The sequence below is a fragment of the Halictus rubicundus genome, chromosome 2 (assembly GCF_050948215.1).
Source record: "Halictus rubicundus isolate RS-2024b chromosome 2, iyHalRubi1_principal, whole genome shotgun sequence".
Lineage (NCBI taxonomy): Eukaryota > Metazoa > Arthropoda > Insecta > Hymenoptera > Halictidae > Halictus > Halictus rubicundus.
The window spans coordinates 12,596,040-12,740,218 of NC_135150.1; the positions used below are offsets into that span (position 1 = coordinate 12,596,040).

The 144,179-nt window shown below is 44.0% G+C and overlaps 1 protein-coding gene across 3 annotated transcripts; it reads left to right on the forward strand.

Moving 5' to 3' along the window:
* Positions 1 to 15,582: 15,582 nt before the first annotated feature.
* LOC143365294 (netrin receptor UNC5C) lies at positions 15,583 to 103,242 on the forward strand. Of its 3 annotated transcripts, XM_076805349.1 has the most exons (12): positions 15,583 to 15,973; positions 47,651 to 47,864; positions 71,089 to 71,502; positions 72,580 to 72,861; positions 73,734 to 73,898; positions 77,505 to 77,537; positions 79,046 to 79,210; positions 81,303 to 81,344; positions 91,525 to 91,662; positions 98,111 to 98,608; positions 99,604 to 100,561; positions 102,099 to 103,242. In XM_076805349.1, exons 2-12 carry the CDS (start codon positions 47,783 to 47,785, stop codon positions 102,268 to 102,270), a joined length of 2,949 nt encoding a protein of 982 aa, XP_076661464.1. In that variant the 5' UTR covers positions 15,583 to 15,973; positions 47,651 to 47,782; the 3' UTR covers positions 102,271 to 103,242. The 3 variants fall into 3 exon arrangements, with proteins under 3 accessions (XP_076661464.1, XP_076661465.1, XP_076661466.1); XM_076805350.1 differs by lacking the exon at positions 77,505 to 77,537; XM_076805351.1 differs by lacking the exons at positions 77,505 to 77,537; positions 79,046 to 79,210; positions 81,303 to 81,344.
* The last annotated feature ends 40,937 nt before the right edge of the window (positions 103,243 to 144,179 follow it).

Sequence of the window (144,179 nt, forward strand, 5' to 3'; positions counted from 1 at the left end):
TAATCTCGTCAGCTGATGACCAGCGCGCGCTAGATCGAACCTTCCTCTTTCGAATGAGCCCTTTCCCAGGGAACAATATTCTCATACAGGGACGAAAAGTTGAGGCACGTGAAACCATTTTTCGCCTATTTTTGTCGGTAACGTGGTCACTCTACCTTATCGCGAATCTACGGACTCTTGGCTCTGAAGTACTATTAGCAAAGTGAACGTAGGGAGAGCCTCTACCTGTTCGTCCGGTCCTGTCCGAGTGGATTCATTTGTTTTAGGGGGCCGAGGAGGACGGGAGATGCAGCAGAGAAGATAAAGGAGTCAATTCAGGAAAGTATCCATCCCCGTCCGAGAGGATCCATCCGTCGAATATTCGGAATGCGTCGGGGCCACCGCGTTATCCGTCTTTCGTGGCTCTCTCGATATCCCCGAGCCCTCTGGGGTCACTCGAGTCCTTTCTTAAGCCACTCTCTACTTTTTTCTCTCCTCCCACTCTCTCTCTCTTTCTCTCTTTCGCCCATACCGGTCGTGTCCTTACGAGAAATGGGACAGGCTCGAATTTCACCGGTGGCCTGTCCTCGAGACGCTGCCTCGCGTCGTCGTAACTCTACACGTCGATTTTTCCATCGGAAAATTAATGGAGCCGCGGCAAAAAATCCGTCGTACAGCGATTTCCACGATGCCACCTCGCAATTTCGTTGCCACGTTCGACGCGGGCCGTTTTTGCGGCGATTGCGCCTGTCTGTCGGTCCCTGGAGTCGAACTAACCAGATTGCAAGAGGTATGAAACGTGGAGTACTTAAAAAAAAAAATTATATTGCACGTTCTTGCGAGAACGAGCGGAGAGAAGTTCTTGAAAATCAAAATTTTAGTTTGAATAGGATTTATGAGATTTAATAGCAGACAAATTCTCTATGACAGGGACAGACGTTTTGTGACTTTCTTATTCGTCTGAATATTTCCAAAAAGGGTTTACGTTGTAATTTATAAGAATTGTTAACGATGAAGATGAACAACGAAACAAACGCTGTTAGCGTGTTAATGTTTTCCACAGCTATCTTCAAACTCTAGAGAATACACAGTATTGCTGAACATTAGGTTAAAATGACGGGTTCTAACATTTTTGATTCACACTTGTTAAGATTCTAAAGATACATCCCTGAGGAATTATTCAACAAGTTTATTTCTCTGGGTACATATTGTTTTTAAAAAATGGTCACAAATTCGAGTAGCACATTCTCGTTACTTTTATAAAGTAGTGTAAAATAGTTACTTTTAGTGCTCCGTAAATGTTAAAAATGTACCACACAATAATCTGGCGTGGTGAAAATTATTATCGAAATGTTACTTGAAGTGTTCTTCAGAGTCAACATACTCGGACGTCGCGCCCGGAGGGTTAGCAGACATTCTAAAGTATTGCTACGTTGTTCCCGCGGGATTTTTGTTATAAAAATTCTGAAATATCAGTCTGAATTTTTGCGTTTTGAATTTTTGCGTCGGACGGGAGCACCGCGCGACAGCGGAACACGGTGTCCAGAGCTTTTTCCCATCCGCCACCTAAACGCGCAGCAACGTGATTGATCGCGTGTCTCTTGTTACGCGGAAAGCCACCGTGTGTACTTTCCTCGAAACCGCATGCGCCTCGTTAGACACCGTGATCTATGGCCGCCCGTTTCCCGAATTCGGAAAAGGACTCTCTTTCGTTATCGCTGGGAACCCGGACAGTCAATTAGCAGCGTCTCTGCCAGTCGAATCGGCCACGTTTGATCTGGACGCGGACTGATTCCCGCCTGTCCGCGGCTCGAGATTAGGCGAACGCTCTGAAAGCTTTTTGGGCGCCTAAGAAACTGGCGCCTTTAATCACTCGGAGAGCGACGATTACTAGAATTGGGTGCACGAAAGATTTTTCGATGATAATTCGAAATATACAGGCTCTACCGACTTGTTAAATCTGTTAAAAAAACAAACATTTACTTGTGCATACCAGTACAGTAAATTCTCGATATATGTCTTGTCAGCGTCATGTATCCTCCAGGAGACATAGCAGTGTTATGTTTACACTCCTCGGTGTCCGAGGCCTCTCGAGGTATACTCCGCGGTAGTGGGGATAATTCCGCGACGTTTATCGTCCAGGCGTTGGCGACATATATCGAGAAATCACTGTATCTCGGAATCGATGCCGAAAAAGAAAGAACCAGCGAGTTTATCACGGAGCACAAAGGATAAATCCACAGACTCCGATCGCTAAATCTCGCATAATTCCGTAAAATTGATAGGCAGTCCGCACGTCGATTGATGGCCGCATCCCCGAACGTCTTCCGCGAGCATGCAATCAATCCCCACAACAGCCCTCGCGTCGAAGTAACACAAATCAATACCCATAAAATATTCGAGAAACTCCACTAGAAATGGATCAAACGCGAACCCGTCAATTTGAAAGGTCTCGTGGAAGGGTATCCAGAGGATTCGGTCTCATAATTGTACCCTTCCGTGTAGTTTACCCGGGTTCCGCGTGGAAACTCCTCGTAGAATGGAGAAGATGATCGGGCTCGTAATCCTATATAAACACGGTTATTTTTATCCCATTATAGGGCGGTTCCGTAACGGCCTGTAGAACATGGAGCCTGCATAATGCCACAGTTCGGCTCGAGAACGGGGCCCTTGCGAAGGCCGCCAAAGGAATAGGGATGACCGCAGGATCCCGAGGGGTGCAACGGTGCCACACCCCCTCTCTCGAATGGTACCCTAAAACTCTGAAACAGCGGGGGGGCACTCGTGCACGCTCATGATACAGCCCTTCGAACAGTCCTCGGGGCCCTGACATTCCTCCGGGACCCCGAAGTTTTCCTCTAGAGTCATCCTGTATCCTGAAGAAAATCGTCCAACACACTAATATTCCGGGAACCCGTTCATCCGACGCGGCGAGTCGATGAATTTTATATGGGGTGTTTTATGGAAAAAGAAGGTTCACCTCTGTGCTTGCAGCAGTCAAAAACTGGAAATGTGTTTGTGAAGTAAAAATTGCGAGTTTCTTGATTTTATCATGGTACAAATTTCTTGGTCTTTCACTTTCTTCATCTACTATTGTCATATTTACCTACGTAAGATGGGACCTTAAAGGTCAGCTTTGTTACGTGGCAAATTAATAAATCTGTAACAGTGTTTATTGACCAAAACGCATCACAAAAGTTGCATTTTAAAATCGAAGTTTCATGTGCAACAATAGCGGTTTTGTCTCAATTGAGACATGACCGTCCCCACCAGTGTCACCGGATCGAGAAAATCGAGGGGAATACAATGTACCCCCTCTCTGGTGACCAGAGTAATATGTGACACGTTGCGCGTGCGCGACGGGGATTGAGTGGGACGCCATGCGTCGCCTGAGTCGCGCGCAGCACCACGCGGCACGTCACGTGACCAGTATACGGTCTTAGTGGGGGACGTTGAAGTGTGCTCATGGTGGTGGAATGGGATAGTGGAGGGGGAAAAGGAGAAGAGAAAACAGATAGGCCAAATGGGCATCTTCTGGCGATACTGGTCCCCACCATAACGCCCACTGTCCCCTTCCAATAAGCGCCGTTAACGTTGCGCGCTGCATGAAAGAGAGGTTGGTGGGAGAAGCAGGCGTTTGAGGGGCCCCTACCGTGCCCACCACTGCTCTGAGCCATGGTTTGTAAAACTGCGTGCGTTGAATTTCTTATTTCTTGAATAAAATGTAACCAGTTCAGTCTTTGACAGATATTAAACTTGCATGAAGGATGAACAAAATAGAACTAAAATAGTCTGATCGATGCAACGATCTAGCTGGTAGGCAGGAAAAAGCAATAAACTTGTCGGTAGAGGGTTCGTAGGTCTCCGAACCTGTAAGGGCCCGTGCTTGTGCATCATCCAGTACAGGTTCGAAACTCGTTTTATATCGGGAGAGACGAGTGACGAGCGTTTTCGGCCGTTCGAATTTCGGGGACGCGTATACACCGGGGAAAATGTACTGTAAAAAAATGTTGCGCGTCGCGCCGTTTCGACGATATTTATTGGTACCGGGGGCTGTTTCCACTCCGTTGAGAATCTGTTTTATTCGAGTATACATTCGCCCGATCGGACGAGTTAATCCGCGGCTGGATTTTACGGCGCGATCCGAAGAGAGCGAGCGAGAGAACCAGGAAAAAGAGGCGTCGCCCTTAGAGAGAACCATCTAATCAGACGGTGGAATTGCTCCTCGTCTCCATAAGTTCTCGGATAAGCAGTCCCCGTTGCCAACGGCCCGGAGAAAGTAATCGAAGGTATCCGTTTAAACCGTGGAGAACCGTGCCCGGTTCGGCTCGACCACGGAAATTCGGTTCGCTTCTTAAACCCCAAGGGGTGGGGGGTCGAGGGTTGCGTTCCTGTTCGATCTCCTGGTGAAAAGAAACGGCCCTACAAGAGTTTCCTCTTAGGACAACCCTGGGGTCCACCGGCGAAAACGATTCGGAACGAATCATTCGCAGGATGATCTGGCACGCACTTTACGCGAAACAGGCACTTCCGGTTGGCCGACGTCGTTGCAACCGGTGGTGAACACATTTTCAAGGGACAGGACTCTGTTTCATAGAACACTCAACTCCATCGACTTACAAATACTTCTCAGACTCGCCACCGTGGTTTGTAAGTCGTCCTTGGACTCCGGATTTTATGCAGTTGTGACAGTATGGGTAAATTGAATGCAGAATGACAAAAATATTTAAAGAATTTTAGAATAATACCTTTACTAAAATTATTCAACCAAGAAATTAAGCTCGAATATAAACGAGCTGATTGAATAAAGCTTTTTTTAAAATTGTAAATATTTAATTTGATGCGAAATGTAATTCGAATCTATAGATATCTACAGTTTTCTTTTTCGAAATGAATTTAACCCTTTGCACTCGAGTGGTGACTCTAAAGTGCCACTAAAAATTGTTGTGGCATTATTTCAAAGAAATTACAAAAAATATCAAATAATATTCGTTACATTACGAAATCTGTATTTAAACAGTTAAGCGTGGAATTTAGTTTTAAAAACCCCCCACAGTGTGCGGAATTAAAATCAAGCAATGACGCGCATACGCGTCGAACGCAAGGCAAAATGATCCTATTATAAATTTTATGAAAACCGAGGACGAAATACATTTTTATTTAATAAAAACTTAACAGTTTATTTCTGAAAAGGTTGTTGTTATTATAAACTTAAAAATTCTCAAATAATAATAAAAAAAAATTCGAAATTTTGGCAATTTCTTCGCAAATCAATGCTCGCCGTTGAAGTCACGGCTTACGTATGGAATTGGTTTCTATTGGTAATATAAAGGAAACATCCCACCAAATAATATTCTTATTGTATTTTATTAAAATTTCGAGTTTTCATAGTCAATGGTAATTTTATATTTTTCACGGCGTGTATACACGTGAAACACACTTAACTGGTTAATAGATCGCTACAAATTTAACTATAATATGTGGAAATCGGATCAGTTTCGTATGAATGATATGAAAATATTCTGAGACGGTAGAAAAATTTAGTTTTAGAATTAAGATAGAATGCAAAGGTTTAATAATTAAAAAAATTTAAAATTCACAGAGAATTACTTAGCTAGAGGACTAGCCGGAGACCTCGCTGGACTTTTGGACAGCAGATTTCGGAAGATGGCGAGCTCCTAAGGGAGAAAGTGTTCGGGCAGGCGGACTATTTTTACGTGAACCGCTCTCATCTGTTAGGGATCCCGATGGATCGCTGGCAGGCAGATTTTTGGAAATCTTTGTGAGGCTTACGTGACGGGGCATGTCGTTAACGAGGCGATGGAGATCGGCAAACGAGCGTGTCCCGTCGTTTTGGCGTCACGTGGAGGAGTTCTCGGGGCCGAGTGCTCGACACGTGTTCCGTGGACGGTGACCGGGCGCTGCTGGACCCGCATCGTTTCAAGATCCACAGATACTTGAACGTGCCCGGCCCTGGCGAACATCAAAGAAACCCTCATTGATGCACGGAAAACAACGAGGAAATCCAACGGGCCATACGAAAATAAACTGGCGCGGAATCACTGGGACTGCGAGTAAACAAAAATAGAAACGACGCTCGATCGTCGGCCCACGGATGCCTCTCGATCCGTGACACTGGGCCACGGGTACGCTTTTGCGGCATGCTGTAATACACACCTTGCGTTCCGTTACTAAATTAACGCATTCGCTGCCGGAATATTCCGGAGGGTCCGTTAAATCATAGTTGTTTAACCAGCGTCTTTAACACGTTCGGCGCCGCGACAGCCATATTTGGGAATTATTTGTGCAGGTTTTAACATTAATTTTTACGTGGATATATTCATTGTACTAAACTTGATTAGGATCTGTAACATGCGAGAAAGTTGGAGGATTACTCAGTATCATACATTTAATTTTTTGCAATTTTTATTTCATTAAATAACTTACTTTGATTTTATGGAATTTTTGGGGGTTCTAGATGGGCGTTCAAAGTGTTAACATGCGTAGAAAGTTACAATTTACAAACCGAAGAAATTCAACATTTTTAACAGTTTCACCCGTTGATAACATGTCACGATAATATCATCTATTTAACCTTTTCGGACCCTGCAAATACTAATCAAATTCGGTTCACATGTTGTGACAAAAATTAACTCCCAAATGTGGAGGAAGAGTTATGCTAAATAGGCATGTATGACCAAGTAAAATTCATTATAACTTTACCTCATAACAAAACTGTACTATTCAGATATTAAGCATTCCTGAATGCAACAGAATGTATTACACAATTTTCTACAAAAATCAGTATAAATCTGATCTTTCCAGCCACGACATAAATGACTCAGAAACACCTCTCATTGTATATTTAACCGCACATACATAAAAATAAATTGAAATAAAACGAAACGATATGAACCACAAATAAAATTGGCAGCAATAAAGAAGCACTTGAAACGCCTCTCCATTAAATCCGGCCGCCGGTAATATTTTTAACATTACTTCGGTGATAAAGAATGCGGCAGAATTCCAATCGCTGAACAATTCCCGTCGCCGCTTCTTTTCCCAAAAATATCCCCGATCACTTTACCTACTATATATTCTATAAAAATTCCTAAATCTCGCTAGAATTGACTCTCCGTGCGCCGCGCACTGTACATTAGTCTCCACTTTGGAATAAAAAATCGCATTATATCTCGCGGAGACAAGGGGACGATGAATCACGTTGCACGTTGTATATTCTTGTAGAGGCTTTATTAACAGCCTCGTACGTACTTCGTGGTATGACACGTTGTTCGACGATCGACGCGTATTAATGGACACGTCACTGTCTCATCGCCACCAATTTCTGTCGCGCGCGACTTTCACGTGTCGGGATCCCGGGGGCTCACGAGCGTGTAATAGATACATGATAGAATCGTCGGCCGCTGTTAGAGGATACAGGGGAGTTACGATCGACGGTATACACGACGTATTTATACGCTGATCAATTCCTGGAGCGGCCTGGTGTCGCGTGCGGACCATTGTTGTGCTCTCTCGTGTGTTGACCCGTAGAGCCAGGCTGACGCATCGTCTTGCGCCGCGTCCATTTTCTCACGGACTGCTCCTTTTTTATTCTCCTCTCCCTCTCTCTCTCTCCTCTTGTTCTTCTCTTTTAATATTTAACGCCCGGGAGCTCCACGGATAGAAGTGGTCGAAGAGAGAGAGAGAGAGAGAGAGAGAAAGCGGATATTTAAACGGCCCGCCGCGGAGGAACGGGACTGCCATTTACATTACCCGGCTCGGTTAATTCTATTTGGGGAATGGGAGACCGGCGGAAGCTAATAATACGATTGTACCGTAAATAGTGAATGAATAAATAAGTCAGGGGAGAGGGCACCGGGATGTATACCTGTTGGCGCGGCCCTTGACAGGTATAGCACTCGCGAACGCTCGTCCCGCGTGTTACGAGAGCGATACACTATCGCGCCTGCGATAAGTCAACCGCGGACCATGCGAACAGACTGTAGGTCTTTGTGCGGAATTAAAATTGTAATTTTCTCTGTTGCAAGAGATAGACGGTTAGGTTTCACCGTCGGGCGCGCAATTCAGATCTTCTTCTGAACTGTACGATGATTAGACCGCGGATTTCATGCATTCGTGACAAAAATGGGTAACCACAATTCAAAGTATTGGTTTTAGCTTAATAAAATAATTAAAAGAAGAAAGAAATTCTTATTTCGCTCCTGTGTCTTGCAGTCAATGCAAATATTTTTCATTTTGCATAAAGACCCGCAGCCTACTGATGATACTCGCGGCACCCGTTGAATTACTATCCGACTGCAATTTCCACATAGCAATGCACACAGTCTACAGCTAACGCAAAACAACATAACTTCCTCTGGTAATTCGAAAAAAACCAGCTGCAAAATTTAATTTCTACATCGGTATTAATGAAATTTTCATTCCGTAAAGTCGGAAAAAAGGAGGCTGTACGTTACGCTAGCTGATTTTTTAATTACCGCATTACGCAACAGATTGTTCCTACGGCTTCCCGCAACACTCGCGCGATGTAACGTACACCCTCTCACTAGATTCAATTATCGTCCGACTCCAATTTCCACGCGGAGATCAACAATTTAGAAACAGACAACGCAGCATCGAACATTCCCTGCCAGTTCGCCCGAAACATCTACATAATTAAATTTTTACAACCTCCGTCCCAGAATTACCGTACACCGGCCAAGGAGCGAAAGAGTTTTGGGCACCGGTAGGATTTCCGCAAATTTGGTCCTAAATTCCGGCGCCAAAGCGCAGAGGAAATTTCAGGGTACCGAGGCAGAAGTATTCAGCCGGGTGTGTTCCCGGTCGCAGCGAAGGCCGGGTCCTTAAAAGATTAACGCGTCGGGCAGGAGGCAAAGGGTCACGTCGTTCCCCTCGCCTTGACCCCTGATAAAAGAGGATCCAGAGGGTCCGGGAAATCAGAGAACTCTTCCCGCGGTCCAGTCGGGCAACATCCGCGTTTTCGGTCGGTGCATAAATTTGTTTTTTCACCAAATAAATACGCCGGCCATTTATTTACGGGGCCCCTCCATCCGGTTCGTGTTCCGGACCTGGGTCCTGTCGCACACAGTGGTCCACCACATCGCTCCGCCGGTTCAAGAGTTTCATTTGGTAAATGGTTCTCAATGCGATGCTTATTATGTCGAATGTACGAGAATATTAAACTCTTTCGCTGCTTCTGCAATCCATTTTTAACCAGACCGGCTTTTGATGCGGAAAAGATCAGGATAAGCAGATTGCTTGATTTTCTATTTTAACTGCAAATACAGAAGCTGCGTGGACACCTGTCTCTTTCTTTAAAAATTGAGCGGAAAACAGTATTTTTAAATTCCTTAAATGTTTTCGCTGTTTTGCAATTGATATTCGCACTTTTGTCGTATATGTGTAAAATTCGCGGTGTATTAATAAGGTACCGCGATATAATTAAAAATGTGAGTAGAAAGCTACATTCTTTTAGTTCATGTTCTACTACAGTGATAATATGTTTTATTTTCCATCCTTTCTCATTAATGGTTGAACCCCGCTTGCCAATGTGATTATCGAGGATTTAGACATGCCTAATGATGTTTCTTCGGAACTTTTACATGAATTTAACCCTCGAATGGTCCACTTATAACGTGGACTCATGTTCGAGAATCCCATTAAATTCTTGATATTGATTCCGACCGGCTAAATCATGATTTGAGACCACCGGGACTCGTCGCAGCGGCACCGTTCGCCCGGATAAATAAATATTGACTGTCGGGAGTCGGGCACCGCAAGCAAATCCATTAATAACAGGAATTTCACCCCGCAGCGGGGTTGGAACGGGCCACGCTCGCGTTCGGCCGTACCTGGGCCACGATTGTCGCGGAATCGGCCGTTGTCGGTGTCAATTTATATCTGCGGGTAGATTCGCCGTTACGCTAGAATAATTTAATAACGCTCTGGCTACGGGACGCTCTGTCTCCCTTTCTCGCCGACACGTTGCCAACCCCCGCGAAGCCAGAAGTCGTCGGGTACGATCGATTCGCAGTACGAGCGACCAGGATGACTGCGATACCCGCTCGGAACAGGGACAGGCGGACCGGCGGAAGGGAACAACGCCGGCACGCAATTAGCAAAACTGTAATCAAATATACAGTGCCGTTTAATATCGACAGAGCCCGATTTCGAGACGCGCGGTGTCTCGTTAGCGCGGCCATTATCAGAGCAAACACGACCCAGCCCGTGCTCTCGCCGATTCTGCCTTTTCTACGCCGCTGAAGCGCGGACGAGCGGAATCGATTGATTGGAAGACACGGTGACGTTAATTAGTCGGGTTTTACGCGATTGCGAGGGCTGCGTGGCTGTCTTTTCAGCATTCTTCTGTGGCGAATCCGGCTCGAGGATACTGCGCTTTGTTAGCCTAGTCGTGCACCCGACAAAGGAACTCCTGACATTTATAATAATGTTCCGATGTAATATGCGAAAATTTCGGGAAATGTCACATGTATCGGGTACAGTGTACGGACACTACTAATTAATCTCTTACCGCAGCGGCAAAAATAAAACATCGACTGTAGTATATGGGTGAGGCAATGTTAAATTCGGTGACAAAATTTGTTTGCTTTTAATCGTCCCTTTGTGAAACCTTTACCGACGTATTCGTGACCCTTTTCTCGTTAATATGATACCAAACAGGACACAGTTTGGATCGCATTTACTCTTTTAATTCTCGGTACTGTAGAACCTCGATTATCCGAACTAATCTAGGAGGACGTCAGTGTTCAGACAACAGAGTCTAGCCACAGTGATAGATTACATTTTCACCGATTTGTAAATTAAATCGTGACGTATACGGATCGTTTTAGATTGTGCCACATTTACATGTGAAAGAAATCTTCGAATAATGGAGAATTGAGATGTCAAAACAGTTTTGCTGCCATTTTGCTGTCATTACAATTAATGAATGTGATGAATTTGATAGAAATCGACCGTTCGACACGACAATGCTCGATCACATTTTGCACAAAGGAAGAGGGACACTAAGCGTTAGAGGTCAAACGATGACTCGTAGCCAGGGAAATCTTCTTCCGAGGAGGCACTTATGGTTTACTAACTGGATGGGAAAAAGTACTGCAAAATGCGAATACATCGGGACATAATATTGCATACTTCGTTTATAATGTACAGTGCTAATGTACAACTCATGTACAGTGAGTCCCACGAGCTCTGTCTACTTGAATATCTTGGTTGTTTCAAACAGTACGAGAAAATGTTACGTACAGAAGTTGTAGGGTTTAAAAAACTACATAATATGGTATAAATGATATTTTTGCAAGTGGAGAGAAGATATAGAGGTCACCTTTGTTTTTCTAAATAGAATGTCTAATTTTTTATGCTCGATTTCGATAGATTGCCGAGTATTGTATTCTGAGTATAAAAGTACTAAAGTGTATTTGTCCTAAACCTCACCGTTGCTGAGATATATGACTGTTTTCATTCTACTACTTTCATTATGGAACGTATTCAAGGATATGCTCGCTATGTCAAATGTAAACATTGGTAGGCTTTCGACGTCTCTCAGTGTCAGTCAGATTCTCAGTTAGTGAACATAAGATGGTCAATATGAAATTTTTATTCGAAGAACAATTAGAGATGCTTCTAATTTATGGAGAAAGTAAGAGAAACGCAATTGGGTCGAAATTTGTACGGTGAAAGATATCCAAACCGCATATGTCTTTCACACAAGATTTTTGATAGATTGTGTAAAAAATTAAAAGAAACTGAAAGTCTCGGTGTTCGTAAGATGAATCGTGAGAAGCCTGTATGTAGTGACGAAGATAATGAAATTAATATTGCTGCAATGGTACAATGGTACAAGTCAGCAAAAGTAGTGCATCACGAATTCTCACTTGTCACAAACACCATCCGTACTGCATTAGCCTTCACCGGAAATTAGATGACATGGATTATGTAAATCGTGTTAGATTTTGTGGATGGGCTCAAGACCAGCTACAAATCAATCCACTTTTTTTCTCATTAATACCATTTAACGATGAGGCTACTTTTACCACCACCGGGCGTGTTAATTTACATAACACGCGTTATCGGTCAGTACAAAATCCTCACTGGCTACGAGAAATTGATCATCAAAGACGCTGGTCCATTAATGAGTGGTGTGGAATCATAGGGCAACAAATAACTTTGCCTTATTTCATTGACGGCACTTTTACTAGTCAAAAATATGATACGTGCCATTAAGCGTTCGTCAAACAACGTGGTACACTTAATGAAATATTTCCAAATCGATGGATAGGACGCGGTGGCGCTATTCGCTGGCCAAAACGAAGTCCAGATTCAACACCCCCAGATTTTTTCTTGTGGGGAACATTGAAAAATATTGTGTATAGAGATGCACCAACAATTCCGGACGATATGAAGCAACGAATTATCGCAGCGTGTGCTACAATAGACGCTCCAACAATAAGACGTGTTAGAGACGCAACAGTTCAAAGACTACAACGTTGCATCGCAGCAGATGGCCGACATTTCGAACATTCTTCATGAAAACAGTCAAATATCTCAGCAGCGGTAAGTTTTAGGACATATACGCTCTAGTACTTTTATACTCGGAATACGCCAATCTATCGAAATCGAGTATGAAAAATTGGACATTCCATTTAAAGAAACAAAGGTGACTTGTATGTCTTCTCTACGCCTCCGCTTGCAAGAATATTGTGGGATCCTCGACTCGTGGGTCCTACGAATTGTAGATCGGAGTGCATGTCTATGTTATTGGTATGAATGAAGGCGTGAAGAGTCGTGCGAGAGGTCGAGAAGCGAGTTTAGAGAGAGAGAGAGAGCGAGTTTTGGAGTGAGAAAGCGATCGAGCGAGTTCATGTTGTTTAATTTTTGTTTTTCATAACCATATATATTCTGTATCATTGAATGTTGTTGCTTTGATTTTCGTCTTTGATCCCTATGCACCAAAGATCCCTACAATCTTGGGGGCTCGTCCGTGTCTACGAAAATCCGTGAGTTGGGATATTCGTGCGTGTGAAAAGTGACAATTATTAGGGATCAAAGTGCTCAATAGGGATTGAAAGCGAGAGTGACAGTCGTAATTGTGACGATAAGAGTTTGTGACTGGTATAATTAATTAGTGCGATTTATTGTGGGTTATTTTTGTTTGCGCAATGAGTTTACCGATGAGATCTGCCAGTGACTTTTCCGTATCAGAGTTAAAAGAAAAGCTGCGGGCTATGGGACTGGGCACAACGGGTGTAAAAGCCGAATTAATACACCGACTAATGGAAGCTGAAAGATCCCTACAATATCATTTGTTATGTAGTTTCCTAACCCTTAGCACTCGAATGGCGACTGTAAGGCGCCACTAAAAATTGCTGTATGATTTGTTTGTATTTAATAAATTACTGAACATTTCAGTACTCTACGAGCAAATGGCACCATTTTCGTATGTACAATATGAAACAAAAAAAATATACAGGGTGGCTCACATAACTCTGAACAGCTCAATATCTCGAAAACTACGCCATCGATTTTAAAGTTCTTAGCCTTAAATTGCATGGAACTGAAGGGCCTTTCTGACTACATAAACGTGAAGTGGCCTCCCTTCCCCTTTAACGGGGGAGGGGAGGTACCTTTGTAATTTTAAATGGAACCCCCTATAAAATGTTACATATTTAGATTCTATCGGAAAAAACAAGTCAATTTTGTCTGAAACATTTTTTTGTCAGATACTTCCATGATGATATATAACAGTTTGAAGTTTCGAGTTGTAGGTACTTGAAGCGCTCGGAAATAGCGTTATACGCGCTTGAGTCCTTTGCTTATTCGTGAAGAAATAAAATGTACTTTAAATTAAATGTTCAAAATGTCCACCACGGGCTTGTAAACATTTATTTACTCGAAACATCAAAGTTGTTCTAACATTTTTTAACATTTCGGGAGTCACTGAAGCGCAATCGTCACGTATTTTTTGTTTCATATCCTCTTTTGTCGTCGGTGGTTCAAACATAACTTTGTCCTTTACATATCCCCATAAGAAAAAATCTAATGGTGTTAGATCGGGAGATCGAGGAGGCCATTGACGAGGTCCCCCACGACCTATCCATTTGTTCCCAAATTTTTCGTTCAAAAATTGCCTGGTGATGATTGCAAAATGTGGAGGAGTGCCGTCTTGTTGGAACCACATTTTTCTTCTAACGTGCAGTGGCACATCTTCCAAAAGCGCAGGCAAATGATTTTTTAAGAAATCACAATAACTTGCAGATGTTACAGTTTCTTGAAAAAAATAAGGTCCAATCACAAAATCTCCTATTAGGCCACACCAAACATTTAAAGACCATCGATGTTGAAAGGGAACACATCGCATCCAATTTGGGTTTTCCACGGCCCAATAATGCAGATTATGTCTATTTACATGCCCTCAATTCATAAAAGTGGCCTCATCGGAAAAAAGTATTTTGCACAAAAAGCCGTTTTCCACAACACCCTGCAGCCACTCACAAAATCTTACGCGGTGATCGTAATCTGCTATCGAAAGCTCTTGTGATAAAACCATGTGATATGGATGATACTTTTGCCGTTTCAAAATTCGTTGAATTGATGAACGACTAATATGTGATGTTTGTGCAAGTGTACGTTGACTAATATGAGGATTGAATGTAATTGCAGCAAGAATACTGGCACTATTATTTTCGTTAGTGACAGCTTTACTAAGCCGCTTTTCTAAATTATGAAATGTTTCTAAATTATGAAGCGCGTATAATTCCATAACGCTATTTCCGAGCGCTTCAAGTACCTACAACTCGTAACTTCAAACTGTTATATCTCATCATGGAAGTATCTGACAAAAAAATGTTTCAGACAAAATTGACTTGTCTTTTCCGGTAGAATCTAAATATGTAACATTTTATAGGGGGTTCCATTTAAAATTACAAAGGTACCTCCCCTCCCCCGTTAAAGGGGAAGGGAGGCCACTTCACGTTTATGTAGTCAGAAAGGCCCTTCAGTTCCATGCAATTTAAGACTAAGAACTTTAAAATCGATGGCATAGTTTTCGAGATATTGAGCTGTTCAGAGTTATGTGGGCCACCCTGTATATAGAAGGGAAATATTCTAGGTCGGAAGAAAAGTTTCGTTTCAGAGCTAAAATGGCTACGAGTGCAAAGGGTTAAACCCTACAACTTCTGTGAGTAACATTTTCTCGTATTGTTTGAAATAACGAAGATATTCAAGTGTACAGAGCTCGTGGGACACACTGTATCTCCATAGCGGCGAGAGCGATCCGCTCCTCTCGGCGGCTGGTACGGGACTCGGTTGGTTCGCTGGCGCTCGCCGAGTGATCCAGCATCCTTGCTCCCACCATGGCTCGGCTCTCGGGTCCATAGCGCCTCCACTAGCTGTTCTAGCTACCACCACCACCGTCGCCGTCTCCACCACCACCAGCACCACTGGCATCATCATCGGCAGCGGCACCACCACCGTCGTCGGCGTCTCCACCACCACGCTTGGCCAGCACCGGCGCCCGAGAGGCGAAGGGCCCCGAGGTCTCCGCGCTGCGAGTCAGTTGGCCGACATGAGCCGCGCGCGCTGGGGCTCTCGGTGCTCGATCCTTCGCTGAGGGTGGCTCTCGTTCGCTCACAGAATTATGCTAAACCGGCACCCACCCCCGCGGAACGGACCAAGGTAGTCGCGGGTTTAATCAGTGGCACGGTGTTACCCTAAACCGGCGCAGACCTCCCGAAACGTCTGCACACATTTTTCGGACCTCTTTCGGACACGTCGATTCATGGGGTGACGGCCGAACGACCCATAGATCCGCGTGGATCGATCGGACCAGTGTGACAGTGCCGTGCCGTTTCAAGTGAAGTCTCAGTGATACCGCTGATACGTCCAGAAACTTTGACAAGGTTTTACGTGCGAGTGGATTTTTCGGAGGACGCCGCCGGGATTCGTCGATTATTCAGTGAGTCGATTTTTAGTTCGATTGGCAGGGACGTCTTCGAGTGAACGGTTCGATTGGTTCCACGAAATCCGTTTTACTTGTACCTCGTGACGATTTGTGGGATTGTTGTTTGATTATGGGATGGATGGCTGTAGAGTTTGTAGGGGAACGTTGGAACTTTGATGGGATGTTGTATGCGGGCTTTCTTTTTTAGAGGATTTTAGGAGGTAGGAGTTGTTAACCCTTTGAGGATGATTTTTTGAGATACCGCTGTAGATCGCGAGCTGAATTTGGACCAGTGCCTGGACGATACTGCTCGTTCATAATTGAAGACCCTGGTGCAACAACCGGGCCATTTTTCGATCTCCGTTTTTCAGTAAAATTGTGCTTGTTGAAGTTTCGTATACTTTTATACGTTGCTGATTGGTTCAAGCAGGGATTTTAATTTAACAATTTTCACTGTGTCGATTTGCCTGGTTCTTGCTCCAAACTCGTCAATTCATAATCGATTTAGAGTTGATGGAACTAGTGATTCATAGTTAACAGTGATACTGAAAATAATTTCTTTTCTGTAAATCAAAGTTAACGAGCCATCCGTATCATTGATAACGCTGGAAGAATTTTTCTTTATGAAGATTCATGGTGGTTCGTGCGCTGGTCCAAATTAGGCTACTCCAATCCACATGAAAATTTTGCACGATTTTTCGTCATTTTCTGTTTCAATTACAATTCTTGCAATAAATTTTACCCGTTCAATAAAATTATATTTGTCAGAGCATCGATAAGAGAAAAATTTTTGCAGTAATTCCCGCGAGTTCGTTGAAATTTGCATCTGTCATCGACGAGAGAAAATTGAATATTTAGTGTCCGTAACGACTCCCACTGAAGTTCTGTTAATTGCTTGCATTCCTACTCGTTTTTAAAAGAAAGCGCCACAAACTACTGTTTGTGCACAGAATTTTCATTTAACGTTTTGTAGTCACCCACCATAGACTGTTCCCTCGAGAAAGACATTAGTTTCTGTCATATTACGATGCCATGCACTTGAACACACGCGTTCGCACTACAAACAACAATACACGAAAAACGCAAAAATACGTGTTCCTTTCTCGACACTAGAAGCATCAAGCGGTCTCTGTTTTCTACGGGAATTTTTATGAAAAATTGCAAGAGACCTCTCGTTAAAATCATAGCAGAGCAGGCGACTTTGTTTAGCAACCTGTACACGACACGGAACAATCTTTTCCTTTTTATTGTCTTCAACCTCGGATGATAAATTGTCTTTAAACTATTTTGGAAATCCTCAATGAATTGTACTAGGAGCAGTTTTATGTTTAGACTTCAGCGTCTGATTTGGTAAATATTATACCACGATAACGAATAATTAGATTGCGGATTTTATGCATTTATGACAAAAGTGGGTGAAATACAAAGCAGTGAACATTTTAGAGGAACCAATGAGCACGGTTCTGTTGTTTTCCACTCGTTAAAATTATTAAAAGGGGAAACACGTTTTTATTGGACCTCTGTCTCTCAGAACTGATCGGGACAAATTTTATTTTGCATAAAGATTCGCTGTCTACATATAATATATACACTTGATTATAATTATTCGTAAAATCAATCGACGTGATATATAATCAGCAAAAAGGTCAGTTTTTTTAGGAACTTTGACTTCCACTGTATTCATAATCACCGACACGGATGTCGACGAAGAAATTAATACTTCAGACCGATGAAACTGCAGGGTTAAATGTTTTGAGATCTCCGCAAGCCTAAAAGATCTGTGAAAATCTCCAGAGAATCTGCACACTTAGGCGAATCCGTTCGCTCGGAGATCGGTGCTCGAAACCGTTCGCTCGTCGGATCCAGAATCTTCTTTAATTAAATCTTAATTCCGTCGATACAGTGGCGTAGAGGTTCGTGTTCGCGACGCTCGCCGAAAAGCGCTGGTAAAAAACAATTTCGCGGGGTTAACGAGCGCGTCCGGAGTGCACTCGAATTAGGCGTGCTCCGATTCATGTGAGCGCGCCCGCGTTTTCGAGATCCGGTCACAGTCGAGCGGTGGCAGAGCTCGACGAGAGAACCTGTGTGTATGTGTGTGTGTCTCGTTTTTCGAAAGTTCGACAAAATTAGGAGGCGGATTTTATCTCGGAACTCCCGCTGCGGCTCGAATGTCCCCTGGAAGCGTATTTTAAAAAAGCCGCGCTTACGCTCGACTTGCCTCGGAAACCGCTCTCGTCGTTACTATTCAAATTAGGCTACCGCCGCTGCCCGCCGCAAATAAAGCGATTCTTATGCCGGCCCGCGAATTCTCCGGCCTGTCCGGTTATGTTTGCTGGCAGATAACGTTCGCTGTTCACCCGAACCGCCGCGATTTATTGGCTGAGCAAATTCGTTCGTTCAACCCTTTCTTCCGTCCATTCGTGTTCCATTCAGAAACGATAGGCGTGCGTTCTATTATTGAACGTGATTGTTGCATTCTGGGCGTGCTACTAATGAATCTTGTAACCACGATGTCAACAACCGGCTACCTACAGTTTCTTTTTGTAACTTCCGGTTGGTTGAGAAATAGCAAAGTTATTGTAGAATTCTATGTGCTTGAAGAGAGATATTTATGGAACAGAAAATTGCATTGCCCTAAAAGAAGAATTAGTGACGAGTGTTCGAAGCTGAAGCAATGAGTTGAGCAAAACACCAAGAATAGTTGAAGAGCTGGTCACTCTTTATACAATTAAAAAATGCATATTCTATTTGAAAGGATCACTTTGGAGCAGAGACAAGTATCATCCGGAATGACTATTAATAATTGAACGGTACACGGCTCGTATTGTTACTCCATGTTCGACGACACCGCGCGATCTCCTCGACGAATGTGGTACATGCAAAAATTCGTGCCGCATTCTCGAGCGTCACAGTATTTACAGTCCGTACGAAATCGATTAAAACAGTATCGCCGCGGTAATTAATTTGCACCGCCGAAAACCGATATTATCAATCCCGGGCGCAACCTCATTTCGCTTTCTCGTTAGCTGCGCCGCCGCGTCCCGTCGAACAATCGCACGAGAGAGTTTGAAGCGATTTTCAAACATTCACCGACTTACTTTTAGTTCTATCGGCGACCTAATAGGTTTTCGATTATTCAGGTTGCACGCGCGTATCAATGTCCAAGTCAATAATTCCGGGGCCAGCGCGCGCGACTATTAAACAACCGCTCTCGGTTTCGCTCTCGCGTATGTCGCCGCATAAAATCGCGACTTTATTATTCAACGGGGCGGCGATCGTTAGCCTGTTTAAACATTTTATGCGCAATTCCGCTCGATTTGCCTCGACGCGTGGAGCCGATCGAGCTTGGTCGATTTAGCTCGATCGCCGAAAAGATTCGCGGAACGAGCGGCCATTGTCGCGATTCATTTGCCGGCCGTGGGTTTATCGCGTTGTCCAACCGGAGCAACAAGTTTTAACGAATTAATTAGTGACAATTGCAGCCGGTGATTTTATCCTAAAATATTTCAATTGTTTCGGTTGCATTTCGGACGCGTCATATCTCGAAGTGCGGGAAACGTCGAACTGGATGACGTTGGCCATGAATGAACGTAAAACAATATCGAGCAGTTGTCTTTATGCGTTTATGACATAATTGTCTGAAGATACTCGGGAGCAAAACATTTGGTCGAATCAGTGTTTCTTGACGATAGTGAAAATTGTTTAATATTTTCTGATCTGATTCATCGCAGATAATATTTTACGTATTTGATACTGGGTTAATGGGACCAGTCAAAAAGACGGGTTCTAATATTTTTAGTTTGCAATTATTAAGATTCTAAAGACATATCCTTGAGGAATTATTCAACAAGTTTATTTCTTTGGGTATATGTCATTTAAACAAGAGTGGCTAAAAATTTGGGCAGCACAGATTTGTTATTTTTATAAAGTAATGCGGTATAATTTTCAGTAAGTAATTTTTTTATAGTAAAATAGTCACTTTCAGTGCTCCGTAGACCGATTTATCGCAGATAATTTTATACGTATTTGACACTGGGTTTACGGGACCAGTCAAAAAGACGGGTTCTAATATTTTTAATTTGCAATTATTAACCCTTTGCCCTGGGCGCTATTTTCATTCTAAAACTAAATTTTTCCTTCGTCTTAGAATATTTTCATTTTATTCATACGAAACTGATCCGATTTCCACATATAATATGTAAATGTTTAGTAATCTGTTCAATACCAATTTTATAATGTAGCAAATACATTGTAATATTTTTTGTAATTTCTTTGAAATAATGCCACAACAATTTCTAGTGGTGCTTCAGAGTCACCACTCGAGTGCAAAGGGTTAAGATTCTAAAGACACATCCATCTGGAATTATTCAACAACTTTATTTCTTTGGGTATATGTCATTTAAACAAGAGTGGCTAAAAATTTGGGCAGCACAGACTTGTTATTTTTATAAAGTAATGCGGTATAATTAATTTTTGCGGTATAAGTAATTTTCGTAAAGTAAAATAGTCACTTTTGGTGCTCCGTAGACCTAGTGCTAAGGAAGCATACATCTGTAATAGAATTTTTAATGACCGTGTTTCTTCTCGCTGGACACACAGTAAACGTGCGTCGATTTACAGATGCTGCTGTCACACGAACGTAAATTCTGTTTATTTACTGCTCGAGCGAATAGCCGAGAGAATAACAAAAGTCGTTGAAAACACGACAAAACGCACTGAAAAGTGTGAAGAGCTCGGAATTCGCCCAAAATTAATTCGACCGCGAGTAGCAGACATTGCGGCGCAATTTTCTGATAAATCCGCAACGCTCGGTGTTCCAGAACGCAGCGGAAGATATCCCGGGGAATCTCGAACAGCCAGGACGAAGGTTGGAGCTTCCCCGATACATATTTCGCGTGTTTACGAGAGAGGAAACCTGGCGGGACCGCGCCCCTCCCGGGATTTCTTGAAACGGTGTATGTGTGTGTGTGTGTGCATGGATCTCGCGTAAATCGTTGAGAACGTAGTGCGGGCATTACGGGTCGTAGCGAACGACGTGATCCGGTACACGTAATTCTAGTAAGTGCCCTCGAATGTTTGTAAATCTCCGTTCGGCGCTGCATATGGCCGGCTACTTTACGATTATGCGAGACCCGGAGTTCTCTGGGCAATCCGCCGCGCCGCACCGCACCGGAGCTAGCCAGGCCATTTATCTGCGTCCAGGCCCGCCGAATGCGCGATCCCTTTCGCGTGTTTTTCGCGAACGCCTTATGGCACCGTGGAGACCACCGGCAGCAATCCTCGAGGAGTCTTCGGCATCGCCACCGGAAAACAGCTTCTACGGATCCGTTGCGTGGGGTCCTCGGTTTGAAATTCAGATCAGCAACAGATGCTCCCCTCTTTGTTCCTCTCTTGACGCCATCGCTCGTTCTGTCCAGCGAATGGACACTTAAGCTGAATCACATTTCATTTCATTTTTCTCGTAAACGCGGAAAACTCTGCGACACAAATTGTTCGAATACGCTGCAGCGAAACGTTCAATCGAAGTTTCATTTAATTTTGCAGCTGTTGGTTTATTTATTACTTCTGTTTAGTAATTATTGAGTCCTACGAATTTTTAGTTGAGACGTAGAGGAAACAAAAGATGAAGTCGATTTTCCTACCTTGTATCAGGTCGTCCCATAAGTTCGTGCCGTTTACTCTTGGACCATTTAAACTGTAAAAATAAAATATGTAATCACCCTTTCATTCCACATCCTCTTCCGACCTTTTTGGCAAAGACATCATACCGTCACTATAAAATTTCCGCGGTTTTTCATTAAAATACTTTTCAATGGTGAATAATATAAACATATCCACGGCGCGAACTTATGGGACGACCTAATATATAACAATGAATATTTTATTCAGTACCCACCACGAAATGTCCTTTGTAAGACCCCTAGTACCATACCAAAGAACCACAGTTTAACACCAGAAATAACAATTTTATTCCTGTTACGTACAATCCAAAAATATATTAGTTAGCCCTTAGCACTCGAATGGCGACTGTAAGGCGCCACTAAAAATTGCTGTATGATTATTCAAAATATTTTTTACATTATTAAATTTGTTTGTATTTAATAAATTACTAAACGTTTCACTACTGTACGAGTACATTGCACCACTTTCGTATGTATAGCATGAAAAAATATATATAGAAGGGAAATATTCTAGGTCGGAAAAAATGTTCCGTTTTGGAGTTAGAATGGCTTCGAGTGCAAAGGGTTAGTAGACGTAGGACAAACTCGAAGAACAGAGGGACTAGATTAGCCTAATTGTACCGTACCGTGACAGTGAACATCGCGAACCGTACATTGAGCATTAAAATTGAATTTACGCCTCTGAATGTCATTTAAGAAAATGCCAGCTAGAGTAGAGACACTTTAGGTGATCGAAGCTCTCCGGAGACGCTTTAAAGCAGAGAAACGGTTAGGGAGGCGAGAGGTTTCCCCGATTCTTTCTTTTAATCCGTCTGGAAGAGCTTGTCCAATTCCTGCAAGTCCAACAATCTTAATCGAGCGGTTTATCGCGCCGTTACGAGCTTGCAATTCCCGGGAATGCAAATGGCGATGGCGTCGAAGATCGCGTCTGCTCCCGGCCGGCTGTTTCTCCGTCGGAACGATCGATAATTCACGGTCAGAGATATACACACCGTGTCGACCTGTACGATTCTTCGAATGGGATTCAATTGTCAGCTGGCGAGCAATTTCGCGCGGCGGGAACGGGCCTCTCGTCCGATAACACGCCCGTTTGTCGTGCCTCCGTTCGCGAAACAAGAGAGAGAGAGAGAGAGAGAGAGAGAGAGTGAGAGTGAGAGAGAGACTATTGGAAGATCGCACGCGATTTCCGTCCCCCGACAAATCGATAACGCGAAATTGCTGACCGTGCAAGCTCCGATCTACAGTACACAGAGAGACAGACAGACAGCGAGGCGGAGAGAGGAGAATCGTTGTTTGCGACGCTCTGTTAACCTTCTCCCGATCGGCCTCCGCGTGATCATAGACGCCGCTAACGAGGATCTATCGCGGGCAACGCGACTAGAATAATCGCTGCTCGAATTCGCCCCGGTCGTCGCAATTAATTAATAAGTGGCGTATCGAGCCGGCGGGCCATTGATGCTGCCCCCGTATTAATCGCGGCCGCGATACCCGAACGATAATTACCTCTTTGTCTTCCTTTGACGCTCGCGAATACTCTCGCCGCTTCCGAGAAAACGATAAAAACGCCCCGACGACGGCCACTGCGAATGCTCGACGGATATTATGGTTATTCAACTGTGCTGTTAACAATTTTAGCGCCGAGGAAAGATACGCGTTGTCGGCTCCGCCGGGGAAACCGATTGTTCTATTCTAATTAACGGATTCCTCTATGCTATCACGAATTTCGCGTGTTTCGCGAAGGTTCGATTTTTTTATTGACACTGGAAGGGTTGATTTAATAATCTTGTGTAGTCATACATCCAGTTTTTGTCCCACAATCGGCCCAGATTCACGGTTTTTGTTAAAGCGGTGACGTCCAGCTGAGATCAAAGTAGAACAGGAGGAACATTAACCTATATTTAATCGGCATTTTTTCTTTCTTTTTTTAAATAAATTATGACTTCGTCTTTAGTTTGTCGCCTACAGTCCCAACTTTTAACCAGTCAACTGCGTTCGACGTGTATACACGTCAATCCAAAACTCTATCGCGGTGCGGTTGACGTTCATGAATTGTTAATTTCTTGTCGAATGAAAATGTAATTCTTTCTCATTTGCTTTACTTTTATCGTAAAATTTATAATAGCGGCATTTGGCCTGCGTTCGACGTGTATACCCGTCATTGCTTGATTTTAATTTGGCGCCCCGTGACGGACTTTTAAAATTAAACTCCGCAGTCGACTGGTTAAGGAGCAGTTCTTAACAACCAAGCAAGAAAAGAAAGTCGAATCTGTTTCTGTCGAATCTATTTTCCTTATCCTAATGCGTACAGAAAAACGAGTAAGATCAAATGCGGAACAGTAGCCTAACTAGCTCCCGTATCTTGCTCTCATCGATTGGACGAAAGCATAGAAATCCGCAGTCTAGTTGCAAGTATCTAATGCATCGGTGTCTTGAACTTTTGTTAATCGTTCAACTGTCTGAAACTCTGCACCCACCAATTTTCCGTCACGAACGTGCGAAATCCGCAGTGTAATTACCGCCAACACCAAGACGGAGCACTAACTCTGAAAGAAAAGAAAATATCTGATAACAAGGTCCGAGCAAGCTGGTGGAACAGCGAATTAACAGCACTCCCCAAACAGCTGGAAGGTTAAACCGAGTCTTGGGCATTTAATTTCCGGGAGGCTTTGCTCACAGCTTGTCATTACAACGGCCGAATACCTCGGAATTATCTTTTCCAAGATAGAAAGAGAGAGTGAGATAGAGCTTAATGAATTCCGGGGTGGTAGATTGCCGGGCAATCTCCTCGTCAGAAGAATTCATTCTCCTTCGACCGGGGCGTGCTTTCTCGTCGCAGAACGCGGAGCGGAAAAATTCATCGCGAGTTCAACCGCGCGACTAGATACAGAAACGCGAGGCGTCGACAGAGAGAAACCGTTCGGTTCCGAGCTCTCGTCATGTGACGTTCATTCATATAAATAACCATGTGCCGTGGGGAGGAGAGCGAGAGAGAGAGAGAGAGAGAGAGAGAGAGAGAGAGAGAGAGAGAGAGCAAGAAAGAAAGAAAGAGAGAAAGAGAGCAGATAAGAAAAATCGAGCACTTCGAAAACGATTACGCGGAACAAGATCCCGCCGCTGACTAAACATTTCAAGCGATGGGAGGCGGGCCGAGGCGGAGGAACGGGCGGGTGACTGCGTTATTTGACTTTGACAGACATTATTAACGACTAACCGACCTACGCGCACTCGCACCAGCGTAATGATCCCGACGCGTTCGATGTTGGGAACAGGGGGAGAGAGAGAGAGAGAGAGAGAGAGAGAGAGAGAGAGAGAGAGAGAGAGAATGAGAGGGATTACGGGGAGAGAAAGTTTCTCTCGCGCGTCTGTCCATCCGTCCGGAAAATAAAGAACCCGGGTGAACCGCGAGTCGTGCCAATGGATCCTCTTATTTCTGCCCGTCGTTTCGTTCCTGTGAACGCGACACGCGCCGCTTTGAATGTCCCCGTCAACGCTGCTTCTTCGCTTTTCAAGTCTAACTCTCTCTCTCTCTCTCTCTCTCTCTCTCTCTCTCTCTCTCTCTCTCTCTCTCTCTCTCTCTCTCTCTCTCTCGCGCGTAGCAGCTCCGCTCGGCAACGCTCTGCAACGCTTCGCAACGCTCTGCAACGCTGCGCGAAGCTTCGTCGGGACACCGCGACTTCCGCTCTTTCTTTCAGCGACGCAACGGTGAAATTCGCGCGACCAAGAGAGGACCGCGGGAAACGCTGGCATTCACCGCCGAGACTCGTTTCACGGCGGTCGGATGTGCCCGAGGAATGCGTGGAAAACGCGATTAAATATTGAGCGCGCCCAGCGAGCCGCTCTAAGCGCGACGTGCGTCTCTCAGCAGCGATAGTCTGCGAATTTCAAAAGTACGCTGATTTCGAGACTCGCGGGATCGATCCCGAAGCGCATCCGTCTTCCGACTTCTCGTTGGTCGATGTGCCCTGGCGATTTTAGGGGAGCAGGCACCGGTGGTCTGCGAACTTAAAACGTACGCCATTTTGAGATTCGGGAAACCGTTCCTCGCGAGCTCGTTCGGTTTTGCATTCTTTAAGAAATCCGTCTGTTTCTTAACTCCTCGATTTATAATTTTCTCCATGGTGACAATAATGCTTTAACCCTTCCGGAGTGTACAGTTTGTATTTATGGAAACGTATGTTGCATATTAAGTCACCCCATAGGTAATGTAAATTTCTTAAATCTATTTTTCAACGAGAAAGTTAACATATTTTTCGAGAATGGTATAAAAGAGTTAGTTGTACGGTGGTAAGTGTGTCAACTTTTTTATTGAAAAATAGATTAAAAACTGACATTACTTGCGGGATGACCTATCACAAATTCGTTCGGTCGCAAATCTACCTGAAGATGTTTTAATTTTAACGATTTATTCATGGCTGGCCTGCGAATATTATCATAGTCATTTTTCTTTCGACTTACGACAACCTGACATAAAAAGACGATTGAAGAATTTACTTGAAGAGAAGATTCAAGAATGAAACATCGAACTTCATGTTAATAATGCGCTACTGGTAAACTAGACCACCTGTATCGCGACTAAACATTTTAACACTAAATCCACCAAGCATTAACAGTATCTGATAAATATTGCCTTATAAAAATGGCAACCCTAAATTTGTTCAGATTGTCCGTAATTTTCAATACAATAAATTCTTGGACAAGGAAATTTATTGCACTATTTTCCATAAATGAATTTTTAAACTTTCAGTAATTGTGAAACATAAAACCGGTCATTTTGACCGTGGTAGATTTAGCGTTAAAAGAAAGATAATCTTACCACATTTAACCCATTTGCATCATTAGCATATATATATGCTCAATTTTCCTGGTCAATATCATTATTCGTTAGCTAAAAAATAGAAATGGGGGGTGTTGTTGGAGATGAAAGTAGTATTCTGAAGAAGAAATTGCCACTGAAACGAAGACGAATTATTGAAACAAGTTCTTTCAGTCATTTTCGTACTTAAATGTAATAAAAAAATAAGCTTGGTGATAAAGGCTTTCTTTTCATATTTCCTTATGATGCAAACGGGTTAATGCAAAAAGTATTCCAAAGACTCCAAATTATGCTCAAAACGTTCCGCGTCAAACCGTTCCAATTGGCAGAATGAAATCGCGATACAGAAAGCCAGCTCAGTTAAGGATCACCATAGATCACCGCCCATAAGAAGCACAATTGAAATATCCCATGGAGCGATACAGGATAGCAGAGAGAAAGAGAGAGAGAGAGAGAGAGAGAGAGAGAGAGAGAGAGAGAGAGAGAGAGAGACCAAGCAACAAGAGAGTACATTTTCTTTTTCTGGCGCGTGGGAATCGAGGAAAGTTTCTTTTTGGGTGGCGGCGAAACAAGGGTTGGATACAGAGATCGTTAATCTTCTCGATTGGATAGCTCCATTCGCGTTTTTCTTGCGGGCTTTTTGCCGGCCGCGTCGTCCGGGCCGCGTGCGGATCCGCGGGCCGGTGTGATTATCGAGAGGATACCGTATCGGTTACCTATAATTACCGAACGTTGCTGTTTTTGCATAGATTGCGATCGGGACTTCCGTGATTGCGGCGATCTGCGGCCCGTAATCGGCGGCCCCGTTTGAATATGGCGCAAGCTGATTGGTAATTACAGAGCCGGTGTGGGCCGTGCCGAGCGGGGCAAACCTGTGCGATTTGTCTTCTGCCGCGTCTACGCTCGGACAGGGACCGTATCGAGTTTTCATCGTATTGCTGACGGAACAGCGAAACTTTTCAGCAACCGGGCGCCGCGCCGCACACCGCTCGGCTAGTTTAGCTGGTCCGGTTATCTCGCCGCTGGAGATACAGTTTGTCAACATATAACCCATAAACGTGTCGTTGGATTTTCTATTTTATGCGCTTGTAACTTTCATGAACGATTTACCAAGGAGTAAAGTACGTCTTTCGTGGCGAAGACGCGAATTACGACGATTGCCGCCTGCTTCGAGACGCCCTTTCCACGATGAAGTCGTTTTGTGCAAGAAATAGTATTGGGTCGTCCGGAAAGTTCGTGCTGTTTTTCTGTAGGTGGCATTAGGATAGGTCTGAATACGTCAGAATGATTGAAAACAAATGGTATGTGTACATAATCTAAAAGGTGATATTTCAGGCATTTTTAGAAAAAAGTTTGATTAGGATATATTAATTTTTGTTAGTTTTATACGCTCTTAAATATGGAAGGAAACGGAGTGCATTATAGGCATTCATTTTTTCTTCCGAAAGCTGCTGGATGTGCTACCCCATTGACCCTATTAACTAGACCCTCCACCCTCAGATTTTCATCTCTTTAGGTCAATACAAAATTCCCATAATGACAAAAACTTTAACTCTTTGGTCGGCATAAAAAATCATATTTAAAAGTTTTTCGCCGAAAAACGCAAGATGCGTTTGCGATGGAGAAAGACTATGGAACAAAATGGCACTTATAATAATTCGATAAATGTATATCGAAATTTAAATGTACTGCGTTTGAGTTTTCCTGAAAAGTCGGCACGAACTTTCCGGACAACCCAATACATTCACTGCCACAGAAGATACGTACATATATACAGTGTTGGAGTATACACCGAAATGCACAGAACATGCGGAGGAGGTGATTTTGACCTGCGGTTTATTACACTTCAAGCGCCGCCATTTTTCTACATTGAAGGGCCTAAGGAGTAATAAGGAGGAATGTCACAGCTCTCACACTTTTTCTTTTTAATAGTCAATAGTCATATTTCAATGTAATAGTTACAAGTAAACTGCGAATTTTATGCATTTATGATAAAAATGGTTACGCAGAATTTAAAGCAGCGGCCATATTGAAAAAATGTAAGGACCTCAGCGTATCTGTTTCGGTTCAATAAGATAATTAAAGGAGGAAACAGTTTTTTATTTCCCTCCTGTGTCTTGCAATGCATGCAAACTTATTTTATTTTGCATAAAGATCCGCAGTCGACTTATAAAGTACAATATTATGTTATATGCGAACAATATTAATTCACATCTAATCGACGTTTATTCCATTGTGCGGTGGAGTTCAGTATAGAAAGTTGTATTTGTTCTCCTAACCTTGTTCTCCCAACATACAGCTTCTCGCAACAATTGTTTTATAACAACTTATCCGAGGCTTATTTGATCAAAGGGTGGGGAACAAGTTCAATTTATCAACTAGAAAATTCCTTATTGTAAGCATTTTTGTCATTAATGTGCGTTACTACAACACTCCGTAATTTACGATAAGGTAGAGTGGCCACGTTACCGACAAAAATAATAAATTGGAAATAATACATTCTCCAATTCTTTTCATTCACGATTCAATTCAATCCCGTCATAAATGCACAAAGATCCACAGTCATGACGCGTTGTTTCTAAACCTGATCAAAGAACAGGATCAACGCGTTAACAGCCAAGAAGACTCCGTAGATTCGCGATAAGATGGAGTGACCAGGTTACCGACAAAAATAGGCGAAAAATGGTTTTACATGCCTCAACTTTTCGTCCTTATATGAGAATCTAGCACGAAGGAGATTATGCAGATATTTGATAATATAAGCGTTAGAAGTAGGCCAAAAATTGACGATGCGCATGCCGCGGAATCCAAGCATTTCTATGCCATTGGATGAGTTTTCTGGATGAAACCGAGACTAGCGCGCTCTAGAAAATATCTCCAGCTCCAAATTCAGCTATATTTTGTCTCGATTCTTTGCGAACTAAAGCCAAAAACTTGAAGCAGGTTTCTGGCGAGTCAGAATTCATGATATCGATAATACAGAACAAAAAATGTGACAAATTTAGTCACAGACTTAAAACCTGGATCAAGACCAAGACGGATCTCAAGTCGGAAATTATACAGCAGTTACCGAGCCGCTGACTCTGCAAAAGTCACGTGACTACCCTTCGCTCGTGCTATAAACGCACAAAGCTCGAAGGAAGTTGCAACTCGAAACATTTCTGCATCCACGACTCGCAGCCGAACAGAAAAAAAGCGTGCGAGCATTTTCCGGTTCCGTTTGGCGTAACCGTGAACACGCTCGGAACGAGATGGTGTGTCGCCGACGCCGCCGCCGACCGCGACGCTGTCGTCGCCTCGAAATGGCAGGAAACGCTCGGCGCGTGATGAGAGTGCGTAAAGCCGGTCGAACGTTTCCATCTCCCACTCGTTTATCCCGGTCTCGCCATTAAAAACTCCGCCGACGTAGGCCCGCTATCTTCGCCGGAGGATCGATCCTTTCCTCGTGCGGTCGGTGCCGTGTATCGCGGTTTCGATCGGATCGCCCGGGCAACAATGTTGCGCCCCCGAGGAGAGGAGGCTGAAGCGGGGCCACCTGGCACGCGCAGGAGAGACCCTCCGTCTGCGTTCTCACGGCTCTTTCTACCTGCACTCGAGAAGCTGCAGACACCTCCCTACACGCGGAAACCGTGTTCACGCTTCGACGAATTTCCCCGACGAACAACAACATCCGAGTCGCGAGCCTGTCTTCGAGGGCCGATCGATCGGCTTCCGGAACGGAGGACGTCGAGTATAATGGATACAAATCGATGAGAGATCCGACCGATACCCGAGAGATACGAGGATAGATAGCGGAAAGGGAACCGGCGTGTTTCGGATCTCTGGTAAATAATGCGTGAATCCGATCTATCGGAAAGCTGACGCGCGGATCGGCAGATAAGGGGGCGTGGGTGACGGGACTCGGTGGCTTATCTTGTTCAATTAGGCTCTCTTTTATGGCAGTGTTGTGGTCGATTCTGTTGTATATATTGAGCAGGTAACGTGGATAGTACTTTTGTGATTAGCATTGTATCGTCTATAGTTTGATTTAACGAATTTAATGTATAATATATCACTCCCTTTTGCGAAAGAATAGTTGACAAATTCTTGTAGCAGTGCACACTTCTTTGGTCCGTATATCGATGTTAATTTATCAAGCACCTCTCTTGAAGTTTTACAGTTTAGAAGATGCATTTGCATTTTTCTATCAAACCGATAAGACTATCGCTTTTTGTACTTTTGCATCAAGAAGTTCCCATTCTTCCTTCTTGGTTTCTGACCAACTTGCTGTAGACACGTTTTTCCCGATGATTATATCGTACGCGTTTTATCCTTTAATTAGGATTATTATTTGGAAATTCCAAAGTTGAAAGTTCGTTTCATCTTTTAGTTTCTCTGTTTGATCTATCTCACTTTTATGATCGTTACACGTAGCCATTTTTATTCGTCTTACGAACACGTGTTTTAATTTTTACGAACACTTTTAATTTTACCTCTTTCTTTTTAAGGGATTTTTAATTTTACTTGCTGCCTGGGCCCATAACCTGTTATAATTAGGATTGGGTATGGCAGTGGATATTGATATATTACACCGTAGTATTAGTTTAGAAGCTTGTGTATACTTTGAAGCTCTTTGAACGTGTGACTAGGACAATGTGTGTAAGACGCATGTCAGTATTGTGGATATAATTGTACAGATGTCGTTAAACAGGCATTACGTTAACTTCTACCTTATCGATGGGTAACTTACGGTTACTAACATATATATACAGGGTGGCCCACATAACTCTGAACAGCTCAATATCTCGAAAACTATGCCATCGATTTTAAAGTTCTTAGTCTTAAATTAAGACTAAGTAGAATCTTTAATAATTAGTAGAATCTAAATATGTAACATTTTATAGGGGGTTCCATTTAAAATTACAAAGGTACCTCCCCTCCCCCATTAAAGGGGAAGGGAGGCAACTTCACGTTTATGTAGTCAGAAAGGCCCTTCAGTTCCATGCAATTTAAGACTAAGAACTTTAAAGTCGATGGCATAGTTTTCGAGATATTGAGCTGTTCAGAGTTATGTGGGCCACCCTGTATATACAACAGATTCGATGTCTTCCACGTGGAATATGCAAGCGTCGAGTGATTGTTCCAATATTTTCTATACTTCAATCTCCAAGACTATAATGAAGTCCTCATCCGACAATTCGAAACAGAGGGTGAAAGAAATGGACCAGGTAGACGAAGATTAATTATGTGCAACGTCGAGAATTATTTTCTCATGGTGCCGGGAGACTCCTAAATGACCGAGCTGGTATCGTAAATCGTTCGCAGCACACCTTTCAGCTCCTCTAGACCCATGAATCCTTCTAACTCGAATTAAACTTTGTTCTCACGTTACCAGTACATATTCGGAACCGGTCCCTCTCCCTCTCTCTATATCTCTCCGGTCCGGGGGTGGTTATTATTAAAAGTTTCATAATGCAGGGAAGTTCGAAGAAAGTTTGAAAAAGAACGACGCCGTAGATCGTGTTGCATTGTACGCCCGACTGGCGCTTAACCGAGTGTAAGTTTCCCGCGGAAACTTGAGCTTTATACTTTGATGAGTGTTAATTCCGGTTATGGCTCGCCGCGTGTGTGCGAATCGAGAGCGTCGCGGGCTGCATTCTTAATGAACCAACTCGGAACGAGAGAGAGAGAGAGAGAGAGAGAGAGAGAGAGAGAGAGAGAGAGAGAGAGAGAGAGAGAGAGAGAGAGAGAGAGAGAGAGAGAGAGAGAGAGTATCTACAACCAACGTTAACCGGGCTGTATATCCCCGGCGCTGAATCTCAGAAAATAAGACTGAGAACATAAGACAACAAGCTCCCTTAACGAAAAGTAGCCGAGAATGAGAATGTGAAACTGTTGAATAATTGAGTACATTTCAAGTGTCCCTCTTAGCCTGGAAACTTTGACGAGTTCATTAAGAAAGTTTGACAACTAGATTGCGGAGCTTTGTACATTTATGGCGCCAGAAAATGTCTATGAAACTTTCGATCGGTATTTACGGGAATAGACTGTGGAGTTTATGCACTTATGGCAGAAACGGTTTCCGACAACTACTGAAGGAAGAATGAAAGAGTAGAAGTGCTGTATGGTTACCGTTCCCGGCAACTGACGCAGACAATTTTTACTCAAATTATACTTTTAATTAGTCGTGATTTTTCGTTTTATTTTGATTTTTGCCAACAGGAGTTTATAAAGCAATGGCTAAAATGTCGAATTCGTGTGAACATAGTCTAGTTATCTCTAAAGAAGAGTCCTAGAGTAAAATCACTTGTGACAATCGAAAGAAATAAAGTATTATAAGAAAACAAATGGGGGATTACAAAATCCAAAATATTTTTATACTGCACCAGCAAACGAAGATGAATCAACATGGAAACAAGAATGACAGACTTCCCAGGGAAATTCGAGTACAATATCGAGTCGGCAAACAATTTACCGACGACAAACCGCAACAAACAAGATCAGTATCTGGAGAGGTCTCCCGAAAAGAAGACAGGCCGAAGCGAATCAGCTCACGTCGTCCAATAAACTAACAGGACCGGGACGCCCCCATTCATCAGGTCCCCGGAAAAAGCATGGTTGCGATGCGAGTCAGCGAGCGATGGACACGAGAGATTAGAGGAAAACCGTATTGGGAAACGAGTTTCTTCTGGGGGAGGATCCGCGTCAAGATCGCGGTACGGATAGGCAAAAAGAGACGGAAAAAGAAAGAGAGGGAGAGAGAGAGAGAGATAGAGAAAGAGAGTCGAGGGAGTAAAAAGCGCACGTTCTTCCCCGTTGACGGATATTCGCGTCGCGACGCCGGGGCCGGCCGCGCTCTCTCGTCTTGCGTTTCATATTCATGCAAAAACGTCAAATAACTTTCACCGCGGCGAAAATCGCGCGTGGGAGGCGCGTTTGATCCTCTCCGGGTCCACGGAAACCTGATGGCGTCGTTGACTCGGCTAGACGGGCCTCGCACACGTGGCCCCGTGGTGTATTTTCAGCGGCGAGGGTCCCGACGCTCTTATTCGTCAACCGCGAGTCGCGTTCCGCCCTAACGAAGCGATCAAAGAAGTCGCCAAGGTGTATTTCAATTTCTCCGTGACTCCGCAGCAGAGCCTTGAACCCGGCAGGCTGCAGGACCAAAGTCAAATTTGAACTTCCTGAAACTGACTCCGTTAAATTCGGACGTTTTCCAACGAATCACGGCAACTCACACTTTTAAAATAATCAACGTGTCTATGGTGTTTCAAAGTGTCCTTAAAATTTCTTCAATGTCGCTCTTTTACGTCATCAGAATATAGGGTAAAGGGCCCGATTACTGTGGGGGTTCCTGTGTCTATATTAATTATAAAGAATATTAAAAAGGAGATGTTACATTCTTTCATTAAAATCAGCTAATACAGTTATATATCTATTTTTCAATATTCATCATACTTTAAAAATATGTATAATTAATATAGGCACACTGGTAACCCCACAGTAATTGGGTCTCTTACCCTAGCATCTGTTTCTTTTGCCTATTTTAAATCAAAATACGTCGATCGACGTACTTACTACTTCGTTAGGTACTTGATCTGTGTTGCAGAAGTTAATTTAATCGAAAACAATAATTTAAGCAACTGAAACGCGATCTTAACGCTCCGACTCGAGGCAACCGAGATCAAAGGCCCGACGGTTGCTCGAATCACGCCGCAACATTCCCAGGAGCCGACAAAACATTTGGTTTTTCATTTTCTCCTGACCCGTGGAATTTCCGCGGCTCGCCGCGGGTCAAAGCCGCCGTTCAAGGGTTAAACCAGGTCCTGCGAAAGTCACTTTGATCCGGTGCTCTCGTCCCTTTCACCGAAAGAGTCTCTCTCTGGAAAGACGTTTGAAGGATCATAGGGGGTGAGGGGGGAGCGTGTTGCTCTCTTGTAACGTGGTCACCAAGCAACCCTCCCCCGGGCGCGTTGCAGAAGATCGATAAATCGATGAGTTTGTAATGGGCGAGCTTACGGGCTTGTGTCCGCCCGCAGCCGCCGCGCCCCCCTCCCCATCCCTCTAACAAGGGGCACACAATAGTCTACAAACCCATAAATCGGCGCCGGGGCCGAGTCCGGTCGAATTGAATCCCCGCCTCGCAGGTAGCCACAAATTTGTACAAGCTGAAGTTGCGTCGCCACCCCCGCGGGGCCTCTTGAAACTGTTGAGAGGAGTCTACAGGGTGTACCTAGGAAGGTCTGCATCTCGAAAGAGTGATAGAGGGAGAGAATTCTGATGGGAATTTGATTAGAGAAGAAGACATGCACAGGTAGCCACAAATTTGCGCGAACGAAGCCGAGATTGCATCGCCACCCCCGCTTGACCCCTCAAAAATATAGAGAGCTGTCTGTATCTTGAATCTAGAAAGAGAGAGAGAGAGAGAGGGGTGGGAGAGAATAATAGAAGAAGAACGAGATGGGAAATTGATTAGATTTGGGGACCCCGTGTATCACAAAACTACAGAAGACGCTATCTTCTTGGAGTTGTTATTTTTCCATTGGGGGTCCAGAGATTCGAAAGATTAGGTTGCCGCTCGTCGATCTAGATATCGCAGGACACCCTGTTAGTCTTCGACGAGGGGGGTGGGGGGTAGGAGAAACGTTACACGTTACACGCCCTATCGGCCGTACGAAACTCTCTGTATCTGCGAGGGTCAAGATCGTAGGAAGATAGGGCACGCGGTCGATCGCATGCGTGTGAACTTTTTCGCTGCATCTGCCGGTGGCCTAAGTAACGGCCCGGCCCTGCCCGGCCCGGCCCGGCCCGGTCCAGCCCGGGTGTATCTTGAAGGATCTTCATCCGCGGGAGGACTACCTACGTGGAACGCGAGCCGAACAAGAGGAAGACGAGCGAAGAAGAAACGAATATTCTACGCACGGTCTATAAAGACGCTCCGCGAGCCCACATCCCTCCCTCCGCGGGGGGGTTGACATGTTTATTTCGCTTCGTAATCTTCTCGGATTACGTTCGCTCCGAGAGCGGCACGGAGAGCAAGAGAGAGAGAGAGAGAGAGAGAGAGAGAGAGGGAGAGAGAGAGAATGGAAGCGTGTCCGTGGGGGTGGAGAATAAAAAGAAACGGAACCGAAGAAAAGATAGCCTTCGCCCGACCAACGAGAAACCACTATACCTGAGCCCTGACGCGTGTTCCCTGGGTACATTGTGGGCACCTTGTGGTTGCCTGCGAGCACAGATCTGCATAACTTTAGTCCAGTAATAGGTCAGCTATGGAAACTCAGCTGGGCCAGTGCTTCAGGGCAGTGAGAAACCCTTAGGACCTGGGATTTTGAAGTACTATCTTTTTTTAAAAAGATTCAGAACGTTCAGACTTCTAATTTTTGTAAACGTATATATTCGTATTATTGTACCGTGTGATAATAGTAAAATTAGCCTGGCCTTAACATCACGATTCTCGAATTTTGCATCCTCTTTTAATATTGCTTCACATTTTGGGTGACAAGTTGACTAAATATTCTGATTGATGGAATTTATGTGTATAATTTTGTATTAGGTCGTCGCGTAGGTTCGTGCCGTGGATATGTTTGTATTATTCACCATTGGAAAGTATTTTAATGGAAAACCGCGGAAATTTTATAGTGACATGAACCTAATAGATAGGCAAATAGACGTAATCTCTAAAAACTCGTAGCGCCGCCGGAGGATTAACGAAACGAATTTCATCTTGCTCGCAATTTCGTGTTCCAGGCGTGTAAATCGAACAGCAGAGCAAACAGAGACGGCCCGAACGTTTTATAGCATTTGCGAAAGGAAAACGAGCGAGTATCCAAGTGAACTAAATTGAATTGCAAAGCAATCAGAGCGGAATCGAGTGTTTTACAGCATCCTCGAAGGGAAAATGAGTGAATTTTCGCGAGAGGCTCGTATAAGGTGAAATAGTAGTCTCCGTTTTACTGTTAGAGGCTCCACGGACGCGAGGAGCGAACAATAAACCCCGATCTTTCGTCTAGATAATAAATTTCCCGGTTTCGAGCAATGAATCCTTGATCGGTTTAATACATTCGAGTCCTGTTTCGAGTAATTTCCCCTCCCTCCCTCCCTCCCGCCCTTCACCGTTCCGCGAGGGGATTCATTTGTAACCGGCTCGAGAATAATAGTGGAAACGCGCGAGCATGTTCAACGGAGGAAAGAAACCCCTACCTCGGGAAATTTACGACTCCCCTGGACCCGCGTTTCTACATACTGGGTGAACCTGGAAACTGGGACGGAATGGAGGAGATAGGGGAAATTGGTCGAGGGGTGCGCTAAATGGCGCAATGACGGTTCCAACCCTTCGCAGCGGTTCTTCGTGGCTACGATGAATTCTAATTTTTACTGCTAAATGCTTCCCCTTACCACCCCTTACTGGATCACTTATCCAATTCTGAACATGCATAAAAGCGGTACAGTCATTTCTTGAGAAAATCATAAATTATTCCAATTAATTCCATCCAACACAATCCCCTCGCGCAAGAATTCTTTCTACCACTAGAATGGTATCGAATCATTTTAACGCCAAAGTTTACATTAAAATTTTTACATTAAAACCGGCTACTGATGGGTCTTCTTTAATCCAGATGTCTTCAAACTATTTGAACTACATGTTTCTTACAATCAAGTATTTACAGAGCTCTCTGCGGTTGCAATGAATTCTAATTTCTGTAATTAATCCTTTTTCGAATGTACTAGACCCAGTACACTGTTAATAGATTTTCTTTGATACTCCACAAACCATGGGAACCGAATGCGCACCACAACGACGTGTACAGTTTGAGAACCACCCCTTCTTAGCAGCCAGCCAGCTCGAAGAATGCAGTTGCAGGAACCGAATGCAGTAAACGGCGAAATTTGTATTGCGCGGTACGCGAACGCGTGCAAAGTTATCGTGGCCTGGGGGCACCGGGGGGCGTCATAATTTATACGGCACTCGGATAAAATGCGTAATACTCCCTGAGCATTAGGAATGTTACGGCGTGCGTTATAGCTCGGCGAGATTACACGGCGGAGAAGCGAAGAGGTTGTGGAAGAAGTTCCTAAATAACACGATGTCGGTTTCCACGAGCTATAGTCGAGGTAATCGTGCAATGTTTCCGGGATATCCCGGTTCGAGGGTTGGACTTCTCGGTTCGAGGGTGAAGATCGATCTTTGTGGACCTTTGGGCTTGGCCGGGGGACCCTCGAGATGGGACAAGTTTCGTTAAATGGCTGCCTCTTATTGCGAGCAGCTCAATTTCCCCGCTAGCCTAATGAATAATGCGCCGTTTGCTCGATTTGCCTGTCTACACAAGCGCTACGCCAATCCCTGCATGTAGTGCAAACTTCCAAACTTTTTCGAAATAAACTGAAATGATTTATGCCGAGGTATCGAATCATCGTGAACTGTTCGGACCGATTTGTAGACTCTTGCATTTAATTGGAATTTCAAGTAAACAGAAAGTGAAATATTCTAACGAATTCAATATCAATTGTTTGTACACATTTCAAGTAAATGAAGTGCTAGATCTTTTCCAAAATTGAATTTCATCTGCATCTAATCCTCTAAGTATAAACGTCCCAATATCCTGACCGCTGCAGAATAATTAATAGAATTGCATTTCTTCTCTTAACAATTTGAATAAGTTGGAAATACAACATAATCTCTGTAAAATTTCTGTAACACGATTCGAGAAAACGTTTATTTATTACTTTGCAAGATCCGAAGATCCGAAGTCCGATAATTTTGTTTCTCAATTCTGAGTGACCTATTGCACGCCAGAGGTCGGCCGCGATTTTCCGTGGTTTAGGTAAAAATCGAGTTCAAGTTTAGATTGGCCACACCTTCGAGCAAAACGCCAGCACGACGCAGCAATCTGTGAACGTAGAGACCGCAGGTCCCCGTTGAATGGTGGGTCCCTTGCAACAGAGATTAGAAGCTGCCAGGGACATTGTCCTAGCAACAACACGAATCATTGAGAGCCATTGTACGAGATTAGTCCGGCTATGCGACACTGCACTTAACAACTGCAGCTACTACCCCCACCCTGGCACACATGGCAACGTCGCATGCTCTCGATTTTGCTCTTGGCTTTATCTCGGCGCAATTGAGATTCACGCTCGTACCCCTAATCCGGGCCGAGTACTGTAGAGCCCCGATAGTCGCTCGGGAACAGGACTGACTGAGAATGCTAGGATGCGGATTTGCTTAGTTGCACGATTGTAGGCTTGTAAAACCACCCTGCACGCCATTATTAAACTGCGGATTTTTAAAATCGTCCACCAACGAAGTCTCCCAAAAACCGTCATTCTTGTACCGTTGCAAACCGCAACAATGTTAACCCTTAACGGACCTGTGCCACCATATAATCGGCATGGCACTTATATCGATATGGCGGCAAAAATCAAATTTAAATCATCTTGTTATCCTATTACTCTGAATACATTATATATTAATAAATTTTCACTTTAATATAAATATTTTCCTTTCTGTACTTGATATAAAAATGTTGAGTCCACAGTTTCTCTTCGTATGAAAAATGGCTCGGACCTGTTGGGAAGTAAACTTGAAATCCTTCCGGACCGTTAAGGGTTAAAATCATCCAGCCTCGAAAACAGCTGCGTCAGAATCTTCGCACAAAAATCTTCAAAAGCTACCGGCCGAAGAGGGTGCAGAGCAAGTTATTTCGATCGTGATTCATTTATAAGTTCGCACCCCGGGAATCATGGGAACCCAATAAAACCACCCCCGCAGAAAATATCCCGTGAAACTCAAACGTACCGAAACAAACAATCATCGACGAATTCCCTGACCGGGGGAACCTCGGTGCTCCTCGAGCAGAGAACTTCATTCGGAGGCAGTTTCCACCGCATTAGATCCACTCTTCGGCGATCGCGGCGTTGTTCCTCTGGGGGTGGGAGGGGGTGGGACGGGGGGGGGTTGCGATCTCTCGTCTATTCGTTCTTCGTCGGCGCGGAATAGAAACATCCAAAGGGAGAGAAGAGACTGGCAAACCGGTAGCTGAATACTCCGGGGAATCCGGCTCGGCTGATTCCCCCTACCTGTTGTCACGCGATACCCAGGTTGCCCTTCGAAGCTTTTAAACCGCTTTTAAGTCGCAGTTCACCTCGAAATCGCCGGACCGGTGTCCTCTGCGGGGACATGGCCTAACAATAGTGCCGGGCTGACAAACTGCTATGTCAATTTTACGCGTTGCTCGCCAGAATCCAATCTTCATAGCTTGGGAATCTGATGAAACATTGAACAGGACATTCATGGAAATTTGAAATTTTGTGCATTAACTGCGTGGCATAGGGGCCAAGTAGCAGTCTCTTTCTGTCTTTTCGAGTTTCATTAACACTAGGTTTGAAGTACGCGTTAAAATGGCGCGTTTTAATATTTTGAATTCGCGATTGTTCGAGGAATTATTCAAATTTATTTCTTCGGGTATGTATTAAAAAATGGCTGAAATTTGGAGAGAAACACTCCCTCGTTATTTTCACGAAGTAATTTAAAATAGTTACTTTCAGTGCTCTGTAAACCTAGTGTCAATTAACTAAAATTCTTTGAATCTTTCTATCTCGAATCACAGCGACTCATTTTTGTCGTAAACGCACAAAATCTGCAGCCTAATGATCATATCCTTCTCGGCGATATGCTTCTCACAACATAAGATTTAATGTATTTAGATTTATAGAGTTAGATTTATTTAGATTAATTTAATTGATCTTGTTCGATTTTGATCACAATGATTGAATAAATAAATCTATGGAATCAATTGCTACGAAGGCGTGTTTACAATTTCAATAATTTTAGACTGAAAAATCTGAAACCGGTTATATGACCGGCTGTGTGGTAGGTTCAGCGTCGAACAATTCGAAACGAGTGTCGAAATCGAGACAAAATCCTGGTATAATCGAAAGCGTGTTATCCGAGGTAGTCGGCAAACTGCGGGCCAGGATTTCAAAGAAGAGGTGGAAGAGGAGGAGGATGAAGAAGAGGAGACAGGAGGAGGCGACTCGAAACGAGCGGACAGCTTGCAGACCGCTTGTAAAGTGGCGAAGAGGAGCATCAGCGTAGCCTGCGGAACAGGTCCTGTGAAAAGAAAGAGCTTTTCTGGAGCGGGCCCGTTGAATAGCACTCGAGGTTCTCGGTTGCCGCTTATCCTGGCGACGAGGGGCTGAAGAGGAGGGGGTGGCGAAAGAGGCCAGGCAGGCGACACCCTGCGGACGATGGTGAAGAGAGGAGGTGGCATTCGTGGCAATTGCAGTGTGAAATGCCATGTGTTCGTCCGCACGGCACGACGTCGCTCCGGTGTCGAGTGTTTTAAGCCTTTGAGTGGTAATACCGGGCACGTTTATAAATTGAGTCCTCGTCCTGGAGGATTAGACCGAGCTCCAGCGATGGGAAATCTGTGTAGGGACGCCGATACGCTCGCATAATGCGCGTTCCACGGGCTCCTCGTCCGTGGATTATTCCGCGTCATGAATCTCCGAGAGCATTCTCGCCCCGCGTCCCTCTCTCTCCATCCTTTCATCCACATTTCTCCCTCTCTCTCTCGTTTGCTCTGATGCTACCCCATACGCATCCGTTTCCCGTGTTTCTCCGCGGTTTCATCGACTTTCTGCGTCCTCGAGATAACGACCCGCCGGGAATTATCGATTTGACGGCCGCCAAAACGTACCACCACCCCCACACCTGCAGCAACCCCTCCAGATAGATCCCGTACAGTGCGCGCGCGGATGGCTAAGCTTATGTTTCAATTAGGGTGGCATCGGTTCGCGCGTCGACACGGAATCTCGATATGTTTTGGTGGTATCGCGTGACGCGCTCCTTCGCCTCTAGGAATAGGTGCCGGGGATTTGTACATTCTTCGGGGAAGATCCCCCTCCGAACAGGATCCCTGTGGCTAATTACGTGATAACGGAATTTTAGCGCCGATTCACGGAAACTATGATTTGCTCGGCTACCGGGTACTGCGATCTTCTCCGAGTAAGCCGATTAGTAATTCAGCCGGCGCGGATATTGCGATCTTCGATCGATTGCGATTTGCGAGAGCTTAGTATACCGTTCGAATTGCGCCTACACTGATTGGCGTGAAGAGGGGAGATTTTTGTCGGCAATGATCTTTGGTGCATAAACAATATGGTAAATTTATGTTATAATTATGTCGTACTTCGAAACAGGCGTGCACAAGCTTAACGATTCTTTCTTTAGGGAATGACATTTTTATTAACGCTAGTGGATAATTTCTTTCAAGTATTTTATTCACCGATTGCAGATGGCTACTTTTTTAAAATACTAAAATATTTTCCTGAAAGAACCGAGTCGTTTGTCGGTTTTCAAAGACAGGATTTGAAGACTTACTTCGTCTGACACGTGAAAATTAATTAATTAGTTGATTAAAAACGTCAAAATCTCGCACGTGAAGATATTACAGTAAAGCTAATCTTCAAGATTAAGGGTAAAGCTTGTAGATTAGAATGCACGGGTGCATTTTTCATTATGCATACTGTTCTATATGACGCGGGTCGACCTACGGTAACTCGATTTTCATTTTATGTTTATTAATACCGTGTTTTCTCGAGAGAAATACTAAATGAAATGGACTAATCCTAATCCAGCTTATGACCACTGCGCGCTAGATTTAACCCTCCTCCTTTTAACGAGCCCTTTCCCAGTGAAATATATTTTCATATAAGGGCGAAAAGTTGGGGCACGTAAAACCGTTTTTCGCCTATTTTTGTCGGTAACGTGGTCACCCTACCTTATCGCGAATCTACAAATTCTTGGCTCTTAAGGGCCACGTGACTTGTTAATTAACAATTTCCATTCACAGCCTTCAGACACAGTCTTAAGATCCGACAGGGTCTTAAGTCTGTGACTAAACTTGCCACATTTTTTGCTCTGTATTATCGATATTATGAATTCTGACTTGCCAGAAACGTGCTTCAAGTTTTTCGGCTCTATTTCGCAGAGAATCGAGACAAAATATAGCTCAATTTGTAGCTGGAGATATTCCACGGCATGCACATCGTCAATTTTTCGCCTTCTTCTAACGCTTATATTACCAAATATCTGCATAATCTCGGCGCGCATTAGATTGAACCTTCCTCTTTCGAATGAGCCCTTTACCAGCGACAAAATATTCTTACATAAGGACGAAAACTTGAGGCACGTAAAACTATTTCTCGTCGGTAATGTAGTCACTCTACCTTATCGCGAATCTACGAAGACCGGGCCCTTAATGTACCAGCCAGGTGTTTCTCGGATTCTATATGGTCAAGAGTGGTCTGGCTCTAGAGAAAATTCCTCTGGCATTTTTCTTCTTCGGAAGGCGTGTTACGCAATTTGTACATTTCGAAACGGCATCCGATTTGGCAAGGAAAAGTTCCAGCACCGAGCAGGCCGGGTTTCGAACAAAGACCTCGGAAAGGTAGACATTGACAAACGATCCACCCGTCGCGTCGCGCTTCAATCCGCCAATAGAACGGATAGAATCGTACAAGTCCGCTTGCCGACAGGTTTCCCGCGTTCGTTTCCACCGGGGGTTTCCATCGAAAATGCCCGGCCGCGGCTTTGAACAACGCGAACAGGCTAGTCCCGCGTAAATATTCAACTCTCCGAGAGTCGTGTTGCGCTGAATAGATTCGTCGAATGGTACATTATCGCTGAAACTCCTGGAATTCGCGGGTACTCGGCAAACCGGGGTTTCCCGCTATTCGGCAAACACGCCAGACACTGTTTAATCTAATCTATGTTGGCCCGTTACAAACAATCCTAATTAAACCCGATTGCAAATTATTTTTACGTTCCCCGTTAATCGAATGAGTCGGATTTTATCGGCGGAAACGTCACCCGTTTCCGCTGTCGGCTTTGCAAATTCTATGGCGTCGACACGCGATTCGTTTATATTCGTCATTAATCAACTGCAAAATCTCACCGAACAATACCGTCCTAAAATGTTTCATCCACTCAGCGAATTTCGAACGGGACGCTGAATTTTCTACACCGAAAGTTGTTCAACATTCAACCGTTATGCTTTATATCTTGGAATAATTTCCTGGAACATAGAGGAATATTTTTTCTTCGTCAGGATAGTTGTACTAGGCTGCTGATGTTGTGCATTGGGAACAGAAATGAATGGGCGAAATTGGAAACATTACAAAATTTTAATTGTTCAATAGCAGCGATATATTACGTTAGCTTACGTAGGAAAGAATTTTCTGCTTAGTCTCTTCTTGCAAATGGCGAAGAAACTGTTCATTTTGTGTGAAAATTCGCAGTTTAGCACACGCACGAATAAATACAATTTTCTTTTACCGATGAAACGGCCGTTTTACACGGCTCAGCTATAAGACAGTTGATCGAAGAACTATACAAACGCGTCCTTCTAGCATACGAAATTCCGAGTAAAGTTGCTGGAACAGAAGAAAATCAAGAAGAAACGAAATGTCAGCCGATGGTGAATCCTGCGGCAATTTCTAACGAGCATGCGGGTGGCAATAAACCGAAAGCATCCCCAAACAGTCTCCCAGCAGGGAAACTTTTCTCCCCAGCAATATTTAATTTCCCGGTGGCTCGGAACTTCCTCCCTTGCAAATTGGACAGTCTCGCCCTCGAGCCTCGCCGTTCGGTACAAATAATTCCAGCGCGGAAACGGAGACTGTGGTAAATAATAAAGGAACAAAACGTCGTGGAGCCGGTATCGGTGGCCGAAGGCGGGGTCCCCGAAACTTAATTTCTGCGAGTCGTAGCCGGGATTCGATTGGCCGGCGATCGGCAATCAGAGAAGAGCCGAATCGAGTTCCACCTAGACGGCTGGTCGTTAGTTATTAATGTCGTCGGTTATCGACCAGAATTGGCCGCGGCGCGGGAAGAACCCGACGGGATTCTCTCCCGTTGGTTCGAAGGGAACGAATGAACGGGCGAAAGGGGAGAATTACACCCCCGCGTCGAGGAACGACGGCGAAGCCGAGTTCGAGGGAACGAACGAAGGCGCCACGAGGAGGAAATTTCGCGTGCGGGAAAGTGCGCCGGTGTTGGCGGAATATTTAAATGGCAAGGGTTGCCAGCCGGTGCCCTAAGTGGCACTCTCGCCTCTCCTAACCGTCTTTTACGTTTTCCGCTGGAAACAACGAAGCCCGACGTTAAATCCGCGCCGATCCGCTCGCCTTCTCCGGTGGGGCCCACCATCGCGTGCCGCTTGCGAGTTTCGATCTTGCTCTTCCTTTTTCTCTTTTAGAGGGTTTTTTTTTTCCACCTTCGAAAGCACAGGGGACAGCCGGCGGCTGCAGCTAGCATTTTTTCCCGACGGCGACGCACCCCTCGCACCGGTGCTCGAATAATAAACGCAGTTTCCGTGGTTCGAACGCTGTTCACCGTTTCACTGTGGAAACGGGACTTCCCGCGGACCGTATGCTACAGGGAAATATTCGTTTCAGGGATTTAATTTGGAGGCCTTGATGCCGGCAAATTACTGATTGCCGACGCTGTTTGCGGAGGCATAGCTTCTGGCCCGCGTTACGGCTTACTTGTGCTTGGTAATGAGGACGCTGGACGTGCGCGGAAAGAGTATTGCAATTTTTAGAGTGCGTTCAACTCGATTGCCACTTCAATTGATTTTTCCGTCGTCTAAAGACAGCGTGCCGCGGTAGCTACGCAATTTATGCTGGTGCACACCCGTGTGACGCATCAATGAATTGTTTAAAAAGACTGTATCTTACGCCAGATTTCATGAAGTTACAGAAATGAATAGGTAAAATTGTTTGAAATCAACGAAATTCTTGTCTTCTTTCTTTCATAAAAATTCGAATCCTTCATAGAGGCAAGAAGTCTTCCATCGACTTCAATTCCTACGAACAAGTCACTGAAAATCTGCGTAAAAATCAATAACCAAGTTCTTCACCACGTAAAACAAATCCGCCTCTCGAACAATTCGAATGTTATGGAACGTTCGTTATAAATATAGTTAATGACATTTGGAAATCGTCCGGGAAATAGGTAAAATTGTTTGAAATCAACGAAATTCTTGTCTTCTTTCTTTCATAAAAATTCGAATCCTTCATAGAGGCAAGAAGTCTTCCATCGACTTCAATTCCTACAAACAAGTCACTGAAAATCTGCGTAAAAATCAATAACCAAGTTCTTGACCACGTAAAACAAATCCGCCTCTCGAACAATTCGAATGTTATGGAACGTTCGTTATAAATATAGTTAATGACATTTGAAAATCGTCCGGGAAATAGGTAAAATTGTTTGAAATCAACGAAATTCTTGTCTTCTTTCTTTCATAAAAATTCGAATCCTTCATAGAGGCAAGAAGTCTTCCATCGACTTCAATTCCTACAAACAAGTCACTGAAAATCTGCGTAAAAATCAATAACCAAGTTCTTGACCACGTAAAACAAATCCGCCTCTCGAACAATTCGAATGTTATGGAACGTTCGTTATAAATATAGTTAATGACATTTGAAAATCGTCCGGGAAATAGGTAAAATTGTTTGAAATCAACGAAATTCTTGTCTTCTTTCTTTCATAAAAATTCGAATCCTTCATAGAGGCAAGAAGTCTTCCATCGACTTCAATTCCTACAAACAAGTCACTGAAAATCTGCGTAAAAATCAATAACCAAGTTCTTGACCACGTAAAACAAATCCGCCTCTCGAACAATTCGAATGTTATGGAACGTTCGTTATAAATATAGTTAATGACATTTGAAAATCGTCCGGGAAATAGGTAAAATTGTTTGAAATCAACGAAATTCTTGTCTTCTTTCTTTCATAAAAATTCGAATCCTTCATAGAGGCAAGAAGTCTTCCATCGACTTCAATTCCTACAAACAAGTCACTGAAAATCTGCGTAAAAATCAATAACCAAGTTCTTGACCACGTAAAACAAATCCGCCTCTCGAACAATTCGAATGTTATGGAACGTTCGTTATAAATATAGTTAATGACATTTGAAAATCGTCCGGGAAATAGGTAAAATTGTTTGAAATCAACGAAATTCTTGTCTTCTTTCTTTCATAAAAATTCGAATCCTTCATAGAGGCAAGAAGTCTTCCATCGACTTCAATTCCTACAAACAAGTCACTGAAAATCTGCGTAAAAATCAATAACCAAGTTCTTGACCACGTAAAACAAATCCGCCTCTCGAACAATTCGAATGTTATGGAACGTTCGTTATAAATATAGTTAATGACATTTGAAAATCGTCCGGGAAATAGGTAAAATTGTTTGAAATCAACGAAATTCTTGTCTTCTTTCTTTCATAAAAATTCGAATCCTTCATAGAGGCAAGAAGTCTTCCATCGACTTCAATTCCTACAAACAAGTCACTGAAAATCTGCGTAAAAATCAATAACCAAGTTCTTGACCACGTAAAACAAATCCGCCTCTCGAACAATTCGAATGTTATGGAACGTTCGTTATAAATATAGTTAATGACATTTGAAAATCGTCCGGGAAATAGGTAAAATTGTTTGAAATCAACGAAATTCTTGTCTTCTTTCTTTCATAAAAATTCGAATCCTTCATAGAGGCAAGAAGTCTTCCATCGACTTCAATTCCTACAAACAAGTCACTGAAAATCTGCGTAAAAATCAATAACCAAGTTCTTGACCACGTAAAACAAATCCGCCTCTCGAACAATTCGAATGTTATGGAACGTTCGTTATAAATATAGTTAATGACATTTGAAAATCGTCCGGGAAATAGGTAAAATTGTTTGAAATCAACGAAATTCTTGTCTTCTTTCTTTCATAAAAATTCGAATCCTTCATAGAGGCAAGAAGTCTTCCATCGACTTCAATTCCTACAAACAAGTCACTGAAAATCTGCGTAAAAATCAATAACCAAGTTCTTGACCACGTAAAACAAATCCGCCTCTCGAACAATTCGAATGTTATGGAACGTTCGTTATAAATATAGTTAATGACATTTGAAAATCGTCCGGGAAATAAATTCTACAATTACAATTTCTGAACGGCATGCTCGATTCCGGATTAATGACTCCATACCGCAGGAGATAAATAAGTAAAATGTGAAGAATCTGGTGTGTCTGATCGAATCGCATATCCAATTGGATCGCGTTGAGGTTCGACTGGTTAATCCCTTAGGCGTTGAACGATCGAGAAACAAACTAGCCGTGTCCGAGCGCGGCGTATCTCGGCTCTCGAATTACAAATCCTCTTTTCTGCTTTACAGGTGTAATCCTCTGTCGGGAGGTTGTTCTCCGGTGAAAGTGCAGTGACCAGTTCTCGCCGGAATATCACGCGTTACGTCCAATTCGTGGTAAGATGAACGAATGACCCGCGCGACGACGGTGACACGCACGCGATGAGGCCGAAATCGTGTTCCCTGTTCCTGCTGTTCTGCGTGCTGCTGCCTGGCCTGGTGCGCCCCTTCACATCCGGCGAAGGTGAGTAATACAACGGGGTGGAAAAAGTCACGGGAGGGTGCGAGCACCCTGTAGAAAACGCCGCCTGCAGGAATATCCCGTGGATTCGTTAAGCTGCCTCGTTACGTTTCGATCTGTAACGAGCGCTCTGACGAGGCTTCCGGTCGAGAAGTTAGCTTCGGTCGCTTGGAACCTTTTCTGCGACAAAGATACAGTGATCTCTCTGTACAGGGTGTTCAAAAAAAGCATTCAATATTTATATGGTATATAGAACACACTGTGCCGAGTAAAAAAGCCTGAGTAAACATAGGTCGAAAGGTCAACCGTTTCGAAGATATAAACATTTTTGCTTGCTAACTTCATGATTCATTTACTAGTGGCCCTTTGATACAGGGTGTAACAAATAACCATTCAATATTTCTATGGTATATAGAACACACTGTGCTGAGTAAAAAAGCCTGAGTAAACATAGGTCGAAAGGTCAACCGTTTCGGAGATATAAACATTTTTGCTTGCTAACTTCATGATTCATTTACTAGTGGCCCTTTGATACAGGGTGTAACAAATAACCATTCAATATTTCTATGGTATATAGAACACTCTGTGCCGAGTAAAAAAGCCTGAATAAACATAGGTCAAAAGGTCAACCGTTTCTGAGATATGAACGATATTATATGATATTATGATATTATTATTATTATTATGATATTATTATTATTATGATATTATGATATTATTATGATATTATTATTATTATGATATTATGATATTATTATTATTATGATATTATTGTTTGCTAGCATTATGATCAACTTACTTCCATCGCATGCGATGCTTACTTCAGTGTTCACAAACCGCGTTGTCCTCTTTCAAGTGACGGCAGTAGATTTCATCCGGAATCAGTCAGTAGTAAAAGCCAGTAGTAAATGAATCACGATGTCAGCAAACAAAAATGTCTATATCTCAGAAACGGTTGACCTTTCGACCTATGTTTACTAAAGCTTTCTTACTCAGTACAGTGTATCCTATATACCATATAAATATTGAATGCATTTTTTGAACACCCTGTATATGTCGCCGAGGCCTGGACGATAAACGTCGCGGAATTATCCCCACTACCGCGGGGTGTACTCCGCGAGAGGTCCCGAAGCTCGAGAGAAGTATGTCTCCTGGACGATACACGACGCTGGCAAGATCTGTTTTGTTGACATATATCGAGAATTTATTTTAAATTGTTTTCAGAAATTAGACACTTTGTTCCGAGATGGTTCTATGACTTTTTCGTCTCGCTTTCGATTAATAACTGGACTTTTCTTTAACAAACACTGAGGAAACGTTGCCCGGCGAATATTTAATATTGACACAGGCAAGTAGCCCGCGGTTCTTCGGTAAATTCCCCTTTTCACAAATTAAGAGTGAACCAAGAGCGAAAGTAGGTAAAACTTTCCTCTTGCGAATTAACTTATGTGCTTTTCTTCTGTTGATGATTGTAAAATGTGTCGCGCGCTGCGACTCGTTTTCTGTGAGCAACGAAGTGTTTCCGTATTGAAATTTGTCGTCTGTTGTGTGTCGCTTATGGTCTCAATAAGGTGGCTCTTCAGTATATTAGAAAATGGTGCATTTTATACGAGAATGAGCTCGAAGGCCGTCAACTGCAACCACGAATGTCAATGTTATCGCGCGTCGAGGAATTGATTAACGCAAACGGGGATGTTGCAGACAAATTGAATATTTCACACATGAAGCTGTACCAACCCTAATTTTACACTCCGAAAATAATGAAAAAATTTATGCAAAATTGAACGGAGTTAAAATTGAACAGAGATTAAGAAACTGCTGTCACGATGTGATAAATGTCTCGATTCGATTGCGTAGCAAAATAGCTGACATTTTGTACTACGAAGTTAACGAAAAATTGACGTGAAGAATTCAAGATTTCGTTGTTTTTGACACGAGCGGAACTATAATCTTCAGGCCGATGCTTGTGGATGCGATTCGAAAGTCGAACGACTGACACCCGTGACGGACGAACTAGCCGCACAACACTCCCAGCTCTCAACTGCGTCTTCGGGATAGCGAACGCGAGTGCCCTTGCTCCGTAGATCGAGAGATAAGATGGGAAAACGGGAAACTCGTTCCGTGAAACTGCGACAAATATTTTATAACCCCGGATAGGGCAATTAGCTAGCAGCCGTAGATAACGAATTTATGGGCCTCGAGCGTGTTAGGTTGCTGAGAGTTATGGACACCGAGTTTCTCGTTGCTTCTTCGGCGGATTCGTGGATTTATGAAACTTTCCCTGCGTCGCCAGTTTTGGAGGCGAAAAATTGTTATCTGTCATTTTGAAGCGAGCAGCATCCTCGTGATCTCTTACCATCCTGCACCTATGGGTCATCTTCTGTTCGTTCCAGCTCTCGGAAGTCTTCTTCAATAATTTCGTAGATTTATGCTACTTTCTCTGCCGGCTCCAGTTTTGGAGAAGCTGCTGCTATCTGTAACTGTCATACAAATGTATTCTCAATTTCGCTTTGCTCGCGAAGAAGGAGGATGTTAATAATCTCCTCTTCTGCTTCTTCTTCTTCTACTACTACTTCCTCTTTTTCTTCTTCTTCCAGCTTTCTTAGTAAAACTTTCTGTTCAAGCAATTCTATTTTTCGGACAAAGAAGGTGATTGGCAATAGCGAAGAAGGATGTTAATACTCTCCTCCTACTCTTCTTCTTCTTTCAGCCTTCTTAGTAAAACTTTCTCTGGGAGCAACTCTATTTTTTGGACAAAGATGGTGATTGGTAATAGCGAAGGAGGATGTTAATACTCTCCTCCTCCTCTTCTTCTTCTTCTTCTTCTTTCAGCCTTCTTAGTAAAACTTTCTCTGGGAGCAATTCTATTTTTTGGACAAAGATGGTGATTGGTAATAGCGAAGGAGGACGTTAATACTCTCTTCTTCTTCTTCTTCTTCTTGCAGCTTTCTTAGAAAACTTTCTCTGGAAGCAATTCTATTTTTTGGACAAAGAAGCTGATTGGCAATCTGTCAGTTTAGACCGACTCTAATGGCAGTGCTCTAATTTGCATTCACCCTGCACACTTTCAAACCTTCCTTTCGCTGATTAGAAACAAGAATCCCGCTTCTCTTCGTAGTTCCTTAAATAGGTCCGTAGCTCTGCGAAACTTTCGCGGTACGCTAATTTCAGAACGTATTAACAACCCGCGTGCTAATTTATTGCACATTGATTATTCGTCTCGTTTGTGAAGACAACAAATCGCAAAAAATTGAATCTTTTTGTTACACTCTTCGAGTCCACAGACCCGTGCAGCTTTCTCAAAACGCAACTCCAGTTTCAAAGACGACCAGCGATTCATAACTGCCATTTAACACTAACCTCGGTACCAGTATGCTAATCTGCATCGATCCAACGTTTCGTTCGTGAACACAAAGGATCGGTTTTTTTTTTTGCTGGTCTCTGCACAAAGCTCACAGACCTACGAAACTTTCTCAGGACACTGGACCCAGAGGTGGCTGGCAAGGGGTGACTGGCAATCCGTAACTGTCATTTAAGACTGACCCGAGCGTCGAGGCGCTGATCCGTAATGACCCAACGCTCGCATGCAATCTCGCCGCGGTTTTCGTTCGCTCGCTCGCTCGCTCGCTCGCTCGCGAAGAATACCGATACGTGGTCCGAGCAGGAAGTTCGTTCTTCCCATCATCCATCACCCATTAGCCCACGCTGCACATCACGATGCGCTAACGAAGCTCGGCTCGTCGCGAGAGGATCGTGCGACCCGGTGAAATTTTCGAAAGTTCAGAACCCGCGAAAAATCGACCGGGATCGATACGGTGGTTCACAGTCGGGACGCGAAAACAAGGCTCAGGGCATCGTTTCAGCGGTTAAAACGAAATTTTACACGAGGGAAAATTAGCTTGTAGTATGTATAGTTAATATTTGTCAGTCATTTTAACCCTACACACCACCAGCAACCCCAATCGAGAACCAATAATTTCTTTCCGACAAGAAATAGAGGATTCCTAATATTTCCAGGTTATTTTCTACTGTGAAAATTAAATAAAAATAGATCTGTAAGAAATTTATCATCCGTAATTACTAGACTGTTAATCTTTATGCAAAATTTTGTGCATCAATTTCGCAAGACACAGGAGCTACTTGAACATCTATTTCTCCGGTTAATAATTTTAGCTATGTTGAAAATAGTATATCGACTTTTTGAATTCATTGAATCTGTTTCAAATTCCACCTGCTCACTTTTATAATAAATAGACTCCGGATTTGATGCATTTATACGCAGCAATTTGAAATAGTGAAAAGACTTTAAAATTATTGATGAAAAATATACGTTCATATTTACCTCCGGTGTCTCGCAATTGATGCTCAGGCTTTCAGGTCCTGCGTAGTGATAAATGTATAAAATCCTCGGTCGACTAATGACGCTTGTTCTAAGCTTGAGAGAAGATTGTTGAACACGTGCTCACATTGTTCAGTGTTCCGAGCGGTAAATCGTGGTTCGGGCCGCGACGTTGCTCTCCCTCGTTAATAATTAACGCGGCGGATATTTTTCGCGGCGCCAGTCTCGGCGGAATTATGACACGATATCGCGTCGCGATAAATCGTCGGTGTAATTACTCACACCGGTCGACTCGCACGTGTGCGTGCGTGCGAGCAGCGCGGCGCGGCGCGGCGCTCTTTGCACGCTCACCTGTCCGCGCGCCGGGTGAAAACGGCCTCACGCTCGATTTTCTTAGGCGCCTCCTGAGCTCGCTGATGCTTCATCCCACGAGAAGATGCGCTTCCCTCGGTGTATCCGTGCCTCTGTCCGTACGTGTGCGTTCGTGCGAGCGGAACGTCGGCGCGGGCAATTTGCATCGGGGTTTCTCGTTATGGACGTGCACCGTGCATCGCTGGAACCGCGTTAACGACTGTAATTATAGCCGCCGGAACGAATATATATGGTCTCTCGCGAGGAACTTTAGGCCACCAAATTGCTGCTTTCTTGGCTATCGGTTAGGACTCCTTCGCGGGCTCGGATAATTTCCGAGAACAGTTACGCCTGGAAGAGCCGACGCGCACGGTTGCGTTCGAAACGCATCGCCACTTAATTAACATTTCTTCGTCTCCCGATCCTGCGAACGTTCGATCCGCTATCGATTTATGCAGTCAATTCGCTTCGATGATCCTCGAACATCCCCTCTGCGTGCCTGCTATCTTCCTCAGGCAGTTAGGTGTATGCGGAAGGGTCTTTTTCGCTCGTGCGTAATGACTAATGGTTATAATCTGTAGCCTTCTTGTGCGATTATTTGTTATCTTAACTAAATAATCAACTGACATTTTTGTCACAAATAAATCTGCCTTCTACCGGTGAGTTACATGGACCAGTAAAACCGTGAGAAGAATTTGAAAATACGTTATGTAGAACTCCTGTGTCTTGAAATGATAGTGGACAATTTTCATTTTGCATAAAGCCCCGCGGTGATTACGCATGGAGGCTTGAAGACGAGTGGAACTGTTGCCGTACACCTAATGTTTTAGTTGAACACGGGCAACTGAAATGACGATCACGCTTATCCAAGCCCGTTGAAAATCCATCAAGAATTATCGCTGGCAGCCAGGGGTTGCTGGAACACGTACGAAGAGAAGGATCCATTAGAGCCAGATAGCGAAAAAGTTGAGAGTATTCGTTCCGTCATAGTTCGAGGGAAGACTAACGAGCTGGCCCGCCGCGCCGGTCGGCTCGGTATGAGGTCCCCTAACCCTTCTCCAAGCGAAAACCCGTAGCCAGCTAGGCGAGGAGAACCGCGGCGAACTTTCTATCGTTATATGTAACAATTTTTTCCGTCGCGTCGTCATTCATCATTCGGCTTGTCGCGATGACGAGACCCGGTGGATGTGTCGGGGGACGCTAATTAGTCGGCCACGTGGTCCCCGCGAGAGCACCGAGGAGAGCGAAGAAAGGGGCAACTCTCTCGCGGACGGGTATAGTCGCTTTAAAACTAGCTCCGGGGGAGCGTAATCCATCATCGAAAACGGCTGGTGTAACGTAACCGTCCGGTTATGCCCACCACTAATCAGCGACGCTGACTTGCCGTATAATTAGATCTGCCTGACCCCCCCCCCCCCTCTCTCTCTCTCTCTGCCTCCACCTTCTCCACCTCCAACATCCTTCAGCACGTTCCTTCCCCCCTCAGTTTCCTTCGCCGAGATCATGCTCGTGACTAGCACCGCGCAGTATGAACACGGGCTTCCTTTCTTGAGCAGGGAATCGCAAAAAGCATGTCCGTGTTCGCAGACTCCCCTCTGCGAGGCAGACGCTGATTGCTGACGGACCCTTGGATCATCCGATCGATCGCCACCACGGCGATCCGTAAATCACTGGATCCGGGGGAAGAACGTGGCGCGCTTATGGCGAGCTTTCTGCTTGGGGGTTCGATGCGACCAGGCGTTAATTGTGCTCGCTGAAGTCCGGGGGTTGCTTGATGATCGTTTAGCGACGGCTCCTTCTCTTTTTGCACTCTGTACCCTAAATCGTACAGCTTTGAGATCCAAGGAAGTTGCAAGCTTACCTTCGCTAGATTGATGCTTTTCTCAAGTTAGATTCGTAATAGCTAGGTTCGTTCAAATTCGTTACGTACCTCTTCGAGATCTACGCTGATCCTATTGGATCCAATAGAAATTGCTAGTGACTTGAATTTGCCGCTATTGTATGAAAATTAGAATGTAGACCATCAGTCTGTTTTGCATATCTTTGGAGATTACTGAGGATGAGTCGTTAGTCTACGTTTGAAATCACTGTTGTTGTCGAAGGATCTAATAGAAAATCCCTACCTATGAACTACCTATGAGACTTTAAAAAATTAGAAAGTAGTCGCCAGTATGTAATGTGTTAACACCAGATTGCCGGAGCGAGTCAATTGGACTCATTTACGATTTTATTACTGTATACAGTATGGACCACGAACTCTGTCCACTTGAATATCTTGGTTATTTCGAACCAAGAGAATTCGTGATGCATTACATTTGTTGACTTCAGATTCGCGCTGAATCTGACGTACACTGATACGAGGATTATGACGTACCATCGCAACATCATTAATTTCATTATCTTCATCACTACATACAGGCTTTTCACGACTCATCTTACGAGCAACGAGACTTCCAGTTTCTTTTAATTTTTTAAACAATCTTTCAAAAATCTTGTGCGAAGGGCATATGGGGTTTGGATATCTTTCACCGTACAAATCTCGAGCCACAATTGCGTTTCTCTTACCTGCTCCATGAAGTAGAAGCATCTCCAATTATTCATCGAATCAAAATTTTATATTGACTATCTTATGTTCGCTAACTGAGAAACTGACTGACACTGAGAGACGTCGATAGACTACCAACGTTTACATTTGACGTAGCGAGCACATCTTTGAATACGTTCCATAATGAAAGCAATAGAATGAAAACAGTCAAATATCTCAGCAACGGTAAGGTTTAGGAGAAATACACTTTAGTACTTTTATACTCAGAATACAATACTCGGCAATCTATCGAAATCGAGCATAAAAAATTAGACATTCTATTTAGAAAAACAAAGGTGACCTCTATATCTTCTCTCCACTTGCAAAAATATCATTTATACCATATTATGTAGTTTTTTAAACCCTACAACTTCTGTACGTAACATTTTCTCGTACTGTTTGAAATAACCAAGATATTCAAGTAGACAGAGCTCGTGGGACTCACTGTACACGAGTTGTACATTAGCACTGTACATTATAAACGAAGTATGCAATATTATGTCCCGATGTATTCGCATTTTGCAGTACTTTTTCCCATCCAGTTAGTAAACCATAAGTGCCTCCTCGGAAAAAGATTTCCCTGGCTACGAGTCATCGTTTGACCTCTAACGCTTAGTGTCCCTCTTCCTTTGTGCAAAATGTGATCGAGCATTGTCGTGTCGAACGGTCGATTTCTATCAAATTCGTCACATTCATGAATTGTAATGACAGCAAAATGGCAGCAAAACTGTTTCGACATCTGAATTCTCCATTATTCGAAGATTTGTTTCACATGTAAATGTGGCACAATCTAAAACGATCCGTATACATCACGATTTAATTTACAAATCGGTAATAATTTACTTATCTACGGAAATCGAGCATAAAAATTATGAACCAGTTATCAAAATTGACGTCGTAACAGGTTCCAACCCTTTGCTACGACTTCGCCAGTTGCTAAAGAGCATCGGTTCCAAGAGAGCGGAAAGTGTGCTAGAAATTGACGACTAATAAATCGCGTCCGCGTCGAAGCAAAGGTCGCGTCACGATATCCCGATTTCGGATTCCGTTCTGGTTGTTCTCCGTCCATCTATCTCTCGGTCTGATTGTAACAGTACTCGGTGGATTCGGCCGGTGCCCGTGAGAACCTATTACTCATCGGCGACGGTTCATCCCGGTTCCCCTCGATAAGTATCATAAGTAAATCGCGATCAACGTCCGCGATACGACCTTCGATCACGGAGGCGGCCGTGGCTCCGGTAGATAGTGGGAGGTCGATGGTGGATCTGGTAAAATCGCCCCGAGCAAAAATGCAAACGCCGTGGACGCTGGTTGGCGGGCTCGCTCGACCGAGCAATTACCCGGTTGGCTCTACGGGGCCCGTTCTCGAACCGACAGCCCCGAGAAAGACGGAGAGAAAGAGAAGAGAGAGAGAGAGAGAGGGAGAGAGAGAGAGAGAGAGAGATGGGCGCAGAGTGACTGGTAGGCTCGAACGCAAAAACGAGGAAAAAATCGCGGAGTGACGGGAGAAGGGAGAAAAACACTCTTTAATCTCTCCGTGGTCTCTCATCGGCACCGGTACCTGACTCTCTCTCTCTCTCTCTCTCTCTCTCTCTCTCTCTCTCTCTCTCTCTCTCTCTCTCTCCTCTCCAGAGAGGCTCTACCTTTCTGCCATTATTTTCCCGGCCGCGACGAAAGGTCGGGTCAGCTTTAATTATCGTAAATCAAACGAGAGAGCGCGCACCGAGAGAGGAGCCTCGTTGTGCAAGCGCCGATTATTGTTGAAATCGCGGAGAAACCGCGCGGGGAACAAGCCCCGGCGGAAAGCTCTGCTCCGGAGATCGTGAAATATCGAACGATCGAGTTACGACAGCCAGATATCATAAAATCCCGACGAATATACCCCCCTCGAGTGCACCGAGATCGGCGGAGGGAACGAGACCGTCTCGGACCGAACATAAATCGTGATTGAAACTCGTGAATCGCGGCGATGAGTACACAGCCGGGCTACGATTAAGCGTAAGTGGACCATTATCTCGTGAAGTTTCGCCGGTATGAGGAATTGTTTAGTTCCTTCGGCGAAGTTCGACCATTCTCTAGCTGTATGCGCGATCAAACTCCTTGATTCCTCGATCATCGTGCTGGCAGTTTCATGGACTCTTCCGAAATGTAACGTTATGAGGATATTATGGATTTCTGACGACGAGGAATTGCGTCGATATTGCGAGGACATTAGATAAAATTTATTACGATTTTATTCGTAATTCTTGACCTGCATGAACGACGCACTCCGTTACCGTACAACTCAATTCTCCTCTTACCTTCGATTCTAAGTTATTCCTTCAAACATTACGATCTCGTTTATGTTCTCGTTAATGTATGTCGGTACACGCTTTATGATCGTGGTTATTCCTAGAGACTGCGGATTTTATCCATTCGTGACAAAAATGAGTAGTTCAAATGGAAAATAGCGAGCGCATTTAAAGGGTTTGACAATCCTATCAAATAATTCCGGCAAGAAATTAATGTCTACGTAGCTCTTGCATCTGGCAATTAATACAGACAATTTTTAGTTTACCCTTACCCTAATAAATACATTCTTATCTATCCTCTCCTTCAGACAATAGACTTGGACAATTTGCACGAAGATCGGCAGGTTAATTGCGTAAAGCGCAACACAATAATGAGTACTACATACACCTATTTTTATTTCTGTGTTCGTACATGATCTAGATGAATGAAAAAAAAAATTATCGATATTTCACAAATTCGCCAACAAAGGATTAATCGAGTTCACGTGGCAGTTTAAATTCGTCGACTCTGTGCGAGCCGCGATTGAAACCGCATGGTATCGAGGACTATGTGCGTGGCTGGAGCAGACGATGACGACCGAGATAAACAGATAGAGGTTGAGGAGCGGCGAATCGTGATTTTTCCGGGTTCGACCCCGCCGCGCCGCGGAGATTCGAATCTTCGGTGCTCGCAATTTCAATGCAAATCGGTACACGGGCCCCATTGTGTCTCGCGAATGGAACGATGAATCCGCAAAACTCGGGGACGTGAAATTTTGTTCCAGTTCGACGACCGGCCGACACAATAGGCCAGCGGAGTCAGCCGCCCAGGTTCGCTCGAATCCGCTCGGCCCCGCTCTGTTCCGCTTTTGCTCGATACACAGCGACTACAGTCGTTATCGATAGCTGGCGAAAGAAGGCACCGCGGGTGGCGAGCACGCAACCAAGCAATCGTATCTGATTCTGTTACTCGGTTAATTACACGCCTTAACGTGGGCCTCGCTGCCGGTGCCGCAATCGACTCGTGTAATACGCATCATCACCCTCCGCTTTATGCTCTTCGGCTTCTCTAACCCCCTTGCCCCCACCTTACCGTTCCCTCTCGCAGCTTTTAATATTCACCCTTTCGTTCGCGCGCGTTTTTCGAGCCGTTTGATTCGTTTAATTCTCTCTTCCGCCGGCCCGGCCCGGCCCGGCCCGGCCCGGACGGCTACGCGGATCGCTCGAAAAATTTCATCGCCCGCGCCCGAAACAATCGCCACGCTTGATGGATGCACCCTGTTAATGAATCGCGTTAAGTTCCCGACCACGGACCAACGAGTCGAACCCCCGAAGGGCCGCCGTTTGATTGCAACGTGTCCGGAAACTGACAAAGGACGACTCCGGGAAATTGCTGATTGATTTCGATGGAGTGGCGGTACAGGGAAAAGTCTAAACGTTCTAAAAGCCCAGTATTGAGAGAAATTGGGGATTCTTTGAACTAATTTCCTGAGAACCCTTTAAAAAATTAAATTATTGAGACGTAGACCGATCGGGAACAAAGGAATTATTTAACAATCATTCAACGAATCGAAGCTTTCTTGTAAGCCAAAGTGTAATCGGAAGACATTAACACTAAACCTACCACGCGCGGTCAAATGACCGTTGTTGAAATTTCGTTTAGAATTTCTTGTATACAACGTTACTGTATCGCCACGTAACTTATTGACTTGAATGTGCTGAGAATGCATAAATGTGAATAAAACTTTTCTAAATAGAAACAAATATTTTGTTTACTACCCAATTGGCTAAAATCTCTTTCTATATTAACCCTTTGCACTCGGCGCTAGTTTCAATCTAAAACTAAATGTTTCTTCCGTCTTAGAATATTTTCATTTTATTCATACGAAACTGATCCGATTTCTACGTATAATATTTAAATGTTTAGTAATCTATTAAATTGAAATTTTGTAACGTGAAAAATATTTTGTAATATTTTCTGTAATTTCTTTGAAATAATGCCACAACAATTTCTAGTGGTGCTTCAGAGTCACCAGTCGAGTGCAAAGGGTTAAGATACATATCTTTTTTTTGAAGCGATCATTTGACCGCTCATGGTAGGATTGCGTATACATGAAATGTCGGTAGGTTTAGTGTTAAAAATGATATCAAGAGTTTGGTGCTGGATCAATATTTTTGGTGAGTTGTTTGAAAAATCGGTTATTGATATTTTGTGCCCGTTTGGGATTCCCCGTGGTGAATAACGGGGCGCCGTAGAAAATGCGACAGTCGCCGGTTCTCGAGCGCCATTCCTCCACCTGAGAAGTCTATCCCGGGACCACTGACCGCCCTTTAACTCTGACCCCTGACCACGATTCCGAATACAATGCGGGGCTCTTGTCGCGCGGCATTCGAAGATAATCTGCCGCTGTCCAAACGAAACGAATCGTCCGGCTTCAACCTGATTCCATCTCGGCATCGATCCTTGCGGAGCAATCGGGCTGCCCATCGATTCCTGCTCTGGTACCCTTCCCTGCAGACTCGTTCTGGGGGCCGAGCCTCCTGTTTCTCTCTCCCCCTTCTCCCATACAGATCGAAGAAAAAATCCCCTGTCTCAAAGTGTCCGTAGATACGCTCCTGCTCGTAAGTCGTCGAACAGCTGCTTCATGCACTTTTCATAATTTCTTCTTTATACAGTGATTTCTCTATATATATCGCAAATACCTGGACGATAAATGACGCAGAATTATCACCACTACCCCTGGGTATACACCCTGAAGAGCCTCGGGCGCCGAGGAGTGTAAACAGAACACGTTATGTCTCCTGGACGATACTAGACGCTGGCAAGACCCGTGTTGGTGACATACATCGAGAATTCACTGTAATCATTTTAATAAGTTCTACTTTTAAATTTCTTCTTCTGCATAAAATCCTCAGTTTGTGATCTTGATACAGGTCTCACTGTATCAACTGTGGCCCCAGACATACATAGAACACCCTTCTAAATTATTTTCAAAATTTTTAGTAGGAACCACAAGAAGTACAGAGAGAAGAATTTGAGTAAAAAAATATTCAGAAAATTCTCGCGCATACTGACAAAATTGCCTGAAACTCGATCGCTCTGAAACATAAATAAGACGTAAAAGAAACGAAAAGATGCAAGATAAAATAAATTTTGCAGACAATTAATTGCACGTGTTAATTGCCAACGGACGAAATACCAAAATTCACTTGCGAAGACCAATTTATTCCGTTCTGCTTTACGTTCGCTGAAATCAATGTCGAGGGGGAGTACGTGTCTTTCTTTCTCTCTCTCTCTCTCTCTTTCTCTCGTTAAGCTGGATGACAACACAACAAAGTTGACTCTCTCCGTGAGAGGGAGCCCGATCGAACAACTTGACTGGCATTATTTGGGGCCCGAAGGTCGTGATCCGTGAATGGCGGGCCGTACAATGGCCAGGCGCCGTCTCATTGTGCCTTCGAGCCGCTGCGGACACTCTCTTGGCCGGAAGTGGAGCTCTTCAGCTCTTCGGCTCTCCTCGCTCTGCTGCGGGTCGTTCGCATTCACCGGGCAACGTTACCGTCGAGTGCACGACCGCCGTCACCTTTCCACGAAAAGTCGTTCAAAATATTTGGCCTGCACCTGGTTCTGACTTCTCGAGAACGGAATAAGTGTCGTCCCGGATAATCCGGCCCTCTCGAAACACCGCTGGTCTCGGCTGACGGGCCGGGAAGTGCGGGAAACGACAGTTCACACGCCTGGCGCACTTTTCCTCTCAACAGAGTACTATAATACCTCGATACGTATGTCAAAACTTCGGCACCGAAATGTCATTTACATCGTGTATAAACGCTATCCTTGATCTCTTGCGTCGAACTTGGAAGTATAAACATTTATAAGACAACTTTATTTTTAATTATTTTCTTGTGAAACTACTGTCATCGTATTTGTTACACTTTTCTGATTGAAACGAGTCCAAACACGGCACAATTTGAATCACGTTTACCCGTTCAATCGACGAAAGAGGAAAGCCTCTATTATCCGAACTAGTCAATGGAACATCACTGCTTAGATAGTAGAGCACCCCTAGCTACGCTGTTAGACTTGTATAAATCAATGATCGATTATATGTGAAATATGAAGTACTGGCGACTTCAGCTACGATCCGTTCGGATAATAGAGGTTCTACTAAATCGTCGATGAAACAAGCAGCTGTGCTCTGAAGTATGTCGTGTTTGGGCTCGTTTTAATCGGCAAAATGTCGCGGATCTGTTGGTAAAAGCTGCACACAAACATCACTAAAAATTGGCAATGATACAATTCGTAAAAATCAGCTAAGAGACGTTATAATTTGTTCTTCGTGTGCCCGTACCGACATCTACATTTGCTGACAGCTCAATTCGGAGCACAAATACGACAACCTGCTTGTTCCAGTCGGAGCAAATGCACGGATGGGGCCCGTCAAACGCGATGCATAAATAGTTTAAATTCGCAAGAAGGCGGATGATCAGCGTCTTCCGCGGCAATCTCGGTGCAGCACGCGGCTGCAGTCGGTGCACCCCGCAGACCGTGCACGAACGGTGGTGGTGCAGGTACCTTTGTTAATTAAGAGGCGTCATGTGTGGTCCCCCCTGGCCGTGGGTACACGGTGAAACTGTACACGGCTGGGCTCGTGTCTCTGGCCGGCGTAATACGTGGTCAGGCCGCATAGTAGCCACGCGATGGTTCGCGTGGAACGTGTGCACACACCGTGGTGGCCCGGGTTCGTGCATGCAAACACACGTGCACCACGTAGTGCATCGCCCGACGGAGACAACACGAGCTACGGGTTAACGAGAAGCCTCGCGGAGATCATCCCGTGCCCGGTGAATTCGACCCTGTCAGAACAGAGATAGAGATAGAGATGGGGACAGGGGGGAGTGGACGCATCGTTCCGCTCCGAATTATCGGAAACCGATGAACCCCGGCTCTCTTTTTCCTCCGAGACCCGCGAGCGGTTAGCCAACGCTCGCGTGTCGCGTGACGTCGCTCAATTAAGTCCGGCCGGCAACCCCTGCAACCTCGACGAGGCTACTTTTTCCTGTTCCTTGGACCCAGAAGCGATGTTTAGACCGTCGGGGGTATGGCAATTACCGTGGCGCGATCTAACAGCAACCCCGACTTCTGCGGCGAAGGGCTCACTTTGATCCGAGAGGCGTGGGTGTGCCTGATTCGCGGATTGATCCCAGATCTACCCCTTTGCGCTGCGATTTTCCGTTTTATCTACTCTGCGACAACTACTTTGTCGTCTGTAATTTGATGCCTGGAAACGGATATTTGTATCGTTTTTCTATTTTTTTCTTTTTTTTTTTTGCTTAGTCAAGTTTCTTTGGAATTTTCATCGCGAGAAGGGTTTGACTTTATTCTTACTGGCGTCGCCTCGTTTGCATACTGGGTCGAGTAAGGCCTGCATACTTTTGCTTTGCTTTCGATTTTCGGGTTTGGAGTACTCCTCCAAGTTTCTACAATATTATCCACTGATTTATTCAATCTATTTAACTTATTTTTCTATTTAAATTGATTCAATTCTTTCTATTCAATTTATACGTTAGAAAATGGCCCGGTTAGAGATACCCAATGTTCTTTATTTCAGAATCAAAAAGAAGTCATTTTTAACCCATTTGCATCATAAGGAAATATGAAAAGAAGGCCTTAATCGCCAAACTTTTTTTTTTATTATATTTAAGTATAAAATGACTACAAGTAAGAGAACTTCATATCTCAGCATTACAAGAACAAATAAATTGAGTGACCAGGAAAATTGATCGTGTATATAATAATGCAAATGGGTTAAGAAAACTAGTGAAGAAGGCCTTTAGATACATATCGTACGAACAAACACTAACTACACATCAAAAGCAAATTTGCCCCTAATACATTTAACACCGCAGTGATCACGGCTTAAAAAGTGATAGTCGCCAAAATCAATACGAGCGAATATCAATTCACTAATCCCGCAATCAACTAGATTATAGTATACCCCGAAATCTGCATTATCAAATAATTAACGGTTGTTATTAATACCGCTGATCGCTCCTATAAACGCAATGGGTGTTAAATTAATTTCGTATTAAATTAATATCCTAAAAATTAATGCGCACGAGTCATGCACGAATGAAACTCTCCAACTGGTAGACATGTTGTGTACGATCGGCGATCGGCGTCGATGTTGTTCGACGTCGTTCGAGATTGTTTGACAGCGAGTGTCTCCGGGATCAGCGTCTGTTGCAGAATCTCGATGGGACGTGACGAAGTCCAGACACTACCGTTGATCCTTCGCGCTTCGGCATCGCCGACCGAGATAATGGGAGATGTGAAAGACATGATGAATGTAAATTGAATTATCAGATGTTTATGAACGATCTTCGATGCGTAAACTTGTTGGGATCTGGAGCGAACGGCCGGTGACGGGTCTGGGTTGTGTCGAGTTTCGGAGTGAGTTGTCAGATTGAGGATCTAATTGGGAGGGGAGTTAGGGTGCCTGGTACTTTGGGGAACTTCTTAAACAGATGATGTCCCGGCTGGGCTTAAACTGATGAAAATTCCAAGGGTGTTGGTTGCCCTGATATTCCATGGAAACTGGAATAATTGTTCTTCCGGAAAGAATCATGAAGGTACAATCACTCTACAAAACAATGCAAGATAATATTGATGTTCTGGTTGTTATGTAGAACACTGGATCATTGGGATAATTTTTCTACATTTATTTTTTGACATTCGTTGATCAACTGCAATTATTGATTAGCAATTCTTCTGTTCACTTCTTACGCCTCAATTATTATCTTCTGGGCCATGTTTAAATTCAACCAAATAGTTGAAATTGTTTCCTGGAAAGCAGGACAATCGGAGAAATTGAATCTTATCTTAACACGTCATGTGACAAATATCAACCGCAGAAATTCTTACAAAATCAGAGTAATTTAATTAATGAAACCACAGCTAGAAATTTAAAATGTATTATAGGGGATGCTATCTTAACGCTTCTGAATTCGAAAGACTCCAATAAAATTCGGTTTATCTGGATATCACATAATAAAAATGAATTTCTAAAACCAGTCAAACGTGTCTTGTTTGATTCTAAATTGATTCTAAAATCAATCAAACCAGTTAACGTGTTAAAGAACAGTGCCCGAAAGTACATCTAAAAAAATTGCTAAATGGCTGAATAAATCGAAGCGCGAATAGCTCCGCAGTCGTGAAAACGTGCAACAATCGCGTGTAAAAATTTTCCAACGAAAATAGAAATTCGTGCAAACACTGACCGCGCATTCCTAATCAAGTGTACCGTATCAGCTTCCGAAATGAGATCGATCGAGCGTTTCACCGGCCAAAGAAAAGAAAAGAAAAGAAAAGGGGGTGGGGGGCAGGGGTTAAAACAGCGAAAGCGGAAGTAAATTGGAGATTTCCGGCGACTCGGGGGCGGTGATACCGTATTCGTTGTAACACACGGTTCGATTCGGTGCAGTCGATTCGGCGATTGGTTGCGCGCAATCGGGCAAGTTCTTTTTCCCGATCCGTTGGTTGGAGCGGGCCGCTCGCGTTACGTCGGCCGATTAAGCGTCTGTCTTGTTACTCTATTTTCCATCTCGTTTCGCGAGGAATAAAGCAAAAAAAGAGTGTGTGTGGGAGAGAGAGAGAGAGAGAGAGAAAGAGCGATAGAGGGAGAAAGGAAACGGGGCTGGCTTCGGGCGCAGGTGAATTAGCGTCGTACACGAACGCGCTGTTGCAAGTAATCAAAGATACGGCCGGACGGTATATGCGGCCGAAATGGCTAACGGGAATTTATACGGGCCCGGGGCTCGTCGAGAGGAATTAGATAGAACGATTCCGCGGAACTTTATCGGCGGAACCGATCACCACAATTATCGGAAATCGATGGAAATCCTCTTTCGTTGCTCGGCCTTTCTCCACGGCTGGCTTCGCCCGATTAAGTCCTCTATCTCTATTTCTCTCCCTTCTTCTCTCTCTCTCTCTCTCTCTCTCTCTCTCTCTCGTCTTCTCGTTACCGATGCTCGATCTCCGCCGGTGTTTGCGAACGTGTGCACATAAAGCGCGAGCGGTCTTCAACGTTCGCGAACGAGGGCCGAGCCGCGAAAAGAAAACACTCGACGGATTACGGCACCCCCTCCCTCGTGCTAACGCACGCGTCACTTATTTTTAATCGTTCCGGCACCCCATCCGCAAGGAATCCCCCAACGATTTACGTGACCCGCTGTTAACGAACTGACCGCTAATTGCTCCACTCTCGGTTAGCCCACCGAGATCCTTCGCCAAGCGTTTTCTTTCAAAATTCGGCTAAAATATTCCCCGCGAGCTCTATTCGTGCCAGCTTCTGCAAACACGTCATTTCTTCTAACGATTACTCTGTCGATGCATTGGAAGACAGTAGATCCATGGAACAGCAAAATTCTGAAGAAACCCATTCGCTAATTGCCTCGCTTGTTAGTCCCAAATAATAATATAATCGCAATCAATCGTTTGACCTGCGGTGATAGGTACAGCGAACTCTCGATATATGTCAACATCACGGGTTTCGTCAGTGTCGTATATCGTCCAGGAGACGATACTTCTTATGGTTCTTCCTAAAAATTTTGAAAACAATTTAGAAAGGTGTCCAATGTATGTCTGAGGCCACAGTTGATACAGTGAGACCTGTATCATGATCAAGATTTTATGCAGAGAAGAAGAAGAACTTTATTAAAATGATTACAGTGAATTCTCGATATTTGTCACCAACACGGGTCTTGCCGGTGTCCTGTATCGTCCAGGAGACATAGCAGTGTTATGTTTACACTCCTCGGCGTCCGAGGCTCTTCACGGTGTATACCCCGGGGTAGTGGTGATTGATAATTCTGCGTCATTTATCATCCAGGTATTTGCGACATATATAGAGAAATCCCTGTACACTTTCGGCAGTTCTTTCGTGTCCGAAAGAAATGAAGCAGACTTGCATACCTAAGCGGTGTTATGTTTACCGGGTAAACCCCGCGGTAGTGGGGATAATTTCGCGACGTTTATCGTGCAGGCATTGGCGACATATATAGATAAATCACTGTATAGTGTTAGCTCAACAGTGTCGACTGAATTGAGTAAACTGTTTTGATTTATATAAAGTCCATCGATGTCAAGGAATTTTTGAGCCAGCCAAAGGAACCAAGCACACCACCGAGTCTATAAATACAGAATCAACTAAAAATCTCCGTAACACGCGATAATCTCAGAAGCCGGTAATCAACTAGTCCGCCGCGCCGGCGAGATCATGGTCTAGCTAGCGGAAAAGTTCTAGAGAACTCGCAGCGGTGGTCGCTCATGCGACAAGGTTGCCTTGCGATACGTCAATTTTATCGAGGGCGGAGTCGCACGACAAAGTTGCACCCGGTCGGCTGCGACATCGCGCTACGCCCGGTAATAAATCAGCAGCCGGGACGTTGACTTACCACTTCTACCTTAATATTCCCCGGAAAATTGTCGATTTTCGACAGGGAACCTTGGGGTCGCAGAGCGACGACGAGGGAAGGTCGCGGAAAAATCGCGAGTTCGCGAACGTTATAACGTGATCGTGGACGCAATCAACGATATGGCTCGCGGTGCTGCGTCGAAAGTGGCTAACGAGAATTTTCGTACGAACTGATTCGTGTGAAGGGTGGGGGGGAGGGGGGGTTGGGAAAACTGGCTACCACGATTCCACCGGACCCCGTCGGACAGCCGATCGAGACCCATTATCGGAAACCGATGAAAATTCTCTTTTAGTCGCGCCTCAATTCGCCACGTTGCCGAATTTTTTTTTTTTTGCTTTCTCTCTCTTTCTCGTCCTGTGTGTGTGTGTCGCCGTTTTTGTTTTTTTGCTATTTTTTTTTTAGTTCATTCGGCCGCCGACGCTTCTCTCATTCGCCCGTTGCCCGATTCCTATCTCGCCCGAGCAGGATATTGAAGGTATCTGCATCGGCATCGGTTATAAATTCTGACATTTTTTTCCGCGCGAGAGAAATTTTTGCCCTGTAACACCCATCCCTCGCAACGCAACGCCCCCCCCCCCTCCTCCACTCTCTTTCTTCGCGCAACACCGACCTGGACAGCGTGAAAAATAACCAGAAACGGGAACGATAAAAACCAGCGACGCGCGGTTGTGACGTCTGTCGATCGCGACGCCGTTTGACGGCCCCCGCGAATCTTCCCTCGAAGGGGGGGGGGGGGGGGGGGACCCGCGAAATTTCGCGAACGCCGCGGCGCTGGCGTCGCTCCACCGCGAAACAACCGCGCGGACGCGTCAACAAATTTGATTTGCCTCGAACAAAACGTATCGAACTTTATTGTTCTTTTTCATGGGATTTTTTTGTGCATTCGATCTGCAATTCCGTAGAGGGTCCTTCTTGTTTCGGGGCTGCGCGATTTTTCCGGATTTCCTGCGGGAGAAAAATATCGCGAAGTGACGGCGTTCATTTATTTAACACTAAACCTGCCACGGTCAAATGAGCGTGAAAATAAAATTTTTTATGAAAATGGTAAACTTTGTATGGTAAAAATTCATTTATGGAAATTAATGGAGTAATTATTTTTGTACAAGCATCTGTTTATATTGTAAATTACGGACATTCGCAATAAATTTAGTGTTGCCATTTTTACAAGGTGACGTTTACCAAATTCTTTTAATGTTTGGTATTAGTGTTAAACTTCAATTTTTGAGCTGGTGAAACAAGAATAGTAATTTCAGTCCTAATTGTCCGCAATCTCTTTTTGTTCGATCTCCATGTGTACGTGTTAGGTCTTCTACTTCAGGTACTGAATAAAATAAAGTCTTGAGTCTTTCTACTCTCAGAAGCTTTGATTAATCTACTATTTGATTTGAAGTACGGATCTTTATACTTATACGGACTTAAAATTGTATAAATATTCTTAAATTCTGGTATTATCTTTACAGTTTTGTATTTCATTTACTCATTATTGTCTCCAATCCGTAAAACCCGCAATAAATAAAGTCTGCGACATCTTCACTCAATTTCCACGACTCGATTGCAGTCTAATGTGCCCATTTGTTTAACCCTCGTGCACAGTTCTTGATTGAATAAATTTAACCCGAACAATTCGCACACACTGCATGCCAGTCAACAATTACATTCTCTCCCACAATTCTTTATCAGCTGCGATCCAATTTAATTTTCAAAATATAAACGTCGTAATTCCCTGAACAATGCACAAGGGTTGAAATACACAGAGTCAGAAATAAACCACAGAAGTGGTCAAACGAAACGGTGAAACAAAAATTGAAGCGAGTCACGCAAAAATCTATTGTTACGAGTATTTACGAGAACAATCCGAGGCCCGAATAAATTACTCGGAATTAATTTCTTTGATTTAAGAACGCCTCTCGTGCTCTAACGCTCGACCATGTCAGCAACTATTCGCCCGAAAAAAAGAAAAAAACAAATCACCCGGAAACGAGCAAGCGTTGCAAACGAATTATGTCATTCCGCGAGCCACCGTGCGACACATCCGCACCCTTTCGACCTCGTTCATGCCACGGGGTAGTAAACTAATTCGCGAAGTGTTCGTGATCCCGTCGCGTGCTTATTCACGGCGGAACGGGAGACCGACCGCTGCGCGATACCGAGTTGCACAACCCCTGTCCCGGGCAAATATAGAGACTTTATTCGCGGCACGTCACACTTTCTCGATCCTCGGCTCCCCCCCCCCCCCTCCGTCGATTCGGTGTTTTTTTTTTCGTTTTGACGTTTCATATTTTTCGATTTTTCAAGTGGCGCGAGCGGCCCGGAACGAAAGCGATATATGTATAGGAATGTGGTGGGGGTGGGGAGGGGTGTGTGTGCCGATTATCGCGATGAAAATTGTGGCCCCCGGCCAAATGTCGCACGGGGATAAAGGTCTAACCACTCGTTGGCGGGAAATGCATCGGACTTGTGCACCGGTGCGCCGCGTAAATCCGAAAATTCATTACTGCAGCGTGGCGCGGCGCGGCGCCCGATTGTTCGTAGCCAGAACGCGGAGTTTCGGGCTGCGAAACGGCGGCATTAATGGTCCGCCGTCAGGATTTACAAGAGACGAGGGGGTGGGAGAACGGGTGGCAAAAAGGGGTGGCGAAGGGGGCGCGGGAGAGCGTTGGTTGCGATGGCCGATGGCCATTGTTGACAAGCAAATATAGAATTTTCACGACTCCCGATGAAACGGCGCCGCCGCGGCCGAACAAACGCGCCCGGGCCCGAATTAATAACTCGATCGTAAATTACGATTACCGGTTCTGTATTTTGAATTCAAATGACTGACTGTGTCCAGCGCCGCGGCGCGTCCTCGCGTGATCCCTCGGCTGATTGCGACTGCCTCCTGCCGTGATAATGACGATAATCCAATTCCATGAATTTATTGTGCGCCGATAATAAGCAACGGCATTCGTTTCGCTAAATCGCGCCGGCCGGGCCGGGCCGAGCCGCTCGCTCGCTCTCTCTCTCTCTCTCTCTCTCTCTCTCTCTTTACCTAACGACTTTCATCATTATAGTCGGTGCGCGGATTATAAAATTTCGACGGGACCTCGCGGTGTGCTTGCAGCTCAACGAGAGCCCCACTGTCAGCTTTTAATTACGATTCTGTTTTACCGTTCGTGCCTGAAATACCACGATTTTTATCCGACTCCGAGCTAATTTTCTCAATCCCCGGCAGAATCGCCGGGTTTTACTGTGTTATCCTCGCGGCCATCGCTTCTCGTGTCACGAGCCGACTAATTTACCTAAACAGCGGCTTTCTGGAAGGACCAACTCGGTTTTAGAGCGGCATAGTTTGCTCGCGATCCATGCGGTTTCGAATAAAATGTTAATTAAATACGAGCTGTCGGTGATAAGGCGCGGTACGAGCGCAATTAAACTGGACGCCATTTTGGAACCGGGGAACGACGCTGTGCGGTCTTCAACCCCTTTGTTAATGAGCCGATACCTTCTGGTACACCTTCTTTCAATTTTGGTTTCCATTTTGTCTCAACTTTTTGTTCGAAAATTCAAATATCGCGCTGTTTATGTTCTGGGTGCACTCGTTTACATTAAAATGTCGCCAACGATTCTAATTAGAAGATCTTCAGACTAATTGAATACCAAAGCAAGGTTCAATCATTGACATAAATCACTTTTTAAGGAAGTTCCTAATGGTAATATGTGTTGTTAGAAAAATGCCATAAAAAGTAGATATTCTAACTTTAGAAACGAAACACCTGTAAAAAAAAACAAAAACACGAAATATTGGAAAGGGTTGATTCTAAATAATTAAACACCGAACTCATTAAAAAGCTTCTTCAAGAAGCAGCAGGCCTCTCGACCGACATAGCTGCCGAAGACCTGAGAAAAAAGATCGATAAGATCCATCGGCAGGTGGTACCGATCGTCAGCCTTTAATTGCTTCAACGAAGCATGCAAATTTGAGCAGTATTTTTGAAAAACGAAATAGTCAATTATTTATTTCGATCCTCGGTTTAAATGCTTCTCAAAGCCACGCTTGTAGGAATGCAAAGAGTTAATTCTAATTAATCGAACGCTGAACGTGTTCGGACGCTTCTCGGGGAAGCAACAGGCCTCCCGATCGAAACGCGGCCGGATCAAAGCAGAAGGATCGATAGGCCGTCGTCGACAGGTGGCGCCTCTTATTAATCTCTGATGAAATTTTTGCAGAGGGCGAGGATGCCGCAGAGGACGAGGATTCCTACCTCCTGGAGGAGGACGACGTGCCTTCCGCGACGATAGCCACGGACACCGAGCTGATCTCCGAAGCAGGTGGCCATCTGCCGGTGTTCCTCACCGAACCGGTTGACTCGTTCGTGGTGAAGAACAAGCCGACCACGTTGCACTGCAAAGCCGCGCACGCGTTAACAATCTATTTCCTGTGCAACGACGCGAGGGCCGAAGACTCGCAGCAACAGGACTTCGTGGATCCCCACACGGGGACCAGGATCGTCGACTGTGAACTGAACGTGACCAGAGATCACATAGAGGAGTACTTCGGCAGGGACAAGTTCAAGTGCGAGTGCATCGCATGGTCCGGATCGGGGCAGATCAAGAGCCAGCCTGCCACCGTCGATGTCGCATGTGAGTGTAAAATACGATGCTCCCATCGTTAGTAGCATTCTTCGTCCGCTAAATGGCACAGATTTCCGGTGAGTGGCAACAGAGCACCTCCGAGACGCCACTCTGAAGAATATTAGGGGGACCCATAAGTATACAATTATTTTGAAACCTAAAACAAACTTTGTAATAAAGTCAAGTTTTTATTTCTTAATTTATTATATAATCTCCATCATTATCAAGGACAGTTTGCCATCTTTCCTCCAAATTTTCAATCCCCCTCTTATAGAAATCCAGGGTTCGTGAAGAAAAATATGACTCAAGGTGCCTCCTTGCATCTTCTACAGAAGTGAATGTTTTATTTCTTAAATAATGCTCCAGAGATCTGAAAAGATTCTCATTGCAATTCTTTGATTTTTTCCTGGGTGAGTTTCGCTGTATGGGGCCGGGTATTGTCAATTTGCAGTATTACACCTCTTCTGTGAACTGAAGATGCAATTCTTTGCAAATAATTGATTACTCATGGGTACCCCTAATATGTACATAATATTGAACGAAGCCCCACGCAAACTCGTGCAAGTACGAACGATCTTTTGCACCGTGAGCTTGCGCAACATCCATCCGTGCGATCGTGTTCCAGCGAAGTCAACTTTCATCCTCCTTAGCCTCGCCCCACCTAATTATCTTGATTCCAGCGCGCTCGGTCATTATTTAATTCCGACCCTTAATGCGAGGCGAAGCAATGACCGTAGTTTCTAAGAGAATCAATTTAGGGTAGGACCGTTTGCTCACCGTCGGGCTTACGTAACGTCCCTTTGAAACGAGCATCTCGAAAACAGCGACGATAACTCGTGCTCCTTCCCGAGGCAACAAGTTCCTTCAGCAGCGATAAACAAAGCTTACAAAGGAACGATAAGGGGAGGGTAAGAGAACGGGAGAAGAAAAGAAACAATGCGGAATATCGGCATCAATCCTTTCTGTCCAACTTTCCCGATTCTTTTAGTACCCCGGCCATTATTGTCTCTCTCTTTCTCTCTCTCTCTCTCTCTCTCTCTCTCTCTCTCTCTCTCTCTCTGAGCCTCGTAAATTCCATTTCCGCAGACTTGAAGAAGCAGTTCGAGTCGCCGCCGTACTCCGTCTCGGTGGAGGCGGGCCAGAGCACCGAACTCAGGTGTCTGCCACCGGTGGGAATACCGTCTCCGAGGGTCTACTGGCTCAGGAACAACGTGCCCCTCGACATAGAGTCCGACACGCTTTTAGTGTCGAGCGAGGGACACCTTCTTGTTGGCCAAGCGAAGCTCAGCCACCAGGCGAATTACACTTGCGTGGCGGAGAACATCGCTGCGAAGAGACTCAGCGAGCCCGTCAGCCTCACGGTTTATGGTAAGATCCTGCATCACACCCTGTGCACCCTTCTTGCCTCCGACAACCTGGATCCTGGTCGCCTTCGTCCCTTCAACGGCGACACGAAAGAATACGAGCATAAAACATCATATTTAACCTGACGAATCAATTGTGGCAACTTGTTTAACAGCTTCACGGTCTAAGAGTATTTGCAGAGTAATATCAAATGTCTTAGCTCCTCAATATTCGTTTTGCGAAGATGTATTATTTTTTTTTTTGCAATTATTGAATGGAAGACTGAAGTGTTGAAGAGGTTAGTCTAGAGCGTTTTGATTGGTATCTTTGAAAATTAATTTCAAGAAAACTGTCGGGCCCAGCGAGTTGAGATTTTGCGGGTGTATTTATACAGATGTGTAGTAATAGCACCAATTTTTATTCCGCGTGTTGTGAAAGATTGTGGGAGTTATTAATATTTGAAACATATTTCAATATACACATATAAATGTATATTATAATAATAAATATACACATATTTGAAATAACTATTTTTCTCGGAAGTGCATACATCTCGCGATCAATAATGTTCAGAACGAATAAACAGAAGCAGCGATCCGCTCAGAAATATATTAGACGTCCTAATGCATCAATTACCGGCAGACTGCGATACACTTCGGTCCAGACGGCATCCCCGCATTAGATTAGAGGAAAAGAATCTCCAGGGTGAGATAGCTCAATTGATTACGCTCCGGCCGATAGCAGTCGCCAAGGAAACGAAAGCATCCCCAATCCCAAGTGTCCACGGCCCGACAGAGAATCTATCCCCCGTTCCTCCACCTCCGTTCCTGTCTGCTCCCTAAAAGTGGCTCGGTGGGAATCAACGAAGATACATCCCTTGGTCGATTCCATTGCAGTGAACGGCGGATGGTCCTCCTGGTCACCCTGGTCGGAGTGTCACTCGAGATGCGCGAAAGGTGGCCAGAAACGAACGAGAACATGCACGAACCCTGCGCCTCTGAACGGGGGACAGCCTTGCCTGGGCCCTTCGCAGCAGAAGCTGGACTGCACCAACTGTCCCGGTAAGTCCCAATTTTTCCGCAGCGAAACAAGCGCAAGACAATTTCAGCGAAACTGGAATCAGCAAAGCAGATTCTCCAGCGTTGTTGCTTCCTGTCGTCAAAGTTCATATTTCAATGCCGAAGTCTCAATAATGTTAGTTCATAGCTGTTTTGTGTACCATATTGTGGAAACAACTTCCTTCTTTTAATACTAGGTTTACGGAACATCAAAAGCGACCATTTTACAGTACTTTATAACAATTGCAGGAATGCATCTATCCAAATTTTTAGTTATTTTTATTATTACGCAGGGTGTCCCAAAAATGTAACTTTCCTTGAACGAGGTGATTCCCGAGGTGATTTGGAGTAACTTTTTCCTTTGCGAAGATATTCTCCGCAGCTTTGTTGAGGAGTTATTAACGAAAAACACGGACCAATCAGAGCACAGGCCCCGCCGAGCGCGGCGTTGGCATTGGCCGAGCCGCAATCGGTCCGCAGTAGCCGCGCACTGATTGGTCCGTGTTTTTCGTTAATAACTCTGTAACGACGCCGCGGAGAACATTTTCGCAAAGGAAAAGGTTACTTGAAATGATCTCAGGTATCCAAAGAAATAAACTTGTTCAATAATTCTCCAGACACGCAATCTTTACAATAATCGTGAATCTAAAAATTAGAACCCGTCGTTCTGACGGGTCCGATAAACCTAGTTTCAGAATTTCGATTGAAGACGTGTCAGATTTGAAAAACAGTTGATTAAACACGACAGGTGTACAATTGAAAAAAGACTTTTTCGACCGGAAGTATACAAGCAGTGCCCTAGCTTATGACACCCTACGTTGCAAAAGAGAAAACGAAACACTTACGGTCCAATGAAGCTTTGCGGATGAGGATTCGTGGGTTCAATGGCCACGCGGTTCGCAGCAGATAGCATTTTCCGATTTGTACGATCGTCGGTGTAGAGAACCGCGTTATTTCCCGCCATTCTTACACGAGATTTCCAAGGAAGCATCTCGCTTCGTTAACGTCGCCGTTAGGTTCCGCGGATCGTGGTTTCTTGCTGGTTCTGCTGCCACGGCGTGGCTTCCTTGTCTATTTTCTCAGCGATGTTCCACCGTGTTCGATCTCGGTGGGAGAGAAAGAGAGGAAAGGGTATCGTCGTTCGGTACGTGGGCTGCTCGGAGACGACAGCCAAGCAGGTTCTGCGACGACAAACCAATATTACCGATGCCGAAGAGCGGCGCGGCCGCTCGTTTGATTTACGAGCTTCCCTCTTTCCCTCTCACGGTCGACTATCTGTTGCGCGACCATAGCCGTCTTCGTCGTCGTTGTTCCTCCCCCCACCCCCCTCCCATCCCGCCATCCCGCGTCGTCGTCGTCTGTTTGCCTCCGTCGTCGCCACTCTTAAATTGTATTCACCTTTCGAAAACGTTTGCGACATTCCGAAGACACCTGCGCCACAGCCCCGAGAGTCGTGCGGAGTGTATTGAAACGCTCCTCGGGGCCAACGTCCATCGACGACGGTCCGCGGCGACGCCGGCGGCGGAGGCGACAGGTGAAATATTAACCCCTCGTCTGCTGCCGACGAGTCACACCACGGGAATTCTGATGCAGCCGGAACGGTGCACCCGCGGTTGCATAGGAATGCCACTGGCCGCGTTTCTCAGATCCGTTTCGAGGTAGACGGGAAGCAAGATCAAAGTCTTCCAAGACTCCGTAGATTCGCGATAAGGTAGAGTGACCACGTTACCGACCAAAATAATAAATTAGAAATAATATATTCTCCAATTCTTTTCATTCACGATTCAATTCAGTCCCGTCATAAATGCACAAAGATCCACGGTCATGACGCGTTGTTTCTAAACCTGATCAAAGAACAGGGTCGACTCGTTAACAGCCAAGAAGACTCCGTAGATTCGCGATAAGGTAGAGTGACCACGTTACCGACCAAAATAATAAATTAGAAATAATATATTCTCCAATTCTTTTCATTCACGATTCAATTCAGTCCCGTCAGAAATGAACAAAGATCCACAGTCATGACGCGTTGTTTCTAAACCTGATCAAAGAACAGGGTCAACTCGTTAACAGCCAAGAAGACTCCGTAGATTCGCGATAAGGTAGAGTGACCACGTTACCGACCAAAATAGGCGAAAAATGGTTTCACGTGCCTCAACTTTTCGTCCTTATATGAGAATATTTTTCGCCGAGAAAGGGCTCGTTCGAAAGGGGAAGGTTCAATCTAGCGCGCGCTGGTCACGACCTGACGAGATTATGCAGATATTTGGTAATATAAGCGTTAGAAGTAGGCCAAAAATTGACGATGCCATGTCGTGGAATCCAAGCATTTTTATGCCATTGGTTTAGTTTTCTGGATGAAATCGAGAGTAGCGCGCGCTAGAAAATATCTCCGGCTACAAATTCAGCTATATTTTGTCTTGATTCCCTGCGAAATAAAGCCAAAAACTTGGAGCACGTTTCTGGCGAGTCAGAATTCATGATATCGATAATACGGAGCAAAAAATGTGACAAGTTTAGTCACAGACTTAACACGTTCCCGGACGTGAATGCTAGATTCAACTTTTAAAGCCAATTTTTATTCATTTAATTTTATACAACCTTAAGTTTTTGTAATTAATATACATTCCAAATTGAAATTTGTTTTTGTGATTAATATGCATTTCAATTGTCATTACTAATGACAGTTAACTTATTATTATTGTTTATGTCTAATCAGATTTCGGATAGTACAACTAGTTTCAAGAAAAATTGCCTGTCTATTTTTGCAGCTCATTGAAATTTTTACTGTCCGTGAACGTGTTAAGACCCGTCGGATCAAGACCAAGACGAATTTTAAATCAGCGGCTGATGGCTGTGAACGGAAATTGCTGACTCTGAAAAAGTCACGTGACTACCCTTGGCTGTTAACACTTTTGCCAATCCACCAGTACCAAAAGTATCATAAAATCAAAGTAACGTGTCGAATGAAATAAACGTTGAAATATTCAGATTTACGATGCCGGGAGCACTTTTCCAATTTTCTTGCGTTCAGCAGACCGCAACGAAATTTGCATTAATGCAAAGATTCATTTATTAATCAGGAGAAATAATTCCGTCTACCATTTCTGGAAGACGCGGCAAGTCTTAAGAAGCTTTCCTGGTATAGCGCTATGATACTACTGGTACGATTTCAATTATTTCGAGAAAGTACGAAGTTCCTTTATCTCGAAACGGACGCGCGTCTAGTTCAGCTGGCCAATATTAATTTCTGAATTTTGATGTAATAAGCAAGAATTAGCCAAGTTCGAGTACGCCCAGAGAACATTTTCTCCAAGCTGGAAGAGTCGAATGAAGTTTGCAACGGTTGATTAATTGATTATAAACTAGCAAAGTAGTTTGTCCCGGTTGTTCACCTTTGGTTGCGGTTTGGCTGTTTTTATCTCCATGCGAAGGAACGGGAAAGAGTCATCGGGTTTTAATGCACTTCGAGGAAGCTTAATCAACGTTCTAGACGAGGGGTTAATTTTTCGATTACACAATGTGTCACGCTTTCCTTTTCACCGACTAACTGTGTACGCTTTCGTTAACGCACCCACGTGTCTTTTCTGTCTAACGCTTACTTTGGAACAGCCGGTGCTTTGGAAGAGTTCACCAACACTTTAGGTAAGTCTTCGTTTGCACAAATGGAACTCGCAAAAAGAACGATCTAGGGTAAGGGACCCCATTACCTACATTAGTGGGAGTAACAATTACTTTTCCTACAATAACTGTAATTATTTTTAAAGCATAATGAATATTAAAAAAGATACATTAAATTTTTTCATTAAAATCAGTTAATATTTATGTTACATATCTCTTTTTTAATGTGCATTATGCTTTCAAAATAAGTATAATTAATATGGGTACAGTAGTTGGTACCCCCACAGTAAATGGTGCTCCCACAGTAAATGGTACCCCCACAGTAATTGGGTCCCTTACTCTACGTAACTGTGGAAAGACCGAACACAAGATACTGGAAATATGTTTTTCCACGAAGAACGATTTCGATGTTGTTGCTTCTTGTGGAACCGAGATTAGCGTCAGCACTAGATCTACCGAGCACTAGAAACGATTAGTGTAAACGACAAGATTGCATTTACTCAAATGCTGAGCGACCATTGTCGAGAGCTCGGATTGTACGCGTTTACTAGATTCTTACACTCCTAGAACTCGGCACAGTGAAAAGTTTAAAACAGTTTAACTCTTTGCACTCGAAGCTATTTTAACTCCCAAACGAAACATTTCTTCCGACCTGGAATATTTCCCTTTTAAAATGGTGGTTTTGTATGTGGAGTAAATGGCAATTTACTCGTAGAATACTGAAACGTTTAGTATATTATCAAACAAATTCAATAATGTGAAAAATATTTTGAACAACGGTACAGCAATATTTAGCGACGCCTTACAGTCGCCATTCGAGTGCCAAGGGTTGATATCCTGTTCGCGGAATAGTCGGATCTCGAATGCATGGCTCAACTGTTTTTTTTTCCAAAAACCTACATTTGCATAACAGTCTCGGTCGCTTAACCCGCAGTTACCGCAACTTGCCGTTCAACAACTTTCCACGAGAGCACGCTCACAATTCCGCTAATTGCAGAGCAAACAATCCAATTATTTCGACTCGCGCGGTGGTTCTAGCGTTAAAGACATAATTCGAGACAAAAACTGGAAATGAACGATTGCTCTGGCAGAGGCTAGGTCTTTCTACGGTTCGGAGCGTGGAGAGAGAAAAAAAAGAAAGAAAAAGTAAAAGACACCGGAATAATTTGTAAGTATCGTCGCTATCGAGTCGTTAGCCGTAGATTAAAGGTGTACGGACGCTCCGGTGTCTTTTTTTTTTTTTTTTCGTTTTGCCCCTCGGGGAAAACGTGCCGGTACGAGTCAATTAAACGGGGGAAAAAGAAGCGACGTAGGCCCGGCTCGGACCTAACCGAATTGACAAGTACCGGGTTTCGAACAAGATTCGACGTGTGGGGGGTGGGGAGGGGAGGGGACGAGTTACGAAGCCGTAACTTTTTACTGTCGCTTTACGTCGATCGGAGTCGCCTTAACGACTCCGCAACGGGACAAGAGCAACGTTCGATCTTCGAGCATCCGGTTTTTTTTCTTTCTGTTCTTTGTCCCTCGGCCAGTGGTGGACGGTGCATGGTCCAGATGGTCGGCATGGTCGGTGTGCGGGAGCGACTGCACGCACACGAAGAGGAGGTCGTGCGACGATCCGCCACCCAGCCACGGAGGCCGACCTTGCCAGGGCAGGGACATCAGCGTGGCGAATTGCACCAGCGGCCTCTGCAACAGTAAGTCACGAGCGAACACTATTCTATACTTGTCACGACACTCTCGGGCCCTCCGATAAACCGTTCTTCGTTCACGCGGGAAATATCCTCCGCCAGCCACGTGTTCTTCCCCTAACCCCCTAACTGGTGAGACCTTTCCTAATTTTCACACTGTAGTACGGTAATGCCTCGGTGTACGGTATTACAGTTATGGGCGTCGTGGTATCGTTTTAATCAGCAAAATGTCAATATGTGGAGAAAAGTTTCAAAACAATAGAGATTGATCACGTAATTGCTACCGTCTCTCACTGGTGTTGATTTCATAGAAAGTATCCAGAGAAGATGGACTTTACACTCTGGTGAACGTAAGGGGGTTGAAATTGTCCAGATTGTCGATTAAAATGATTCACAAAATCTCGGAAGTCCTGTCTCACCAGTTGGAGGTTACGTAATTGTAGGTACAGTGATTTCTCTATATATGTCGCCAAGGCCTGGATGTTAAACGTCGCAGAATTATCCCCACTACCGCGGGGTTACACCGTGAGGGTCCGCGAAGCTCGAGAGGCCTCGGACGCCGAGGAGTGTAAACATAAACATAAACACGGCTCGCGCACGTCTCCTAGACGATACAAAACGCTGGCAGGACCCACGTTGTTGACATAAATCGAGCATTCACTGTAGATTGTCTTCAGAAATTCTACACTTTGTTTCGAGTAGGCTCTATGACTCCTACGTCTCGCTTTCCATTAATAAATTCACTTCTCTTTGACAAACAGTGAGGAAACGGCGCACAGTGGACAATTTGGACAAAATCGGATTCAAAATCAACGAACTTTCGATAGGAATGAGGTAGAGCGATGAAATCTTTTTTAAATGAAAGCTGCAACTTTGTAGAATATGGGAAAAATAGAGAGATTGTGGTACGAACGTTATTCAACCTCGAGAAAATTCGTTAAACGCGCACAAATTCAAGAAAATTTTAGTTTTTCCAATACCACGCGCGGAAAATTTTTTTTTTAACATGCTATACATCATTTCCCATGGATTTTTTCACGCTGATTTCAAATCTGGTCTCAAAATTTGTCTACGACCTCAGGATTTTGCAAAAAATAGATTTTTGTGACAAAAACCAATGAAGTCATTTTTTCGTTGAAACGATTGGATGGTAATAATCAATCTATTTATCCCATATTCTACAAAGTTGCAGCTTTCATTTAAAAAAGAAAGTTCCTTGACTTTGAATCCGATTTTGTCCAAATTGCCCACTGTGCGGCGCCCGCAAAATATTTAACATTGACACAGGCAAATAGCCCTGCGGTTCTTCAGCAAATTCCCTCACTAAGAGCGAAAGTAGGTAAAACTTTCCTTTTGCGAATTAACCTCTGCCCGACGGTGAAAATAAAGAGAAGTCAAACTCGCGAATAACATTAATTCGCAGAATAAATTGTCGAGCAGCGAGGAACGAAGTAGTTGCTGCTTGCATAACCGACTAACAGTATCCATTTTTACATTTTCCGCGGCTGCCGATTGAACGTGAATATAGCCCGCTTTCTCGAGAGAAGATAATTGTCGCTCCAGTTGTGCCCGGAAGCCTCGGACAATATCAACAGCGAGAGCCCCGGCCATGAAAGCCCGGGTAATCTTATTTCCTGTCGCGCTCAAAGAAATACGATTACGTCTTGACGCGTTCGCTGTCAGGAATATTTCATTTGATCGTCTTAACTCCATTGTGGATCAATCTCGTTGTTCGTCGAAGAAATGAATTGCACGTCGTGATATTCAATTTGCTTCTCGGCGAATCCGCCGCGTCATACTTCCTTCCTTCTTCGGCGCGGCGGCTTGAAATTGCAAAACAAAATCGTGCGGTTGTGTTGGTCGGTCGCGGCTACAGAATGGAAATTAATAACGCCGCCGTAGGACTGCACGGCGAGCAATAGTAACGGCAGCGAGCGACGCTAAGCCCGGGCGGCGGAGGATATTTTCTCGGAGCCGGTTCCCATCGGAGGGAATCCAAGAATCGCTCCCTTTTACGTGTCAATTACCGTGGCTCACCCACTTAGCCCTGAATTACATCCACATTTCTAGAGCCCGTTCGTTCTCCTTTTTTTTCCAGGCGGCGGCACGAAAATGGGTGGCGCTCACTTGACCGAGGAAGGTAAGTCCATCGACGAACAAAAGGCGCGTTCTCCCACGGGTTTAATCTCCTTTCGCCTCCATTAACCCTCGGACGATGTAATATTCGACGCCGAGACAAAAGACGGTGCACCGGGCTCCTCTGGATCCTGCCCATTAAGCCCCCCCCCCCCGCTTCACCGTCGGAAAATAATAGAAATACTCGCATCAAACTGGTTACTGTCGCTGTAAAATCATTATTAACCCTTCCGCGACGCGTAAACCTTGCCCCGAGGCTGTAGATCATCGACTTGGAGGTAGTTCATGCACCAGATAACCTAATGTATCATGCTTAACTGAATCTATGTACGTGGCTCATGAGCCTGCGGGTCGTACTGCCACCGTGATGGCCAGAGTTCGAATCCAGCTACGTGCAATTTCCAATTTCGCTCCTGAAATTTCACGAGTGATTAAAATATTGGATTATGTCGAAGGGGTTTATATAGAGCGTCGTTTACATTGCAAAATATAAAGAGAACATTTAATATGTTATTGGATAACATATATTAATATATTCAGGGGATTAAAGTAATACAAAATACACTCTGTATGAATAGGTGTCAGGGATACTTTGAGGATCAGAAGAAATACGATTCCAAAATATTCGGAGGATCGCAGTCTAAAATGGATTTAAAAAAGTAATACGGAAATAAAATATAATAATTATAAGGATTCTATAAAAAATAATACAATTATTCCACAAAATCACCCGGGAATGGTTCGAGAATCCAAAATAAAATGGCACGATAAAATGTATTCCACAAACATCCAAAAAGATATATCTGAGTATCCGAGAACCCAAAAACAGTAAAGAAATATGATTGAAAAATATTCGGAGGATCGCAGTCTAAAATTGATTTAAAAAAGTAATACGTAAATAAAATATAACAATTATAAGGATTCTGTAAAATACAATTATTCCACAAAATCATCCGGGAATGGTTCGAGAATCCAAAATAAAATGGCACGATAAAATGTATTCCACAAACATCCAAAAAGATATATCCGAGTATCCGAGAATCCAAAAACAGTAAAGAAATATGATTGAAAAATATTCGGAGGATCGCAGTCTAAAATAGATTTAAGAAAGTAATACGTAAATAAAATATAATAATTATAAGCATTCTATAAAAAATAATACAATTATTCCACAAAATCACCCGGGAATGGTTCGAGAATCCAAAATAAAATGGCACGATAAAATGTATTCCACAAACATCCACAAAGATATCTGATTATCCGAGAATCCAAAAACAGTAAAAAAAAAATGATTAAAACAATTGAACAAAAAACGTTCTACAAATAAATCCAAAGGTGTAAAGATCTAAACTAACGAAGTACACCAATCAAATATACACGTAATAATAAAGAACTCCCACGGTAATATTCGAGGATATTATTCTAGGTATTCAAAGGAACAAAACATGTCATAAAAAATGTCCCGCAGAAAAATTCGAAGATGCGTCAGCAATAAGATAGCGAGAAAATTGATTCAACTGGTGTGACGTTCGAATGAATTTCTCATTAAGTCTCGCCGTGTCACGGGACAGCGTGCAAAGGGATAGGCTCGGCGATTAGATAAGCCGCGATTCGCGATCCATCGGGAACCACCCCCGATTCGTTCCGGGCTCAGGATCGACGCGGGAAAAATCGAGTAAAAAGTTGGTTCCCTCTGGACGAGTAGGAGGCGGCCTGCGGGGCGCGACCATCCGCGTAGAAAATGCGTCTCGAACTCGTCGCGCGACATTCTCGGATGGGATTCTTCACGGCCGGTGCTCGGCCGTTTATATTCTCGGTGCGTCGTGGCGCTTACGGCTTCTCTCGCGATCTGATACCATTCAAATCGGACGTCCCGGCGACTAAATAGAAGACCGCGACCGACTTCTATTCGAGCCCGTTGCTCGCTGCGCGATACGCATCGATTCCGAGTGTATTAACGCTGGATCTACACACCGCTAAAAGCGACCATTACATCGCCAGGCTGCGGATCTTTATGCAAAATACAGAATTTCTAAGTCGACGGCAGAAAACAAATAAAAATGCATCTCTTCGTTCAATGATCTGAAAAGATATAACTGCATCTTTAAATTCGTCTATCACAAATAGACTGCGGATCTTTATGCAAAACAAAAGTTTGTTACCTGAATTGCAACGAACTGAAGTCAAATAGAAATTTATTTTCTTTCTTATTAGCAGATTGAAAATAATATAATATTATGTTCAAATTTTTCTAATATTTTTGCTATTTAACACTTTGATCGCCAAACTATAAACCCCTAAAATTCCATAAAATCGAAGTAAGTTATTTAATGAAATAAAAATTGAAAAAAAATTAAATGTATGATAAACGTGAAAATTCATTTTAGAACCTGGACAAATAATTCCGTCACCCACGTACGGGTGACGTGGCATTCAACGTGTTAAGATTGCACCTAGTAATTCTTGTGATAAAGTGCATAAAATCCGCAGTCTAATCGTAAGTTTGCATTTCACCTTTCCGTTTTTGTCATGAACGCGTAAAATCCGCAGGCCGTAAACTTTGCAAGGATAACGAGAATGTATTTATTTACATTTCTGGCGAATGATATTGAAGAAATATTTCCCTATAAACGCGTCTTTGCGATCTCAATGATCGTCAATTCAAAAATGCGGAAGTTGACGGGTCATTTCTCAACGATTCGCAACGACTGCATCTAGTCGTCGCCTGTCTGGCATAAAAAGCTTCTGACGAGCCACGCTCGTTTCGGTAGAAGGGGTTAATGGAACGAACGCGGACGCCTGTAGCGATGGAGAGACGAATTCGTCGATTCATCATTGATTACCTCGCCGGCTGGTTTTTACGAGGGTAATGACAACGGGGGATATGCGGGTCGATGGATATTTATGCGTGGAACGGCAGCGACTCGTGCGGGGTTTCGTTCGGAGTCGAATACGTCCTGAAAGATATTTATGAAGTTATCTCCATTCGGTGGCAGCCGTGTGTGTCAGCCCTATATTTGGCTGGTCGGTTCTGTGACGCTTCGTCGGAATTCTCCGACGAATATGGTACGTAACTTTATCACGACTTGCTCGGAAATAACTTCATCAGCTTGTTCATCAATTCTAAGACGCCCGGTGAACGTATCGCGTTCGTAGTTTGCGTTGGATGTAATTAAAATCTGTTCCGCTTCCACAGTAATTAGACAATACCCGAGTACTTGGATATTTTTGTGGTGGGGAGAGGAAGAATCAAGGGACATTTGGTCAGGAAACCTTTTTCAGGCTTTGTGCGTCGAAAATCTTCCCCAAAAGCAATTACGAATTTTTCCAATCGCACGTCGACGTAAAAATTGACGGACAGCGTTCGGGACACGAGCCCCTCGCGATCGAAAGGAAAAAGGTCCGCCGTTCGGAAGGACGCAATCGTGCTCAAGTGGGTTTGCCGATGAAATTTTCCGCGTCAACGACGAGCGCCGGCTGAGAGCGAGAGCGGGCCCTCCCCTCCGACTATTTACTTTTAATTACGCGACTGGTTAATTATTGACGCTCCGCGAGGGGGCCGATCGGCCGCCCTGCCCCCCGCCCGGACCGGTCCAAACAATCGTAACAATGAGATGGCGGCTGGTAGTCAAGGGTGGCCCAGTGGTCCGTATAGATCCAGACACCCCCGGTTAGCTGGACGATTCTATCGACCGGGCCACATCAAAGTTGCACGCGATACGGCTTCACCCCCCTGGTCTGCCGGGAGAGGGTGGGTGCCGCTTTAATATCGAAGAAAATTATGTAATCGGTAGCCGTTACGCCCCTCAGCGGCCTGCAACAGGGGAAATTGATCGTGCATGCAAATAAAGTGCCATTATCCCGAGCAGGAGAGCCCCGAACGGTGTACACGCTGTCGGGATTACCGGCCAGAAACTACCCCCTTCCGTCCCAGCCGTCGACGGGTTCGATTTTCGCGGGGTCACGATAAGAAGCGACGAGTCGCAATCACCGGCCCCGAACGTCGCGATTTTCGAGCACACCAGCGCACGAACAGGTTTGATTACAACGTCGACGAAACTTCGAGGAAGTTCGCGGAACCTGGCACGACCCTGGCTGCGCTCGATTCTCCCCGGAATTTAGAAGCCAGCTTAATTCGTTCATCTTTTTCGCGATCTCCCGGGAACGAAGTTCCGCTAATTCCATTCGCCCGCTGACGAACTTAGCGAGTTCGATAATTTCGTTTCGAGAACAACAGTCCCGCTCCTCTACCGTTGCTGCTCCGTTCGCAATTAGACTCCGGGAGATAGCCCCGTGGCATAATCTCGGCGCCACTCGGTGGAACGGTTCCGTAAAATTATTGGAATTTGTCCAAAAATTTTTACGCTATTCAATTGTGTTGGATACACCGTGCAATTATTTCCAGCCTTTTAAAATTGTTAAGGAAAGAGACGGGTGTCTATGTACAGTGAATTCTCATTACGAGTCAGTGCCAACCCTGACCAATACCCAAACATTTTATCTTGTGTCCTATAACATTGCACCGGTGTCGCCAGATGAGGGGAGGGAGCACGAATCGAGGGGAAAAAGTTACCCTCTCTTTGCCTGAGATGGAACGCGTCACGTGACCGGGCCGCGGCGGGAGCGTGGGGGATTAGCGCGGTAGAAAGGGAAATTAGAGTGGGGGAACAAGTCTTGATCTGGCGACACTGTCGCATACTTCCGTGCCTCAAATTTAAATTAATTTACAATTAAGGAGTTTCAAGGGGACAGTACAGTGAATTCTCATTACGAGTCAGTGCCAACCTTATAATTTGGAGTCAGTGGAACTACCCACACCACCGCGATGAGAAAGACATTTTCGCAGTCATTTTGTCACTATCGCTTAGTAGTCACAGGCTTTTATGACTTGTAGACAGACATGACTCTTAGGTTTCCAGCGTGCTCCGTGTATATCAAATGCGAGGCTCGGCGACAACCTCAGATTTCGTCTAAGAGTCACCAGAACGGCGCAACTGACTCGTAACGAGAATTCACAGTTGTCTCGCGATTTTGCACCGGTGTGTTGTACCTGTGTCGCGTGATCGGAGGTTTAGGCGACCTGTGGCTGCTCGATAAAGAAAAGGAGCGGCTATCGGCCGCCGCGCCGTCCGCAGACTTTTCAGGGGAGCCGGCATGAGTTATGGCGTTCGGATACATTGGGTCGGGGTTATGAAGCGTTATCAATTGCCGCTAAGAAAATAAATCTCGGCACCCCCTGTGCGCCACTTTGCAGCCTCGCGGAGGGTGAGACTCGCGAGCAACTCTCCCTCTCTGTCTCTCTCACCCTCGTCGCGATCCTCCCCCGCGAGGGTAACGACGCGGAACTATTGCATTTTTAGGGGAGGTTCTCTCCCCCTGTTCACGAATTCGTATGCGTTTTCGACGCCGCCGTATATTGATGTTCGAAGCACGTGTCCTCGGGACGGGCGAGCGTGCGCCAAGCAGCAGCCGCCGCCGCCACTCTGCCATGATCCTGCGGAGGAGGAACGACTCCTTCGGAGTCACGTACCGGGGTTACAACCGGGAATGGCTTTGACATTCTAAAATTGGAAGAAGCTTAGGAACGTCAGCCATCGGTTTGTCGCGGTATTTCTCGAAAATCCCGTGCCGGCACGCGCATCCTAAACGCGACGATGAAGCCGGAGACGTATGGCCCGGACGTTCGTCTTCTTGGCCTTCTGCCGGAATTAGGGTCTCCGGAAATTTTCAGAGTTCAGAGTCTTATACCGAACGATTGGAGTTACTGATTGGACCACACAATTAACACGCACTTACGTTTTACGTATTTTACGTTCGTCTTCTTAGCCTTCTGGCGGGATTAGGGTCTTCTGAAATTTTCAGACTTGTCGATTCTTGTACCGAGCGATTGGAGTCACTGATTGGAACACACAATTAATACGCACTTTCGTTTTACATAATAATCTGAGAAATTGTACTCGATTCGATATTTTACACTCGTTCAGGAAAGTTCGACGCAGTTATAGAATTTAGCAATTATAAATATAAATTATATTCGCAGTTTATCTGAAACAGAGAATGGGGCGAATTTTTCCTCAAGATGTGTATCTCCGACTTTTACACGCTCTTCAAACATGGTTGGCCGAAACATCCCCTTGTTTTAATCCATTTTCGTACCATTTCCGAACAAATTCGTCAAACTCCAACGCAGTTATAGAAATATTAATAATTGTGCTGTACCTAAAATAGAGAATGGGGTGAATTTTTACTCAAGATGTGTATCTCCGACTTTTACACGCTCTTCAAACATGGTTGGTCGAAACATCCCCTTGTTTTCATCCATTTTCGTGCCATTTTCGAACAAATTCGTCAAACTCCAACGCAGTTATAGAAAAATTAAGAATTGTGCTTTATCTAAAACAGAGAATGGGGTGAATTTTTACTCGAAATATGTATCTCCGATTTTTACACGCTCTTCAAGAATGGTTGGTCGAAACGTCCTCTTGTTCTCATCCATTTTCGTGCCATTTTCGAACAAATTCGTCAAACTCCAACGCAGTTATAGAAATATTAATAATTGTGCTGTACCTAAAATAGGGAATGGGGCAAATTTTTCCTGAAGATGTGTATCTTCGACTTTTACACGCTCTTCAAACATGGTTGGTCGAAACGTCCTCTTGTTCTCATTCATTTTCGTGCCATTTTCGAACAAATTCGTCACACTCCAACGCAGTTGTAGAAAAATTAAGAATTGTGCTTTATCTAAAACAGAGAATGGGGTGAATTTTTACTCGAAATATGTATCTCCGATTTTTACACGCTCTTCAAGAATGGTTGGTCGAAACGTCCTCTTGTTCTCATTCATTTTCGTGCCATTTTCGAACAAATTCGTCACACTCCAACGCAGTTGTAGAAAAATTAAGAATTGTACAATATCTAAAACAAGGGTGAATTTTCACCCTAAGAACATTCTTTTAGATTGACTACGCTCCTTACATTCTCTGCCTGTCTCTCAGGTTCTAAATCATCGAACCCGAAGATCGCGTGTAACACACGGCAGCCACGTTGAACGAAATGTTCGCGCTGAACGAACAGACCCAGCCGGCCCTCAATTTCATAAATTTAATTACCAAAGAACCCGATCGTCTCTTGCTATGGAAATTTTATTCATACACTAACGTAGCTTTAAAACCCATCTGAATATTCATGTCAACCCTCTCCTGTCCTCCGAACAGAAATTCCCCGTTTCCCAAGTAGCTCTCCAAATCCTTAATTTCCTGGGCGTTTCGTTCCCAACTTCGTGCATCTGCTCGGAGCATAAAAACTGTAAGTAGAACACAGTTCGTCGGATTAAACTGTGCAGGGAAAATGAGTGACACATTATCCGGGGGGGTTGAAAGCATTCTCGGGGCGCTTGCACGTTGTCGTGCGGCCGCAGCTTGCCAGGACCGGGGCCAAATTAGTTAAAAATTAACCGACACGTAGTTGGCTCGAGTTAGAATCAATTTAGCAACCGGGTTGCCCTGGGACGTGTGTTGAAAAGCATCGTGTTCGCGGGACACGCCGCGGTCTTCTCCTTCTCTCGTCGACGAATGGAACAGAGTCGGACGGGCGCGCTTCGCGATGAGAAAACTTTCAAGAATAATTTCGTAAATTGATATCCGCGAACTTTCTCGATTTATGACGGGCCGTATATCGTTCTGTATTTACGGGCTGCGAGACCGTTCCCTTAATCCCGCGAAGACTGCGAGCAGCTCACTGTTACATAATTCATAAAACGCGTTCGAATCTCGGCGAAACTTTGCATACAGGTAATTCAATCCCGATTTCATACGGACTGCGAAACAGAGGAGGGAGTAGGAGAGGCTATTCCAGCGTGACGCAATCCTTTCTCTCTCTCTCTCTCTCTCTCTCTCTCTCTCTCTCTCTTTCCCTCTCCTTCTCCATTCTTGGTCCCTCTCGTTGCCTTTTAATCGCTTCCCACGTAGCCTTTGTTGCCATCGTGTTCACTGTCCGTCTCTCGCGACCGACACGAAATTATTAGGTTGTTGCACACGAAGTCGTAGGCCTTTTTAATGGCACTATACATTATCCCCCGGCACCGAATGAATTTTATTGGTCGAAATAAGTCCCGACCGAACCGGCGGAAACACCGCCGCGATTATCCCGCAATTACTTCTCGAACATTTATATTATTATTGCGAAACCCCACGTGCACGTAAATCTTTGCTCTTTATACGCCTCTGATTAACATCTGTCCAGTAAACCCTGATTTCGATCGGGAACTTCAAATTAATTCCACCTTCTTGAAACCACGATTTCGACCCACCGTGACTTTAACTCGCTTCATCGATCATTTTCCTTAAAACGCGATCCCTCCTACTCTTTGAACTTGGGGGTTTAGCCTAACTTATATGCACAGTCTATCAAATTCATGTACCAATCTTCTAACCCTTTTATGTAATTATTTATATCGTTGTTCGGCACTTAAAGTGTTAATGCATCCACAACATGGAATAACTTGGAAGTTACATACTGATGTATCAATATTTCCGAGTCCCATTTAATTTTTAGTCACAATATAACCGAGTACAGTGATTTCTCTATGTATGTCGCCAAGGTCTGGGTGATAAACGTCGCGGAATTATCCCCACTGCCAAGCACGAGAGGCCTTGGACGCCGAGGAGTGTAAACATAACTCGGGTATGTCACCTGAATGATACCCGACGCTGACAAGGCCCGTGTTGTTGACGGAAATCGAGGATTCACTGTACGTTCATTCTGTCATTTTCCCTCTGTAATCGAGAAGATTATAGGTACATAATGATTGTCAATCATTGCCTTACACATCCTAGTACATTCAACCCATATTTTCTAAATAGTAAAATTACTGTTGACTCGTAACCGAAGGTCATACACTAAAATATACATACATTCTTTCCTCTGCAACCTTCTTGTAAACCGTTTACAGTTCCGTGCAACACGTTTCCCTGTACCTTCGTAAAACATACAGGCGAGGCTCAACCGTTTAAGCCAGTACACCCTCGGAAAAGAAATTCGCGTCGCAGCTCGAGGTTCTCGCAAATCCCAATAAAATAAATCAGTAGCTCGGCCACATCTCATCCAGCGAATAAACAACACATTACCCACAACTATCCTCTCTCCATCAGTCGGCCTCTGAAAAAATCCGCTTGTACGCAGCGAATCGGTAATCCCCCGATGAAGAGGCCGACATTCCCGTGGCCGGTGCTTTACCGTTCCTTGCCTGGGGACGCGTTAATGGCCGCGATAATAACGATCCGAATCTTTATCGTCGCGCGGAATAACGCGGGGGGCAGTAAAACGATAAACCGGCCCCCCGGGTGAAACGAGTCTCCGGCGGGGTCCCTCGGCGTAAATGGAGAGGAACCTTAAAACTTTCCTGCTAGGACGACGACGACGTAACAGGACGAGGGGCGAGGGGAGGGGAAGGGCGAGGAGGTGGGGGAACCGTTTAAAAACGCGTCCCTCTTTCTCCAACCGGCGAAAATGGTACGGGTAGCGCGCGCCGCAGCCGGGTGCGCGTCTCGGACCCGTAAAAAGTAAATAAAAGTTGCCGAGCGTAAATTATTCATGAGCGGGGGGAGGTCGGTTGTTGGTCGTCGTCGTCGTCGTCGTCGTCGTCGTCCGGTCGCGCGAGCGAGGGGAGAGGGCACGCTTCTCGCGGACACGCGAAAATTACCGTCGCCATTTGCACGCCGCTTCTTAAACGCGGAAAGATGGATAAAGATAGATGGCAGAAAGAGTTTTAAACCGCCGACAAACCGTCTTGAACGCCGGCACAGAGAGAGAGAGAGAGAGAGAGAGAGAGAGAAAGAGAGTCGGCAGATCGTATCTCGCAGAGCGTCTCCTTAAAACGAGGAATTAACGCCTGCTGGTTACTCTAATCCCGCGCGAAGCGATAATCCTGCCGAGAGACGCGGTGACAAAGTTTCGAATTAGCGTCTGCCGGCGATCTCTCCTCTCTCTCTCTCTCTCTCTCGGTCTCTCTGTCTCTCTCCCCTCGTTCGTTCTTTCATTCCTGTTCTCTCCTTTTGTCCTTTCGTCGACCCTTTTCGCAAGTACGGACTTGTGAAACGGAAAGAGTTCCCGTTGTCTCGCCAAAAAAAAAAAAAAAAAAGAAAAAAGAAAAAACGTACTAAAACGGAAACGTTTGATGTTGACAGCGAACCGGCAGATGGACGTGGCTCTCTACGTCGGCCTGACTGTCGCCTGCGTGGTAATCGGCGGCCTGGTCGTTTTCCTGGCGAAGTTCCTCAGGCGCAAAGGTCGGGACCATTCCCTTTACTCCATGGCCCGTAACGGTAAGCATCTCCGACACGGAAAAAAAAACGATACCCGCTCCCCTTCCACCTCTTGCAAACAAAGGAGCGAAAGGTGACGCCGCACGGTGTAATTACTGCGCTCGTTACACCTGTTTTCTTCCGTGAAGTCCCGCGGAGAGAAGTCACTCGGAAGAATGTCTGACTGTTTCCTGGGTTCCTATTGGTCCAAGTGACGATTTCAAAGAATCACGACTGGGAACTGTTGCAACATCGATTGTCATGTCTCTTGGAATGCTTGTGAATATTTTTTCTGTTGTTCTAGAGTCGTTTATTGTCCAATTTGTTGTAACTGGGCTGTGGCTCTTTTGCATTTAACCCTTTGCACTCGAGTGGTGACTCTGAAGCACCACTAGAAATTATTGTGGCATTATTTCAAAGAAATTACAAAAAATATTACAGAATATTTGTTACATTACAGAATTTCTATTTAATAGATTACTAAACATTTAAATATTATATGTGGTAATCGGATCAGTTTCGTATGAAAATATTCCAAGACGGAAGAAAAATTTAGTTTTAGAATGAAAATAGCGCCGAGTGCAAAGGGTTAAGTATGGCTAGATTCCTCGAATCTGTTTCGATCAGAACGATTATGCAACAATTTGAATTATTTGAGCAACCCCTGTGTCTGTGCCGAGTGACCTTTCTCTAGCAACAGAGAGTTCTTGAGCACAGTTTGCAATGCCCGTGCGAATTTGTTACCATTTTCGCCCCTTTGCTCGCAAAGCACGAATGATGCTATTTCGAAGTTTGACTGACATTACGTGCTCGCTGCTTTCATCCAACGGGTCACGGAACGATCGTAAGAATAGAGTGGAACATACGTCGTTCGTAATGGACGCTCGGTTAACGGTGACGTATTTGGAACGAGCTCGAGTCAGACTCGGGCTCTGTTGCACAACGGTTTTGTGGAAACTTCGCGACCGCTAATGGAGTAAATCATATTAGATCGCGAGGCTCGTTGGTCTAGTTGCCCGCTGTGGGGCCAGCGAGTCTGTCCGATGATCCTCTTCGAAACAGAGTTATTAATGGACGGGGGCTCGAATTTTCAAGCGGCTCTTCGTTATCGAGTCTATCCACAACGTTTCCATTTAGCCGATTCGCTGGCGGAGTCACGAAAAGGGTCTGAGTTTTGAGAACGTTTTTATTGAAAATTTACAAGCTTCTTGTTCGAGTTTATATTTTATCCCAAAAGGAAACCAGAAGGTTGGGAAAGAAGTATTCATATTTTATTATCAACAAAAAGACAAACGTAATATCTGAAGAACAGAATCATCAAACGATTCAATGAACAATAAGTTGATAGTAAAGGCCACCGTTCTTTCGAATAATTAACAATAGGGTGTAGTTAGAAACCATACTGACGTCTTCACACTTTTCGGAAACTTTATATTGCCGTGTATGTTAAGTTAAATAAATATAAACTTTCTGCACCATGTAGAGCATTATCGATAAACTACGGTAGTTGTAAAAGAAATCTCAAGTCAAAGGACACTTTTCTGTAACTTCGTATTGCCGTGTATGTTAAGTTAAATAAATATCAATTTTCTGCACCATGTATCGACAATGAAGTAAACTATGGTAGTTGTAAAAGAAATCCCAAGTCAAAGGGTTAATATTCCGATCGAACCGCACCCAGTACCAATGTCCATGGGCCAGCCCTTGCTAAAGGGAATAACAGATTCGACGGCAAGCAAAGAGAACCGATGAAAGCGGCGAGCACAGAGTCGCATGGTACAGTAATGCCTCGATATATGTGAAAACTTCGGGACCTAAATAAATGTCGCTTGCATTACGAACAGACTCCATTCCCTGATCTCTTAATGCTAGCATCGAACATAGAAAACGATATAACGAGCAAATAAAACATCGACGCCATATTAATCCAGTAACAAAACTTCTTTATTTCTAATCAATTTTCAAATGAAACCATTGCTAACATATTCGTGACATTTTTCTGTTTAAAACGAGTCCAAACAGGATACAATTTGGAGCACGTTTGCTTGTTTAAATCCGTGACATAGTGGAGCCTCGATTATCCGAACTGATCCCTACTGGATCAGTGGAACACGAGTGTTTGGGTACCAGAGTAGTTACCCAGTTACGGTGATAGAGTGTAAATATTTACTGATTTGTATAATAAATTGCATCGCACAGGGACTTGCACTTTAGGATAGTAGTCAGTTCGGATAGTCGAGGTTCTACTAAATTTATGAATTCAACAAGCAAATGTGCTACGAATGGTGTCGTGTTTGGTATCATTTTACTCAGAAGAGCGTGACAAATGTGTTTCTAAAGGTTCCGTAAAAAAATAATGAAAAATAAAAAGGTTTTGTCATCAGCATCACATCAACGACATATCTAATCCCTTACATTGCCCTATTATGTCATGCTTCTCGACGGTCGAGTATCCAGGCCCCCGAGGTCTACACATAGACTTATACAGATAGTCTGCGCGGCCTGTACGAAGCGCTGAAGCCTACAATGGCAGTCGCCGGTCATCTCACCCGCGCACAGATAGTTGATGGGGGCTCGAAAAGTCGACTTTTTGGTCGAATGTCCCTAAATTCTTTGATCCGGACCACTGTGCGCCATTGTAGGCTTGAACTCGCCCGTAAGACGGCTCAGTCTATCTACAATATACAGGGTGAATTCGATAAAGCAGGACACCTAAATACCTCCGTTACTTTTCGTTGTACAAAAAAACTTCGTAGGACAAAGTTACACTGTTTGAAGGGCCACATATAACGGTATAAGGGAAAAAAAAATTCATGGTCATTTTTATGAGATTTCAAGGTTATCGATGTTTTTTTAAACGGAATGATATATTTTCGTTAACGTAATGTTGTAGCTGACAAAATAACGAATTCATGCATGTAACACAATATGACCTTCAAATGACCTTCAACCCAGAAAAATGGTATAAATAAAATTCAACGTGTAAGATTCATTTGATGTATTTCTGTTACGCCAAATGTTCAAAAATACATCCCTTGAGCTGCTATACATTCAAATGTATCGCAATACATAACGTAATAACAGATTCGGTGTTGACAGGAGGACAATTATGATATACCTTCACCTACACGTTCGTACAGAATCGTGTTTATCCACTACTAATTACTCAGAAGACCTTCTTGCTATCAGATTTCCACAGTTTCTAAGATTTCTCGATCAGTTTATCGATGAACGTTTCACAATGCGTTACTCGAAGGAAGATAAGATTGATATGATTTTCATTTATGGAGAAAGTCGACAGTGTTTAAGAGAAGCCGTGCAGTTGTACAAGGACCGATTTCCTAATCGTAATTGTCCATCAGTTTCCGTTTACTCCAATTTGATAAATAAATTCCGTGAAACTGTTAGTGTCGAAAATAAAAACCGTACAAAGGTGAGTTCTGTAAGGAATGAAGTAAACACAATTAATGTTCTGGCAGCAGTGAATACAAACCCTCATGCTAGTACGAGGCAAATCGCACGAGGAAGTGGCATTAGTCAAAAATGTGTAGTGCAAATACTCCAGAACACAAATTTCACCCCTTTCACCTATCAATTCATGAAGAACTTCATGGTAGAGACCTTGTAAATCGTGTAAACTTTTGCCAGTGGGGATTGAGACAATTGATAAACGATAGAGCATTTTTTAATCAAGTATTATTTACCGGTGAAGCTTCGTTTACAAATCACGGGCAAATAAATGTAAAAAACCTGCATTATGGGTCATTTGAAAATCCGCGGTGGTTACGGACAGTCGACAAACAAAGACCATGGTCCGTCAATGTTTGGTGCGGAATTTTAGATAACCAAATAATTGGGCCTCACTTTATTACCAGAACATTAAATGCAGAAAAATACATTGCATTTTTACGAGAATCGTTACCAATTCTCCTGGAAAATACACCCTTGAACATTCGTGAAAATATGTGGTATCAACATGACGGATGTCCGGCCCATTCTTCCCGTGTCGTAACACAATTCTTAAATAACAAGTTTCCAAATCGTTGGATTGGACGTAACGGACCCGCATTATGGCCAGCTCGCTCACCAGACCTTACACCCCTTGATTTTTATCTATGGGGAAAACTGAAAGACGATGTTTATAGTGAACCACCAACGACTGTAGACGACATGAAAGAAAGAATCGTCGAGGCTTGTGCGTCGATTTCCTCAGAAATGAATTACACAGCAGTACGTTCATGTAACTTCACGGCTGAATGAATGTATAGCAGCTCAAGGGAATATTTTTGAACATTTGGCGTAACAGGAATACATCAAATGAATCTTACACGTTGAATTTTATTTATACCATTTTTCTGGGTTGAAGGTCATTTGAAGGTCATATTGTGTTACATGCATGAATTCGTTATTTTGTCAGCTACAACATTACGTCAACGAAAATATATCATTCCATTAAAAAAAAACATCGATAACCTTGAAATCTCATAAAAGTGACCTTGAAATTTTGTTTCCCTTACACCGTTATCTGTGGCCCTTCAAACAGTGTAACTTTGTCCTACGAAGTTTTTTCGTACAACGAAAAGTAACGGAGATATTTAGGTGTCCTGCTTTATCGAATTCACCCTGTATAAGTCTATGGGTCTGCATCCCGCAGTAGTGGGGATGAGTAAGTCCCGAGAACCGTGCGCGGCAGTTTCACATACAGTGACTCCCAAAAAAATATTCGGACCTAGCTATGACTACCTTTACGACTTGATAGTTCCTTTGTTAATAAAGCAATCGTCCCGGGAATTGTTTCTAGCAATAAAAGATCTATTAATGTTGATAAACATAAATAATTTATTTGAAAAATGTACATAAATTCCATAATAAAAATTAGTAAAAGAAATAATGTACCATTTTTGGCTCACAAAAATATTCGGACAATATTAATTTTTCAATTTAGATAATGTAATTTAGCATTACAAAATTAGTTTAATACTTCGTGGCATAACCATTTTGTTTAAGAACATGTCTTAATCTGTTTGGCATACTGTTTGTAATTTTTTTTAAATATTCAACAGTTATATTCGACCACTCAGTTGCAAGTCTTTGTTTTAATTCAGCTATCGATGTAATTGGGGTTTTTCGAATTTTTCTATGCAATTCATCCCATAAATTCTCGATAGGATTAAGGTCCGGTGATTGGGGCGGCGAATGAAGAATTTTGGGGCAGCGGTATAATAAAAATTCTTGCACAATACGTGACTTGTGCTTGGGGTCGTTGTCTTGGTAAAACTTAAAAGTATTATTAAGCCCCATTTTTTCAGCACTTTGAATTAAATTATTTTTGAGTATATTTAAATAATGATTTTTGTCCATGATACCGTCAATAAAAACTAGGTTACCGACTCCATATGACGAAATGCAACCCCAGACCATTACGCTGCCTCCGCCGTGTTTCACTGTACCTCTTGTATTTTCAAAATTAAACTCTTTATTCGCTTTCCGCCGCACCATAGTTCTTCCGTCGGAATTGTACAGATTGAATTTGCTTTCATCAGCAAATATGACATCCTTCCACCATGTCTCATCCTTAGAACTTAGCTCTCTTGCAAGGGTTTTTCGTTTATCAATATTCTTTTCGTTGATAAATGGTTTCTTTCTAGCTACTCTTCCATTGTAACCAGCTTGCCTCAGCACTCTCCGAACTGTTTCGGCTGAAACATTTTTGGAGCTTTCTCCTAACAGCTCACTAACTAGTTTTGGAGCACTTAAGCGCGGATTTTTTTTCACTTTCCGAATAATTTTGCTTTTCTCCCTCGTACATAAGAGACTTGGTCTTCCAGTTTGCGGAATAGAATCAATGCGATTCTCAATATAAAATCGTCGACAGATATCTGCAGCAGTACTCTTACTTATACGAAGCATTGCACTAATTTCGCGATAGGCGTTTCCTTTTTCTCGATGAAAAATTACAAGCTGTCGCACATCGAAACTCGTATTCTTTCCTTTGCGACCCATTTTGAACGAATTCACGTTTACTACTGACAGTAGTGAGGTGGCATGGACATCTAATGGTCCACGAGATTCTGTCTGTAAACAAACGTTTTCCCGTTCTTGGAATATCGCGTCCCCGGAAGGCGATTGCCAGAGAAATATAATACGTGTCCGAATATTTTTGTGAGCCACAAATGGTCCATTATTTCGTTTAATAATTTTTATTATGAAACGTATATATATTTTTCAAATAAATTATATATGTTTATCATCCTTAATAAATGTTTTATTGCTAGAAACAATTTCCAGGGCGATTGCTTTATCAACAAACGAATTATTAAATCATAAAGTTAGTTATACCTAGTGTCCGAATATTTATGGGAGTCACTGTATATCGAGGCGTTCCCGTAGTCGTAGTAGTGTCACAGCGGCGTCTGTCCGCAGCGCGCAGAGATACCCACGGGCCGTGGCTCGGCGGTGTGCGTTTCAGAATTCCAGCCGGAGTTCTTCCCGGACCAGGACAAGAAGCTGAGCTTGCAGCCGGACGTAACGGCGACGAGCGTTCCGGCCTGCTACGAGTATCCTTTCGACCCGAAGCTGTCGATGTCGAGATCCCTCTCCGAGCACCACTACGACGTGCCCCACCTCTCGATCGCGCCGCAACCGTCTCCGATGTCGCCCACGCCGAGCACCTCGACCCAGGAGTCGTGCAGCGACAAACAGATCCATTCCGACTGCGAGAACAGCGTCACTAGCTCGTACCCCAGCTCGGACTCGACCTACAACGTCGCCTCGGAGAGCGTCCGTTTGCCGAAGCTCGAGACCGGAAACGTTGCGGGGGCAGCGGTGAACACGCGAGGCGCCCTACTCGTGCTTCCGGATGCTGGCATATCGATGTCCGTGCCCGAGGGAGCCGTGCCCAAGCCACTCAGGGAGGAACTCTACCTGGCGGTGCTCAACGAGGATCGCTTTAGGCCTCGATTACCCGGTAAGCGATGCGTGCATTATTAATTGCGCCCGGTGCGTATGACGGTTACCCCGTTGCCGCTCCGCCGACCGGATATCGATCCGATTCAATCAACGGCCGTCCCGCCGACCCACGCCAGGACCTTCGGGTAATGAATATTGACGGATCCCCATTCCCTCCCTGGACCTGCTAACTACCTTTTCCGTCCTGGCCCGCGAACGGTGACGTCGAGAGGCCCCCAAGGTGCGCTCCACATTTCACGACACCGCTTCACATATTCTCGCTGTTTTGGCCCGCGGGATACTTGATCCAGATTTCGGAGGATAATTGGACTCGGTATCGATTAATTGCTGTCCGCCGGGAGAATACTTGTGGCATCGAGTGGGGCGGACGTATTGACGATATGAGACGTACTTGGAAGATCGTCTTTCGAGTAATAAGCTGCCTCCTCTAGGTAGCTAAAATGTTCGAGAATACGTGTGCTCATTTTTTAAGGGTTCATGAAGTCCAGTTATAACCTAGTTTAGTTACCATCTAGCCCAGTTATCGTCTAGCCTAGTTACCATCTGACCTAATTATGATCAATTCGAAATTCCCAACGCGTACTCAATTTGTACGGGACCATACACTTATGGCAATATAATTTTCGCGCTGGAACGCGTCGCCGCGACCTTCAATTAGGCCACAAGTAGACTGCGGATTTTATGCGTTTACCAGAAAAATGAATAGTACAAATTTGAAACTTTAGACATTTTTAAAGTCGTTGAAGAAGTACAGTGAATTCTCGATATATGTCAACAACATGTCGTGTTATGTTTACCCCGCGTCAGTGGGGACAATTCCGCGACGTTTATCGTCCAGGCCTTGGCGCCATATATAGAGAAATCAGTGTATTTGGTTTCCAGTTTTGGTTAAAAATCCGCAGCCTGGCCACAAGCCGACCCAGTCGCGAATTAGGTTTTCAGTCCGCGATTACGCCAATCGAATTCGCAGCAGGCCTGATTGTTTGCCCGCAGATGGTATCACGCAATTATCAGCGGTGGTGACATGCGGCCCGTCCTCGGCGACGTTCAACAAGCCTGTGATCCTGCAATTCGAGCACTGCGCGATGCTGCACCCCGCCACGTGGGAGCTAAGCGTCTGGGCTTGCGATGGCCTAAGCGTGGAGGACGGTATGGCTGTTGCGTCCTCCAAGGATCACCAGTCGATCACGTGGACCAGGGTGTTAACATTAGGCAACGAGACGATCAACACGCCGCTGTTCACTCAACTGGACCACGCGGAGGCGTTCATCGTCACGGAGCAGCTCCGAGGATACGTCTTGGCTGGACAGAGCTGCGAGAACACTATCGCCACGAAGAGGCTGCGATTAGTATTGTTCGCTAGCCAGGCTGGTCAATGTTGCGTCAGGGTGTACGCGGTGGAGGACACAAAGGCAGCGATGAAGGCGATCGTGGACAGGGAATTGCAGATCAGAGGCTACCTGCTCGACAAGCCGAGGACGCTGTTGTTCCAGGACAACGGCGAGACCTTGTGCGTCAGCCTCGAAGAGGTTGGCAACGAGTGGCAGAGCAAGTCGCCCACGGAAAGACAGGAGGTCTCGTTCAGGGACGTGTGGAACTGCCAGGAGAACACGAAACACGTCACCTTTGGGTTGGACGCCGCCTTCGGACCTACCACTACCAGGAGCTACAAGCTCCAAGTCTCCCAAGGTAGTTCCGATACAAGGCAGGTGTTCAGGATCGTCTACGACGGCGCGAAGCAATTGATTTCCTCCGGAAGCGTGACCAGGCCGTTGCGAGAGGTGACCGTGGTCAGCAGCGGGCATGCTAATAACGCGACCACAGACTCCACCACCCTCAGACCGTTTCGGTTTACCAGGTCCCTGAGGAAGCAGCTCTGCCAGTGCCTGGACCCGCCGAACGCCCTCGGCAACGACTGGAGAATGCTGGCGCAGAGGCTCCAGGTTGACAGGTTAGCAATCTTATGAGCTTCGCGAACGTGCACGCCCGCTACCGGTGACTGACGGCACGTCCTCGGGGGACGCTTCGCCAGTTTCTTTGAATGTTGACCGCCCGACAGGGTCTTTTAAAGGATCCCAACGTACGATCGCTCGTACCCCGACCGGTAGCTTAATCCTTTCGCTATAACCGAGCCCGGGTGTTCCCTGTAAAGCAACTCCTGACAGTTTTCTTTGTGCCGGCCAGCCAGGGTAGTCATTTATCCTTCTTATATTGCACGCGATGCCCGTTACAGTAGCCGACCGCTTTACGGATCACTGACAGGTGGCTATTCCCGATAGCCTCATTGCTAGACCGGCGTGCGGTTCGACGAGTGAATTATGCGTATCACGGTGACGCAAAGTAGCTACCGTCGTTTAACAATCTTGCTTGCGGGGTGCAAACGATTTTCTGTTGTGGTCTTCCATTTTTCAAGTTCACTTGGATTCTCCAGCGGAGAATCCGGCGAAGACGTCGATGCTGGAAACTGGCAAGCCAATTTTTCAGGAAAATTTTTATTGTAGTTTCACGTATTGCTGATTACGTGATGTAGGAATTCAACAATTTTAAAAACCTAGGCTTATCCGGCTCTTCCACTGAGGTCTTCAGTCCAATGTAATACCTATTTTGGTGGCAGCTATTGTCAAATATACAGAATAACTCATCTGAAGGTCATTTGAAGGTCAATATATTATATATGATTGAATCTAGGCTTATCCGGTTCTTCCACTGAGGTCTTCAGTTCAATGTAATTCCTTTTTTGGTGGCAGCTATTATCAAATATATAGAATAATTTCTCTGAAGGACATTTGAAGGTCAATATATTATATGTGGTTGAACCTAGGCTTCTCCAGTTCTTCCACTGAGGTCTTCAGATCAATGTAATACCTTTTTTCGTAGCAGCTATTGTCAAATATACAGAGTAACTCCGGGAGGTCATTTGAAGGTCAATGTATTATATATGGTTGAATCTAGGCTTATCCGGATCTTCCACTGAGGCATTCGGTTGAATGTAATAACTTTTTTGGTGGCAGCTATTATCAAATATACAGAGCAACTCCTCTGAAGGTCATTTGAAGGTTAATATATTATATATGGTTGAATCTAGGCTCATCAGGTTCTTCCACTGAGGCCTTCGGTTCAATGTAATACCAATTTGGTGGCAGCTATTGTCAAATATACAGAGTAACTCTTGAAGGTCATTTGAAGGTCAATATATTATATAAGGCTGAATTTAATTTTAAATTACCTACAATATTATACCGATATAGAGACATTATCCCCTTTACGAAAAACAGCTATGACCTTGAGAAAGAAATTTCTTCTGTCACAATAATTACCATACATTCCGAAATATTTTCAAAAGAGATATTTCAAGTCTTGTTCTGTACTCTTCAGGGTTGACAATTCCCCTGAACATGGACAGTTTCTTAGCTCGCCCGATAGGTGTACGAAATGCTGTTCTATATTCCGACCAGGTGACACAAAGGGGTATCCCGGTTGCTTTGCAGGTACATCAACTACTTCGCGACGAAGTCCAGTCCTACTGAGCACATCCTGGACCTGTGGGAAGCTAAGCATCACGAGCCGACAGCGGTGACGGACTTGCTGAACCATCTGCGAGTGATGGGCCGAACGGACGCGGCGACGATTCTGGAGGCGCAACTCGGTCCGTGGCTTTGAACGGTAACCGGTGAACCTCGGGACAATTCCAGTGGTGAGTGATAGACGTTCAGTGAATCAGTGGGTGAGAACGATCCAGCGGGGAACACCCGCGAACCACGGGTGGAATCATTCTACGTGGTGAACTCATCGAAACACGCAGCCTTAGTTGTGCGCGTTCGACGCGCGGCTCCTTTGTACATAGTACCCCGTTTGTAAGAAGAAAGAATGAAAGAAAGAAAGATGGAAAGACTCAAGCCGTTTTGAGAATCGTAATGTTAATAATAATCGTGAACGAAGTAAGAAGAAAATCTAGAGACTGTGCATTTAGATGGATATATGTGTACATACGTACTAAGACACTCGCGAGAAATGAACGAATGGATCTCCCGTGTCCATTCGAACGGATGTTTATATATAAATAAAAAAGGTATATATAAATATATATATATATATATATATATATATATATATATATAGATAGGTAGTTAGGTAGAGGACACATCGAGTAAGAACGAGCGAAAGTGAAAAGATATCGGCATCGTTCCAGCGCGATATAAAATAAACGGGCGAGAAATGCTGATGGTAAATGGAACGCGTTTTATCGATTTGTTATATATATATATATATACATATATGTGTATGTGTATATGGAAAACGGAACACGCACGAGCAGGACACACGAACGAACGGATATACACACACGTACACACATTGAGAGAGAGAGAGAGAGAGAGAGACACCGGTTTCCTGGAGGATGATCGTGCCAAAATTCCACACCTCTCGGTTTTCGAAGGACGAAACGCGTTTTCCGTTGATGTTTCTATTCAGAGTTTGTTGAAAAATGCCGTGTTTCTTTCCGTGCACGTCGACAATACACTCCGCGCCGATACACGATACGATTTTTTTTAGCGAACGCGACGAAAAATGGCGAGATGAAATGGAAGAGAGAGAAAGAGAGAGAGAGAGAGAGAGAGAGAGAGAGAGAGAGAGAGAGATGTGTAGGTGGAAGCAAATCGAGCGCGGACGTTCGATCGCGTAGAACGAACCGCGAGAAATCCGATGATTTGAATCGACACAAGTTTATTTGGAAGATTGTATATTTGTTACTTTCGACGAATAAAATATTCTTGTATACCTCGAGCGGTTGTCTCAATTTTTAATATTAGATCCCCATTCCTATACAATTTTTTCAGTTTTTCTGTGGACTCTCTTACAGGTAAGTGGCAACTAAATTTGTTTATGTTGCTAGATATGACACGAGAACCCTTTGAACCTTGAATTGATTAGGCGTAAAAATTAATTCGTAACGCTTTCTTCGTAATCTTCTTTTGTATATCTACGAACAATCGATATAAAAAGTGTAAAAAATTGCTTATTTTTCTAGAAAAGACTTCATTTTATTTTGGCGTTGACCTTCATTTTTGTTTTTAACTATAAACTAAAATAGTAAAAAACTATTGACATCACAACATCATATATAAATACCGATTTTGTTTATTTCCAATCTATTCATTGCTCGTTCAAAGAACACAGAGGAAGAGTAATTACCATCTTCAAAGAAGCTGTCATCTTTCTATTTTAACATAAACCCTTATCATGTCTATCAAATACAATAACGTGAAATGAATGATCCTTCATTTATATCCTTCATTTTTGTTTTTAACTGTAAACTGAAATAGTAAAAAACTATTGACATCACAACATCATATATAAATAACGATTTTGTTCATTTCCAATCTATTAATTGCTCGTTCAAAGAACACACAGGAAAAGTAATTACCATCTTCAAAGAAGCTGTCATCTTTCTACTTTAACATAAACCCTTATCACGTCTACCAAATACAATAACGTGAAATGAGTGATAAATCTATGTACAGCAGAACAATGTACAAAAATGGCGACTGCTTATTTGTATTCAATTTAATAATTCCTTTTTCGACGAGCACAAAGGAAAATTAATTACCCTCTCGAAAGAATCCGCCTTCTTTCTATTCTGACGTGAACCTCTATAATTTTAAATGAACTATGATAGCATGAAATTAATGACAAATCGATGTGCACCGCGACAACGTGCGAAACCAGCAAACACTTTTATAATTGGACAAAATAAATTCATTGTAAGAGCCTTAATTAGCGCGCTTAATGCAAACTCGAGTCTTTCATTTTCTGTGAAAGAAGTTGATATTGGGTGTATGGAGTTCTCGAAAGGTTTCTCGACTTTGTCACGGGCCGATATCGAGTTTCGCCAGAAGAAATTCGTAATTGCGATCCCTCGGAACGGTTCGCCTAATATTCTCAGCCATCGATGACGAAACCTCCCTTAAATATGAAACCTCGTAGGGACGACGAGTAACACGATCCGAACGCGGGCTCTCTAATGCCCGAATAGGACGAGGAAGAATAAGTAAGAATGTTACTTTCTCTGGAAGGAGTGAGTCAGCATCGATCGCGGTCTCCCACGATTCTGGCCGGTAATCGTTGCAAAGTTCCATGTGGTCGAGTTGTGTCCCGTCATTATATCGTGTTTTCGATTCCGTGATATCAGGTAACCGTTGGAACCACGATGCGTGCACTTAATACATCCTCGGATTAGTTCGAAACGGTTTACCTGAACGCCGTTGTTCTCGGAAACCCGACGGAATCGCGTGAATCGTGCGACAAAAATTCTACGCGCGAACGGAACGATTTTAATAAACAATTTCGCCGAGTTTTCAATCTACCGATAAGCTCTGCCCAGAGCCTGAAAATTATCCCACCCTTTTTAAAGATTTCAAACAATTAAATCTGTTCATTTTACCGAATCAATGGCCGATACTGCACGATTCTTTATTTTTCTGTTGCAATTTAACTGCAAACTCGGAAACATTAAAAATTCCACAACATTAAAATGTACCTGTGACTGTATGTCCGCTCTTCTCACATTTTAAATCATATGTTTATTAACGCGTTAATCGACGCAACTCATCGTTCTCCGCAAAAAAATATTAGCAGTATTAAAATCGCATAAATTGTTATCAGAGACCGGTTCTAATTGATGCGAGAGATTCCAATTCTCCGCGAAACAAAATAAAACGCTCCGGCGAGTAATCGTTTCGCGGAACAGGATTCGCGTTTTCCGCGGAAACTCGAACAAGCGCGCTTTCTACAGGCATCACGCGACGTCGCGACGCACGAGAAGCGATTCCCCACGATTTATCACGAAACCACGTCCGTCGCGGTCTATCAACACTGTGCACAATAGACTCCGCGGCCGGGAAATGCATTTTATCGACGTATCGCCGATAATTTCAAAAGTCTGTCTCACCGCCTCCATCCCGCGAGGCAATTCGGTATCAACCCGCACGCGGCTCCATTCCGTCTCTGTAGCGGGTCGGACAGAGAAAAACATTCTCCCCCTTTAGCATCTCGAGTTCATTTCGAGATCTTGAGGTATTCAAAATTTCCGTCATAACTAGACGGAATTTATGCATTTATGACAAAAATGGGTAGGCGTATTTTAAAACAGCAAAAACATCAGAAAAATTTTATAACACTATTATGTATATATCGTTTATTTTAAAGTGGTCGCATTAACAGCTAGGTCATCAGCGACCACATCGATTACAATTAAATATAAAAGAGAAGGTTACGGTTAATATTTACATTGTGGTGGGGTACAGCAGAAAACAAATTTGTAACAGTTTATGTTACACTATTTTCAGCCTATTAAACATATTAAGAGAGAAAATAAATTTCTATTTCACTCCAATCTGTTGCAATTCAAATAGAAAATTTTTATTTTGCACAAAGATCCGCAGTCTAGTCATAACACTGTGCATCAGTTAACACAAATTCATTGCCAAAAAACTCTGTAAAATGCATCCTTTTATAAACAATTGTAGCCCCAATGAATGCTCTAGTTTGCGTCATAATTTTACACGATGACGTTCATTAAATGCGTTTGGTGTTTCGTCTGTTCTATGGTGAATTCCAACGTCTGAGACGGGGTAGCGTTCCCGTCCCCCCATAGCGTCTCGCGTCTTTATCTCGACCGGTCTGAGAGGTTACAGAGCGGGATTGCTCCTCGATTTTTCTCGCAGCGGGCGCCGGCTGGTCCGCGAGGAAGAGACGGGTGACAATGGACGTCGAACGTTGCAATTTCGAAATGTCGATACCAGTCACGCGTACACTCCGCTCCGCGCCTTTTCTCCGGCCGAGAGCGACGCTTTAGCGGGAGCTTTTTCTCCGTGTAACGCGCTTATCGCGCCACTTCCCGGTCCGCCACTTGCCGCGCGGAATTGTCTCTGACTTATCGTGTCATCGTTCGAACGCTTTAACACGGGGACGGCTTGATGGATGAATAGGAGAAAATTCTTCGGCTCGAGCAATTTTCAACCCCCCAGCCCCCATCCCTTCGCTTCCGTGGGAAGAGGAGTTCGCAGATCGAATCGGCATTCGATGATCCTTCGTTAGTCAGATTACTATGGTCGATTGTGCTACGACTCCGCCCACACCCGACACACTCGAGTTTCTTGGCAGTTTTTGCTCTCCGATTCCTCGTACCCGGTGCTAACCGCGAGCTGACAGGGCAGACAGGTTCGCCAGGTGCGCTTTCTTCAACTCTTCCCGATGTCCGCCCACAGCTGCCACGGGAAACTCGACAGTTCTCACGTTTTTCTACGGTGTATGGTACCTTTCCGGTGGATCGTCTTCGTGGTGGAGCCGCAGGTCACTTTTCACCGCTTTAACCCCTTCGCCCACAATACCCAGTCGAACTCGTGACGAACATCTTGGGTATTTCAAACAATACGAGAAAATTGTTACTTACAGAAGTTGTAGGGTTTAAGACACTATTAGGACCTTGAATAAGTTCTTGCTGTTTCTTCAGAAATGGCAGTAGCAGTACCCCGTTCGTGGAATTTCGAATGGTAACACACATGCAAGGCAGTAGTGTATCTAACCTTAAATTTCAGTGTATGGTAGTTCACTTTAGTGTAAACAAAGTAATTTTTTCTTAGTTCTGAAAATGTCTACTTTTGTGCCAAATAAAGTGTATTTGCGGGGAATTTTATTGCACTACTTTATTCAAAAGAAATCTGCAGCTGAAGCACATAGAATTCTTGTTGAGACTTATGGGGACAATGCTTTGTCGGATACGACATGCAGAGACTGGTTTCGACGCTTCAAAAATAATGATTTTGAACTTGAGGATAAAGAACGTTCTGGCGCACCGAAAAAATTTGAAGACGAAAAGTTGGAGGAATTACTCGATCAAGACCGATGTCAGACGCTAGCAGAACTTGGAAAAACATTACAAGTAGATGAGTCAACTGTTTCATAACGTTTAAAAGTTTTAGGAATGATCCAGAAGCAAGGACATTGGGTAAAAGCTTTTATTTTGTAAAAGAAACAGCGAGAACTTATTCAAGGTCCTAATACATAATATGGTGTAAATGATATTCTTGCAAGTGGAGGCGTAGGGAAGATATAGAGGTCACCTTTGTTTTTTTAAAGGAATGTCCAATTTTTTATGCTCGATTTCGATAGATTTTAAGTATAAAAGTACTAAAGTGCATTTGTCCTAAAACTTGCCGTTTCTGAGATATTTGACCGTTTTCATGAAGAATGTTCGAAAGTGTCGGCCATCTGCAGCGATGCAACGTTGTAGTCTTTGAACTGTTGCGCCTCTTACACGACTTATTGTTGGAGCGCCTATTGTAGCACACGCTGCGATAATTCGTTGCTTCATATCTTTCGGAGTTGTTGGTGCATCTCGATACACAATATTTTTTCATGTTCCCCACAAGAAAAAATCTAGGGGTGTTAAATCCTAAAGCGCCACCGCGTCCTATCCATCAATTTGGGAATATTTCATTAAGTGTGCTCCTCACCCTTCGAGCGTAGTGTGTTGAACATCCATCGCTACTTTTGCTGACTTCAGATTTGCGCTGAATCTGACGTACACTTATACGAGGATTATGATGTACAACAACATTAATTTCATTATCTTCATCACTACATACAGGCTTTCCACGATTCATCTTACGAACACCGAGACTTCCAGTTTCTTTTAATTTTTTACACAATCTTGCTAAAATCATGCGTGAAGGGCATATGCGGTTCGGATATCTTTCACCGTAAAAATTTCGAGCCACAATTGCGTTTCTCTTACTTTCTCCATAAATTAGAAGCATCTCTAATTCTTCTTTCAATGAAAATTTCATATTGACTATCTTTCTACTTTTGCTGACTTCAGATTCTATTTTGGCGTTGTTGATGTACAGCTATTGAAGAAATTACATTTCGCAAGAAATTATATTTTCTTAAGAAATTACGCATTACAAAAAAGTTTTAATCACTCGTGGTGCAAGGGGTTAACGCGTACTTGATGGAATCCGTGAAGTATCGTTGGTAGATCTTTCTGCGAAATAAAAATGTTCCACTTGAATAGCTAGCTACTGAGGAAAAATTGTTCTACGTGTCGCAAACGCGTGATAATACAACTGAAGAGCAGCAGACTACACTCGCCGAAATTTCTATAAAGTCACTGTGTTTTGTAATGAATTCTTATGATTATACTATTACCAATGAAAAATTTGTATTTGGTAGCATTTCGGGATTACATAAAGAAAGCATACACACCAATTTCAAAACATAAGTATAACATTTATTGATAAAAGAAAACAAAAATATAATTTTACACAGAACAGACTGCGAAATATCTATAATGTCAGTTTCGTTTTATACGGATAAAGTTGAAATTAACAATTGTTTTTTTATTATATCTATTTTAATATTTAGTGTAACCTCCATTTTTTGAATTACATTAAAAATGCGATAGGCCATTGACGAAACTAACTTTTGTAGCGTTTCTGTTTTAACAGACGCCCATGCTTCAATCACCGCATCCCTTAGTTCGCTAATGGAGTTGTATTGTTTGCAGTTTTTATAAACTTGTCGCGCAATGATACCCCAAACATTTTCAATAGGATTTATGTCCGGGGAACAAGCAGGCCATGGCAAAACATTCATATTTCTTTCAAGAAGCCACTGCTTTGTGTGCTTCGACGCGTGCACTTCAGCACTATCATGCTGATAAATAAAATTGTCATCTTCAATAGTTTCTGTAAAGGGTATTAGAACCATGTCTAACAAATCCGTATAATTTTCCGAATTCATTTTGTGTTTTATGAAACACATTGGAGTTCTTTTGTCAGCTTTGAACGCAGCCCATATCATTAGAGGACCACCGCCAAAGTTACGACTCATTGTCACACTTTTCTCATTTCTCAGATCATGCCAATAATATTGACAGCCATCAGGCCCATCCAAATTAAATTTTTTCTCATCTGAAAAAATGACAGACTCCCACTCTTTCGTCCAGGACATGTGTGCCCGTGCGAAATCAAGACGGGCCTGTTTTTGTGTTTCTTTAAGGCCTGGTTTACGTTGCATTTTTGTCCACACAAATTTCCCAGAATAATTTAAAAGTTGTTGCACACGTCTTGTTGTCACTGGGAGCTCCAATTCAGCTCGCAATTGTGCTGCATTTTTCGTTTCCTTAGCCGCAGACCTCATTAATAATGAATGTTGTCTCTTTGACAATTTTTTATTACCACCTTTAAAATGATTTTTTCCGTAATTTTCACGTAAATTGATATAATTATTAATCACAGATTTTTATAAGCATCGATCGATGCTTTTTCTTCAATTGCTAGTACTTTTCCTCTCAGCATTGTACTACACGCGAACCAAATTATAAAAAACAGGATTTCAATGAGTTCTAAAACTAATACTTTTAGAATATTTGCAATTTCCCGTAGTTCTCTGCTCAGAATCCAGAGAAACACTAAGTGACTTTATAGAAATTTCGCACTTGTGTTCTGCACCACGCAGAAATAATAAAACAAAACGTAAAAAGTAAACAATGCGGTCTTGAGGGCGCGGTCCTTCTATCCGAGTGTCAACAAAGCACAAGGCCAGATACGATAAAGCAACAGAAATTGTAATATTTTAAAAATATCTATGAAAATGACCATGACTTTATAGAAATTTCGGCGAGTGTATAGTCCATTTTCTCAAAGGCAAGATCGAAGGATCGCTGTCATCCACAAGGAATGTCCACCCCACTCGAACCACCGTGGACGGATGACATTTGAGTGCTCCAAATAGCGAGGACATCTATCGCAACTCTCGATGCACCTCGTCTTCTTCAGGCCAGTGTACATGAACTAGTCACAACAATTTTAATGTCGGACAACCACGCGGACGAGTCCGGATCGAGCAAGCCAGTGCCGGTTCGCAGTCTCCACAGGATTCGAGACGAGAAACGTGGACTTGCGTTCCGGGCTTTTTACCGGGTGGAAATGAAACGGTCAAAGGGAGGCGACAGCGAACGGGACGTCACGGTTGCGCGAGACAGCCGAGGAGTGCACGATATTAATTTAAATTCCAGAGCTAAAAGGGCAAACAACGCGATGGAAATGGTGACGCGCGGTTGATAGGTGAGCGCGGGCGAGAGAGCGTCGTCGGTGGAAGAAGAAGAAGAAAAAAACCACCGCCGGGAAACGTGACTCAGTTTCTCACGCCGGCGTTTCTAAGGGATCCCGGGACTGTTACGAACCTGAAACTAGAGAGAGGGTCCCCGGGAGTGGTAGCCGCGCCTACTAGAAAATTAAAAAACCGTCTCCACTTCATCCTGGTCGCGGAAGACCGTGAAGAGCCTAGTCGGTTCGAGTGTCCTGCGTCCGGACGCGTCGTCGTCGTCGTCGTGGTCGTCGCGTTGCGTAAACGTAACGGAATGCGCGCACAAGTGTTCGTCAAGTGCTCCAGCATGTTGCCGGTCGGAAAGTCTAAGTGCCATAAGAATAGCTCGAGAGGAACGGTTACTTCTTCTTCCCCCCCCCCCCACTGAACGAACGAGATGAGCTTCCGACGCCGCTTTTACTATTCGCGAGACCGACACCTCGGCACGTCGAATGCTCATTGATATGCGTCTACCGGGAGGCGTGCCTTGATTACACCCCTCGAGCAGCGGTTCCCATGCTTCCGCGACGCAAGCTGGTCGAAACTAGCCTCTTAGATGGACCAAACTGTTTTTCACCATCTAGGGAAGTCGATAGACCGGCTCGAGTAGTCGTAAACTTGCATTCATCAGTATCCAAACAGCTTGTAAATTATCCGCCATGCTAGGCTCCCAGTTCGACGAAACTGTGCTTCTTCGTCTATGGAAGTCGATGGAACCGAAAGAGTATCTGGACAGCTAGTATGTAATTCATCACATCAAAATTTATGGTACAGCAACATCGCTGCAGATTTATGTGCAAAATGAAAATTGTAAGACACATCAGCCAAATAGACCTTCCTTTCTTCCTGAAATGATTTTAGTGACACTAATACATTGATGTTCTTCAAGTATGACTATGTTACCGTGAATGACCGAAATTGGAGAATGTCGACTTTCACCGGTGAATGTCAACAGATACCAAATACGTCGGTGAAAGATCGAATATTTGATTACATTGTTGTATATTCGGACCCTGTCCGGTGTATGTCGACAATCACAGATATGCTCTGGTGGAGGTCCAAAACAGAAGAGTCAAAAAACAAGCGACTGGCTCTCTCCCGCCAAATCCTTTGTTCTGCTCGGAGTCAATCAGCTTTTTTTTTTGTTGTTCAATGCAGTAAGTCATTTTTTTATTACTATTATTTTCTTTTCTCATGTAGAATGTACTGTGTATTTTAAATTCTTGGTCATTCCTTTCCTATTCAAAAGTCGATTCGCCACCCCTTTGCCCTCCCCAAATTTATTTTCGCCTCCTCTAAAAATCGTTGCATCTCCTAAACCGAGCATCGTAGGAAGAAAATAACAAAATTTTGGGAGGATTTACCAGGGGCATACCACCCTTACCTAATCCCGTAGTTCTACTCGAAAGTCGATTCACCCCCTTCTACCCCCAAGTGATTCCCTAATCCTAACCCTAACTCTAACCCTAAACCTTTTTTATGAGGAAATGTAACGTAACGCACATAACCCGAAATTAATCACGACTTGGCGTGACGTTTTATAGCGACTGAATTACGGAGAAGAAAATATAAATCTCCAACATGTTCAACATTCGCCATTAGTGCATGGTGAATGTCAACATTTACCGGTGTAAGTCAGAAATAAGGGTATTTATCAAATATTTCGGACATACACCAAGCGACTATGTGAATGTTGACATTCACCGGTGAAAGTCGACATTCTCCAGATTTCGGTGTTTCACTGTAACAACTACATTAAATTGCACTTACTCATCTTTGTCATAAATGCATCAAATCCGCAGACTAAATATCCCTCTCAATGATTTCAATGACTATATAATTGTCATAGAGAAAATCGAACGCAGAAGAGTCCGGGCATCATCGGTTCGGATAATCGAGGTTATACTATATCGTGTATTAAACAGGTAAATAGGGTCCGAACTGCGTCGTGTTTGGTGTCATTTTAATCAGAAAAGCGTCACGAATATGTCGCTGAAAGTATCATAGAAAAGTAATTAACACGTTCACGACGGCACCCGATGCAAATGAACCTAGTTTGGTGCGACCAGGTTAACAACAAAAATGGCTCGTCACCAGATTAGTCTCCAATTTTTAGGTTCTGTGAAGTTCTACGGACCCCTTTCTACGACTGATGTTCTTCATTCATTCTTTCTAGCTTGTTCATTCAGACGTACTGGGAGCACGAAATGACCATGATCAAATACCTCCTCGAACGGGGGCGTTCTTCCTCTTGTGATAAACCGTGAATGAGTCCACAAGATCAATGAACCCAGTGAATCCTTTCAGTGAGATGATGCAGGCGCAGACGGTTGCGATACTGTATGGTCCGGGACGATACTTGAACAAATATTGGAGGAACGCGGTTATGTGTTCTATTTATTCTTTTCTGGAAGTTTGTGTTTTCTGACATCGCGAGCGAAACTGAAATACTATGGCTTTCAGGACAAAAATGGGTAAAGTTTCACGTTGAAGACTACCAATGCGATACCTACTACTATTATTGAAGAAAGTAAGCAGCTCCGAAGTGGCTCCTGTTTTCCTATGAATAAAGAAAATTTTCATATAAAAATCATATTTTCATATAAAAATCTGCAACAGCGCATACCAGAATATGCAGGTATGCTCTAATCTCTTCTAACAACGATATACAGTGAGTTCTCGATATATGTCAACAACACGGGTCGTGTATCGTGCAGGAGACATACCCGAGTGTTATGTTTACACTTCTCAGCGCCCGAGGCCTCTCGAGCTTCGTGGCCCCTCACGGGGTACACGGTAGTGGGGATAATTCCGCGACGTTTATCATCGAGGCCTTGGCGACATATATAGAGAATTCAGTGTACACTGCTGTCCGACGAAAAATTGGAATTTCGATTACATCGATGCAACACGGTTCTTGCATTTCCGCGACGACGCAGATCAGCAGTCCGCGAATCTGGCAGGGCCGTAATTGGATCCGGCGAATTCGCCGGTGACAGAAGAATGAAATTAGAGCGGATTACGTCTGTAGCAGGTCAGGATTTCACGAACGGCGGAGATGTTAACGAACGTAATTAGATTTAATTAGATCGTCGCGGGCCGCTCTCGTTCCCCGAGTGCCCTCGAGCGCGATTGTGAACCGCTGACGGGTAGAATGTATCCTTAAAGTTTCCACGCGCTGACAGCGTTAGGCGATCGGATTTTCTAAATACCCGGCGATTACGTGCCCCGGTCGTGTCGGAGACTATGCGAACGGGCAGGCGGTTTCGAACGTCGTCGCTCGCGAATGGATCCGACGAGAGACGAAACGGTTCGGTTTGATCGGGGGCATCGTTTCCTCCCGAGGCTCGAAAACCGGGCACGATTTTTCATCCGCGAAAATACCCGTCGTCCGGTTGATCAACCTGCTCCGAGGACTGGTTTCGAATCGACGAAAACTGGAGTCGTTTCGAGCCGGGCTTTTACAAGGCTGCTCGCGAGAACGGTCTCTCTCTCTCTCTCTCTCTCTCTCTCATCGCGATACCTTGGATCGCGTCGTCCTGTTTGTTTCGCCTCGCGAATCGCCTCGCCCCGAGGCAGAACGAGGATAAAGATGAATTTATCGATCCGGATAATTTAATATTCCACGCTACGCCAGTTGGTCATTCAAAAGAGATACTGCTCCGAAGATTGTTTTCTATAAATCAGCGATCACCCTGGCAAAAATACCTTCCGGTTCGCCAATGATCTCCTATTACTCCTCTTTGCAAGCTTCCAGTTCCCCGAGAGTCAAATCAGTTTACTTTTGCGCCGGAGATTATGGAGATTATTTACCTTATCTCGGGCCTTGAAGCCGCTTGATCTCCACCACTGGATCGTTGTTACTCCTTCACCGCCACGACCTGTTTGTTCATTAACTCTTGCCAGTGCATCTGCATACTCGACTGCAACCGTCAAATGAAAATTTTCCTCGTCGATTGAAAGAAACAAGAGTTACAGAGAAACGTCTTCTACAAAGTAATTTTAATAAACTGGGAATTATATTCTCGTGTTCTTAAATACTTTCAATTTTTCTTCTCGGTTCTTTAACATTTTTACCTGTATTATAAAATGCAGTCAAAATTCTCTGCATCAACGACAATGGACAAGAGCTACTTAAAAATTTCTTCCCGCGTCCAGTAACAAATTGGAAATAATAATTTAAACTAAGTAATACTTTATACTAACTTTAAGCTTTTAAACTACGGTTATTCATTCTCGCCATAAGTGCACAAAGATCCCCAGACATGACGCGTTGTTTCTAAACCTGTTCAAAGAACAGGGTCAACGCGTTAATGGCGTATTGTCCTTGTAAGTAACAGATAAGAAATAATTTTGTCTTTCAACGAACGTAAAAACATAGTTTCGATCCTTGACCAGTTAACTGTGGAATTTCGGCGCGGAATGAAAATCAAGCAATGACGAATATACACGTCGAGCGCAGTTCAAATGCGGCTATTATAAAAGCCAAAGCCCTTGTAAAGCCAAATGAGAAAGAATTATATTTTCATTCGATAAGAAATTAACAATTCATTAACGTTAACCGCACCGCAATAGAGTTTCGGATTGACGTGCGTACACGTCGAACGCGCTTAAATGGTTGAACAAGCGTGAATCTGTGCAGCAACTTCTCCGGAGTAAAGACAATCGCGTGCAAATGATTCCGAGCTCGAGTTACCGTCTCGCGACGAATTCGCCACAGTTCCCGAGCGACGCTCGACGACTTATTGGCACGTCGAATCGTCATTAAGGACAACCGACTGTCCGGTCCAGTTCGTTTCTTTTCGCGGCTCGGTGTCGCGCTGATTTTTGTTGCGCGGTCACGTTCCGTGTTCTTGTCACGGGTTTTCTTGTCTCCGCGCGCCGGAGCGGACACGCGTGACATGCTAACGCGAGAAAGCACCGGGCGATACCGAATGACGGACGATTCTGGTCTCCTGTCGCATTTCAGCCGTGTTTTTCCCCCTCGCGAGCCGGGCCTAGATTTGCGACGCCATCGATGCCACCCCCCCCCCATATTTATCTTTAATTAAATTGAACTCAAATCTTAAACCCCTTGTGGCTCCGCGTGGCGACTCTGCAGTTTTCTTTCCAATGACTGAATTGCTGGTTCGTCACATGAGTATGATAAATGTGCACAAGATAGAAAAGTTGGTAAATAGTTTGTGAATGTTGTGGTCACTACCAGACACAATTGTGTAAAGCTACAGGTATTAGGTCGTCGCATTAGTTCGTGCCGTGGATGTGTTTATATTATTCACCATTGAAAAGTATTTTAATATTGCCAAAAAGGTCAGAAGAGGTTGTGGAATGATTAGGGTGATTACATATTTTATTTTTAGAATTTAAATGGTACAAGAGTAAACGGCATGAACTTATGGGACGACCTAATATATGAAACAGTTCTCTTACAATTAGAACCCAGAGTCTCAGAAGAGATTAGATTAGATTAGAATATGATTAGAATCACACTTACTTATTTTAATACACTTATTTTATACCTATTTTAATATACTTATTTTCGCTATCGTACTTTAATATTGACACGTTAACTGCCACATATCATTTCCAGAGATTCTTACAAAATCAGAGTAATTTAATTAATAAAAGCGAAACTAGAAATTTTAGATGTATTATAGGGGATGCTGTTTTAACCCTTTTTAATTCTAAAGATCTTAATAAAATTCTGTTTATCTGGACACGTCACAATACAAATGAATGTCTAAACCTAGTCAAAGATCACTGTCAGTCATATGTGACTGATATGGCAGTTAACATGTAAAATAAAAATGTCCGAATTGTCAGGAATAGAAGTTGATCACAAATCTTTTCTTTGAATGATTGTAATGAATCGTGAATAATATAATGATACACTTAAAATCGTCAGAGGTCTTCACAGTTTTGTATTCCATATTTTTGTAATAAATGTATAAAACCCGCTGCCTAGGTGTAACCCCTTGATTTCATGGAATTTTTTGAAGTTCTGGCTGTCAACCTGTGACAGCACATGTTAGGCAAATCAACGGCATTTTCTGCGTTTTGGCGCATCAAACGGGCACGGTACAGTACGGTGCACCGTTCCAAAGTAAACAGCTCGACTCTAAAACAATAGGATACGATTCTCCGGTTCGTAGCGATGGTCTATTGCGGCCCGAGCACGGACGAGCCCTAAGGAGGTGTAAAATCGCGGCGGGTCTCGCGATGAAAGTGAACGAGCATTCCTTCGCAGCGCGCCGTCCTGGCGATTCCGGCCGCCAGCGTTCGCTGTCGTAACGCATGACAAACAATGTCGATAACCCATAATCTTCGAAGGCCCCGTTAACGTCCTCCGCCGTTGGCGAACACCGGAAAAACGGAGGCGCGCGAGCACGCCTAAAGGCGCCAACGGAACCCCCGCTTGGGTCTTCGCTTATTTCGCGCCGCGATTTTCCATACGCGACCCTGCGGCTTTTTATTATTTCGATTTTCGCTGTTCCTCCGCGACCACCGCTCTCGATATATTCCAGCACAAAAGAGCCGGCCGTCGAAATGCCAGTGAAAGTTGTGAACCGATGCGCGCGGACTATTTCGAATTCTGCGCGCTCGTCGGCCGCTCGGCGATCCGTGTTTGTTCTGCGCGGCCTTTTCGCGCGACGGAAAATCGACTTCGATTAGCGAATTCGGGCCGGAACGGTCTTTCGCTTTTTTTTTTTTTGGCACCGCGCTGTGTTTTTCTTTCATTCCGGTTGATTTGAATCGCCGCGGAACAATCGAGCGGAATTCCAAGCTTTCAGCGGTGTAATGGTTCCCGCGATATTTTCTCTGAGAAAGTTTGTCGAAATGTCAAATGAAACTGATTTTGGGAAATTTATTGGGGTTTCCGGTTCTAATAGGGTTGAATATTCTATTGTACAAATTATCTCGAATTCTTAGAGGCAAGTGGGACAATAGAAAATGACAAGATTTCTCTTATCGACGCCCTTAACTTTATGACAAAAGTGAGTAGGTGTAATTCATAACAGTAAAAAGATTAAAGGAGTGTAACAATGTCGATATACCATTTTTAACGTATAAAAATGATTAACGAGCAAAATAAATTTTTACTTAGCTTCTATAGAGAGCAATTGATGTGTAAAAATTTTATTTTGCATAAAGATCCGTGGTCTACTGACAACTATACCTAAATAAGCTCGATAATATTCTTTTAAACAATAATTTCAGAAGGAGTTGTTGCAACATATGAATTCTAAAAATTTGTTGAATTATTAGTTAAATTGCTTTCGCCTTTAAGCAATTTCCTAAGAGAGTCTGTTGTTCTTTGGTTTTAGAAAAATTATTACAAAATTGTCGGTAAGAAAAGTGTTAATGTTACGAAACCTTAAAGACCACTAAAGAACATGACAAAAGACTTGCTGGTAACGCTTAACTAATTAAGGGATAAACGACCTTCAACCGAGACGAACCATCAAGAACTGAGTACCTGGATAACTTCAGAGGAATTTCGCTGGGTCAAAATGGACCCGAGCCATCCATCATCCAAGTATCAAACAGTCGAGGCCGTGGTTTAACCGCAGCTTCGCTATGAACACACTGAAGAGCGATATTCCCGAGCAGCTTTCATCGCCGCTCTGATCGAGGCTCTCACAGCTTCTATCTCGGACGGCCGCAACATAAACGCATCCTTAAGAATCGCACACAGATCGGTTAGGACACCCGCCTCGGGCTGTATACGGTTGATCGCAGCGCAAATAGCGACTCGGACAGTAACGAGCGAGGCTCGCGGCTCGTTACCACGCGAAGATCAATTAGAATGCGCCGTGGTCGAACAGAACGGCCGGACACGCCGGGAATAAATACGTCCGCGGGTAATTCGAGTAATGCAATAATAGTATTGGATCGCGGCGGGGATCTCATGCTCCGTGCTACCCGCTATGAAGACCATTAGGCGTGTTTTATTAACGCCGGTGAATTTTTCTATCCCGTCGTTGCGCCAAGACTAATCTTTCTGCCTGCCGACGATGTAAAAGATAACTCTCGCCTAGAACAGATTCAATTTGACCAGTTATTCTCTCGTCATTATTATGCAGCTTTTCCGCAACCGCCAGATTAAGAATTGTCTCCCACTCTACTCTTCCCCTTCCACGACTCTGTTCCCCCACTCTTCCGCTCGGTCCGGTCACGTGACGCGTTTCGTCTCTGTCGCGCATGTGTCACGATGTCACGTGACTGATCCGGTACTGGCAGAGAGAGGGTAACCATTTCCCCTCGATTCGAGCCCTTTCCCCTGATCTGGCGATTATTTCTTGGCGCACATAGGCGATTTTAACACTAGAACTATCGAGTCTGTCGACATTTTTTTCTTTTACAATTCGTGAATTTATAGAAATCTATTCTTGAAAAATTTTTTGACTGGAGCCAAATAGGCATTTCAGTCTTACTTTAACAATTTTTTAAAATAATATATTTGCATTCTAGAATCATTTTAACCTTTCCACTGTTTTAAGCAGCACCTACCGCATTTTTGCCATAAGTGCATAAAATCCGCAGCCTACTGGAAACCACAGTGGATGGGGCGTTATCCTGCGATCTTCGGTGCAACCATTTCTGAGGCAAGTACTTCAATTATTTACTCGAAAACTATTGCAATAAGCCATTAAATAAATTATTAATACTGAACGTTTACGTTTTTGTATTGACACGTTCTCGTAATTACTTCTAAGCATTAACCTGCATCATACATGCATTTGTTTTCGAATAAGACTGTATTGTAGTGACTGTGTTCTTATCGTCCACAAACCTGTGCAATTACTGTTACTTAGGTTCGTTGACTCAACAAACGTATCTCTATTGCCACCAGCTAACGGAATGGCATTAAGCATACCGCCAGTAGTATGCATTTCGTTCTGAAAAAATTGGAAAGACGATTATTCAGAAAACGGTTAACCATGTTAACGCTCTCTACAACACAGTCACGCGATGAATCCTCCCGTTTTCATTTACACTATAATTCGATAATAACATTTCAATTAAACACGTCACAGAAATTAGACACCAGTGTGTCTCGTAACGAACGTTCACCGCTTTTCAGCGAATTAAACAACGTCATTTCAGGAAACTGTTTGATTAATAGCCATCCACAGTCACGCAATGAATCTCCACCGTTTTCAACTTTAATTCAGCAATAACATTTCAACTAAACGCATCGAAGGAATCGGACGATATTTTACGATTTATTTCGGATTCCATTTTAGATTAATATACAGGGTCATCCGTTTTTAAACGGTCAAACGTCAGCCAGCTATAGAGGACCCCAAATGAAACAACTTTCACCCCTAACACTTTTTTTGATTCGGTCTTGATTTTTAGATAATTGCAAAAACCCCTCATCTTTTGCGTTCACTGAAGATTAAATATATTAGGACTGCAATTATGTATCTTGATGATTTTTCCTTTGTTTGGTTTGAAATAAATAGGAGCATCTTTTTTATTAAGTCAACTTTTTTGTATTACCTTTGGATCTTGGTTTTTTTGACATGGGGCACGCCGTGGAGACTGAATGAAATAACTTCGAATCAAAAAAAGTGTTTGGGTTGAAAGTTGTTCCATTTGGGGTCCTCTATAGCTGGTTGACGTTTGGCCGTTTAAAAACGGATGACCCTGTATATTCCTATTTACACTTTAATTCGACAACACCATTTTCAGCTAAAGATATCGAAGAGATCGGACGCTCGATCCCGTAACAATCGTTCCCCGCTTCCCAGGGAACGGACCAACATCTTTTCAGGAAGCTGTCCGATTAATAGACATCCCGCAGACGGTCCAGGACCTCGCGGAGCAGGTAACGCGGGACTTTGATTACTTTCATCGCGGCACTCGGCAAATCCAATCTTCAAAGATTACCTCGTTAATCTTCGCCGTCTCGAGATGATTCGTTTCCTTCATCCACGGCTGGCCACAAAGGATTCTCGGCGCGATTAGGTGATCCTTTTCAGCATTTATCAAGAAAATGAATGGACCGGGGGTCGTGGAACGTTCGGTGCATGTCTTACGGTTGTTTTGGACTTTACACACGAAGAAGAAGGAGAAGAAGAAGAAGTTTTAACTCGGAAGAATCGAAGAATGAAGAGACCAGACAACGGGACCGGACCACCATCTTGCGGGACCGGTGGCTGGTCTTGAAATCGATTTTATACGAAACAACGTGTGCACGCGGTCGTGTAGTAAACCGGTGTGTGCACGGTGCATCCCCTTGTCGCTATCCAGACAATTGTAAATACGTTGCACAAATGCGGTATGCACCCGTTACGTCGCGTCGGCTCGTCAAGACGACGAGACGAGACGCTGGTAATCTCCTCTTCGTCGTATTTACACGTATCCTCCAGAGATCCGGGGATTTACCGAATGCGACGTTTTCCGTGTACAGCTAAGCCGAAGATCGCGCGGGACGTTTCTCGTTTGGTCAGGGATCCCGATTCTGTTTGGTCCGCGATCAACCTAGCATTTCCAACTGTTTCCTCCTGGCGGAGGTCCTCTCCGATTTTTGGGATTTTCTTGCATCCAGGATTCAGCGTGAGTTGTCGTTCGTTTGGAGCCGGCAGTTTAGGGAGCCCCATTTCGCTGGAGAAATTTTGTGGATCCTTCGGAGCTCCTCTTTCAGCTCAATTTCGTGTTCGAGATGCACGCAAGAAAGTTTAGTAGATTGTGCGTGTTGTGGTCAGACACTGCTACCAAACCTAATCGTGTAAAGTGACATCAATTGTAGGAAACAATTTCCTTCGGGTCTTTGGAATCTGTATTTAGAATTTGGAATGTCTACCACTTGCATTTGATCTCATTTTATGCATATGACATTACTCAGGTATCCGGACACTTGCGAAATATGTATCAGCATAAAAGTTATTTCAGTGCCTAAAATAGTGACTAAAATCGATTTTGATCAGTTTCTTATGAAATATCTAACGATTTAAATTAAGAATTACGGATGTGGAACTTACTGATACTACTCTAAAATTAAATACGAGATTCATCGACGTATCCACCGCGGAGTGTCCGGATACTTTTGAGCGGTAGTGTACATAGATAAGTCACTGTATCCGGTCATATTGCGATTAAAAATTAAATGGGACTCGGAAATATTGATATATCAGTAAGTAACTTCCTAGTTATTCCATGTTGTGAATATATTAACACTTTCAGTGCACTAAAATTAAATACGAGATTCATCCCCAGTTAAAAGGTTACCTCACCAGGTAAGGTAAGTTACGCCAGAATTTGTCGGCGGAAATGACTAGCAGGCCCGATTGGCGATTCCCAAAATGGCCGATCGATCTGCATCGGTTTACCGGTTAGACTCGGTCAGACGGCTTCACGAGCGGATCGTTAAATTCCTGTAGCTGCAGGATAATCACAGTTCCAGGCGCGGAGGCTCGTTTATTTCTTGCTCTCGATCATTCCCGCTCAAAGGAGCACGACAAACATTTTTATTAATCCGACAAGCCGGCATCCCATTACCTCCGCTCTCCCGGCCGCTCATACATATGAATAACGGGCGGGCAAAACAATGAACGGCGACCAGAAAAACCGGCCATCGTCGTGAAAAAATCGCGGAGCTGAGACACCGGGAGAGTGGGAGAGAGAGGGGGAGAGGGGGGGAAAAAAGGAGGGCGGGGAGAGTCGTTCGCGAGCGGTTTTCAGGATCTTATCGGGATCACCGAGCTTTAAGCATACAATATGATACCCCGCCTCTATCCTCGCGACGAGCCACGGCACTTCCCTCATTCCCTGTCTCAGCTGAGGGCCGGGGCATTCATGAGTGACACGCGTAGGTACACAAACGCGCTCTAAAGTGAGTCACCAAATTCGCGTGGGCTCGCAGCTGGCAAGTTCGAGAACGAGTATCCGTCTCGTGCTCTTTATCTACTGCGCGCCGGGGCCGGACTCACAATAAGGCAGTTACGTACAGCCGGTCGAAATCATGCATCACCGCGCCGCGCGACGAAGCATGGCTCGCGGCTCTTCGATGATGTAGGACAATGCGCGAAAATTTCACTTCTCTAGGTGAAACACGGCCAGGCACGAGCTGGCTGCCCGGCAACTTTATTCGACCCGTAAACTCTCAATCCGCTTGAAAACAATGTCAAGCCGAATGGGTACCCTCGTCCGCCATGCGTCGAAAATCGTCCCGAGCCGTCGTCTTATATCGAAGGAAAACTATTTTAAGAGTTTAAGGGACTATGGATGTCATTGAAGAAAATTTCAGAGGAAAACATTAGTTGGTTCAGAGGGGCAAATATTATGATAGGCAAAAAAATTTGTTCAAGGTTATATTTTTTGAGATTTCAAGGTCATCGAAGTTCTTTAAATGGAATGATATATTTTTATTATCGCTGTACGATAGCCGAGGTCAAGACGAATCCAAGGACCTGTAATATTATGACCTTCGCGTGACCTTGAGTATGAAAAATTCGTAAAAGTAGGGCACTTGATGTAAATAGCGAAATAACGATGGCATGATCCAAGAAATGTTCTTGAACCTTGACTAATGACTGTAAACACGCTTACAATAAATTGTAAACACCGATACAAATTCTTCTCCTTTCGGTGACTCTAATCAGGACGTTTAGGAAATTCATCAGGATTTATTCGATTGTAAAAGATGACGTTACTTCTCTGAAACGATGGTGTACAGTGATGCAGAGAAGATAGAAATGATTTTAGTTTATCGTGAGGTTAGAAGTACCTCAGTACAAGCATCTCTAATGTACGCAGCAAGATACCCTAAGAGAAATCATCCTTCTCGATAAAGTTTGGACCGCATAGTTCAATTGTTTCGTAAAACAGGGAGTATTAAATCACTGAAAAGAAAACGATCAAAGCCTGCTACTGGAGAAGATGCCGAAGCTTTTGTAGCTAATAAGTTACAGTCAATATTGATACTACTACAAGTTGTCGAAAAATTGGACGTTCTATGGACTGCAGATAAAATACACCTTGTTAGTGATGAAAAATGTTTAATTTTAGGTTAGGTTTAGGCCTCTCCTCCGAATTCCTTTTAAATTCAAGTAGAAAAGCACCTACCAGATTGGACAACACGTACCAATTACGTTTAATGCTCGGTAAATCCAGTGTTAATGATCACCGAGTCCCTGTTTGACACAGTATGACGTCCCAGCCCACTCGGACCGCGTCAAACAACTAAATCCCGCAGCTCCTGCACCTTGCACCTCTAACCTCTAACAACTGCTTAATGCATCCCCCAATAATTCATTCTTGCTGTCCACCCCCTAAGGCCCGAAAGCCGCTGAGAAAATTACGAAATCCGATAACAATAGCCTAATCCAAACTCTTGCAGAAGTGCATGCACGGTAACACTGTTTAATCCCTGTCGCCGTTTGTATGAAAACGCGACGGTAATTCATCCCTCCACGCCCGGAGCAAGAACAACCGGACGCAGTGTACGCGGACGCATTTTAATACCCTAACATCGGCCCCGCTTTGTTGGCCGCATTGACACGTCGCCGTATCAAGATCCATTTCACTGTAGGCTCGCCCCCTTTAAACTCTGCGGCCGGAGCCACGGGCCCTTAACCCCTCCACGAGGGCATCCCTCGATCTCCGTGGCCCTTCCCCCGTAATATTTCACTCGCCCTTAGCCGTCGGACCTGGCCACCGTGTTTTCGGAACCGATTCTCACGTGTCTTTCCCCGGGGGGTTTGTTTTCGGAGCTCGAAATCTGTGACTCGAAGTCCCGTGGGACGCTCCATCCATCTCTCGTTCCTGCATTTTTATCGCTGCACTGCTCTAACCCCTTGTCGCGCGACTATATTCGAGAATATTTTCATACGAATGCCATTAAACATTTTTTTGTGTGTGTGTGTGTATGTGTGTGTCTCTGTTGGTGAAGTAGCTGAAAAGGAAACACTCTTTATTATTCTAGAGGTGAAATGCTCGTGATGTGAATGGATTGTTGATCTATCTTCTAACCCTTTCTGATGAAGAACGGTTCTGTCGTACATCATTTTATTAGCATGAGAAACATGTAATATTATACTAATAAATATAAACTTTTGTTTCACCTTTGCATTACAGTTCTGCAACTGTAATCGTGAAAAATTATAGGGCAAGGGATTAAGATGTTTGAACAATGACATTAAGAGCGAGTGAAAATAAATTTTAATTAAACCATCACTTATAAAGTGAGATAAACAAGCAAGCTTAATAAGAAGTTGAAACAGAAATCCTAAAACAAAAGAAGGATGGATAAAAGTTAAACAAAATTATCATCGACCACAAGACTGACAATGAGATGTTCTAAAAGTGACCTTCGAACACCAAGAAGAATACATAAAAATTCAATGAAAAGCTGCTTGGTCGACGACCTTGAAGAAACAAAACCAACAACACACAAAGGGATGATCACAAAAAGAGATACAGCGAATTCTCGATATATGAGCCGATTAACGCCATAAAACAAAAAGTTGAGAAATGCGATGAAGTAATGTATATTGTTTGTTAAAATTCCTGTTATAACATAAATTCAAATATATAATGTAGAATGCATAAATACAGATATAGCTTTCATCTAACGGTATATAAAATTAATAAGAAAGAATAGCCAAAAAATAATCGTCAGTAATGTTACAGTTTTTATGTGACTGGTGGAGTTAATCGATTTGGCAACTGAAAAAAGTAATAAAGTTAAATTCAGTCTTTAAATTTTTATGTTTTTTATTACAGAAAAAGTTAGTTATTATATATTTTTATTACAGCTTTTCCATAAAAATGAATGTTGACAGTTCTGTTATAATATATTTTTTGTGATTAATTCATAGCAGCTTTATTTTAGCAGCATTATTCTTTGGGATAATTCAGCAATATTATAAATAATGTCTTCTTCATCAGCTGTATGTGAGGATTCGTCATTTCGATTTGTTGTCAAGTTTTTATAGTAATCATGTTTAACAGGAGGAATGAATTTTAGCAGGTCCATCATGTCTCTCCATTTTTCCCTTGTCATAGTTCTACCTTTAGGATATAATAAAGGCTGATCTATATTTTTCAAACTTTGCGGTCTACCTACTACAGATTTTCTTATATTAATGGCTTTAAATTCTGTATCTTCATTATAGTCACATTTGAATTGTATGAGATGGGGTTTGGACCTTTCTAACTTTATCCAGCGTATTTTAAGCCAATTTACTGGAAGCCCTGTGACGGTTACCTTTCTGTTAATGATTGATTGTTCTAAAGGTTTTGTTGACAAAAAATCTTGGTGGGTCATTTGGATTAGATGAAATGGCGCTTTCTTTTTACATGTTGATGCACGGCCGGAACAGATACAGCGTTACTGAAACGATTTACATTAGAGTATGGAGTTAATCAAAATGGCTTCTGAAATAAATTACTTATTATTCAATGGCCAAAAAAATTTTGCCGTTTAATGGTGCTAATCTTTATTATTCAGGAAAGTTATTATAAATATAAAAAGTTATGACTATACCAAGTGCTTTGACACTTAAATTTAAGATTTTTCAAAAAGTCGAGTTAATCGATGTGTGCACTGAGCGGCTCATATGTCAACAAGACGGGTCTTGCCCGTAACATATCCGTGTTATGTTTACACTCCTCAGCGTCCGAGGCCTCTCGAGGTTCGCGGCCCCTCACGTCATATCCCGCGGTAGTGGGGATAATTCCGCGACGTTTATCATCCAGGCCTTGGCGACATATAAGCACTGTACACTTTCGGCAGTTCTTTCGTGTCCGAAAGAAATGAAGCAGACGTGCACGAAGTGTGTCACCGGAGCAAAAGTAGTCGAAAAAGCGCATCCCCGATGCACCGAGTAGAAAGGAAAAAAGCGAGGAGGGACGAAGAAAGGAGAACTAGGATGTACAACGATAGCCTCTCTGCCGGAGAATATTCGAGGGTGACTTGCCGGTGTTGCAAACCCCTGGCTGGAGGGGGTGGAGGCGCATTGTGCCGGCAACTTTGCTCTCTCCGCAATACAATAAAATCCTCTTTGCGCGGCGCGTCATTGTTTAACGGCTGATTGACGTTGATCGAGGGGCACGCCGGCGACGCACAGCAGCATCCCCTTCCGGAAAAGTGTCGCCCCATGGAATCTCGCGGCCGTACGTGAACGCTCCCGTGCACCCGTTAACTGATATAGACGAGCGGATATTAGGCGACCGGGAAAGTTCTGTCCTGACCGGAGAAGGGACCCCTTTATCGATTCGCGAATATCGTTAAGCCTGCTGTAATTTCTAATTCTTGGGGAACCATCTGCCCCCCCTAACCTCGTTCCCCCTGATTTGGTCATGGAGAACCTTGAACCCCCCCTAACTCTGTCCCCCATAATTCGGTCTTGGAGAACCTTCAAGCCCCCCTGACTTTATCCCCTAAAATGATTCCTGAATCCATCCTTGTTAACACATACCTGTTAAACAAAAGAGTGAAACACAGAAAATAGTTTCTCCCGGCTATCCAGCACTGGAAACCGAATGCGTTTCACAATCTAAAACGATCCTATCGAATATTCTCTGACAGCGAAAAAGCTCGTCAACGTTCCCAAGAGCGCGGGTCGAACAAGACCCAGCTCGGTCGCTCAGCGGATTAACGGTTCCCGACACAGATATCACGCCGATCAAATTCGATATTCATATCCAGCTCCGGAACAGCTGAACGGGCCGATGTAAAAATCTGCACGAGGGACAAAAGCGTTCGTGACAAAGAGCGGACCGAAAAAAAAAAGCGGCATCAAATTGTCAAGCTCGACTGCGAGATACGAAAGCGACACGTGTCCCTCATCTTCCCCGAAAATCGGCCGACATGTCCCTGCGTCGAGGCCGTTGTTGCCGTTGCCATCGAAAACTTTTTGTTCGGAGCCCTCGCGCGTCAAAGTCGCGAGACAGAACTTTTGCCGGGCCGGTGGGCTCCTGCAACGGCACACACGGAGAAGAAGCGAGCGTGTGCACGCGGGAAAAACATTGATAGGCGAGGATCCCTGACTTCTGGCCGGGGCTCTTTGACATCGGGCGGCGTTACGGGGCATTGTACCGCGCGGGAGATGCGCGGGAACCCAGTGACGCGTGACACGTCCCTGGAGGGCCGAGGGCGCCGCTAAATAGAACGCCCATTAGTAACGAATACCGCGAGGAATCCCCTCGTGTGCCCCTGGACAGTCTCCTCCCCTCTCTCTCTCTCTCTCTCTCTCTCTCTCTCTCTCTCTCTTTTACTCTCCCCCTCTCTCCCGTTTTGCTACCGTATACATAATGTGCCCGACACGGGGGTGAGTTTCGAGTGGGGCCGAAGCAGGGCCCTCCGGGAACGATACGCGGTCGTGATAATTTTCTGTTAGCCGCCCGCGCCGCCGAGGGTGCGGATTTTCGTGAGAGCCGCACATGCCTAATAACGGGTTGCGACTCCGGCTTGATCGACGAACAGATTACTCGGAACGACGGAATCCTCTTTTCTTGCGTTCGTCCCTGCCGAGTATCCTGCTAACACTCGATTACTCTTGGTTAGCACCTGCCTGCGGGGATGGGACTCCTTGAAACTGATCTTCAAGGTTCTATCTTCTACCGGAAAAAATCGAATACCATTTTGTTGTGGAGATGGTGTTTGATGGTTTGCTGCTGTTTTTAGGTATTTGTATTAGGTTGGGGAAAAAGAAATCCATTATTTTTCCGGTGGATGGCTGTAACGATCGATACCTCGTAAAGTATCGATCAAACAATTTCAGATTTATGCTCGTTGGAAAGGTGACATTTCGCACTGAAAAAATTCTATTTGCTGTTTTTTGTTTGGTCCATTCGGTTGTGAGTTACAGGGTGTTAAAAATGGAAGTCAACAAAGAGAAAATTCGGTAGATTTTACAGTTTTTCTTTGATAAAGGCGAAAATGCAAGCCAGGCGGCTGAGATTGTGAATGGTGTTCATGGTGCCGATACTGTAACAGCCAATTACGTGCAATTTTGGTTTCGTCGATTCCGTTCAGGTATTTTTTTTTTTCAACAACTGGACCGATTGAAGCTAGCGATTGACCAGAAACGGCCAGAATTGGCCAACAGGAAAGGTGTTGTTTTCCATCAGGACAACGCCAGGCCACACACGTCTATAGTGACTCGCCAGAAACTCCGGGAGCTTGGTTGGGAAGTTTTGATGCATCCACCATATAGTCCGGACCTGGCACCAAGCGATTACCATCTTTTTCTTGCATTGCAAAACTTCCTTAGTGATAAGAAATTGGCATCAAGAGAAGATTGTGAAAAATCATTTACTAGAGTTTTTCGCCAATAGGGACCAAGACTTCTATGAGAGAGGCATTATGAAACTACCTTCAAAATGGCAACAAATTATAGAACAAAACGGTGCATATTTGACCCCAATCGGACAATCCGAAACATGTTAAATAAAGTCTTGGAGTTAACGTAAAAGTAATGGATTTCTTTTTCCCCAATCTAATTATTGCACGGATTTTGAGAAATACAGTGGCCCACGAAAGTATTCGAACGCTTACGTTTACAAATTTTAATGAATAAAATAAGATGTTCTAAACTAATCTGTATAGAACAATTTGGTATCTGTAGTAAGGGGAAAGCCTCAAGATTATGTCAGTAAAATTTGAAAAGGATTCAACAGCGTAGGCAGAAGTTATGATAAATTTATTAGAAACGCGCGTATTTTCCCTATATATATATTTTTCCTATAGTTTCAATAATTGTGAAATATGAAACCGGTCGTTGTGACCGTGGTGGGTTTAATGTCAAAAAAGTTGAAATCCGTCATTTTGAGGAATTATTAGTTGAAATTGGATGAATAGGTTTTCGGAAAGCGCCAAAATAAAACGGGTCAAAATCGACCCAGGTATCGCAGTCCAAGAGTTGACCGATTCAGAATTAACGACTCCAATCTCACATAGTGCTTCGCGTAGAAATGCTCAAAATCCGAGTGCTGGTTGCAAATTTCACCTGTTTATCTCGTAACGCAGCACAGTAACAATTTCAAACCGCATTTATTTTCCTCGAATGATAAATTGTACGATTACCAGTGATTCATTAACGTCCCTTTTTACAAGCTTTTATCGTATGTTTTTTAACCAAAATTCCAGCCAAACGGGTTAAAATATATACGAAGCGTTCAGATAACAAAATGCTTCTCTTTCTAATTTACTGTCGTTAACGATGCGCTAGCCACTCTGGAACTTTAACGATGTGTCAGCCCCTAAGTTTAACATAATTTCTCTGGCATGTGAGCAGAAGTTGTGGCATCAGAATCACATGAAGTGCCAGACACGCCAATTGAGGGCAAGAATTTAGAAGCTGCCTCTCTTGGCGCGAGGAAGTTTCGAAGAAAGAAAATGTTCATCGTCCTACAATCTTCAAGTAAAAATACCTCTAAAAATGTTGATTGTCTAAATTGTACCGACCCTTTTCAATTAAAGTTAACTACGTTGATTCTCCTTCCAAGATCACCAGTTTCAAACCGACGTATTCGCTCATGATCTTCTACTGTAATCTTTATGAAAACAAAGCTGTATTCGAAACAAATAAAAAATATTATAAATATTCGAGTATATAATGCTCTTCCTACCGAAGCTACAAAAAATCTCTATAAAACGTAGACATCTCGGAAAACGTGAGAGCGAAATTTCCGAAAAAAGATAAAATCGATTTTTCTAAAAAAAAAATCTAGAAAACCAGAGGGAAGGTAAATATTCAAACATGCAAAATATTCAAATCCGCGATGCTCTTCCTTCCGAGGCTGCAAAGAGTCTCTATAAAATATGTACTCCGTGAAAAACGTGAGAGCAGGATTTCCCAGAAAAAAAAAACGAATTAACTGCTTGACAATTTTAAAAAATCTCGAAACCCAACGGTAGATAAAAAAAGACAGAAAAATTTCCTGTATAAAGATCGCTGTAGAAGGAAAAGTGGTAGATCCGGTCGAGTAATTTGTACGGCGTTTAATCGAGCCAATTAAATTAGAGGTGGTCGGGGTTTTCTAGCAATGAGTGTATCCAGTGTTTCCATTAAGCCAGTAAATTTCAAGTGTAGCCGGGAGCACGGCCACGAGGCAGGCCGCTGACAAGTGAAACCTCGGCATCGTTGAAAGATGGAGGGAGCAGATATTTTCTGACGCGGAAACACCCGCCGCTATAATAACACAGAAATCGTTACCCGCCAATTGAGATATCAATCTCGGTAATCGTTTAATCGCGAGATATCGATATTACCCGGCAATCACCGGGGGCCCCGGATCCCCGCGCGGCCAGCCAGTTGGGACTTGCGAAACGACCGCGTTACCATATAACGTGCAATTAGGAATTTTCACGGATTAACGTTTAAGATCTCCTTTCCGTTTAAGATCTCCAGCACCGCGAGCGGATTACGCGATGAACCGGTGACCGGTTCTTGCGTGCTCCGGCAGCTGATTCTATCATCGACCATCTTTACCTCGGTAATCCTTCTCCGATCGTCGGCAGAAGTGCACGTTAATAGACAATGATCGGCCTTTATGTTTCCCATCCCTATTATAATTTCTTTTTATTATTATTCGCGTCGTTGGGTTGCATTTATTTTTCGTTGTTGCTGAATTACGTACAATCCGTTTTCTTCTTCTTCTGAACACTTCATTTCCAATCTCAACTCTAATTCTTTCTTACTGCTAATAATTTATTTTATGCTTTCCTCTGATTTGTAAACTGCGAGTACTTCACTTGATTTCTAATCTCACTTTTAATTTATTTCAATCTGAATCGCTATGTACATGTTTTTTCCAAAAAGTTTTCGTATTAAACTATTTCTGTATTTATATCAATAGACGAGAAAATTAAGCAAAACGAGAATTTTCTACGTCAACTATAAAAATAAAGACAAAACAGAGGGAAATGAACTTCTTCGTTCAACGATGTTAATAAGTGTACAAAATGTATAATAATATCCGTAAAATTGTCTAAAAACGTAAATAACCGTAATAATCGTAAATTTTTAGTATCTCTACAGGTGTGTGCACAAAATCCACAGTCAATATCGGAAACATAATCAGCAGCTTCACTAGTAGACAATTTTCCAAGTTTAGAATTTAGAAAATCATTTGACTGCAAGGGGTTGGTTGGGAACTAATTCCGTTAAACTTGGACATCCCTTAAACATCTAAATGCGAATCGCACCCGGGGAAAAAGGAAACAGGTGATACAGAGCAAAATCAGTGAATTAAACGAAGGATCCGAGGTGCAAATTGCAGGCGAACGAGGCAGACCGCGAACAGTATCGCGCCGAGGCGAAATCAGCGCGCCAGGGGGTGGGTTGTCCGCGGAAAGATAGGCGAAACGGTTTCCACCTGAAATTGGCAGCTCCGGCCGGCGAGGGTGCTAATTTTCGGAGGGTTGGCTCCGCGGGCCTGTAATTAATGGGGTTTGTCATCCGAATAAAAAAGCCCCGTGGGTGTAGCCGATGCGGCAGTAGGTGGCTCGATCGTTGATTGGTATCGGTAATTGGCCTGATTGTCTGGTGTCCCAATTAATTTAATTACGTTTAATTGCGTATCAGGAGGACCGCTCTCTCGTCCTCCGTGTCCCGGCCCCTTTCGAGTCATCTAGAGAGCCGGGAAAGTAACCAAATATGGAATTGTCCTATTTCTAACATTCGTTCGAGCCAACATCTGTCGATTAATTATACACTATCTTGTTTAGGAGAGACTAGCTCAGTTCGAATCATTGGTTCGAACCTTTGAGCCAACATCTGGGCTAGCGTCTAATCCAGACCTTCAGGAAGAATGATGCTCACAGTGTTATTAATATTCGGACTGCGGATTTTATTCATGACTGATAAGAGGAAGGTACTTGTGCCAATAATTTGCTCTAGACTATCAGACAAATATTTTTATTTGTTCCTATCGATTTTACCGTAAAACGAACATTTAACACTTGATCTACCGGAAGCCTATTAAGACTCCGTAGATTCGGGATAAGGTAGAGTGACCACGTTACCGACAAAAATAGGCGAAAAATGGTTTCACGTGCCTCAACTTTTCGTCCCTATAAGAGAATATTTTTCGGTGGGACAGGGCTCATTCGGAAGAGGAAATTATACAGCAGTTACTGACCTGCTGGCTCTGCAAAAGTCACGTGACTACCCTTGGCTCTTAACCAGTTAGCTGTTGCGACCTCTTTGAAAAATGTGTACCGAAGTTGCGTCGCAAAAATTAACCGCTGTTTGAATTATAGCTGTTTTCACGAGTATACTCGTCATGCCACAAAATATTGCCATTTCTTCATGACGAGTATACTCGTCAAACACAGTGAACTGGTTGATAGAGCTGCTCTACCAAAATGAAAAATATTATAGAGATATAGAAAATGTTATAGATGGTGATTTCTTGGTTCACGAAATTGCCATTGCTGTTGAAGAATCTATTAGAAAAAGTCGATAGCTATAGACTACAAATTTCAAAAAATGATGGAACGATCGCCGGTGGATGTGTGAAAAAATAGCATGATACTCCATGTTTGGTCGCCGTCGTCAGCCGTTTTCTGCGGCAGCTAGGATGGTCTTCCGGCCGGTCGTAGGCAGGCTGTCTCCGCGAATGGATTCCATTCAATTTCACCAATTGCACAATAAAATTCGTTCGCATGAAAAATCCGCGGCTCGGTTCCGGTTCTACGTGGGCAGCTCGGAACGAGCTGAATCGCGACGAGACGAACCGAGGGGCGGGGGGAGGGAGAGAGAGGTTTACAGCAGGCCGTTTCCAATGCGACGCCGGAGACAAAGGCGACGGTAAGGGGGAATAGTGGAAGCCGCGCCACGGAATTACAAGTTTATGTCACCGGTTAGTTTTGTCGTTCTCGAGGCGTGTGCGCGCGCGGGCGCGGGCGCGGGCGAACGTTCACGGTTTATGTATGGAAATCGCGACGCAGCCGACGCCACCGACGCCGGAAAACGCCGTTAAAACGACGCAGCCCGCGATATTGCTCGGCGTCGGTACACCCCCCCCCCGCGTAATGCCATGCAAATCTCGGCTAGTTCGCGAAAGTTCGTTATAACAAGCTGCCTGGGAAACCGAGAGGGTGACACCGGCCACGAAAAATTATGCGGCTGCTCGCGACACATCGCCCCGTATCACTTTGAGCGGAGCCACGGGCACAAAGCGGGCCGAAACGACCCGGCTAAATCGTCGGATGCCCGGCGTTTCACTACCCTAACTGCTCGCCGACCTTGCCGAGTCATGGTCAGGTGGACACGGTCACTATAATGGAGTTTTCGATGGCCGTTTTGGCCCGCCAGGTGCCGTGAACTCTCGGCATGGAGCTGGGTGAGATTGTTGGCCGATGTTTTAGCAGCGCGACTTCATTAGATTCTTAGAGATTATCGGCATAATTAGACTGCGGATTCTTATACAAGGTAAGAATTGTCTACGAGACATACGTAAATGAAGAAATGGCAAAAACAAAATGTTTTAGGATCACTATGAGCAACCCGGATACTAGTTTGCTCCCTTCGTGTTCTGGAATCAAGAATCCAGAAAAACCTTCAGGTGTGTTCCAACCAGAACAATCCACAATGCTTCAGCATGAAACATGGAGCAACCTAAGTACTGACCTGTCCACATTTCCAAATAAAGAGAAACTCTTTAAGCATAAATGCAACATGCTTCAGAATGACAATGAGCAAGCTAAGTGATAGTGTGCAATCTCCTCGTTCTCGAATACAGAATCCGAGGAAACAGAGTGCTTCAGAATCTCAGTGAATGATCTAGGCAATTATTCCGCAGCCTCCACGTTCCCAAATGAAGAAGTAACCTTGAGACGTGTTCCGGCCAAAATAATCCAAGATGCTTTGGAATAACAATGAGCACTTAGCGGTAATTTGCGCCATGCACGCTCCCAAATATCCGGGGAAGCCTTGAGGTGTTCGCTGCGTAATAATCCAAAATGCTTTACCATCACAACGAGCTATTTGCTATTCGAGCTTTCGGACGACAAAGGCGACAGTTGGTCAAAGAGTCCCGGGGACAATGAAGTTTGTTAATGGGGGCGTCGCGTCGCGTCGCGTCGCGTCGCGTGGCCTCTGTTCCACGGGATGGAGATTTCAGCCGAGCGGAATGCGAGAAAGACGGACCAGTTTCCTCGGAGCCGCGTTCCTGGTTCTTTGAGAACGCGCGCCGGTCGGAGAGGTTGCGTGGATGTTATTGCCCACGCTTTCATCCTCCATGCTCGGGGGATCGAGTGAATAGTGGTTACACGCCGGCGTTATTAGCGGGGACCTGTTAATGAATTAATCTTATCCGAGAGGTTATTAAGCTGAGAAATAGGCTGGCTGGATGCAGTTTATGGCGTGACATAATAATTTCTAAACCCCTGCGTCTTACCGCGGCGTTCCTCGAATTCCGACGGGGCCTCTTCGTTCGGATACTAACGGGGGAACATGTTCGAGCTACACGAGCCGATTTCGATGAGACTTATGTGGGACATTGCGGCTCTTGGAAAAATATCCAACATGCATTTTTTGTCGACCATCGTGTGCGTAGAGTGGGTGAGAAAAACCGGGACATCTCCTCTATTGAAAAAGCTGTTGGAAAAAACAGCTAGCGACATATAACGCAGCATTATAACTTCAAACATCGCGAGGTTTATGTGCTTGCCTATAAAGTAACCTTAAGTACTTCCCTCTCAGGAACAATTATTGCTCGCTTAAGAATCATTTGTAAATAACACGTATATCCTCTATTTTGGTTAATTCATACAAAAATTCCCAATTTCAATGTACTATTTAAACAAATAAATTCTTGCGACATTTCTCTATCCTTGTAAATAACTCGCTTGGAAACACACTGTTTGACAAAAATTGTGCTATGCTACAGCCTCTAGTTTCCGAGATACTTCAAAAAATGTTTAAAGGGTTGTTTTTCTCGCTTTAACGTCGCCTATGGCCAACATAAAAATGTGTGTCGGATACGTTCCACGCGAGTTTGATAAAAGTGAGCTCGCGTGACTCGAACAGCTATTTCGAATTATCCAAAAATTGGGGGACGGGTTAGGAACACGTTTCCCATGCGTCGTGAAACACGTGGCGCGTCTATCCGAACCGGAGATCTGATTTTTTCGAGATCGTGCCACCGTCACAACGAGCTGTCGATTGATGTACGAGCTCGTTACTCGTTCTAATGCCCTGCTGGACGTCAACGGCCCGTAGTCATCATCGTTTTACGTAATACCGGGCAAATGTGAACAGGTTCTCGTCGACGTCCCGCTGCAATATAATCTGTCGTCTAACAGTGTTGCTACCCCCCTCCGCCCCCCCCCCAACGTTCGCTCTCGTGGCTCGAATTAGAATTTAGAGTGTTTGGTAATCAATTTTAGCACCGGGGAATGTTGGACAGCTTCGAACGATCCGCTTTAAGCTTTTTATTTCTGGTATGGGAGCACTATAAAGGTGCTTATACATCGGTGAATCATTTTCTATTTTGGAACAAGTGTTCGGCGCATTTACTGTTTGGACGTTTAAAAGAGCACCGTGGATTTAATGTGTACTCAAAGCGGTAACATCATTCGGGGGATTTAAAATATTGTCACATTATTCTCAACCGATAGGAGCCATTAACGCTAGAACTGCTGGGCGCATTAAAAGTGACTAATTTCCAGACTGCGGATCTTTATGCTGAATAAAAATTGTCCGCTTCTAATGCAAGAAACAGGTGCCATGTTATTTTTTCTCTAATGATTTGACACGTCGATTGCCATGTCGCCCATATGTGGGTGACGGGATTATTTGTCCAGGTTTTCAAATGATCTTTTACGTTAATATATCCATTGCACCAAATTTGATTAGGATCTGTAAAGTGCAAGAAAGTTGGACTACTCAGTATCATACATTTAATTTTTAAAATTTTTATTTCATAAAATAACTTACTTTGATTTTATGGAATTTCTGAAACGGCCACGTTGATATTTTCAAATTATTTTAATCTGATATAAATGTTTAAATCCGCAGTCTACTAATTTTCAATACCGGCGCGAGGAAGGGAGGATGAGGATAGATGAATCGTAACCCTGAGGGGAATAAAAAACAGTACTTCTAATTTCGAATAAAAAAGAAGAAGATCGCATTAATCGAGACCTCGCGCGATTATTTTGGCAAGGGACTATATCGAGAGAATTCTGTCACGTTGTTTCCAACCTGTTACACCTAGCAAGAAAGAAAATCAATTTCTGCTCGACTGCTGCTGGCCACAATTTCGGTGGACAATTTTTCTCTCGCATAAAGTGCAGATCGGTCGAAACGGTAATTATCCCTTCGCTCAAATCTGAATAGAATTCGGGATTCCTTTTTGTCAGGACCTCTCTCCAATAATTCTCCCATCTGCCGGTGAAAGCAGAGCCAACAAACAGCTGAAACGAGAAATACTTTTCCAGTTCTCTCGGTCGACGAGAGACCCCGTCCTCGATCGGCTCAGCGTATTGGCAAGCGTGGATCGGTGACGCGTCATCGCGGACCAGGGACAGCGATCGGTGGCCGGTGGAAAAGCGCGTATTTCCTGCAACAAATAAAGCCGGGGCCGCTCTTTCGAAGAACATTCCTCCATTTCGTCGCAATTTAATTCGGCGGTCGAGCGGACCGGTCCGAATCTCGGAGGGCGCCTGGCTCCGGCCAACGCGCAACGTGGGAGCAAAAAGGCGGGCCGAAAAAAATGCCGGCGAGGAAAAAAAAAAGAGTCTCCGGCAATCGGTTTCGAAAGTAGCTGCGGGCCGTCATGCAGTCGGCGCAGCAATTTCCGGTTTGGTATTTTCGGATCGATTCGCAACCCCTTTTCTCTGTTCCGTAGGCGAGGCGGCAGCGGCGTCGCGTTCGTTCCGTCGGCGTCGGGTTCGGTTCGACGGTGGTGTACAACCATATTCTCTCTCTCTCTCTCGTTCTCTCTCTTTCCCGTTTCGCCCCGCGATGGAAGTCACCCTCCCTGACCCTCCTCCCCTTCTATCCGCATCCCCTCGTTCAATTTTACTGCGTGCCGGAGCGTAACAGAGACGCGGGGCACGGGGGTGCGGAACGAGACCGCGAAAGAGAGGAGATCGGATGGGAGACAGGGCCGGTGAAAAACGCAGTTAGAGGAACGGAGAGGCGACGGGAGGGAAAAGCCGACTTCCAAATGGATATTAATAGTGGTGCTGCTCTCGCGGCGCCCTGCTCGCTCTTCCTCTCTTCTTCTCTCTTCCCCTCTCTCTCTCTCTCTCTCTCTCTCTCTCGCTTTCCCTCTTTTCGTCTGTTGCTCTCTGTCGCTCCTGTTCCACGACTCGCTCTTTTCCCCCGCGATCGTCGCTGATTACGCCGTTACAGCTGTTATCCTTGATTAAAGCCCGGACCGTGCCGGCCAACTCGCTCCGATGCACGCTCCGAACGAAAACGTGGACCCGACACGCGGGTACACGGTCCGCGGGCCCATTTATATAAATTCATGCGCGGTAGCGCCCGGACAAACGGCCCCGGTGGGCCCCGTAAACAGAGCCACGCTCGCCGAGCAACGCGGAACCGGTTTGTTTGTTTCACTGTAATGCCGCTCGACCGGCCGATTTGGGGAATACTTGTACACGGTAGCTGATGACGGTCTGCTACTTTCGGTATAATGCATAGTTGCTCGAGTCGTCAAGATAATAAAGCTACCGGGCACTGAATCATACGGTGTCTTAGGAGGTTGCCAGGACTGAATTTGTTTAGACGAATTTTCTTTCTTTTTGTTCAAGCATTTCGAATCTCAACTGAGATCTATTTCTGCTGCACTATGTACGATGAAGTACAGTATACACATGTATGGCACAGTCTACATTAAATCAAATTAAACTCGTAGCTCAGAGTTTTTTAAGAAATGAAAAATGGGAAAATAAGCTTTAGTTTAGACGTATGGTACTACGGTACGACTTTTATGATTCTATTGTTTTAGTTTTATCATTGCAAAATAAAATACATAAAACAACTCGTATGGTCACAGCAACACAACTTTCCGTAACCAGACCTCTGGGAGATCAGCTATAACTTTGTTACTGACAAATATCTTAAAAAAAAATCACAAAGTGCTCTCTGAAATAAGCTACTTTAGATAAAAAAAAAACATTTTTATAATGAAGTCGTACAGTTTTTAAGAAAAACGTTCCTAAAGATCACCCGTTTCCAGCCTCCAGACTGAAACCCCTTAGGAGGGGTAAAATTTCGGAATTTTTTAAAGGAGGAGTGTATACCGTATTTTTCTAAGACTCTTAGGATATATTGCTGAACATCTTCGGAAGCTGAAATCATTTTTTTTAGAAATATGTAAGCTCACCGAAATCTGCAGAACTATACCAACACCAACACGGCTTCCGTAGCGTACGTTTTGCTTGCCTAAAACGAAAAAATCCACCAACTTAAAATTATCTAAAATAAATCTTCTAAATTAAGAAACAGTATATGTGAACCCAATATTATAGAAAAAGATTGCAACCAACGGAAAGGTAGATGTCCGTACAAAAATTTCAAATCGATTGAACGAGAAAAATGTTTTCAAAATTCCAGGTGACAGAAACAAAGCATTTTCTAAAACTCGGAGCCATTTTCCACGGGTCTGCTATTTGATCCATCGTCTTTCAATGCCTAGTGGAATAGCCCGCGAATTTCAGAGTACATTCGCGCAGTATCGCGACTATCCCGAATAGGCCGAGCGATCCCAATGATCTCGTGGCTCTTCGTCCTCCTCTTGCTGGCCGGTGCGGTGTAGGCGAGCCGGCGCGGCGCAATTAGCCGGTAACAGGGCCAATAAAAGTATCGTTAATCCTGAGAAGGAGCTCTCCGGCCGCGCGACAATTGCGCCAGGAAACGATAAACCTCCGGCCATTCCGCCACGGCGACAAGAGAGACCCCGGTTGTTCACCGTTCGTTGAATCGCCGTGGCCAAACGGTGGACCGAAGGGGTCAGGGGGGAATTAGATGTACAGCCTCAAGGTTTTTTCGCGGTCCCCGGGATCGTATATGGGACGGCGAATTTATGGTTGTTGCAGGTTCGGCGGAATTTTATTCGCGCATTAATTGCCGCTGGAAAAAATGGAAGGGAACTGCGCGCCGGTCTTGTAATAAAGAAGCGTCGGGGGGTGACTTTGTAATCTGCAAATGGCTCTCGGTTTTTGGAGCTCTAATCGTAAGTTTCCACAGTTTATTTTAGTCCGTGAAGTATACGTATAGAATAGGCGAGCTGTTATGATCATGTTTTAACGGGATTTTTGGAAACAGTCGAAATTGAAGTTTCGAGTTTTTGTGGACGGTCGATGTGTTCTTATGGAAGCTATACGTGTGTGGAAGCTGTAAATCTACTGGTGGAATTCTTCGGCAGAATCTTTTGGTTCTAATTACTGGTCGTTTGTGTAAGAAAGGGTATTTACTACTTAATTAGTACAACTGGTAACTAGATAAGTTTAATAATGGTGTGTGTGTGTTTTTCTTTCTGAAGATACATCATGGTGCTGGTCCAGATTACGCTATTTTCCGTTGTATCGGTATGTTGAGAAGAAAAATGAAAAATTGTCCAGCGTTGGGTTAGCTGAAGGGAGCCGTACGAATTAATTCGCTCGTGTGTGTACGCTTAATGTTTAATGGTAGTTTAATGGCGGTGTCGTGTTTGGAGTGGTTAATTACCGAGTTTGTTGCCTCGTTTTAAAAAAGAGAGTACTAAATTGTATAGCAAATTAAACATTTTTCGGCGGTTATACGTTCGACGAATTTTTTGAAAAAGTGGTAACGGAAACCTCTCGTAGAATGTAATTCGGTTTCACGTTAATTTTCACCGAAACAGTAGTAACGAACAACAAAGCTTGAGTACAAGGCATGAACATAAGGGATGCATGAAATTAATACAAAGAGGGAGTGCAAGAAATGCAAGGTATGTAAGGGATGCGAGAAATGAAAAGAATTTGAGGAATGCAAGGAATATAAGACATGTAATGCATCTGCAAAAAATGAATACGAAGAATGAGTGAAAGAATAGCTAGGGATACAAGGAATGTGAGAAATGTACGAAATGCGAAGAATTCAAGGAATATAAGAAATGTAATGAATGTGCAAAAAATGAATACAAAGAATGAGCGAAAGAATTGCTTGGAACACAAGGAATGTGAGGAATATACGGAATGTGAAAAATGTAAGAAATGTAGGGAATATAACGGGTGCAATAAATGCAAGAAAAGAATACAAAGAATGCGTGGATGATGCGCATGAAATGGAAGAAATGTGACGAATGTGGTGATCGTGAAGAATGTACGGAATGTACGGAATGTAAAGAATGTGAGAAATGTAATGAATGTGCAAAAAATGAATACGACGAATGAGTGAAAGAATTGCTAGGAACATAAGGAATGTGGGGAGTGCACGGTATGTGAAGAATGTGAAGAATGTAAGGAATACAACGGGTGCAATAAATGCAATAAAAGCAAGAAAAGAATGCGTGGATGATGTGCATAAAATGGAAGAAATGCGAAAGAATATAAAAAATGTAATGAATGTGCAAAAAGTGATTATAAAGAATGAGTGAAAGAATTGCTGGGAACATAAGGAATGTGAGGAGTGTAGGGAATGTGAAGAATGCGAGGAATGTAACGAATAGAACGGGTGCAATAAATGCAATAAAAGCAAGAAAAGAATGCGTGGATGATGTGCATGAAATGGAAGAAATGCGAAAGAATATAAAAAATGTAATGAATGTGCAAAAAGTGATTATGAAGAATGAGTGAAAGAATTGCTAGGAACATAAGGAATGTGAGGAGTGTAGGGAATGTGAAGAATGCGAGGAATGTAACGAATATAACGGGTGCAATAAAAGCCAGATAAGAATGTAAAGAATGCGTGGATAAAATGGAAGAAATGCGACGAGTGTGGCGAAGTGAAGAATGCACGGAATGTGAGGAATGCAAGGAATGCAAGGTATACGAGGAATGCGTAGAATGCAAGAAACGTACGGAACGTAATGAAAGCAATGAATGTACTGAATCTAGTGAATGCAAGGAATGCAATGAGTGCAAAAAAAATTATAAAGAATGCAAGAAGTATAAGGGGTACATATACAGCGTGATACTTTCGATTTTCATTAAAGCGCTCGACGGGGTAATGATTCAATGTGTAAAACACGACGCACGAGCTGGGCGCGTGTTACATTTTTCTAGTCCCGTCGTAGCTAATGCCAAATCGATTTGCGTTATGTATGGCGCTGGTTACCGGTGCGGTGCGTGGGTGTGCGTGAGCATTGTGAGCAAACGGCACGAGGGGAGGCCGCGCCGGCCCGGAATCCAGGGAAATGTTGTCCGATCGGTAGCTACATCGGATCGTCACCGAGGGAACATTCCAACACGCTCGCAATTGCGTCCGCTCGCGGATTACAAGGAAAATCACGGCCCCGGCCCCGGGGAAGTTCTGTTGCGAAAGCAAACACGGGTTTCTGTTATTCTATCAACTGCGAACCAGCGGCCCATATGTATAAGCAGGCTTGCCCGATATTTTATTGACCCCCTTTGAGCTTAAATACACAACCAGCGAAAACAAGTAGGCACGCCTGGCCTCCCCGCCGCGCTGCTACTCGTCTTCGCGGGTGATTCCTAAATAAAGGCGACGGGAAAATATAAACGAACCTCCGTTTTTGATCCGCGCGAACCCGATTCCCTTTACCGCCTCGTATTTTCGCGTAGCATACGATACATACAGAGACGCTAAAAACCCCGGGAATATTTGTCCTCGGTCGAGTTTGTTGGCGGGGCTGCAATTGGCATAGATAAATATTGGTCGCAACTAATTGAACTAAATATTGAACGCAAATCGAGGGACGATTTCCACCGACGATTGGAAACGCGCTGTTGAACTGTCGAATCGATCGTAAACGTTCCCCGAAATAGACTGACCTGTTCACTGGAATAAAATCAATCCAATGTAGGACTTGTCGTACAAATAACTCCTTCGATCTTCTTGCGTCTCGAAGAGCCTCAATAAATATACTTTTCCGATCAACTAAATGCGATGCAATCAAGCTGGAACAAATTGGGAATTTATCGTGAAAACTGCTCTTACCTACGGGGACTTTTCAAATCAATTTAAAAGTGTAATCCAATCAAGTAATCTTGCATCTTGCAAATGCTCACCGAACGGGAACTTGGTAAATCAAATTCAAAAATTAATAGAAAATAAATCCAGAAATTCTATTTTCTAGAATATTTGCTACACCTAGTATGAGACTATTCTCTTAACTCTTTTGGACCTCGAAGATCCTCACCAACTTAAAAATGAATGTCTAGTATCCTTTGTGAAAATTGGTATGGATGCAGACAAAATTTGTCAATGCGGAGTCTAAATAGACGAATTCATGTCGACATCCACGAAGAGCCAGCCCAAAACGCTCGCCACTTCCAAACTCCATTCTCGAGGAAGCACATCATAGTCTTCACAGGTCCTTTCACGAGCTTCCGTGCCCTCGGCGAAGCCACGTGATCCGAATTCCATCCCACGGGCCGTAACAACGCACCGTGTAGCCCCGCGGATCGCATTAACGCTAACAAACGCATTCAATTCCCCGATCCTCTTTATCTAGTATCGATCGATCCCCGATTGGGACCGTGCCCAAATTTCGACATGGCCCCACCACGTACTGGCCCGATATCGATCATCGATAACCGAGCGGGACCGAGTGGGTGCCGGCAGGGATCGAGCGGGGCCGAACGGAACCGAATGAGACCGAGCGGAGCGCAGTGGGGCCCACAGTCGGTTCCCGTCGGACCGCGTCGGTCCCGTCGTTCTCCCCACTCTTTACTCGGAGCACGTGATTACGCGTAGGAGTGGAGGGGCCCCGTTAAATCAACGAAGGCCCCGGCGCAGTTAAAATGCCGATGTTAATCGCCCGGAGGCCTCGTTAGCGGCCTTTAGCTCGCGGACTCGCGCCCCGCCTCGTTCCCTGTCCGCTTCGGCCACGGCTCCCGTCTTTTTGCTCTCGGTTTCAGCGCGAGCAAACACACCGGAGAGGAAGATCTCTCTCTCTCTCTCTTTCCTCTCTTGGCCGATCGTTTTCGTTCAAGAAGCTCTCTTGGCCGGGCCGCGCGCGCGTAATGGAATTTTCGTTATCATTTGTTCGGGGCCCAGCTAGTTAGAATTTACCGTCGGTGTATTTATGGGCTCGCGAGCAATTACCTTTGAATTTGTAATGCAGCCGTGAGCGACCGGGAGCTCCGCGGCCCCGGTAATGGTTCCGGGAAACGCTTCACTGCGCGCCGCGGTTTCCTTATGAAAATTCGAATTGGCTGGCCTGGTCGAGTGCTAGGTTTATGACCCCGGTCTCTCCCTCTCGGCTGGTGACGCGACGACGACCACGACGACACCGCTCCCGGAAATCGTGCCATCATCTTTTATTTAACGCGTTATTTAACGCGTCCCGCGACTCCT

Coding starts and splice junctions, on each gene's coding strand:
- LOC143365294 (XM_076805349.1), top strand. CDS start 47,783: ATGAGGCCGAAATCGTGTTCCCTGTTCCTGCTGTTCTGCGTGCTGCTG. Junction 72,862..73,733: donor CGTCAGCCTCACGGTTTATG/GTAAGATCCTGC, acceptor ATTCCATTGCAG/TGAACGGCGGATGGTCCTCC. Junction 100,562..102,098: donor CAGAGGCTCCAGGTTGACAG/GTTAGCAATCTT, acceptor GTTGCTTTGCAG/GTACATCAACTACTTCGCGA.